The sequence below is a fragment of the Phyllostomus hastatus genome, unplaced genomic scaffold, assembly GCF_019186645.2.
Source record: "Phyllostomus hastatus isolate PE091 unplaced genomic scaffold, TTU_PhHast_1.1 phas_contig_98, whole genome shotgun sequence".
NCBI lineage: Eukaryota > Metazoa > Chordata > Mammalia > Chiroptera > Phyllostomidae > Phyllostomus > Phyllostomus hastatus.
The window spans coordinates 12,796,281-12,937,374 of NW_025333999.1; the positions used below are offsets into that span (position 1 = coordinate 12,796,281).

The 141,094-nt window shown below is 38.6% G+C and overlaps 2 protein-coding genes across 6 annotated transcripts in view; both read left to right on the forward strand.

Annotated features, from left to right (window-relative positions):
- The first annotated feature begins 29,990 nt into the window (after positions 1 to 29,990).
- Positions 29,991 to 119,095, forward strand: PPP2R2A (protein phosphatase 2 regulatory subunit Balpha). 3 transcript variants are annotated; one of them, XM_045853248.1, is made up of 10 exons: positions 29,991 to 30,312; positions 32,124 to 32,198; positions 84,847 to 84,941; positions 100,512 to 100,677; positions 106,374 to 106,486; positions 107,169 to 107,346; positions 110,019 to 110,183; positions 111,549 to 111,718; positions 114,878 to 114,969; positions 118,104 to 119,095. In XM_045853248.1, the coding sequence occupies exons 1-10, from the start codon at positions 30,306 to 30,308 to the stop codon at positions 118,381 to 118,383; spliced, it is 1,341 nt and encodes a 446-aa protein (XP_045709204.1). In that variant the 5' UTR covers positions 29,991 to 30,305; the 3' UTR covers positions 118,384 to 119,095. The 3 variants fall into 3 exon arrangements, with proteins under 3 accessions (XP_045709204.1, XP_045709203.1, XP_045709205.1); XM_045853247.1 differs by having other exon boundaries at positions 29,992 to 30,312; positions 84,844 to 84,941; XM_045853249.1 differs by lacking the exon at positions 29,991 to 30,312 and adding an exon at positions 67,060 to 67,198 and having other exon boundaries at positions 84,844 to 84,941.
- Positions 119,096 to 133,681: 14,586 nt separating this feature from the next.
- The window catches only part of LOC123828304 (BCL2/adenovirus E1B 19 kDa protein-interacting protein 3-like), a 22,891-nt gene continuing 15,478 nt past the window's right edge, over positions 133,682 to 141,094 (forward strand). The window contains exons 1-2 of one of the 3 annotated variants that reach the window (XM_045853145.1): positions 133,682 to 133,881; positions 140,681 to 140,864. In XM_045853145.1, coding sequence (XP_045709101.1) covers positions 133,782 to 133,881; positions 140,681 to 140,864 — 284 coding nt within the window. In that variant the 5' untranslated portion in view covers positions 133,682 to 133,781. Of the gene's footprint in view, positions 133,882 to 134,377; positions 134,491 to 134,653; positions 134,678 to 140,680; positions 140,865 to 141,094 lie in introns of those variants that run through there. The other 2 variants (XM_045853147.1, XM_045853146.1) reach the window with 2 other exon arrangements.

Below are 141,094 nucleotides of genomic sequence, written 5' to 3' on the forward strand. Positions count from 1 at the left end.
CCCTCTCTAAAAACAAATAAATAGAATATTAAAAACATAAAATAAATAAAATGATACCCTTGTTGAAAATATAATGGTCATTGAAACATCACTTCTTAATTTTTGGCCAGCTGGGGGTGGTGGATAATTATAAATTTTCAGTCCAAGGATTTTAGGAGCCAGTTTATTGCACGTTCTTCTAAAGGTATCCTCTCAGCCCTGGAAGGTTTCTATTTTCATACTTAACGGTATAAATTGAAAATGAAGAGACTAGATCCTGGAGGTTTTCAAAATTGAAAAGTGTTATTAAAATTCAGTTTATATTTGTCATAATCATTATTCTGTAGTCTGTATATAAACCTTACCTTCTTATTTTAAATACCACTATATCAAGGCATGTTAGGCACCAAGCCCACATGCAATAAATACATAAGAAGCTGAAGTAAATTGATGCACACTATTCCTAACAACCAAAACCACTATTGCTTTCCAGTCTTTGGTGACATAATTAGATAGTTTGTCATATTTAAGTTGATTACATCCTTAGAAGATAGAGTTGTATCTTTTGGAGTAGAAGACTGCATCACTTTCAGGCCCAGTTCCTGGAAACTTCTCCATAAGCAGTGTAGATAACAAAGGTCTTCTCTCTTCTCACCTCCACTATTGTTTATCCACGAAGAGGTAGGTTTTGTACACGAGTGGATTAAAAATAGCAGCATCAAACCTCTTCACAGTCAGGGAAGCCCAGCCAATGTGTGCTCTTGGGATAGCTTGGCTGTGGTTTTCAACCACTGACTAACCAGTACTTGTCATTTTTAAAAAGAAAAAATTGACTTCTGGCTCCAATGACATAAATGGCTTGACAAAAAGCTTCCACCAGAAGAACCCATCTTTAAAGAAAAAGATTTTCCCTACAATGCAGTGAGAGCATCAACACTCAAATCAGGGCCAGGGTGGCTGGTTCCACAGTGTGAGGATCTAACACAGGTTGGTGTTTTTGCGCTCTTCACAGAGAGACCGAATGTCACGGTTGTCACCAGTGGGGGAGGAAATCTGTTGGGGTCAACATAACTGCAGAGGGGGAACATAAGAGCCTTTGGGTTTTTGGAATGGCCAAGCTCGTGAACAGGAACAAAAAACAACTTTATGTGTTTGACGTGTTTAATCCAGATTCATCATCAAAATGCAAGTCTCCTCCAATGCCAGCTACAGTCCATAAGCATGAGCAATGGTATTACCTCTGCCAACAAAAGGATTAGAGCCTCGCCCCAACCGGTGTGGCTCAGTTGATTGGATATTGTCCTGCAAAGCGAGAAGTTGCTGGTTCTTCCCATTCAGGGCACATGGCCTGGGTTGTGGGTTTGGTTCCCTGTTGAGGTACATATGAGAGGCAACCAAATGATGTTTCTCTGCTTCTCTTTCTCCCTCTTTTCTTCTCTCTCTGATATAGATAAATAAACAAACAAACAAATGAATGAATTAAGAAAAAGCATCCGAGTCCCTGTGAGTAACTTGTGTAAAATAAATTGTCAGCCTCACCTGGGTTAACGTGTCTGAATCTGAGAGGATTGCATTACCCCACATACACCGTGTCTGGCATGTAATCTTGATTCTGTTGGCGGCGTGATGTCTCATCCAGTCTGGCTTCCTCATCATTGTGCTGAACAGGTGAACATCGGGCACTCCCTGTAAAGGAGAGAGGCATCCCTTGCCCAGTGACATTTCCTAGATTTTTCCTACCACAGAGTAGGTGATGATTCTCATTTTGAGCACTGGAGTTCTTTCCATCTGGAGGCCATAGTACATTTGTGCAAATACCGCATCAGTTGCTTCTGGACTTTCAGGCAGAGGGAGAGCTCCAGAAGCAGCGGCTCGAAGGATGGAAACTTAGAAAAGAAACTTCATTCTAAACTTCTCTTGAATCATGTAACCCAACTCACTTTGTACCTTTTCTATCTCCAGCTGGCTTTTATTCCTGCCCTATAGCTATGCAGGTATTTCCACCCCCAGCATTCCTGCGTGTCTCTGACACCAGCTCTCAGAGAGCACGCCCACGCCTAAATTTCTTATTGCCTGTACCTCCTATTTAATGATACCTTCTATCATTACTGAACTATTTATAGAAATAAACCGGCTTACCAACTGCATTGTGAGACCCTTGAGGGCACACAGGCCAACCTGAGTTTCCAGATTTATTACCATTATTGTTGTTTATTTGCTCTTTTTTCCCCCCTCATTTTCTAGGCTGACATCTCCCTTCTACCACCCACTCTCTCCTTTGATTCTGAATCTTCAAGCTTAGACCAAAAAAGTTTTCCTGGGTGCAGTCAGATGAAAATGAGATGAGAGCATAGAGCTACAGTTCAGCCAGAAGGAAGGAAAGTCTCAGCATCTAGGATCAATGTCCAGAAAAGATGGCATCTCAGATAAGTATCTCAGATCAAACCTGACTTCTAAAATCTGGACTCTGTATCTATAAATGCATATCTAGGGCTTTTAGGCTTTTCAGAGCTTTTTGTTTTTGTTGTTAAAGCAAACAAATGCTCCTGGAAGGGGTCTAGGCTGTATATAAAAGTTTCCTTCATAATGAGAAGACTTAATTTAAAGCATTTACTGGAGGTCATTCCACGCTCTTCTAGTACTGCAGCTGTTATTTGTCACACCCACTAAATGGGCAGCAACTGACATTATCTCACTCTGCCTTTATTCGTAGAGGACCATAGACATGTTTATAAAGATGTAATCACTTCCCCATTGCAAGTGGATGTAATCACTTCCCCATTACAAGTGGAAGTGATTAATACCACCTAGTGCAGGGGTGTCAAACTCATTTTCACTGGGGGTTGCTTTCAAAGGGCTAAATATAATTTTAGTACTGTATAAATGTAACTACTCTTTAACTAAGGTCAAGGAGCTTGGTGCTGCCGCCAGGTAGAAACAAGGTGCCAGGCTATCCGGATAAAACAAGATGGAAGCTGGATTCGGCCCGAGGGCCTTGGGTTTGCCACCTGTGACCTAATGCATATCCACTGGGCACAAAAGTCCCAGAGAGGGGCGACTCTTTTATCTTTTATATTTGTTTTGGGCATAGAACTGTGTTTAAAAGAGAGTTAGAAGTTAGTTAGCTCAAACTCCCTACAAATTCTGGGGTTCTCTTTTATATGTGGCCCCTGTGTGACCCCCCAGTGTCAGTTTAGCATTCCTGTAAGGCAGTACCATCCACTGCTGCACAGCTCTGGAACTTCCTGGGGGTGAGCTGGACCTGCTCAACATTTGGCTGAAACTCCCTCCCTGCTTCCCCCTGCTTCCTTCATTGAGTGCAATGTCTTTAACCACCAAGGTAGGTCCTACTCAACAGGGCACAAGACACACATGTGGGGTTATGCCACCAACTCTCAAAATGCAGTGTAAACCATGTTGGAATTTGCACTGTAGGATACCCTTCTGCTCCTTTCTTTCTTATGTTATTCCAGATAAGTTAATCTTAGAGAATTACATAATTGTTAAACTGGTAGGAGATGTCAATGTTGATCTAGATCATGAATTCTCAGCATAGGGAAAAAGAAGCTTACTTTTTTATGTAAAAAGCATAGATATACATATGGTATGTAAGCGGATAGATGATATATCTGGTGGTATTAAAATTTTATGAGAGAGCAATTAAGAAAAATATTATTTAAAATGGCCATTTAGGGGAGAAATAATTTTTAAAAAGTTGAGAAACATTGGTAAAACAGTGTCTTCAGACCAATTAAATCAGAATCTATGAGGAGTGGGATCCGAGGAACACTGGTTTTATTTATTTATTTATTTATTTATTTATTTATTTATTTTCAGGTTTTATTTATCTATTTTTAGAGAGAGGGGAAGTGAGGGACAAAGAGGTAGAGAAACACTGATGTGTGAGAGATACATCGACTGGTTTCCTCTTACATGCTCCCAAATGGAGACCTAGACCGCAACCTGGCATGTGTCCTGACCGGGAATCAAACCAGCAGCCTTTCAGTTCACACGCCGGAGCTCAAACCACTGAACCACACCAGCCAGAGGCAAGAAACACTGGTGTTAAAAACCACCTACCATACAGCCAGGATTGAGAACCATTGACCTACACCAACCCATCATACCATGAGGCAGCTGAGGACTGAAAAAGAGAAATAATCTGTCAAGATGACCAAACTAGACAGAAGTAGAGTCCTTCATGACCACTATTCCAACATTGCTTTTACTGTGCTGTGATGTCTTTTTCAACTTTTGTTCTATACAGTTTCGTTATGCTTTATTATGCAACTTAATACATGTTTTTAAACCAATCTTTATCCTGAAGGCTTGAATAATGACTTATACCTCTTTGTAAAAGTTGAAATTGTACTTTACACACATGGTTTTGCAAAATTCATAAATAAGAAGTATATTATGAAAACTAAGTTTCTATATCTTAACCATGACTTCAGCCTCTTTTCCCCATACGAAGGCTCTGTGCTAAGTGCCTTGACTATCCATCCACCAAAAGTCTATACCTCCTTCTATAGCTTTTAAATAATGAAGGTGTTTGACAATTAAGCAGAAAGAGATAGTGCTCAGATCAGGGCTCCTAATGTTACCAGGCAAAGTGGGATTTGGCCACCTGCTGCTGTACACAAGCATAACACAATAATTAGTGAGGAAGGAAAAAGTTTTTTATTAACAGCTTGCCCAGTTTGGGGGAGCTGGGGCCTTCCCTGCTCCAAGCCATTCTCTTCTGCAAAATCTAGAAATTCCCTTGTTCCCAAAACACTGAAAGCCAAATCCATGCCCAGAGACACCACCCCCCATTCTTATCTACCCTTTTGGAGTCCAAGGCTGCTTCACCTATGGGTTCCATCTCTCCAACTCCTGGGTCTTTCTCTCTGTGGGGCCAGCATCTCCATTGCCCCACCACAGCTTCCTCCCTGTCCCAGGGTTAGGGTGCACTGCCAGGTCACTGCAGCTGGTTGTGTGAGGGGGCCCTGTCTACAGCCCACACCCAAGACTGCTCACACCCACAGGCGTACAAACATTCCCGGCACATGGGAACTGTGCACTGCTCTCAGAGCAAGAGAATGTAAGTACTCCAGGACCCATGCACTGTGTTGTGTGGGGCTGCAGAGTCCCAAGGGCTGCCACCAGCAGGGTGCATCCCATGTGAGCCTGCTCCTGATCTTGCAAGCAGGGCAAAGCAAGGGCTGTAAACACCCATCTCCCCCCACCAGACAGGGTGAAGAGAATGCAAAAAAGGGACAAGATTCTGCACACCCTCCATTTTAAATCTTTTGCCCTAAAATCCCACATGCCGGGGGAGTGTCCACTTCTCAACCAGTTCAAGCTAAGGTCTGCCACATACGTCAGCCCACATGGTGTCTCTGCCCCTCCTCCAGCTGCTATGATCCAGAAGTGGGTAGGAGAGTTTTCTAGTCATGCAGGAACACAGCATCCCTACCCAGGGGTAAGGCTGTGTCTCCAATCCACTGCCTTGGGGTTTCCTGGGACTCTTCCCCTTTCTCTGGGGAAGGCAGACTCTCTTGCTGTCTCAGGGTTCCCTCGCCCATTTCGAGGAGCACAGTCCTTCATGCCAGACCAGGGTTCCCCTGCTCCCCAGTGATCTGGCCAGGCCCCTTGTTACACTAAATGTCTTTACTTCAGCTCTGTTATATCCACCTTAGGGTTTGGTAACAAGTACACACTCTTCTCCAGGAGTCAAAAGAACATCATTTGAACAACAATGCAATTATGTGTTCATTTTATACCCAACCTGCCTATATCGGAAATGCCCCAGCTATAAAGCAGGACCTGACAGGCTGTGTCATTGTTCTGTTGCAAGGCAGCAGCAGTGACAAGTTACCTAGCACTTCACAGAACAATCCACTCATCAGAGAAGGAAAACTTTGCCTTTTTAAATTTTTCCTTTAAAGTAAAATTTTTTTAAGGACAACTTTATCAAAATTCTGTATAACTGACATATTTCATAATCTATAAAAAGCATGGTGGTCTTTTAAAGGCACATATCAACCTTGTTAGATAATATGGATAATTTTATCATTGATTCTTCTCTTTTGTAATGAGATTTTTTTAATAGACCATCTTTCTGTCTTTCTTACCAAGATATTCCTGATGTCCCAAAGTGACCTGAGGCAGTGACAGGCAAGCATCTATAGACTCTTATTCTAGGCTGATGACTAATCTCCAAAATTCTGCTCCTTTTCTCTCCCCAACCCCCCACTCCAAAGTGTTGCCCTAAGGAAAAAAACAATTTTATTTCTTTGGGAAGATAAAGTTTTAAAATTGTTCTCTTGGTATTTATTCCTACCCAGAACATGCTGACATAGAAGTGATAACAGTTAAATTTAGAAAGTTCTTTCTCAAATCAAGGAATACTCTGGCTGAGAGGAAAAACAGAGCTGTAGCCAGTTACTCCATTTTACAGAGATGGGAATGGAGACTGGGGAGGTGAACTGGTTTGTCCAGGGTCACGTGGGACAGTGCACTCATTTTTCTTCATTAGTAGGTATTGGGTGTCTGCCCTGTGCCCAGCCTGTCCCAAGCACGAGGATATAGCCACGAGTGGGTTCTCATCAGGGACACGAGTGGCAGTGTCAGGGCTAGAACTCCAGGTCTGCCCTCTCCCACAGCCCTCTATCACAGTCCCCTTGGGGGTCTGCTGGCCTTGCCTCAGAGGATCAGCATTCAAGGAGATAAAAATAAGAAAATTTCCAGGAAGATGGAGTTTCTTTTTTTTCTCAGTTCCTTCTGGCAGCAAAGGACATTTGGGAGAAAGCCAAGGATGTGAATGTGTTCTTGTTCATAGCGATGATAGCCACTGTCCCAGAGCCCACTGGACACGGGTCTCACGTGATTTCATAGATAGCCCTCCTGCAGTCATGCACCCCCTTGTAATTGGAAGAAGGGTCCAGAAATGAACATGGGACACATGAGAAAGCTGACCCCCTCTGGACTGAAACCAAGAGTTCACGTTCCTAGAGCAGCATTGGAGCCAATTCAGTCATAAACAGCCCAGCAGTCTGACTTTCAAACGGCAACTCAGTTGCTTCTGAAATGTCTGTTTATTTTAGCTTCATGACTTAACAGGAATAGTGTGAGGTAAGATGACATGAATCACCTAAAGCCTTTCGGGTGGTGAAGCACTGGCCTTGACAAGAAACACAAAACAAACTGCACAGATAGGTAGGAGGCGTGAACACGCACACATACCTGTGCACAGAGACACAGGCACACTGAAGCTAAAACCTCTTCCAAAAATAAAATCCAACACGGGAAACCATGGAACACTGGTTCTGGAATATCTCTATGTATTTTGTTACAAAACTTCAAATAGATGGATGGATGTTGAAGACACACTCAGATGCTAAGAAACAAGCCAGACATGAGCAAATACTATAATGTTCCACCTACACAAGGGAGCCAGAACCATCAGATTTGTAGAGACAGAAAGTAAAGTGGTGATTGTCCAGGGCTGAAGGAGAAGAAAATGAATTTTTAAATGGGTGTAGAGTTTCAGTTTTGTGGTATGAAAGAGTTCTGGAGATTGGTCGTGCAACAATGTGAATATACTTAATAATGCTGAACTGTACTCTTAAAAATGGTTACAATGGTAAATTTTGTTATGTGTATTTTATCAAAATTTTTGAAAAAGAAAAGTAATACATGCTCTCCATCAAGAGTTTTCTATCATATACGAGGTATTACAAATTGGTGTCAGGGAAGAAAGATTCTTCTTATGTCAGTTCTTGGAGCCCTGTAAATGAAATTGACAAAAGCCAAATTAGCAAGAGTTTATTCACATACTAGAAAGATCACAAAGAAAGGAGCTCAGTTTAATAACTGAAATTAAGGGTTTATAAACCTAATTTAAAAGGGAAGAGAGAGGAAGTAGTAACTGCTTCCTATGGGAGGAACAAATGGGTTTCTTGATGAAAAACAAATGGGGGTTTCAGGAGCACAAAAGGGGAGATACGCTAGTTTGTGATAGTGTTTGGTTATGCCGGCGAGTGTCTTCTTCTTTCTGCATGAAACTCCCCTAAGAGGGGATTTATGGTAGTTTCATTCTAGGTCTTCTTCCTGGGAGTGAATCTGTCCTGAAGAGTGGGAATTCTGACAGCCTCACTCCCAGAAGTTTTCACTTTTCATTAGAGAAGAGGGGCGTGTGTTGGGGGGGCGGTTAGGCCGCTCAGACAAAGCCTCTTCCTGATCTGTTAACTCTCAAATGCTTTCAGCTCAAAATAATTGTATGTCACTATGGTATAACTTGGATTACTGAATAGGTGTTGTTTCAAGTATTAAAGGAGATGCTGTTTATGTTTCCCCAAACTGTAATTAGTAATGCCAAATGAATCTCTTCCCTCCCTGCAAGGGGCCCAAAATTTCATTCATATATGTATGTGCATGAAATTCATATATATAGTGGGAAAGTTACCTGTTAGTTCAACTTTAACCCACAAAAAACTGAGGCTAAAGCTCAAAAGATCTTTTGAGATCAATTGTCACTGAAGAACAGCAATGAAATGAAAAAACTGGGGCTGTATGTTGGCACGAAAGTATGATTTTATACCTGGGAGACACCAGCTGGGTGGCACTGAGGATTTTATTTTACCTTTAGGTTGTAGAACCCAGAAAAATGAAATTGATTCTTAGAACTCTTTACACTTGCACTGCCAGTATTTGGAATAGGCCAAAGGAATTTTCCAGGCAGAGTTAGAAATCCTTAAATGCTCAAAATGTGGTCCTGGACCAGAGCCTGTGGGAGCTGCTTAGAAATGCAGAATCTCAGGTCCCAACCCTGGATTTCAACAAGATCCCCAGGGAGTTCCTGAAAGGCTAGTTGGAATGTGGAATTCTTAATGGATCTTTTCTAAAGTCTGAGGCCCCTGGTCTAGAATTTCAAGTTACTTAAAAAACTTTGTATGAAATTATGAAGTTTCATCTCCATAGAATTCCTATGATAAGAGCAATTGCTTCTGAAGGAGAGTTCTGGGTGAGGGAAACTCTCATGTCATAACATTTGTATGGCTGGAATTTTTTCTTAGAATGGGCTCAGAGGACCTTTACCATGGTGATGCAATCATGAGCCTTTTCTAACTGCCACATATCAATAGAGCAAGATAATTGGCAAGTACTTTCATTGACATGGTTTCACAAACACCCTGACCATCGTTATCAAGAAGTGATACATTCAAGCCCTGGCTGGCGTAGCTCAGTGGACTGAGTGTGGGCTGTGAACCAAAGTGTCGCAGGTTCGATTCCCAGCCAGGGTACATGCCTGGGTTGCAGGCCATAACCCCCAGCAACCACACATTGATGTTTCTCTCTCTCTCTTTCTGTCTCCCTCCCTTCCCTCTCTAAAAATAAATAAATAAAATCTTAAAAAAAAAAGAAGTGGTACATTCAGATGGAAGAGGGTATGGGGGGATCGATGGTAATGGACAAAGACACAATTTTTAAAAAAGAAGTGGTACATATGCAGGAGGGTGCAGCCAGAGGGCCCCCAAAAGAAGGATTTGTAATGGGGTTCAGAACTCAAGGTGTCCAGGAAATATTAGAAAGATATATAGGATGTCCTCACCCTCCACCACCGGTATGAGTTGGGGGAAGGGACACATGGAGCAGGGCCATTGAGAGCTGTTTTGCATAGCAACTAACCTTTGCAGCTAACCTCTGGCATGGTCATTTAACACATCTATAACTTTTAACTGGTTGCATAGATATGTTAAATAGCTGTGGTCATGCTCTGAGCCAGGGGAATGGAAGGAACTTCCCCCCAAGATGTAACTGGGAGGCAACTCCCCCTAGTTACAGTGCCTGCATGAGAACTTGGAGGTGATTGGCTCCACGACATGGGGCCACCCCTGCGCAGACTCATGATGGAGCCCAGTAAAGCTGGAAGGATATTTAAACCCAGGCTTGGTGGCCATTGAGGAGAGAACCATGGGGTTTTGGCTGAATGGAGATTCCTGCAGCCATGTAAGGAGAGGGACCATGTGGCTGTGGCAGTGAGGAGAACCACGTGCTTTGGCCAGAGTGGGGGGACCCCCCACGAAGCCATGAGAAGAATCACCACGAAACTTTAGCAAAGAATCATCACACAGCTTCAGCAGAGAACCACCACGTGGCTTTAGCTGGAGATCCTGGCAACACAGCCGATGGTGCTGAGAACCGAGGAAGGTCTACCAGCCGAGCACGGATTACTGGGAAGAATGGGAAGAACCACGAGCTGCTTGAGCCTTGGACTTCTATCTCTTTCCCTGAGATATGGTACCCCAGACTGGGCAAGGGGGGGAAGGAAGGACTGTGTGTGTTTGTGGGTGTTTTAAGGGACTTTGGGATTTTGACGAAGACATTAAGTCATTACTTTTAGTCTGTATAACTTGAACAAATAACTCCTTTCTTGTTCACCAATCTCTAGCATGGAGAGCTATAATTCTCTGACTTAGAGAAAGGTGAACCTAGTACAGGGGGACCCCAGGAGAAACAGGGGTCAATTTGGCAGCACTGTGGGACCCCCTTCCCTGGTGGCCAATCGGGGAGGATCATGGGAGGCCACATGCACAGTAGCTTTAAAGTAATACAACTACTTGTACATACTCAGTAAAAGCCCACCAAAACTAGCCAGGAAGGATCCACCATATAAGAATAGAGTCCCTCCAGCCCATGAGGTCAATCTCTGCTTGGAATTGGCCTGCTCCCATGTTCTCTTCTATGAACTCTGGGTGTTCGGTTCAATTCTTTGTCCCGATCACTAAGAACCTGGTTACCTGTGCCCACCTGTGACTCATACAGATATCCTTGTATTACAGAAGATGTTGAAAAATAGAAATAAAGATTATAAACAACTAATGAAAATTAGAACAAAAAATAGGATCCAAGGGTTCAAAATATTTTTATTATAACAAATTTCAAATATTTACAAAGTAAACATAATATCATAATGGACTCTCATATACTCATCAGTCCCTACCCCCTACTCCACTATTTTATATGTGTGTGTGTGTGTATATATATTTTTTTTGTAAAATTTACATACAATGAAATGCACAAATCTTATCAGGATCCTTTTTTGCCCCTTAATTCCTATCTTGTTTGGCAAGAGCCTGGCTCTATTGACTCCCAAAGGTAAATGCTATTGACGGATTTCCTTTTGTTTCCTACACTGAGTTGAATCATCCTTCCCTCTATTTAGGCTTAGCTGAAAGAAGAAGAATGGTTTTGTTCTCAGTCAGAAAGCATCTGGGCCTTAGCCGGGTGGTTCAGTTGGTTGAAGCGTTGTCCGATGCACCAAAGCTTCAGGTCAATCTCCAGTCAGCGCACATACAAGAAGAAACCACTGAGTGTGTGAATAAATAGAACAACAAATCAATGTCTCTCCCTCTCTCTCTCCTTCCCCACTCCTTTCCTCTTATTTCTCTATCAGTAATTTTTTTTAATCTTAAAAAAAAAAGAAAGCATCTGGGATATCAAGTCTGGTTGCTGCATTGTGACCCACTCAAAAGTGAAATGCAAGTGTGTCCCCTTCAGACTGTCTTCCTGGCCAAGAGTCAGGAGTCTCCTTCCAAAATGAAACGCAGAGCCCCTGAGGCCGCTCCACGCCTTACACTTCATCTGAATGCTTACCACTCTGAGTCAGGTATTTGGGCCATCATAAATACAGTCAATGTTCATTGATTCAGTCCTACTGCGTGCTAGGCGGTGCCTGTTCTTGACTTCATCTCAAAGAGATCTGAGTTTGTAAGACTCCCATTTCCCTTTAAAAGCTGGAAAAGAAAATATAAATGTGTCTTCCATCTCGTTGCAGGAGATGAGTCAGCAGAGCAGGAAATTCTCCTTGCACAAGCCCTTCTGATCGCATGGGTTGGGTGTGTGTGGTATCGAGCAAGAGCTGGGAAGGGAACCGGCTCCTCTCCTGGAACCACTTTGAAAAGTGAACAATGCAAGTTGGCCAGTGAGCTTAGAAGTATTGACACACATCTTGCCAATTAGAATTGTCCTAACATGTTTTGGGGAAAGCTCAGCTCCTTCCAAATAAGGAACATGGCAAATAAGGAAACTTGTTGTTGCCAAAGTCTGGGTGGCCGCAGAATGCAAGAGGTTAAAGGAGTTACTGGCCTGTGAAACTCAAGATGCCCAGCTCTTAGGGCTGTTTGAGAAAAGAAGTGATTTAAGGAGGGTTCCAGGAAGGCCCCTCGATTTCACAGAAGCCCTGGTGGTACAGTGATGCACATGTGTGAATTACAGAACAAAGAACCTAAGCTTTGGACAGGACATGTCTGCGTGAGGAAGGTGCCTCTGGCCCAGTCTGACAACAGTGCAAAGTCCACTGAGGGGCCTCATGCTCCCATCTGGGTCCTAACCAGGTGGGAGACTTGTAATAAGTCTCTGTGAGTTGCAGCTTTCTCATCTGCAGAAAGTTAAACACAGAAGCTCTTCTATCTCCAAATATGGTAGCCCCATTACAAACTCAAATTGGTTTAATATGAACCCCATTTTTTCTTTGTTTTTCATTACATTTCCAATAAGACAATGCGGGCGGTATGGCTGAGTATGGCTGTTAAACCAGTACTCAAAAAAAGTAACTATTCTGTGGGAATCACGCACTGGGTGTGTTGTATGTATGTACACAGTTTTATCGGGTTGGGCTACGTAGAGGGAAAAGCACTCAGCCAGCTCTTAATGTTTCAGCTTTGCAGAAAAATGGATGCAGCAAAGGTTGAGGAGTGAAATTTTGCATATGAGAAGGAGATGGGGGAGGAGTAAATGTGCCGAGATTCTAGCACTGAATTAAAATAAGGATGAGGATGCAGTTAGAAGGATAGGCTGAGAATGAGCCAAGAAATAAAAATATGCTGGGCCTTTTAAATAGGGTGTAGCCAGAGCTGGTTAAATCCTACTCTTCCACTCTGACTGGCCTCTTCCCTCACCCCACCCGGACCCATTCTAAATTCTTTCAAGGCTTGGATCCCTTCCCTTCCTCCCACGCAGAGAAACGATATGGGAGCCGGGAGGAAGTGACACATTTTCCTGCCCGAATGGAATGGAGCAGGCCCCTGCAGCAGCCGCTCTGCACTGAGCATTTGTCAGCAGTCTTATCTCTCACTTGCCATCTCAGGGGCCTGGTTCCTCAAACAATGCTTTCCTCTGGCTGAACCCTGCCTGGGTCATGACTTGATTGCCTAGGAAAGCTCCACGCTCAGAGGTTCGGGGCACCCCTGCATTGTTTGATCTCCTCAGGAATGCAACTTCCAGTCAATAAAAAAAAAAACAATAAATTAAATGTAGAGGGCAGTGCTCAGAGCTTTGTTAGACCAGCAAAGTCCAGCCTCGGCTCCGGGGCCGGGTGACGTGCAGGACCCTGGGAGGTGGAGTGGGAGAAGCTGGAGGCTGGTGGTCCTGGAGCCCTGAGGTTGTATGCTAGTTCTCTCACTTGACTGGCTGGGCAATCTTTGTAAGTTACCCAGCCAGTCTGAACCACTGTATCTGCCTCTATAAAAAAGGGAGGATTGTTCATTTTAAAAATGACTTGAAGGTTCCAATGTGGATTTAATAAGGTAGCAGGTGTGAAGTGCCTGGAGCACTGTAGACAAGTAAGGAAGCCCCCCATCTTGGACCACCCCACCTCCCCAATCAGTCCATCCACACTATAGTTTGCCTGTCCCTTACCAGCACCTTTCATCACCTCACCAGGTTAGCACTGAATTTTATGCCGTTCTTTGTGGTTTAATCCTGTAGTCTTCATTCCCTCAGTGACACCAAAAATGTGAATCAGCATTCCAGCCTAACATCTCATTAGTAGCTCCCAAGTAACTAACTAAATGCTGTCCTAGCAGAATAATAAAACTGCCTAAAAATGGAAATTGAAGTTAAAAGCATTGTGGGTAAAAATGGCCTCTAATCCTTTCTGTTCTCACTACTGTTTTCATCTTGTCTTGCATATATTTCTTTTTTTCTTTTTTTTTTGTCTTGCATATATTTCTACTATACAGGAATTATCTTTTTAAAAAAAGATTTCATTTATTTACTTTTAGAAAAACTGGAAAGGAGGGAGAGGTACATAGAGAAACATTGATGTCAGAGAGAAACATAGATCGGTTGCCTCTCTCATGTGCCCCAATCAGGGACTGAAGACACAACCCAGGCGTGTGCCCTGACCAGGAATCAAACCCACAACCTTTCACTTTGCAGGTCTGCACCCAACCAGCTGAGCCTCATAGGTCAGGGCTAGGATTTATCTTACAGTCTTGTAATTATCTGTTCCCATACCTGTCTCTCTCCCTAGACTATAAGCTCCTCGGAAGGCAGGGACAATGCCTCTTTTATCTTTATATTTCTAGAACTTAGTTTAACAAAATACATTGTAAGTATATAATAATTGTGTAATGAATTGCTTTGAACAAGCCATCAAACTATTAGATTTTGGCCTATTCTGTTCACTGATGTAGCCTCTAAATATGGGATAATGCCTGGCACATGGCAGGCATTCAATAGACATGTGTCAAATGAAGGCCTTGGGACCTTCCTGGGCGGTACATTTCTCGTCTGTGTGAGATCGGGTCACCAGAGTCAGTGGACTCAGTCAGTGGCTCTCAAATGCTGGTTCTCCAATGGACCACAGCAGAACTATGCTGGGATTTTAAAAGGTACAAATTGCTGGACTCTATTCCTGGCTGACTCAGGAGGTCTGAGCCAGGACCTATACATTTGTACTTAAAAAAAGAGAAAAGCTTTCCAGACAATTCCAGGACAGGACACAATGTAGATGTTACTGTACCAGGTATTTCTAACATTTTCGAGAAGAGCGTGTTTTGATGTATCATTTGACTGTTTTCAAAAACAACAGGCCGTCAGAGTGTCTTACTAAGCTGATACAATGTGAATGTATAAAATTTGATTTAAATAAACAGTGCCTCCAGCAGACTAGTCATCATGCATCCTTTAAAAGTACATATTTTTTAAAATCATGTATTTAGAGGGTTTAGACAGGAACACGGTTTTTATTTTTTGCTTTTTAATTTGTATTTATTGATTTTTAGAGAGAGAGAAAGGAAGGGGAAGGGAGAGAGAATTGATTTGTTGTTCCACTTATTGATGCATTCATTGACTGATTCTTGTATGTACCCTGATCAGAGATCAAACCTGCAACCATGATGTGTCAGGACAATGCTCTAACCAACTGAGCTACCCAGCCAAGGTGAGAGAATAATTTAATTTTTAAAGAAATAAATACACATTGCATACCTGTTTACATTCAAATAAGAGATTTATGACAGATTTTGGATTTTTTCTGCATTTCTGAACCAGACAGCTTAAGGGGCACATAGCACAGTTTCAAATTTACATGAAAATAAATGATATCAGGTAAACAACATGATGCCATCCATTACTCCAAGGTTGGGACAGGACCTGAATAAAGCAGCCCCAGGACCTTACATGCATGTGCCACAAAAGGCTAAAGTTACCTAGGGCACAAACACCAGGAAAGGTTTTGTATTTCTTCAAAGGCACTCTCTTCTTCTGTGGTATCTAGACCAATTTTGTGTATTTCACCACTTAGGTCAGAAACCTGCCTTAGTGGCTGAGATCCTTCTACTTTACTCCACTGATGGTTGGACACAACACCTTTTAGGTTGATGTCCCAGGTAGCTAGTGGGCTAGCTGGCCCATTAGTTCTGTTTGCATTTGAGACATACCAATCAGATGACAAAAGATCACTTCCATGCCCCACAGATATTTTTTCTCTCTCTCCCAGATGATGCTGGTACAGGACAAAACATAAACCTCAGTAAGGTCAATGTTGTGGACTTTATCTGTTGTATATCTAGACAAGGAGGCTGGGGGTAGAAGAGGAGAGTGGTCCATTTTGAACTGGTTCAAATTCCCTCCCACTCAGTAATCAGGGCATCTGCTAAGAAGCCAAGTGACTAGGGTGAGAGTCCAAGGGAGACCAAGACATTCGGCATCTCCCAGGAGCGAGGCCAAGAGGGAGGGTTGGAACGTTTGCGTAAAGAAAGGCAAAGCCTGTGAGCAGGGATGTAAACAAACTCAGTGACAGTCCAGTGGGGGTGAGACAGTGAAGAGGCTGTGATCACCCGTGAATTACACCAGTGTGTTTGTAGTTATTCTTTGTTTCCCTTTTCTACTTTGATGAAAAATACTGCTGTTTCTACATCGTTACTGAAGAATAAGAAAACCCGCACCATGCATAACATCAAGGTCAGTCAGGTCAACTTTGGACAGCTCAGACACAGAAACATTCAACTCCTCCGGGATAAGGGGGTCACATGTCTGCCTTTACATACCCCCAGTCTCTGTTCATGTCACGATGTGACTTCTGGGGTCAACACAGGCAGACAAGGTCAGTGATACGATTGCATGGTACCCTGGCATGTCCTATTTTGTGACCGAGGAAAGCATATCTTTCAATGCTGTTGCCATAGGGGCTTTGGACAGAGGTCCCCTGGTGAGTCACTGGCCAAGCAGGTGCTTGCCATTGAGTTGTAGAAGAAAGTTCAGGGTTTCACGCTGCTATTCCAAACTGCAAAGCTTGGGCCGACCAAACGAAATGAAAGAGACATGCACTTTCCACCCATTTTTATGATGGAGGACATAGGTATTTTGGATTTGGCCATAGAGTCAATTTCTTGGGAAGGACCAGAAGCTCAGCATAAAGGACACCCAAGTTCTTCCTTCTCTGAGATCCAGACCTGCAGAGCCCATATCTCAGCATGCCCTGGGGGAGGTTGCTCCTACAGTAACCAATAGCACTTGTATGTAGCCTGGAATCAGTCATGGAGTGTCAGCTGATGGGGGTGGTATGAAATGGCACATATTTCATGACTGCACTTTTAGACTTTCTGCAGCAGGATTCAAACCAATGACAGAGAAGGCTGGGAATGACTCTTCCGTGTAAAGCCAAAGCAGCCTGTTTACCATCTTCAAAGTTTGGAGTAACCACTCTGTCTTTCTTCAAAAACTTGTCTTCCATGAGCACTTAGGAAAGGGGTCACATTCTCAGCAGCAACTTTGAAGTGAGTGGAAACTCTTGGTAACTAACTAGAAATAGAACCATTTCTTTGCATCATACTCCAGTTCTCACAACTATAATATTGTCACTGAATACATGCAAATCTATTATCATTACCTTAAATTTATAGCCTAGTAATACCAATGAGTTTGAAAAAGAACACTTACTTTGTAGCAGTGAAAGTTTTTCTAAGCATTTATGAGCAATTGTCCAGTCAGCCCTCTCATTTCTGTGACACTTAGTGAAGGCTGAATTCTGGGGTCAGACTTCCTGGTTGTGAACCTCAGTTCTGCCCCTTAGGAGCGGTGAGGCTTTGTCAAGGTACTTACATTCTGTGTGCTCCCACTTATCTTGCAGGGTGGTAGGAATAAAGCAGTTAATATATGTCAAGGGTGTAGATCAGTATCTGGAGCTGTTCATGAGTTCAAGGTAAAATATTTGCTGTGTTTCTTGCTATTGTCATTCCCTTCTGAAAGTGCCCAATTCGCTGAGTCCCAAGGGCAAAACCTGGCCATGCAGATGCTTCACAGGACACATCTGTTGGGCACTGTTGGGCATCTGTTAATCCCATTCCATTGGCGATAGGGTCTAATGAAAATACAATACTCCATTGTGAGTGATACTTTTTAACCAAGAGCACTGACTCCCAGGGACTGACCTTAAAGAGCCAGTACTCTACTAATATAAGAATATTTGCTATCCTAACTATTTCATCTCATATGATCTTTTCTTTATAAAAAAAAAAAAGATTTTAGCCCTGGCTGATGTGGTTCAGTGGATTGAATGCTGGCCTATAAACCAAAGGGTCTCCTGTTTGATTCCCAAGCAGGGCACATGCCTGGGTTGTGGGCCAAGTCCCCAGGAGGAGGGGAGCAAGAAGCAACCACACATTGATGTTTCCTCCCCTCTCTTTCTCCCTCACTAACCCTCTGTCTAAAATAAATAAATACAATTTAAAAATATATGTTTTATTTAGAGAATAGGGAAGGGAAGATGAAAAGGAGGGAGAGAAACATCAATGTGCAAGAGAAACATGGATCTGCTGCTTCTCACGTGCCCCCAACTGGAGACCTGGCCCACAACCCAGGCATGTGCCCTGACTGGGAATTGAAACAACAACCTTTCACTTTGTGGGATGATGCCCAACCCACTGAACCACACCAGCCAAGGCCATCTCATATAATCCTTTTCTCTCCAATAAGTCAGTAGTTCTTAATATTTTAGGTCATGGACTCCTTCAAAAATCTGATGAAACCTATGGACCTTCTGCTTGGAATAGCACACATTCACATACACATAGAATGGTTTGCATGCAATGTCATGGGGTTTATTGATCTCAAGTGAGGTCCCCCCGCTATGAACCTGGGAGAATTAGAAAAAGAAAATTGTGGAATGAATCTTCTTTCCAAAATTCTTTGAGTCTCATCTCCACGGTGACCACTTCAAATGCCAAATTCTAGGGTCACACCTTTGTAAGACAAACCTCAAACCCTGGGAATCTAATTATTTTTGCCATCATATTTTTAACTCCTCCTCTTGCAATAGTTCTCAGCCTTGGCCCTATGTTAGAATCATAGGTGGATATATAAAAAATTCCACTATGTGCCCAAGCCATACCCCAGATCAATTAAATTGGGATTTCTGGAGGGTGAGAGCAAGGCATCAGTAGTGTTTAAAGCTCCCAGATGACATGGATGGTTGACCAAGGTTGAGAAACACTTCTGCACTGGCTCTCCATTATTAAGAGAACAATTCAGATAATTTGGGCATCCCAGGCCCTCTGTTTTCCTTTCTGTGTCCTTTCTTTGTGGGGTATAACATTTTCCTCTTTAAGTTAATGATTGGCTTGCACCTCATATCATTTCATATGTCACTAAAAAATGTACTGTTCAACTACCACATAAGAAAGGCTTCATTTTAATCAGAGGTTACGGTGGGAAGAAAAAGAAGCAGAAATAAAAATACAAACCTCCTTGGCTTGTTAAACTCCATGCGCTCTCCTAAAAGAGCAGAAGACAAAAGAGCAGAAGACAAAAGGGAGGTGGTGGCCAAAATATTTTTCAAAGCTGATTTTAAAGAGGCCGATGATTCAGTTAAATCTGCATGCATGAAGAAGTCCAGAGATGAGGCAGAGACATCTAAGAGGGGATGTTCCTTTTATTATAGGAGATGAAGGTAAGATGAAGATGGCTGAGTAGGTGGGATTAAGTAGGCAGGGAAAAAAAGGTATTCTTTTCTTTAGAGTCATAAATTTAGAGCTAGAAGAGACCACTGAGATACTCAAGTGTCATTCTTTCATTTTACAGATGAGAAAGCAACCCAGGTTCATAATGTCCCAGCCTGAGGTCTCAGCTGGTAGTGGCAAGGTCAGACGTGGGCCTGGGGCGCCTGAGTTTAGAGTGTTCTCTCATCCTCTGTGATGCCAGGCTGAGGGGGGCTGCTGTCGCCAGGAGAGACCAGGTGAGCTGAGGAAGCTCACATAACTCATTAGTAAGGTGATCATATGCATTAGGATCTCAACTTAGACACTTCTGGGAGGGAAAGGGGGCAATAGGCAAATATGGACTTATTTCTTTTTAAAACCCATTTGCCATCTTTCTTGTGTCACCTTATTGATAATTCTACTGTCGCTAATACTTCTGTGTGGACAGTGGCTTTTATAAGCTTTTCAATGACCTTCAGCTCACCTGCCAGCCCTTCTAGTTGAGAATGCTAAGGTGTCAATCAAAAGAAAAGTTGCCTGTTTCTAACTCCTGTTAATTCTCTCCTTCCTGTCTGGCCTCTGCATGCTAGCATTCCTGTAAAGTAATGCAGGGACTCTTGAGAGAACAGTTGCACAAACACCCCTATGGTGGGAGTCTCAGATGTGCCTCCTGCACCTGACTGTCCACTTCCCTTCCTGCAGAGTGTCAGTGGGTTTGACCTGCATGGAAGAGAGCCTCTCTGAGTGAACTGTCTTTTCCAGACAGTCTTGCTTCCCAGGAGCACACTATTTCTCCTCCCTTCATTACGTTTCCTTTGTGAGAAGGCAGTGCTTTGATTTCTGTAACTTTATTGCTTATTTAAAGACAGATCTCCCCTTTTTCCAGTTTAGACCCTGTTTAGTTAACAAAGGTGGAGCTGTAGGTCAATTTTCTGCAGGTGATGCTCTTATATCTTCCTAAGTTAAACACTTTTCCTTTGGGACCCACCAGGAACAGAGTGCTGTTTCCTTGCCGGAGAGGAGTGCTGTCTTGGGGAGGGGGGCGGGGCTGCGTGGGGCTTAATCAGGTATCTCTCCTGCACCACCAGAATTTTTTTCCTAGAGATCCAAGGCAGTTTCCAGATTTGGAGATGCTTGGTAAGCCCCTTTATTATCTCTCTGTACTGATATGCAATGAATTCCTACTAGAAACTCTTGAGATTGACTTTTTGGACTCCTTTCTAATCAAGATTGGGATTAATCAGGGGCAGGACTCAATCAAGGGGAAACCATCCCTGTAAAATCTATAGATTCCAGTTATCAGTACTTCAACATTCACCCAGCTGTTGCTGCCTCATCCTCAGAGTTCCTAACACAGCAGCTGGTTAATTCAATTATCTTAATTTAGTAGCTTTCCAACTGTTGGTACTCTTTAGTTCATTTGTTGTTACTGTAGACTTCTGCTATATTTAAGAAACTTCACCCCATTTATTCCTAGATGTGTCAGGACTATAGCCATGGCACTGTGTCCCAACTTTGTTGGACCTTTTACTATCTTATCATGTTGTTGATTTTTATTAGCCTCCCTTTCCAGACACAAAGCAGTACTTTCTCCTGGATGAGTTATTTGGCGCCATGAAGCCCACGGTGATTAAAGAGGCCAAATTGTGCAGGTGGGTACCTGTGCTAGATGTAAATCTTTAGGTTGGAAAGGACTCTGATGGGGAAACTAAGTGGGACACCCAATAGCATTCTCATGTGACTTTCAAAAGAATCACATATTTCTCATTCTGCAACTTGGTAGGGATTGTGAACGTCACTAAGGTGGAGGAGGTTAGATTGTGGAGGTGGGTGCCTCAAATAGCATTTTCAGAGTGATGATGCCTCATCTAATTTCCCTTGCTGAAAGCAATTTTGAAGTTCAACTTTTGCTGTAGCGTTATTACCTTCCAAATTAAGAAGTTATTAAATTTAAATTTTTATTGCAAAGCTACCAACATACCATGTCAGAGAGGTTTTTGCAGATCTATTAAGTGTAAGCCAGATTTGATTCATTGAGCTTTCAATTTTCTCCAAGCCATCTTCAGGTATTTGTGGAAGCATTCATAACCTTATTTGGGGGGAGGTAGTCTTTCCTAAAGATGTGAGGTACAATCATAGTAGGCCATGTTTTGACACCTCATAGGAGAGTTTACATGTTTTATTTCCAAGGAAATTTTATTAATATTTAGCCAGTTATAGTTTGATTGTTTTTAAAACATATGTGTTGCCCTGGCTGCTGTAGCTCAGCTGGTACAGTGTTGTCCCACAAAGCAAAAGGTTGCCAGTTCGATTCCTGGTCAGGGCACATGCCTGGTTTGCAGGTTCAGTCCCCAGTCAGGGCTCCTATGAGAGGCAACCGATGGATGTTTCTTTCCTTCTCTTTCTTCCTCCCTTCTTCTCTTTCTCTCTCTCTAAAAAAAAAGTGTGTCTCGAAGGACCTATCTTCTATAAATGCACTGGATCAGAGTACAGTACCAAGATAAATGGTAGAGAAATAATCAGATTGGTTAGCTCATGAAAAGAGTGTTATCTAACTAGCTGGGTGACCACAGAAATCTGTCAGCATTTAATAACAACTTAGAAGCCCAGTGTTTTCATTTCTCTTACAAACATCTTTGAGATAATATATATACATGACAAACAAAGCTAGTATACTGCCCCAGTGCAAAATATTATTGTTGATTTTGTTGCTATGAATAATAATATTTTGCAAGGGGAGATTTGAAACCTGAACTATGGTAAAAACAGAAGTGGGCAGGGCTTTAAAATTTGGAAGGTAAGCACTAGATGACCTGCATTGGTGCCCCTCCCCGCAGTCACCTCATGGGCTCTCAGTGCTTAAGGCAGACTGAACATTGGACCAGGATTCAAATTTGAAAGTGCTATGATTGAGATGGGACACTGTGAATTGTGTGTCAATATCAAAGGCCATTTTCTGTATGGTTAAATGACAAACTGTTTGCTGCTCTGAAGGGCTTAGAAGCAACAGGGCTTAGATTCATTGGACTTGGATATAACAGAATAAGATTCAGTAATTAATATTAATGGACCCCTAGATTCTTTAAAGTACCAGATGTAATAGTTTATCCAAATAGTTAGCAGGAAGCTGATGAATAGAAGTACTGGTGGAGCACATCAAAGGATCTAGTATTTAGGGTCCAGGGTTCCATGGCTAAAAATTTGTGTAAGGAAGGAAATGTGTGTAAGGAGGGGCTCATAGAAGTACTGTTTCACCTGTATTGTCAATGAGTCCAGCAAAATAATCAGGGATAGTACAGAATGTCCAGCTGTGAGGCTTGAAAGAATCATTAGCACTGAAGAATTTCTCATGACTTGTGGCAGAATGCCCTGAGCTAGGTAGGAGTAGGGAGTGGATAATGGTGAGATACCACAAACCTAACATAATGGAGGTCCAAAACAAGGTTAAAGCACACAAACAAATGCTTAAGTAAGCCCTAAAATGCATTATCAAACTTTGGGGTAGAGATGTGGACTGGTTTCTGGTAGGGGAAGTATGGGAGCTATGCGACTGGCAGCATGGTGAGAAATGAGTAAGTAACAATTTCGAACATATCTTGTCAATCCTACTTGCAGCTCAAGACAACCTTTGTGAGCATAGGTTTCTTCTGATGTTGGTTGGTCAGTCTTCATTCATTCTAGCCTCACTATTTCACCATCTCCATGGAAAACAAAGGTTCACATCCAAAGTGTGGGCTTATTTTAGTAAACATCCTAAAACTGAAATTTTAAAATAAAAAGTTCAGACTCATCATGGAGATGAGGGTCATCATACCTGGCCGGTGTCAATGTGAGGAAATGGTTTAGTGTAAAAAGCTGATTAGAAGGAAAAGTAGCATCTAATCTTATGGCAGAGACTTACTTATGCTGAAGTGCATGAATTCATGGGCAGAGATCTGCTGGCAAAGGCTTAACAACCAACTTTCAGCATTTGCTGATTTCTGAGGTGTAAATATGCCCATCGTGACCAATTTCTACTTCACAGGTATGATGCACATGAAGAACCTCCAGAACATGGAACCATAAATGACTCCAAATAGCTGCTGCAATTTTGAGAAAGAAGAGTAAAGTAGGAGGGATCACAATACCTATAGTACACTAAACTATACTACAAGGCCACTGCAATCAAAACAGCCTGGTACTGGCATAAGAACAGGCGCATAGACCAATGGAACAGAACAGACAGCCCAGAAATTAACCCAAGTCTCTATGGTCCATTAATATTTGACAAAGGACGCAGCAACATAAAATGGAGTAAAAATAGCCTCTTCAACAAATGGTGTTGGGAGAACTGGACAGCTATTTGCAAAAAAATGAAACTCGAGCACCAACTTACACCTTATACAAAAATAAATTCAAGGTGGATAAAAGACTTAAATATAAACTGTGACACCATTAAAGTCCTAGAGGAGAATGTAGGTAGGAAAATCTCAGATATTTCACGCAGAAACTCTTTTACTGACATGTCCCCTAGAGCAAGGGACATAAAGGAAAGAATAAATAAATGAGACCTCATCAAAATAAAAAGCTTCTGCACAGCTAAAGAAAACAGTATCAAAATAAAAAGAGAACCAACTGTATGGAAAACATATTTGCCAATGATACCTCAGACAAGGGTTTAATCCCCAAAATATATAAAGAACTTACACGACTCCACTCTAAGAAAACAAGCAACCCAATTAAAAAATGGGCAAAGGACTTGAACAGACACTTCTCCAAGGAGGTCATACAGAGGATCCAACAACACATGAAACGATGTTCAATATCGCTAGTTATCAGAGAAATGCAAATTAAAACCACAATGAGATACCACTTCACACCAGTCAGAATGGCCATCAAAACAAAGCAACAAACAACAGTGTTGGAGAGGTTGTGGAGAAAGGGGGACCCTAGTGCACTGTTGGTGGGGCTGCAGACTGGTACAACCACTATGGAAAACAGTATGGAACTTTCTCAGAAAACTAAAAATGGATCTGCCTTTTGACCCAGCAATTCCACTGCTGGGACTGTATCCTAAGAACCATGAAACACCAATACAAAAGAACCTATGCACACCAATGTTCCTAGCAGCACGATTTACAATAGCTAAGTGCTGCAAGCAACCTAGGTGGTCATCAGTAAATGAATGGATCAAAAACCTATGGTACATTTACACAATGGAACTCTATGCAGCAGAAAGAAAGAAGGAGCTCCTACCCTTTGCAACAGCATGGATGGAGCTGGAAAGCATTATGCTAAGCAAAATAAGCCAGGCAGTGAAAGACAAATACCATATGATCTCACCTTTAACAGGAACCTAATCAACAAAACAAAGAAACAAACAAAATTTAACCAAAGACACTGAAATAGAGGACAGGCTGACAGTGACCAGAGGGGAGAGAAGAGGGAATTTCAGGGGAGAATGGGAAGGGTTTACAGGAACAAATTTAAAGGATACATGGACAAAAACTAGAGGGAGGGTGGTAATGGGAGGGAAGTGGGGAGGGATGGGTGGGTGGGCTGGAATGGGAGTAAAAGGGAGAAAACTGTACTTGAACAATGATTAAAATAAAAAAAAAAGAACCTCCAGAGCATTGAACATAGTAAAATGTAGTGGAAATAATTAGGAAGTGATGAGATTTGAGGATTTATGACCTTTGTTTATAATATAAACAATTTAATCATATGTTTTTAAAACTTAATTTTTAATAATGGTTGTTTTTTTAACAACCAGCTCACAAAATTCCTAGTCAATGAACAACCAGCTCTTGAGAGCCCTGTGAGCTGGCTGCAGCATGCCCATGAGTGAGAGCAGAGCATCGTTCTGGATGGGAAAAAGAGAAAGGAATAGCAGCGAAATAGGTTTTAAATTGTGAAGAGAATATGGCGAAATGTGGTGAAATATGGCGAAGTGTTAAATGAAGAACTTAAGTTAACACTTCACTATAGAATGGAAGTTTTTAAGTGGAGGCTATGTGAACGTGGAAGGCATGTTAAATATGCAATTTAAGTATCCATTGTGAGAATGGATAGGTAGTTAGTGCCTAAAGTTCCTTCCAACCTTGAGCCTATACGTTTCTGTTATTTAGGTATAAGACACATACCAGGGTCGAGCTAAACTCCAATGCCAGATAAAAAATCTGCAGCGAGGAAGTAGACTCATACATACTTCAATCAGATAGGTTATTTGGATAATAGTTTGCCTACATTACAGGTCATTTGAGATCACTTAATAAGAACAATGAAAATAGATTTCAGAGATAATGTTCAATTTCATCAAGTTTGCATTTTATACCAAAGAAATATAGATTATAAATTCAGGTTATAAATTTATGAACTTTACCTTCCATGAAGAAATAAAATAAGATTTTTGGTTGCAACTTACATATAGAAGATAATGGCATAAATTTACTAAACTTTTCTTCCTTGTTATATATGCATACTGTTGAAAAACCAAAACAGAGAGTGTTTCTCTGTTTTATGGTCAAACCAAAGATTAAATTACATCTGTATATACAGTTATAATGGACTACAACTTTAATGTGAAAAATCTATGCTACAGATTTTATCATCATGCTCTAATACCAACATTAAAATTGACTTTTAAAATTAAGTTTATTCTTTCCCTTAATATATGTTGATTATAGAATATTTGGAGAAACACTAATGTCAAAGAAAAATTACGCATTGTGTCACCACCCAGAGACATTTCTGGGAACACCTTGGTACATTTCCTTCCTGTCTTTTTTGGCTCCACATGCTTTGTTTGTTGTACATACTTGTGATCATATTGTTCTTTTAAAAAATATTGTATTTGCATTTTGTATCCTGTACCTAAAGCACAAACAATTTCCTCTTTTTTTAAACAAAAGTTTGATTACATAACAATCTACCTGGTGGATTCACTGTCATTTTTCTTAAACACCTGCTAGTGTAGGATTTTTGGTGATTTGATGGTGAGTTTTACACCTTGAACATTGTGATGTGAACTGTCATTATAGTCTGGGTTTTGTAGAGTTTTGGGAAACCAACTACCAGGCCAAATTTGTAGATATGAAGAAAATACATAAAAATATTCTTATAGTTTCCCTTATAAAGCCCTTGAACCTGCTCCATGTCAGAAAGCACAGCTGTGGTTTGCCAATATGTATCACTTTCTAAACAGGAACTTCTTTTACCTTTGACTTCATGGTCTTTCCTAGACACCCTCTTTTCCCACCAAGTTCTAAACAAGTTCTTCCTAGAGGAAAGGAGCATCCAAACAATGTCTCTTCTTATTCAGTGTAGAGGAAGGTTTGTGTGCATCTGGACTCCAAGAAAAAAGAACAACTTTCAAGTGATTCTTCTTTTGTCATGTAATATAAAGAGCTGTCTTGCAAAAACCCACAGGTGAGTCTTGGGAGCTCTATGGTGCTGGCAAGATTGTGGGTGTCCTGGGTGCTACTCAGCTCGAATTGGAAGTAGGACACCTCCAGGACTTACAGACTCTCTAGGACTTCACCAGGAAAACCCATAACGGGTTTCCTTCTTGTGAATCTATCTATACACAACGTACATATTTAACCAACTTTGGCCTAATAAGTGTAGATCAGAATGACCAAGATAATTTGTAAAATGCCTCTTTTTTTCCAGGGATAAGAAGGGTAAGTAAAAACATTTATGATACAGCAGGCTTTAACAAGCCAACATTCCACTGGTTTTCTTCCCAAGCCAGAGAGATTTATTCAGTCATCCATTAATTCAACAAACTCTATGGATGATGATATGCAGGTGAATAAGACATACTTCCTACCCTCAAAGCACCCAGTCTAACAACAGACATATACTTAGATAATTTAAACATAAGTCAGTAAGAGTGAAGATTTTATGAGAATACTTAGGAAGGGCAACCAGCTCAGTTTTAAGGCAGGTAGGAAATGGGAAAAAAATATCAGTGAAGACTTCCTAGAGGCAGTTATATCTAAATTGGTTTTGGAAGAACCATTTACCTGCTGAGGAAGGAAAGCAGGGTGGGTATGGGGGAATACTGGGGTGAGGGATGGTGCTGTTCTCGGCAGAGAGATAGTCTAAGCCATGGTGGAGGGGGCATGGAATCAAGACTTGTGTTCTGGTGGTGCTTCTTTGACGTGCTTATCATAAATTTGTAAAACTGTCAGGTAGGCAGGTAGGTGTTTGTGTCTGCAGTTCTGGGATGAGGACAGAGATGGAGATCTAAATTTGGCAGCCACTGGTAAATACATGATATTTACATCTGTTAATATCTGGAAACACTGTAGGAAGTTGTCTGGGAGAGTATGCAGTTGGAGAAGGGGGCCCAGGACAGTGGTCAGGGAGAAAGATCACCCTAATATTTAGAGGGTGGTCTGGAAGGAGGAGCCAGCTAAGGAAACTGAAATGGGTGACTAGAAGGGTTGGAAGGAAACCAATCATGTATCAAGGGAAAAAAGGATCTCAATGGGCATGGAGAGATCAGCCATTTCAAATGCCTTTGGGAAGCAGAGAAAGATAAAACTGAAGCAGTAACCATTGGCCCAGGCTGGTGTAGATTGAGTGCCGGCCTATGAACCTAAAGGTTGCCATTTGGATTCCCAGTCAGGGCACATGCCTGGGCTACACCAGGTCCCTGGTCAGGGGTGTGTGAGAGACAACCAACTGATGTTTTTCTCTCACGTGCATATTTCTCTCTCTCCCTTTCTTTCTCCTTCCCCTATCTCTGAAAATAAATAAATAAAATCTAAAAAAAAAAAAAAAGTAACCATTGGATTTGGTAAAATGAAGATTGTTAATGACCTTGACAGAAACTATAGGGACAGAAGTCTTAGTGCAGAGGATAGAAGATAGAATGTAAGCTATGGAAGGAAAGATAGACAAGAGCAACCATTGCCTCTGGGCTAGTGGGTATGCTGGCCTCTCTTCCTAAGAGCCATTCAGAAGAAAGGGAGGCAGTTTATGGTGGCCTGCAATGACTGCTCAGGGTCAAAAGTGCCAGGTCCACTTGTAGCTGGGTACCAAGATGCACAGGCTTTTGATTATTATATCCATCTTAGCTCATCTCATAAGCAGTTCATCTCAGGACTCTATACAACATTCTTAGAACAGTGCTCAGAACATTGTCCGTGCTATATGAACTTTTGTTATAGTCATCCTAGTTTTAGGCAAGCTTTATTGGCTTCTAAGAATAAATCATTTATGTAGATCAAATCGTTTTCCAGGATGTGTTAAGATTCAAATCTTACACATGGCACAAACTGAAGTATAAGAAAGAAAAATGATTTGTGTATCAGGGTGCCAGTCCCCAGTTTAATGGTCTGTTCCTTCTCTCTTCTGTCTCCTCAGAGTTCTGGTTAAGGTAGAGAGTCATCACTAGTGAAAAGAGAAAGAAGAAGTAAAGGCATAGGCAGAGAAGTACATTTATGAAATTAACCAAAATACAAGTACCCACAGCACACAATGCATTGAAGTTTTGTACCTGTTTGCACAGGTAGCTGGAAGATGACAGATACAGGGTGGATTTTTAGTTTTGGTTTACCCATTAGTAAAGAAAAAGAATTAATGTAGAAATGGAGGAATAGTAAGACAACAGTGCAGGTTCTCATTTGTGGAGAAATTCAGAAATTTTACAATGTAACTCTCTGGAGATCCAGAATAAGGTAGAAAATGGACATAATAAATAGGAGATGTAAATATTGTAAACTTCCCCTTGGTCTCCAAATGCCTTATCACTCATTTTGACCTTAAGGTCAAATTCTGGCTATTTTTATTTTTCATGTGGAAAATGTGGATGTCTCTCTTCTGGGAGTTATTGTGGGGATTCAGCAAGATGTACATTGGGACTGCATCATGAATGCATTTTTCAATGAAGTACACGTCCCGCCTTGGCTGATGACTGGTTTCCTGTGCATTTTTTTCCTTACACCTCTTAACTCTGTTGAAGATGCTTTCAATACAAATCTAATCATAACCTCAGTTAACATTTATCATGCACTTGAATTAAGTCATTTAGTCTTTGAAACAATCCTACAAGGTAGGACGGATTGTTACCATCACCTCCTGTGTGGAACCAGCATTTGGTAGCCTGCTTCAGAGCCCAGATCTTACCTACTGTTTCTACACTTTTAGCTGGACAAAGCTGGGCCACTTTTTCAGCCATGTTCTGCTATTAGCAAACGCATTTTTCTGTTTAGAAACATTCTTAACCGCCTTCAGTCCCCAAGGACTCTCGCCTCAGTTCCCGGGTCACCCAGATGGAACCAGCCCAGCTACGTCCTTCTTGGCTCCTCGAACTTTCACCTTGGCCAAGGAGTTTGCACCACAGTCCCTTTTTTTCACTGGCCTCAGGGCTAACGCACAGAGTCACTATCTGAAGGAGCAATACGGGTATGCGCTAAAAAGACACAGGCTCGAAAGACTCTCTGCGAGCAAGCACTATAGCTGGACAGCTGAACCCACCCCAGAGTACGGACACTGGAGCGAGGGCTTGGGACACCAATGTGCAGCAAGAACAGGAAAGCAGGCACCCCGGCACTGCGAGAGACCAGATCACTAGCGCGCTGGGTCAGGGTGCAACGAAGCCACTCCAACCAGGACACCGCAGCTTGGCCGGGGTTAGGGGGCTGGGGAGGGAGGGAGAGGCGGGGCCAAGAGCTCTCCCAGACGCTCCCCTGTCTCTCCTCCTCCTCTCCGCCCCAGCCCTCGCCCCGCCCCGCCCCTCCGGCCCAGCCCGGCGGCTCCGCCCCGGGTGACGTCACTGGCCAGGCCAGCCGGCGCCATTTTGAAAGTGGAGTCGCCTGCCCCTGCTGCTCCCGCTGCCGTCGCTGTTGTAGCTGCCACCGCCGCTGCTGGAAAAAAAGCAAGAGCGGGGAAGCCCCAGAGTGAAATCCACCATCCTGCTGGCTCGTCTGACCGCCCCTCCTTCCTTCTCCCCGGACCCCCACCCCTAACCCCCACAGGTGCCATCCGCCGCCATCCGCCCTCTCTACCCCCCCATCCCCAGGTGAGGGGGGTGAGTTCAGGAAGCAGAGACCCCGAGGAACCCAGCAGGGTCACCATTTGCAGCGCAACATGGCAGGTAAAGGAGAAATCACCCTCGGCCACTGACAAGGCACCGCTTCCTTCCTCCTCCCTCCATCACCCCCTAGCGACCGTCAGTGCCTGTCGTGGAGCCACGGGGCGCCCCTTGGATTTCGGGGAATTGATTAAGTGGGGTGGGGTGGAAGTGGGGAGGGTTCTGGTGCGGCGAGCGGTCGCTGTGATATCGAAATGGCTTTTAAAATGAGGGCTGGAACCTTGGCACGGGTGGGGGTGGGGTGTGTGCCAGCGAGCTGTGGGGTAAGGCGTGGGTGGGGCGGGGTGGGGGCGAGTGCAGATTTGTCCTTACTGCTTTGGAGTCTGGTGTAATCTCCAGCCGCCCCCCACCCTCCGGCTCTTTGGCAGATCTTTCTTCATTTAATTACTGTTTTTCCCTGCTGCAAGCCTTCTTGGGTGTTTATACAAATATATTTTGCACTGAGAAGGAAGAGTGCGTTACAAGTTAAAATATAATGCTCCCCCCCCCCCCCCACTGTGTGCACGTATATTTTTGAGACTGTAAACCTGAGGGGTTTTTTTTTTGTCTCGAACCATCTCTTTTTCGTTTGATACCCTTTATGTCCAAAGAGTGCAAGGCCTTTGATACAGCAAGTTGCATGAAAAATGTGATTTCAACTTTCCGTTTTGCATGTTAGCCTTGTGCAGATGTCGTTTTCCCGAAAGGGTTTCAATTGAGTTAGTTAAAATAGTTGTGGAGTTAAGTGATATAAATAGCCAAGAAGAGAAAGATGTAGGTAAAAGCTTGCGGGGGGGGGGGGGATGCATAGAGAAAAACAGGTTAGAATATTAAGCAAGGAATGTTAAGTGAAGGAAGAGAAAGGTAATTTCTTTGAGGATTAGTTTTGTACATTTTGGTGTGGCTAAATAGCTGGTTGAATCAGTGCTACAACTAGGTTCAGTTTCTCCATAGATCCAGGATATTTCCTCCTCAGTACTTAGAAGTGAAATAGAAACATTCAGGGACCAAAACAATTTTGGCTTTTTCAATATTTGGATGGATAAAGCCTTTGACAAAGTTAACAAGTTGGATTGACTTACAGTTTGCTATACACAAGTTGCTCTTTGGTCTTGTTGAATAGTTAAGTAAACTTAAAATTGTTTTGCACTAGATGATGACAAATAAGCAAAATTAGTTCTCTGCAAGGTCCTTTGAAATCTGAGGGATAAGGTGAAGGGAGGCAAAACAAGCTTCCCCTGACGATCTCTTCACCAGCCTTCATTGTGGCTTTTCCTCTGTGGAGTCACTGATTTGCTGGGAACGAAATACAAGAGATGGGTGTTGCATTTTGTATTTGCTGTCTGTGTGCTTTGGTGACAGGCTGCCTAGGAATCATTACATTCCTTACCCAGGCAATAATGTTCCTGAAGCTTTCTCCTCCTTCCACGTTTCAGTGGTACTTCAGTCTTACTGAATCTTCTGCAGGCTCTTTGTACACTTAAAAACAAATACCAAAAGTCAGAGTTTTCCTTTTTCTGGTAGGTTTTGCTTATAGGTAAGGCTTTTACTGTATCTGAGGGGAAGGGGAAATGCAAGGGAAGTTTTGAATACATGTACAATGTTGCTTACAGTACATGGCCTTTTAATATTTCATTCCTGTAATCTCTTTTTCCCCCTGAAACAGTACCAACTATTGGGTTGTCGAGTTTTTGTTCAAGTTAGTGTGCTGGGGTACTGGTTGTATATGTGGGCAGTACTAGGCTGTTAGTATGCCAACCATGGATACCATCTCAGTGTTTACGAGAGTAAACATGAACAGAACGCAGTTTTAATTGGTATGTGTTCTTTTCCAGGAGCTGGAGGAGGGAATGATATTCAGTGGTGTTTTTCTCAGGTGAAAGGAGCAGTAGACGATGATGTAGCAGAAGGTAAGAGAACATTTACTAATGCAAATTTTGAATATAGAATCTTCAAAAGCTTGAATACTGAAGCACCTCTTTGCAGATGAGTCTTGTTATAATTTAAGAACATTTTGTATCGTCTAAGCAATAGAAGAACAGTTTTAAAAGTCATCTATCTGGAAAATAGTCTTAAATCTCATATTCTTGATGTCTCATTCTTAATTTTCTCTGAATTAAGTGAAAGGAGCAGTAGATGATATGTATATAAAACCATCAAAAGAATCCAAGGTTCATATAAAGCTTTCCTTGATGTGTAAATTCCATGCACAAGTAAATAGTGATGCACTTTCATGTTTGTACATCATTTTTAGACAATTAAGTTGAAATGGGTGCCGTTGACATTTAGTTCGGAAGCATGTTGACAGCATCTTTTATTTTTGAGGGAAGCCTTTTAGTGTTTGTTTTTTTTTTTTAACTTGCTATCTTTCAGAGTGTGGTGTTGATTGGCATATTTTTTGAAGAAATTCTGGCTCGGTGATGCATTTATTTCTTGTAAGGATTAATTTAGGTGGGTAAGAAAATAACAGGGCTGTGGATATGTCACATGCCTTCTGGGAAGCTTATTGTGAAGGTGGAAGCTGGATTTGGTCAGTCGAAGTAGTTAAGTGTTAATTTTTCCTCCAAATTTGTTTATTAGTATATTTCAAAAGTTTAAAGTTTTGAAACATTAGGATTTTGCACTCATTTGAGATGGTCTTAGGTGGAGGAGGCATTATTTCATCATTCAGCAATATTATTTAAAGTTTGAATTTTAATCATATTCTGTGTCTTAAATTACAGTAGGAATTTTCCAGCAAAACTCAGGTGAATTAAAATGTACTTCTAATATTTAAAAATTGTCTAGAGAAAGTTTATAAATAATTTTTATCAAGATTATATTGTCCACATATTAACACCCTATTTCTGATTCAGAGTACTGTTGTTTTGAGGATCTTTCCACGTGATAAGATGATGCTTTGTGTTGAGCCACTAGAATGGTTGGATATGCATAGTGTCACTTCTAATGATGTGTTGGATCTGAGTCTGGTGAGCCCTGTGGCAGGCCAGCAGGCCTACATCATGGTGCTTGTGATACCGCACAGGGCACTGTCACGTCTTCTCATATGAATCGTCCTCGTCTGTTTTTCAGATGAGAAACAACCTTGAGGAAGTTAAGAGACTCACTGATGGTCACACAAATAGGGCAAATCAAGGTTTTCTGGTGAAACCTTTGGTGTTGGACTTGTTTGGAGAAATGAATTCTGAATTCAAGGGAGGAGTCTTGTGTTACTCGTTTTGTAACTCCAGTACCTGTTGAATGGTAGGCACTCCAATGTTGGATCATTAGCTCTGTGCTGTTATGTAATACCAAGTTTTGAAAGTGTGTATACTTGAAAAACATTCCTTGGTTGATTTTCATTTATTCCTTTTATCAGTGATCCTTTGGGGGCTGCCTGAAACCTGAGTGAGCACTGGAGCTATGAGGTGTCTTAGAACATAAATCCTGCCCTGAAGGAGTTCCTAGTTTTCTTGTTAAATGGTAGGCAGAATGACTACATGGATGGATGTTTTTTAAAGTCTGTTCATTTGTCTTTTAAAATAGGAGAAAATGTCCAAAATTTATAGCAGAAGTACATAAGGAGGTGTCATAAGAAAATGAGATCAAAACGCATTGGGCAATTGAGGTTTATGTGCCATTCTGGACAAAGGAAAATGGTGGTCAGGGGTCTGGGATTTCAAAGGGAAAACAGAAAACAGGCAGTTTACATACAGGCTGATGAGAGAGTGGACATGGAAATAGATTCTTGCTGGGCCACTCACAAGCCATGGTACCCAGAGGGAAGTTCCGCTGACAGGCTTTGCTAGATTTGTCTGTCTGCCACAGTTGGTCTCTGTGGTAATGCTAGGGTGCTGCTCCCTTCCTTTAAGCCCAGTTTTCTATCTGAATTCCTCTAGGCAGGTAAAGGAAGGGTCAAAGGTTCTTTCTGAATCTTTTATTCCCTAACTACCAGCTCAAAGTCAATATCCCAAAAGGAATATTTTGGGGTGGCAAAACTTTGGTCCTCTTCAGCCCTGCCTTTGAAACTATGAATGAAAAGCTTTACATTCCAGAAGCTATGTTGGTAAGTTGCTCATTTTTTCATTGAACCAACCATTCATTCCTGACAATGTCAGTTCAGTTAAACCCTTGTGGCTCATTTTAGAAGGCAGTGGTGCAGATGGGTTCTCAAATTAGACACATGGGTTTTATTTAATCAGAAGAAATTGATTATTACAGACTTACCTTACTGGACCAAATGATTGAGGTACGTATAATGGATCAGTTGTTCTCTTCTACAACTTAGCTTCATTTTGCTACTGATTCATTAACTGATTTTCTTCTGTGGTTGTTAAATATTACTTCAACATACAGTGCATTTCTAGCATCTTAACATGCTGAGTCTTGGTATGTATATTTTAATAAAAATATGACCTGTTCTAGTACCTGAATTTATACAAATGTACTAAGTATAAAAAGCATCCAATTTTTAAATTACACTGATTGAATTTGAGTATTTTTGCATGCTGTACTTTACATATAGTCTATTCTGTTTATTTTACTGAGGGAAGATTTGCTTTTCTGAAATAAGATTAGTACATTGTCCTGTGTCCTCCCACCACCCCAACCCTTGGTTTATTATACCAGTCTCTAACTGGGTTGCATCTAGCTCAGCCTTTGGTTTAGTTTGCCTATTTTCTGTTAATGATATATCCCAAGTTCTCTTCCCATCAAAGCTCCAAATTCTTTCCCTTCCTGCTTGCAGTTGCTGTCATGGCATACCATTTTTACTTCTGTAATATTTTAATCTTTCCATATACCTACTTTCACCCTAATTCAAGTTCTCAATATGTCTCTACAGGATTGCACCAACTTCCAAATGATTACCTGCTTTTTGTGCTATGTTTTCTTTTAAGTTAACCTTAAGTGCAGTTTCCTTAGAAATCTTAAGTTGTCACTGCATCTACAGGATTATGAATTACTTTCAGATATTTCAGATCCTTAACCACTGGGGCCTCTACTTTTTTTTTAACTTTATTTATTTATTTTTAGAGAGAGGGGAAGAGAGGGAGAGAAACATTGATTGATTGGTTGCTTCTTGTATGAGCCCCATCTGGGTACCTAACCCGCAACCCATGTGCCCTGACCGGGAACTGAACCAGCAGCCTTTCTCTTTGCTGGATGTTGCCTAACCCACTGAGTCACACCAGTCAGCGTGGCCTCTGCATCTCTTAAGTTTATTTGGTAGTATGGTTTACAGTCCAGCAAAGTGGATATTGTTCAAACAAGTCTTGTACACTTACTTTTGGGCCTTTGTGTATTTTGCTGTCCCCTCCTTGGAATGCCAGACACTCTTCCCACAGGTTTTCTCTTCTCTTAACCCTATCTGTCCTTCAAGTCACACCTAGGATCCCTTGTATCCCTTTTTTTGGAAATACTTTAAAAATCTTCTGTCATAACATTTTGTACCTATATTTAGTACCTCAAACTTCTACTGTGATACTGTAAGCTTAGTCAGGACTAATGTATCTTTTTGTGCTATATTGGACATCCTATATAAAAACTGCTGTGCTTAGAACAATGCCTGACACATAGTAGGTGCCCAGTATTTGTTGAATAAAAGAATATAAAAGTTACTATTATTATGAGGTCATGAAAGAACAGGAGAAAGGTAAGCTGATGTGATCCTTCTGGCCACCATCCGTATATTTACTTGGTAGGCTTTATAATTGGATTGATGAGATACAGCTGAGTAATAAAAGGAAGTCAAGAGTTAGGTTTTTATCCTAGTAAAAGACTAGTATATATCACTTTAAATAAGCACTCCTCTGGGTTCCAACATGTTTAACCTTAAGATGACAAGACTGGAATAGGTAATTTCTATTATTCCTTCTACTCTAATCTTGTTAATTCTCAAAGATGTTTTAGAAAGAAACAGCCTAACATTACTATTGGTAAGTTAAATTGTTTGAGATGTTGGACTCTCTGGGAGCCTTAATTAAAAAATAGGTCTTTACTGGACTAAGATACTCAAGGCTTAGAATTCTCATTAATTTAATATTAACATTATTAAGTATTAAGTAATTTTTATTTTAATGTAAATATATTTTTTCTCATTTTCATATTTGATGGTCATAAATTTTCATAGGAAATTATTTTAGAATATGATTTTATTATATCAAGCCTGTTTTTGTGAACCTTGGATCCAGATACATTGCATCTTTTCAACAGTTTCCTGTTTATTTTTGGTAGGATTTAGACATTTATGGATGGTTTTCAGAAAAAAAAAATTCAGTGCTAGAGTGGACATATTCCCCAAATAAGGACATAAATAAAATTTTGTGAAACAAATAGTCTTAGGGGTTTCACATAATATTTAATGGTTTTAAATTCATTCTGTATGTAATGCTACATGTTTCTTAGAGTAGTATGCATGTTAGATTTAGGCACTAGGGTCAGTTAGCAGAAAAAATGGTGGACTCCTATTTGTAGATTTCAAATATTGGCACATTAGCTATATTCCAAAACCTAATGACCCAAAGCAATGGTCTTATTTAACATTTTTACTTTGTGTCCCATGTGTTATTCCTTTCTTTTAACACTAGCATTACTACTGACAGAAGTCTAATACTTTATGCAGTACAATTACTTACGATAGTGTAAGTTTGCCCATAAAATAACATTGATGACAATATTTATCTAGTATTAGGCACTATCTTTATTCTTTTTTTAAGATAATTAAATTTTATTTCTTTATTGATAAAAATGATGAGGTAATGGCTTAGAAAGAGTATTAGCTGACATTTTGTCTCAGATTATTAAAATAAACAAAAAACGGAAATTAAACTTAGTTATTTCTTTATACTCTCTTCTGGTGAACTAAGTTTTAAAATTCTTAAAAATTGTGAAATAAGCAGAACGATGAAAGGTTTGAAGCAAATAATGTATTTTATTGGTAAAAAGATTCCCATATATTATGTATTTGTTTACATACATTGCCTAGTTTAGTTGAGTTGTGGAAAGAAAGGTAAGCCATATTTTCAGTTTCTTATGCTATTAAATAGGAAAAGTGAAGGGTTAGAGGTAGATATTTCAGCTGACATCCTCATCAGCAATCTCTTCTCTTTCTCTTAGGTGGTAATGGAAATTATAATTAAGTAATCAAGGGTCTGCAAGCTGCTTTTTTAGTAGAAGGAAAGAAAAATAAATGCCGGGTAATATATAAATTACATTGTTTGTAGGTAATTGAATTTAATTTTTACCACTATAGGAGTCTGTATCTGGAGGAGATGGCATGGCCATCCCAAGTCATTACAGCAGCCAGCATTTATTGAGTGCTTAACAATGTGCCAGGTATTGTTTTAGGAGTCTTACGTGTATGTGTGTATATATATCTATATTTTTTAAATTTTATTTATTTATTTTTAGAACAGATGGGAAGGGAGGGAGAAAGGGAGAGAAACATCACTGGTTGACTCGTGCATACCGCATACCCCACACTGGGGAACTTGGCCCACAAACCAGGCATGTGCCTCAACCCACTGAGCTACATCAGCCAGGGCAGGAGTCTTACATATATCTTTTTAATCTTCACAAACACTCCATGAAATAAGTAGACACTGTTGATTTTTCATATTACAGATGAGAAAGTAGGCTGTTACTAACTGTATCCTTGAGCAGGTGGTGGAGTTGGGGTTCTTACTCAAACCTTTTACTTCCTCATATAATTTTATTTATTTCAGAACTTGAGCTATTTCTTTTAGTTCACATGAAGGTGTTTGAAGTTGTTTGAATTTGACTTGGTTATAACAATTTATAGTGCCTAGTAGATTATTGTTGTGTTGAAGTAATTGAATCCAATTTGGAGACCTCCTGAATTTTCTACTAGTGGAATTCTGAAGCTAGAACATGCTATAGATGGGCTTTGTGAACCTTCTGAAGTTGTATGTAAAATTGTATTGTGCGTTTGTACTTACGTGCATTTTTCTGGTCAGAGAGGATCCATAACCATGGACAAAATAGCTATCATTAACTGCATTTCAAAGTGTGGTCTGAGTGACCCTTCAGTTCTTCTAAAACGTTTATGGAGCTGAAACTAATTTCATAATAACACAAAGATGAATTTGCACCAGTGGTACAAAAGCAACCTCGGTGAATCTGTTGGTATCTTAATATGAATCAAAGCCTTGGCACCAAATAATACCAGCAACTAGTCATGGTCATCTTTCATCACTATGTACTAGCAGTTAAAAATGCTAATTTTATTTAAGAATGCCCTTAGTGAAACAGAAAAACTGTTAGTTTCATTAAACCTTGACTGGAGTGCATGTGTCTGTTTCTGTGTGACAAAATGGGAAGTACACCTAAAACACTTCTGCTACAGACCAGAAACACAGTGGCTGTCTGGAGGACAAGCATTAGCATAAATCATTGTTTGAGTTTCAGATTGAAGTAACTGCTCTTTTCATTGAACATGATTTTTACTAGTAGGAATTACTGTCAAACTGTGGTAATTCAGATTTGGATGTTTGGCAGATGTTTTTTCAAATGAACAGTGAATATGTTGCTTCAATGGACAGTATTTATTGCCCTTGATACATTTGAGCTTTCCAATGAGAAATTAGAATTTTAGAAATTGGTTTCTGCCATCCTGAGCCTGATACTTTCCCAGTACCTAAAGATTTTTCAGATGACATCAGTAGTAATATTAATGGCTATAATTTTTGATAATGACAGCATTTCAAAGATCTGTATAACCGAATCAGTATTTTACAAATGACCAATGCCTGTGATGTTAAAAATCATGCATAAGTAGAAGTGCAAGATAGAACATTGGATTTTAATGTAACAGACAACTAATGGGTTTTTAGGTTCCAAAACCTTTAAGAAACTACTTCCTGTGTAGTTTTGGTGTAGTATCAAAGAGATATCCATAACTACCTGCAAGGCCTGTTAAAGTACTCCTCCCTTTCCAACTATATACCTGAATGGGGTTAGATTTTCTTCATACATTTAACTGGCACAACAAGGGTAGTATGTTGAATGCAGAAGCAATTAAGAGAAGCAAGGCATCTTCTGTGAAATCAGACATGGGAGAGACTTGTAGCAATATAAAACAGTGTCATTCTTTTCATAGTTATTTTTATAACTTTGTTAATGTGTAAGGCTGATTATTACTATTTTAAATGAATATGTATTTTTAAATGTAAGGTTTTTGGGGATCTTCCGATTTCAATAAATGTAATGGAAATCCTGCTATGCAGAAATACCTGACAACTGTTGGTTTAGTCTGTTAATAGATTTCATTGTACAAATGCATGGAAAGACGCGTGAAACACAAGACAGGTGATCAGAATAGAATAGTGTGCTGCTTTTGTGCGTGAATGTCTTAAAGCTTTCCTATGACTTGAGACTGATTCAGCCTACTCCCTTTCTGTTCATTAGATACCAAATTAGATCTACCTTAAACTCTTTCATCTGGTGATCCAAAGGATACCTTTAGGACTAAAATGTGTCTTTTTAAATTTAACCGTCCCTTAGATTAAATACCAGTATATATTTTGCCAAAATACTTGAGCTCTAAAAGGTTTTTGGGGCATTTTCCATTCTCTGCTTATGTACAATTGTCATTAATAGTTAATGTAAGATTACTGCACTCCTCAGAGTCTAGTCTAGTGCCATTTCTGGGTTGGCTGCTTTGTCATTAAAAAAGAGTTGATGCCCTTGACATTGTGTTTTGAGCCCAGCAGGTTGCAGTTTGATGTTATTGTTGTTTTCCCTGAAAGAAAGGAATAAAATTGGCATGGTAATTTTCTATTTCCCAACTCTTTTAACTACTAAAGGGAGGGGAAGGAGAAGGAATAGTATTTTTCTTTAAATTCTACTTTAAAGTACAATATAATTCTATTTTAAAATCACTGAATTTCCCATTCTAAGAATGCAGCATCAATTATTTATTGCTTAGTATTTTCAGTAATTTTGTGGATATTTTCTGTCCTTAAAAAAATTTTGTCAAAGTATGTAGGACTTTTAAAACTTGCTGTACCAATTTTTTTCCATATTCAAACATTGGGTTTATTTAAAAAGAAAGCTATTTTTATTCATATGAATTATTTTTAGTTAATATTAGCAGTGGTTGATTAAAATGCCATTTAGATCTTTGCCCATGGTGTATGTGGAGTCCTTGGCAAATCATTATTGAATGCTTCCACATGTCACTATACCAAGGGTTATATTCTCTTGTAATTGTGCATTCTATTGGTTGACTTCCTTGAATGTTCAGGTGTCAACTGGGATTTTTCTCTTCTGGAGTCTATGAATGATCTCCTTTATCCAGTTCATGGGTGGACTAACCAGTGTACCCTGCTTAAGAACCTCTGCTTTAATCCAAAGTTTTTCCTGTGGTTATACACCTACTGAAATTTGGAGGAGTTGAGGGTATTTTTTACATGTTAATGATAATTTTTAGCCCACTAAAAGGTATTGTTTCTTAGGACTTCTCTTAATACTTCTTTTTCCTGATGTAACATTAAAGAGATGAATCTTCTCTAAGGTATTGGACTTGACAGCTTTAATGTATCCCCTTCATAGTTTTTTAAAATGAAAAACTATTGTCACTTCAACCATAGGTAAAAACACTAGAGGAATATATTGGATATTTAACCAGTTGCTTGTGTTCTGTTTCATTTAGAAGGAATCTAAATTGAGAGAAACCAAAGTAGGTAACAGGGATTGGTGGGAAATTTTTAAAAATTTTCGAAAGATCTGGAACTTGCCATTTTAGAGTTTCAGGTCTGCTCTGTGTAAAAGTAGAACTTTTTTAAGAAATTGATTTTAGAGAGAAGGGGGAAGGGGTGAAGAGACAGAGAGAGAGTGAACCATTGATTTGTTGTTCCTCTTAATTTATGCATTCATTGGTTCATTCTTGTTGTGTGCCCTGACCAGGGATGGAATCTGTAACGTTGATGTATCCGAATAATGCTCTAACAAATTGAGCTTTCCAGCCAGGGCAGGAATAGAACCTTTTAGTGTTATCCTGTGTCTCTATTTTTTGTCCGTTTCTCATAGGTAACAGTTTTATGGGCCTGGAATGGATATGTTTCTAAGATAGCACAAGACAAATTTTAAATATTTTCTTGTGGCTAATAGAAGAGATTGGGAGAGCTCTATTTCAAGACACACAGGCTGTTGTAGGCAATGAATAGTCCTTATTTAGAGATGCAACATGCAAAAACGGTTATTACAGAAATTGGTAGTAGAGATAGATAGGATTGTGCCTAGGTTTTTTTCCCTTCACATAAAGAGAGAATTGTTTATATTTTTCTAGCAGCAGAACTAATTCCTCAGGTCAAATATTTTTTAACTCCCTAATATTTTAATGCATTTTTATCATAAAAAATACTTGACATAAAGTTTACTATCTTAACTATTTTAAGTTATAGTTCAGTGGCGTTAACTATATTCACACTGTTGTAAAACATCTTTAGAACACTCTCATCTTGTAAAACTGAAACTGGACCCATTAAACGCCTCTCCATTCTGCCCTCCCCAAGCCCTTGATATCCAGCATTCTGCTTTCTGTTTCTGTGAATTTGACTAATTTAGATACTTCATGCAAGTGGAATCTTAGAGCATTTGTCTTTTTGTGATTGGATTTTTTGTCCTCAAGGATCATCCATGTTGTAGCATGTGACAAGACTTACTTTAGAAGATTGTATGTGTATACCATATTTTGTTCATCTGTTGATGGACATTTAATTTAGGTTGCTTCCACCTCTTAGCTATTGTGTACTCCTTGTATTTTTATGTATAGCCAGGGTTCTGTGAGAAGGAGCAGCTCAAGCATTGTACTTCCTGTAATTGATTAGAGATGGGCAGGAAGAGCCCTAGGCAGAACATGAAAGTAACATGTCAGAGGATATTAAAGAACATAGACTGGTACTGATGTAAGACAAATAAATGTATTATCCTAGATTAACAGTTTGACAATTAGAACTGGATTACTTTATTTGACAGGCTCTTTTAGGATAAAATAGGCAAAATCCCAAATTTTGACAAAAGTTTCACTTTACTTGTACTGTTTCTGGTTTAAAAAATAGAAAATCCCATAGGTTTTATAAATCACTTTTCCTTACTGTATATCTCTTTATATTAACAAAGACAGCCAGTATGTTCATGTGTGTTTTAATTAAGTAAAGTCTTCAGCATTATAGGAAAATTGATAACTGCCTTGCATTTCTTTGTAATGAAATTGTCACGATAAGGAATGATCAGGGTTGCATTTCTTAACAGTAGCCTTTGAGGTAGACATTATTGTCATTTTGTAACTGAGCACACTGAAGCTCAAAGAAGTGGAGTGAAGTTGACCTATGGTTATAAGTTAGTAAAACTATGTATGTTCCTGTGTTGCTTCTGTATGGTTCAATTTTTGAAAATACTATTTCTAAATCTCTGGTTTTTATAGGGAGGGGGTCGATTAAGGCTAGCCCGTAGTTATTCATCCACAAGTCAACACATGTGTGTTGGATGCCCAGCACTGTGGAGAGTGTAAAGGAAATAGAAGATACGTTTCCTTCACTTTAGGTATATTAAGAAGGTCAGTTTTATTAAAATAAACATTTTCCTTAGTACTTTGTGGCTTTTGATATATTCTGTTCATTTCACTAGGAGATCCTTGACTAATCTGCAGAAATTTCACAGGTAATGCCAGAATGTGAGTAGTAAATTATTTTCTTTTTTCCAAGTTGATGTTGAAGATGTAGGGGGTTAAATGAAAGAATCCCATATACCTCAGGTCTTTCTGAATAAAGCGTAATTACGATATATGTCGAGCCTTTGGTTCACAGGCCTGCATTCAGTCCACTGAGCTACACCAGCTGGGCTGTTTGCAAAACTTTAGTGTATAGCAACAGTATTGTAATAGCCAAAAAGTTGAAACAAACCAAATGTTCGTCAATTGATGATGTATTAAAAAGAGAGAGTATATCCATATACTGGAATATTATGCAGTCATAGAAATGTATGAAGTGCTGATAAATGCTACAACATAAACTTTGAATACACTGCAAAATGAACAAGCCAGTTACAAAAGACCACATACATAGTTTCGATTCCATGTATATGAAATGTCCAGAATAGGCAAAATATTGAGATAAAAAGTAGTCCTGGATGGTGTGGCTCAGTGGATTGAGCAATGGCCTGCAAAACGAAAGGTCCCTAGTTCGATTTTCTGTCAGGGTACATACCTGGGTTGTGGGCCAGGTTCCCAGTTGGAAGTGAACAAAAGAACCAATCAGTGTTTCTCTCACACATCAATGTTTCTGTCCCTTTCTTCTCCTCTCTCTGAAGATAAATAAAATCTTGGAAAAAAGGAAGTAGATTTGCTAGGGCTGGTACGAGGCCAGGAATAAGGGGAGTAACTGTCAGCGGGTAGCATTTCTTTAGGGAGTGGTAAAAATGGTCTAGAATTAGGTTGTGATGATGGTTCTGTTCAGTGCTGTGAAATAGTAACTGAATTTGAAAAAAAAATACTAGTAAACTAAAAAATAAACAGGCAAGCCCTGGCTGGTGTGGCTTAGCTGGTTGGAGCTTTGTCCTGTGGACTGAAAGGTCACAGGTTGAATTCCTAGTCAGGGCACGTAACCCAGGCACATACACCCAGGTTGCAGGTTCCATCCATGGTCAGGGTGCGTAAGAGAAGGCAGCCAGTCAGTGTCTCTCTCTTCCCACACTTCCTGTCTCTCTGAAAGCAATAAAAAAAAAAATGTCCTCGGGTGAGATTTAAAAAAAAACAACAACAAAAAACCAGGAGAGACAAGGTAGGGTTCCCTTTCTTAGAGCTTCTAGCGCCAATAAAAACCTTGGCATTTACCAAAAAAAAAAAAAGCTTTTATTTTTCAGTACTTCCATCTCATACATAGACCACATCTCTGACTTTCTCCACTGGATTAACCAAATTTAGTTTGTATATGCTTATTACAAACCAAATATAAAGCAGTTATTTATATACTTTACTACCAGGATTAAACACACACACACACACACACACACACATACACACACACACGTAAATTGAAATTGAAACAGCACAAGAGGGATGCAGTGAAAGTATGTTACCCTCTAACCCATTCTCCCAGGTTTGTATTCCCAGAGGTACTGTCACAAACTTCTTATTCCAGAAGTATTTCATACTTGCATGTTTTCACTTAACCAGAGCATTTTCATCATTTCATATTTGAAAGATGGAAAATATATTCCAGAAATCATTTGTAAGCTCTGCCATAGAGAGAGTCTGAGGAATTGACTTAAGTGGCTATCATTGTCTTTTAACTGGCCTGTGGTTTTCTGACTTCAATCTGAATAATTGCTGAGGAGGTAGTACATGTTTGGGGTGTGTATCTATGTATGCAATTAGTGGATTCTAAATAAAAGCTAAGTAAAATTGTAATAACTAATATCTGAGATATACATAGTTGTCTTTAAAAATAACAATTTGGTTCATTAATGCCTGGACTTTGTGTCTTATCCCTTATTAAATTAGACCTTGAACTTTCTCCAGTTGAATCATAGTGTTCCTGATGGTGTCTGAAATGACCAGGTCTTTTTGGTCATTATTTAATTAGGGCTATCCTAGACATTATAGAGTAGGCTAGATACTGAAGACCTAACATATCTTTTTTCCCCTAATGTATATTTTTGACTGCTCATTAAACATATGTAGGTCCTTTTCTTCACACATCCACATTATCTAACTCTCAACCAAATTTCTTGGGCATTTTGTTAACATTGTTTCAAGTGCCCAAATGTCATGATATGTATACTCAGATTGATGAAACTGCAGCTTCATTAAATTCTTGCCATGCAGGCATTTATTAATATGAAGAATTTTAATTCTTTAAGGAAAATAACATAAAGAAGTATGATATACTTTAAAAATAAGTGCTCAAGAAAGTGCTTTACTTGCATTATCTCACTGAATCTTCTCAACCAGCTTCTGAGGATAGGTATTGTTGCTATATTCATTTTATAGACAAGGAAATCAAGCATTAAAGTAACTTGACCAAGGTCATACAGTAAGTGGAAGAACCAGGGGTTGAACCTTGGTTCTTCTGACTTAAAAACCACTGTAAGTAAATGGAAAAAATAAATCACATATAATCTTACCATTTTCAGGTGACATCTGTTAAAATTTTGGCATAGATCTTTACAGTTTATAGTCCTTTTTCTTGGGTGAATATATATTTTCACAACTGGCAGTACATATAATGTTTTGTATTATGCTTTTATCCCCAGTAACATCTAAGATAATGGTTGTATGATATTTAATTGGATATCTAGTGAGTTTAATTTGGACATTTAGGTTCGAGTTTTGCTATTATAAATCTGATGAACATCCTTGTGAGACTTATTACTTCAGGCTATATTTCTAGAAGTGGGATTGCTGGTCAAAAAGTGTGATTTTTTTTTAATGGCTTATTGTATGTATTAACAAATTGCCTTAAAGTTGGTGTTGGTTTTCACTTCCCCCAGCAGTGAGTGGGAACACCCATTTCCTGACCTGTTGACATACTGGGCACAGCGTTACCATTCAGAAAAATCTTTCCCACCTCTTTATTTGAGTGTCTTTGCTGGTGAAGATTCTGTGCATATCCTTCATTGTTCTTGGGGGATGCTTGTCTGTTTCAGTCATTTGTAGTGCTAGAGCCCTCCTCCCCCTCCCCCACCCCATTTATAGCAGGGGAAAGTTATACGAATGCTCAAAGAAGAAATAATTTGGAGGCTAAAGTAGAGGGCAAAAGTTTTCTAGATAGAGTGATTTTTTTTGTTTGTTTTTGTTCTTGACAGGCTAAGGAAGGCAGAGGGTAAGAAAACGGAGAACTACTGTGTGCTTTCTTATATGTAAATGGGGATAACTAATAGTCTTGTCTTATTATTTAGAGGATTAAATGTAGATGACACTTAGTTTAAGCACATACTAATCACTCAGAAAATTTTGTCGATGCAGTTATTTAGTTATTTAATTTATGATTAACAGAAATAACAGATTAACAATTAACAGAAGACTAAATAAAAGCCCTTTGCAGTCCACAAATCAAGATCAACTATTTGTTGAGATTTGGAGAAGGTTATAGGCACTTACAATAAGTATATGTTGCATTAGTGAAAACAGCTTAGCTTGGTTGGGTTAGGAGTTTGGAAAACCCAAGGAGAGAAGTAGGAAGATTAGTTTCATCAGATTGGGTGCCCTGGGGTCTCACATTTTGACCACCAAATTGGACTAATTTAAAATTAATGTGTGGCAACAAAAGTTTCAGCTTGTTCCTTTTTGCTTTTTTTTCCCCATTTTTCTTGGGTTCCTCCAGTGTTTTGTTCTTATCTGTGATTTTATACTCTACATCTGCTCTCAAGAATAATATAAATGGGGACCGAGGGGGGACTTTAAACATGCAGTGGTGCTCAAAGCATCCTTTGCTGTTAGTTTTCATTTTCCCTTAGAAGGTAGGAGTTTGGGAGCATCTGAAGGTGTGATCTCAAGAAAATCCCAGTAGAAGTACTGACCCGGAACTTCTGAGGTTTTCAAAAGCCCTGCACCGCCTTTTGTTGCCTAAGACAACATTGTAAGTGCAATACTATTTCACATTATAAATACTTTATTACTCTTACCTCCACCACTCACCTGTTTCTGTGATTATCTGAATTCTTTACCAGACTTTGAGTATGCTAAGGAATATATTGTAGAGCCCGTAAAAAATTCTACAGAAAGTCCTGGCTGGTGTGGCTCAGTGGATTGAATGCTGGTCTGTGAACTAAAAGAGTTGCCAATTCGATTCCCAGTCAGGGCACATATCCGTTGGGGGCACTCGAGAGGCAACCACATGTTGATATTTCTTTCCATCTCTTTCTCCCTCCCATCCCCTCTCTAAAAATAAATACCGTCTTTTTAAAAATTCAACAGGAGTCCTTTAAGAGAAAGCAAATTTTACTCTACTAATGTGGACCCTTTTTCATCCCTTTCATTCTTTAGTCAGAAGTGTAGTGTTTCATTTTGTCAAGGAAGGTGTATTAGCTCAAAACCAATACTTCTTGAGCTTATGAACTTTCTGGGAATCTTGTTTAGATTGCAGATGATGATTCTGCATGCAGGTCTCTGGTGGTGCTTGTGATTCTGCATTTCTAACCACCTCCAGTGAGGTCTTTGTTGCTGCTGCTGCTCTGATGGTCTTTGGTCTGCACTTGGAGCAGCAGGGCAGCTCATGGGTTTTTTTTAGGAGAGGTAGGAACAGGCAGGTTAGTGTCTTAATTCTTTTACTCAGCATTTCTGGCAGACTGGATAGATCCATTGTGCTCTTCTCACATCAGTTAACATTTGTTCAATACAGGAATAAACACCTCCTGGGGAGTGTTGTACTAGCTAAAAGAATAACTTGCATCATAGTACTACTTGTTAGCCATTCCTAATTGTTAGGTTAAGTCTGTGTTTGCATTTCAAGTTTAGTTCAGGTCCTACTGTAATGTTTTCTTTTGCTAGGAATTTGCTTTTTTAAATAGATTGTCCCCCAGGGCTGTAAAAAGGATGGATTTAGGAAATCCTGAATTGGTTGTTTCATAACCTCAAAGACAGGTTTTAAATTAGTATAAATGAGTAACCTTTTAATTTTTATGTTTGTGATTTTGTTTGCTTCATTAGTCTTGAAAAGTACCTGTTCAGTCTCCAATCAGGATTTCTCTCCCTCCCCAACTACTAATCTTAGTTTTGTTTTAGGTTGATTTTGATTTTATCTGTATAGCTCATGCATGTAGTTTAACTAGTCAGTAGTTTTAAAATGCTTATGAGGAAAATTATGTTTTCTTATCCCTCTTACCTACTGTGAACTTGAGTCCCCTTCCCTGAACTCTTTATAGCTCCTCCTTGTATTTATTTTCCTAGTTCCAAACATGCTCTGACAGCTTTTTTTAAAATCAGTTTACATCCTCAGATGTAATAGTAACAAAATTCAGCTCTATTCTGCCCCCTGTACTGCTCCTCCTGTTTTCTCAGTCTTTTTATACCATTAATATTATTTAAACCAATGTTCAGAGTTGTTAGCAGGCTGAATAATGCCCTCCTCCCTGAAAAGATAATCACATCCAATCCTGAGAACTAGTGAGTATTACCTAGTATGGCCAAGGGACTTGATGTGTGGTAAAATTAAGGATTTTTAATTGGGGTTTTTTGGGGGGATTATCCTGTTAGGTTCTAAATGTAATCACAAGGATCCTTGTAAAGGAAAAGAGGGAGAGATAAGAAGATCTAAGTGGGAAGCTGTAGATGTGATACCCGAGGCAAGAGGTTGGAATGGTGCCAGGAAAGGGTCACATAAGCCAAGGAGTGCCTCGTGGCCTCCAGGAGCTGAAAAAGGCAAGGAAACAGTTTCTCCCCTAGAGCTTCTAGAAAGAGATAGTTTAGTTGACACCTTTAATCTAGTAACACTGACTTTGGACTTCTGGTTTCCAGAACTGTAAGAGAATAAACTTGTGTTAAACCACCTAATTTGTGGTAAATTCTTGCAATAGCCATAGTAAACTAATACAAGAATAGCTACTATTATGTCTGTATAAATTCTGTTCACTGTTACAATATAGTTTTCTCTAGAGTAATAATTACCTTGTTTTTCTATTTTTTGGTTTGTTTGCTCTACCATTGCTGTTTTCTTTCTGTATGTTTCAATGTAGTTATCTCTGTGATAAAAGAATCAGATGATCCATCAGTTTATCAACCCCCTCTACCCCCACCCAAGTTCTCCATCCTGTTGTTTCAGTCTGGAGTGACTTCCTTCATTTTCTGTGACTCTGTCACTAAATCACCCTCACATCTCCTGTCAGTATCTTAAAGCACTGCAGATATTCTGTCAGTCTTATTTTTGCCCTGAGCTCTGTGCCTTCCATACTCCTTCAGTCTGGCCTGTAGGTTTGCTACTTTTATTGCATAGCTGTTATCCTTGGATTTTTTTTTTCTTAGCATTTTTACATCACCGTTATGGGAATCCTTTTGCCTCTGTGTTGGATCTCCTTGTTCTGGGAACCCATGTCTGTCTTTGTTGGTTTACTCCCTCATTTATTGGTGCCCAACATCCAGTTTTTCGTGAAGAGTGCGTGGTGGTACAGTTTTTGAGACCTTGCCTGTCTGGAAAAGATGACTCTATTCTATTGTCACACTTCCAGGTTTGCATAATTTTTCTCAGAATTTAGAAGGCATTTCTTTTTGTCTGCTGGTGTCCTCTGTTGGATATGAGAAGCCTGATGCCATCTATTCACTCTTCTTTTTTTTCCTCTCTGAATGCTGTGCCTTGGTGTGGGTCGTTTTCATTCATTGGACTAGTAGTACTCATTGGGATCTCTTTCAATAGTGAGTTTATTTCCTTCAATTTTTTTCTTTTCTTCCTTATTTGTCCTTCCTGGAACTCCAGGAAGATCGTTATTATATAATAATAACGATCTTGGACTTTCTGCACTCATCCTTAGGGCAGCAGTCGTTTTTGGCACCAGGGACTGGTTTTGTGGGAGACAGTTTTTCCAGGGATGGGGTGGGGGATGGTTTCAGGATGATTCAAGCGCTTTACATTTAAGGACATCTACTGTGCATCTCTGTTCCTAAGAGGCCCAGACCAATGCTGTCCATTGCCCAGGGGTTGGGGACCTTGCTCTAGTGTTTTTGTTTCTTCTGTTTTCCATCATCTTCACATTTTGTCCTTTCTGGTGGAGTTTCTCTTGTGTTTCTAGCTCAGTCACTGACTGTTACTTACAGTTACATTTAAAAGCCTCCCCCCTGCTACCCACTAACCCCCAATATTGCCTTTTTGGGAACCTCTGTTTTGTAAATGGTATATCTTTGAGAAGCTTAATTTTATTTTAAATTTTTAAATTGTGGCAGTCCATTTCCTTTGAATTATTATTTTTAAAATATATTTTATTGATTATGCTATTACAGTTGTCCCATTTCTCCCCTTCTCTCCCCTCCACCCCCTCTCCCACCCACATTTCCCCCCTTTAGTTCATGTCCATGTGTCATACTTATGAGTTCTTTAGCTTCTACGTTTCCCGTACTATTCTTGCCCTCCCCCTATCTATTTTCAACCTACATTCTATGCTACTTATTCTCTATACCTTTTCCCCCCCCCCTCTCCTCCTCCCACCCCCCCCCCTGCTGCTAACCCTCCATGTGCCCTCCATTTCTGTGGTTCTGTTCCTGTTCTAGTTGTTTACTTAGTTTCTTTTGGTTTTGCTTTAGGTGTGGTTGTTAATAATTGTGAGTTTGCTGTCCTTTTACTATACATGTCTTTTCTTTATCTTCTTTTCTTAGATAAGTCCCTTTAGCATTTCATAAAATAAGGGCTTGGTGATGATGACCTCCTTTCACTTGACCTTTTCTGAAAAGCACTTTATCTTCCCTTCCATTCTAAATGAGAGCTTTGCTGGATAGAGCAACCTGGGATGTAGGTCCTTGTCTTTCATGACTTGGAATATTTCTTTCCAGCCCCTTCTTGCCTGTAAGGTCTCTTTGGAGAAAGAGCTGACAGTCTGATGGGAACTCCTTTGTAGGTTACTGCCCCCTTATCTCTTGCTGCTTCTAGAATTCTCTCCTTCGTTTTTACCTTGGCTAATGTAATTATGATGTGCCTTGGTGTGTTTCTTCTTGGGTCCAACTTCTTTGGGGCTCTCTGAGCTTCTTGGATTTCTTGGAAGACTGTTCCCTTTGCCAGATTGGGGAAGTTCTCCTTTATTATTTGTTCAAATAAGTGCTCAATTTGTAGCTTTTCCCCTTCCCATTCTGGTACCCCTATAATTCGGATGTTGGAACATTTAAAGGTGTCCTGGATGCTCTTAAGCTTTTCCTCAATTTTTTTGAATTCTTATTTCATCATGCTTTCCTGCTTGGTTGATTCTATCTTCCTTCTGGTCCACTGTATTGTTTTGAGACTCAGATTCCTTCCTTTCACTATTGGCTCTCCTCCACGTATCTTCCTGCATCTCTTTTATGGTAACCTGCTTCCTTTCATCTAAATTGCACCCAAAATCAACCAATTCCGTGAGCTTTCTGATCACCAGTGTTTTGAACTGTGCATCTGATAGATTGGCTATTTCTTGGTCGCTCAAAAGGATGAGTCCTGGGGGACTGATCTGCTCTGATGGATACATGTCTTTCCCTGTCTCTCCTTTTTTTTTCCGGTCTGGTCGCTCTTGTTACGGTGGGGGGCGGAGCCTTAGGTGTTCACTGGGGCTGGGCACCCCAGTCACTAGATTGTGACATTATATGTGGGGGCGGGGGCGGGAGCAGGGACGGGAGGGAACAATGGCAGTAGTTCCGTTCTCCTGGGCTCAGACCCTTCTCTGGGATCCTGGGCTGCGAGCTCTGCCCTGGTCCACAATCGCCACCTCACTGGGTCCACCAGCCTCAGCTTGCGTACTCAGGGATCACTGCTGCGTTCTTGCGCTCTGGATGGCTGTCCTGCCGATTTTGCGCCAAATTTTCCCCAACCTCTGTGCGCCGCCGACCTGCGCCAGCTCTGCGCCCGCACGGTTGTCTTCTCCTACCGTCTGGATGTACGGGTCTACTTCAACTTCTTGGCTGTCCGACTTCATTCAGATAAATCCTCCGTCGGTTCTGGGTGTTATTCTGTCTGTAAATTATTGTTGTTCTAATCTTGGTTGTGCGAGGAGGTACGGTGCGTCCACCTATTCCTCCATCTTGCCGGAAGTCACTAAAGCCTGAATTATTTTTTTCTTGTGTTGGTAGACTGCGATGTTTGGTGATCCCTGGTTGTCTATTTGCATTTCAGAATGAGGTGCTAAAAGGTAGATTGGAAATGTTGTGTTCACTGGAAAAGCTAATTGCATGGTGGACTTCGATGTAGGGTTGTGAGTCGTGGACTCTCATTGTCTCAGTGTGAGAAGGAACTTGCTGTGTCCTGTTTTAGAAGGAAGTGTGTGTGGGAGATGTCCTACTCATGCCTGCATGATGACATTCTGGGAGCCCGGGAGATAGCTGAACAACTCACTGTTCAGCATGAATCTTTTCTCTTAATACTGCTTTCAGTTTGCTATTTCACTGACATCTACTGTGGTTCAGTTTCTTCAGAAAATAAAATAGTTCTCTTCCTCAGAGTGAGGCTTCTTTGCATCATATAGATGTTTCAACAGTACCCCTGTTTGGAGCCCCCTGCCTCATGGTGGGCCTTTCCCTGACCCTTTGTGGAGTCTGCAGAGTGAATCTGCTTGCCTCTCCCTGGCAGCTTCTTCCACATGCTTTTTAGGTTAAAATTTCCTTTACCCTGCTAAGTTATTTGCTTTCCATTTCCCAGCACATTTGCCCTCAGGTTCCTTCTGCTGTCCTGCATGTTACCTTTGTTCTTAGTGTTTTAAACTGTTTTTTATTCAGTTATTGTCCTTCTAGTGGGGTCTTGCAGGGAGAGATAAATGGAAGTGTTTTAAATCTCCATGTTTAACAAGTGTATTCTCAATAAAATGATTGTAATGAGTTCCGTTTCCATTATGTGTCAGCACAATTGGTAATCAGTTTCTCTACCATAGAAAGGGAGAATTCACAGAAAATATACTCATAATTTTTATGTGAAAGTAGATTTACTGTATTTTGCTGTGTGTAATGTGCACCTTTTTGCCCAAATTTTTGAGGGAAAAATAAGGGTGTGCATTAAACATGAGTAGTACTACTTCTGTATCTATATAAATGTTTGTAATTCTTTTATTTATGCTTATGCCTTAAGATTGTAACTCTAGAGAGCAATAGTGATATCTGTGTGCAATATAATACCTTGGAATATGATCATTGATTTTGTTTCAGATATAAACAAATAATTGAATGTAAAAATTAAAACAAATGATTTTTTTTTTTTTGCTCTGAAAGTTTGGACCAAAAACATGGGTGTGCATTATGCATGGAAACACATTATATGTGGCAAAATATGGTAATTGTTTTTTAGATCTAAATTATGTGTGCTATTGTTTCTAATACACTAAACCTTGTTAAACTGTTGGATTCTTTCCACAATTACAGCAAAAAAAATGAGAAAAATTAAAATAAAGGCAGTAACTTGTATTTTTAAACCTAAATTTTAGGTATTAAGGAGTCAGTCAAAAGCATTGAGGTTTTTAAAACTGTATTATTACCACTCTTGCACTTTGAAATTTATTCTGATTTATTAAAGTCTGAGAGAACTGGGTCTTGATTCCCTTCTCCATTGTTACCACCTGCGGTAGTGTCTGATATATATAGGTACTTACGAAGTGCTTGTTGGCTAAAATCATATATGAAATTTGTTCACATTTAAAATGTCAGAGAAAGCTTTAACTTTATTAAAAATGAATGACTCTTTGTTAAATCAATTAATTAAAATGCTTGTTCCAGAGTAAAGACGTTTTTAAATAAAATGTAAGATTATAGTCATTTATTGATTGCAGGGCATCTGAAATCATAATTTTCTACTAGGAATATCATTTGTTTCTGAAACCAAGATACAGAATTAAAGGAGTAATAGTTTTTCTCTGTTTTTCATCAGGAGCACTCATCCCCTGACGTTAAGTTAATAACATAGCATTTGTATGTTTAACACCAGGCTGCCTCTTCTCCCTCCCAAATCATTACATTCCTTCTCTCCCTTGCTCACTAATAACCTAAGCCACAGGGGCTTTCTTGGTGGTCTAGGAACATACACTGTCTTGTTCTTGCTGAAGGCTTTGAACTTTCCCTTCTGAACCTGGAATATACTTTACCCAGGGTTTTACATCATCTTCACCACCCTGTGTAAATTAACTGATTCCCCTTCCAAACCCTAGGTATACTCTATCTGCTTTTCTTTTCCCCTTTTCAGTACCCTTATTATTACCTGAAATCTTGCTTATTGCTTGCTTGTTTCTTTTAGGCTCCCTCTCAAATTTTAAGTTTCATGCATGAGGGAACAGACTATTTCTTCTACCATTTGTTCTTAGTGTCTTTAATAGTTTTAGGCACATAATAGTATTTGGCTCTTATTTGGCTTTTTGTAATTATTTGTTGAATCGATAAATTGCACAAGGTGCTTCCACATGTCATCCCATTTTAAAATATTTGAAACTTAATTTTTTTACTTTACTAAGTATAATACTTTAAAAAAAGGAAATACAGTAAGCTAAAGAAGTTTAATAAGACTCATCAACCTTTCCAGTTTTGTGAATCAATAAAATGAGGCCCAGAAAAGTACCCAGAGTCACACAAGCTATTAATACAGGCCAAGCTGCTGTAAAAGACCCTAATGTACAGTGGTTCCCAAAATTAAAAGTTTATTTCTCTTTCATGTAGCCTGCCAGTAGTAGAGAGTCTGAAGTGGATCAACTGCTTCTGGAGAAGATTGTCCAGCATCCCAGATTTCTTCTGTCTTGCTGTTCTCCTTTCTGTAGTGTGTTGCTGTTGTCTGCATGGTCAGATCTCGCTCGTACCTGTGTTCAGCCTGTTGGGGGGGGAGACAAAAAAGGAGGGCAACTCGCTTCTTTTTAAGAATGTGACATGGAAATTTTACACTCAGATCGCCCTGTTCAGAACTTAGGTCACATGGCCTTGGGGGAGCCCAAGAAATGTAGCCTCTTATTTCCTATTAAAGCTCTATGAGATGTTTTGCTGGGGGAAAGTCGGTACCAAGGGGTTCTTAATAGTAAAAAGAAAAAGGGAGAAATGGCCACTTTGCAGGGACAATTAGTCCCTGCTATAGCTAGCCATTTTTAGAACTTTTACTCAGGATTGTTGACTTCCTTCTTACCTCATCTACACCTAGCACTAGGAATTTCCTTCAAGATATAAAAAAATAAAATGTCATTGTAACTTTCATTGTCAGATAAAATGTTGATTGATACAGAATGGGATAGGCTCTAGAACAGTAACAATGGTAAAAATTAAAAATCTTCAACTTTGGTTTGATTATGTCTTATTTGATGAGGACTGGAAAAGACCTATATTTACCTGTTAAGATGCATGAGCACTCCCTCCTGTATTTTGAATGCTCCTTGTAGCCTGGTTATAATGGGGGAGGGGGGATTAATTAGCCTGAGTAATAGTTTGGAGAAAAGCATGCCATCTTAGATTTTGGTTTTCATATTGGCTAGGTGAGAGAAGGCCTGTCTAGTTTTCCTTTATTTTTTTTAAAGAAATGTTGATTTGTTGTTCTACTTATTTATGCATTTATTGGTTGCATCTTATATGTGTCTTGACTGGAGATTGAATCCTCGATCTTCCTATTTCGGGACAATACTCTAACCAATTTAGCACCTGGCCAGGGCCCAGTTTGGCATTTTTTTTTTAATTGTAGGTGTGTGCATGGTTTTAGGACTAAGCTAAATATGAAAGGAAGACAGGTAATATTAGACCTATACAATGAAATTTGAAGAGCTGTGTCTGCTGGGGGCAGAAGCCAGGGGAATGGGTAGTTCTGTGAAAGGTGTTACAGCCCTTCAAAAAGAAACACAAGGAAGAGAGTCTCTTTTTTTTTGCTACAGTGTATGAGAATATAACTGGAGCTGCTATATTCTTTCCCTTTATTATTCCCTTTTCTAACTAACTTTGAAAAATTTTAAGCCCATAAAGAAGTTGAAAAGTAAATATGGCTAGTTATTCTTTATATTCACCAATTGTAAACATTTTGCCCACATTGCTTTATGTCTGTACACATACTGGCACTTGTGGACCCAGATCTTTTGAAAGTAAGTTGGAAACAGCGTGTGGTTTTTATCCATAAATAACTCAGCCTTTATCTCTTTAATAACAAGAATATTCTCTTACCACAACCACGATACTATTATAATACCCAAGAGACTTAGCATTAATTCAGAAATATTTTCTGTTGCACAGTCCATATGTAAACTTCAGCTGGCTCAAAAACTGTCCTTAAAATGTTTTTTCAAACCAGGATCCAGGCAGAGCATTTGGTTGATTTTAAAGAAGTCGAGACTTGTTATCTTATATATAAAATAACACTTTTTGGATTTCACCAACTGTTTTAAATCCAGGTTAAGGAATTAAATCCAATTTAAATATATTTCACAAGACATTATATAAGTGTACATAATGTGTACGTCCGGGTGCATGAAACCATGTAAATTTGTCTTATTGATGATTCTTAGTTTGATCACTTGGTCATGTAGTGTTTGCCAGATATCTCAAAAAAGTACCCCTTTTTTCTCCTTTGTAAGTATTAAACATTCATTGGTGATTTTTGCCTAAGGCATTCTGCTCTGGTGGACACAGAACGGTGATTTTCTTTTTTATTGAATTTATTGAGATGACACTGATTAACAATACTACAGCTTTCAGGTGTACAGTTCTATAATACATCATCTGTAGAGTGGTGATTTTCTAATTTCCTAGTCTTTCCTCTCCTTTTTAACATCACTGTGGACTGATAGGTTCTTTCTTTTTTGTAAATTCTGTGTATTAATAGTCTATTGATGCCACTGTTCCTTTGATGTTCAAATTGTCCTGAATTTGGCCAAATGATAGACTTCATCATATCCCCTTGTTTACATGTCTCAGTCAGTCCTTGATCACTTCCTGTTTTTCTGACACAAGATGATTCCAATTGTACTTTTAATGTCCAGACTTGGATTTAATTTTTTCTTTAAGTATCCATGGGTTCTGTTAGTAGGGAATGGTATTTAGAAACCATTTTATGTGCTGTGTTATTTACTACTGGAATATAATTATTTCTAGGCCCTGCCATTGCTTTCTAGGCAGAGCTAGTAAATTAAAAGGATTTGGCGGTTTTGTTTTTAAATTATGAGTTCATATAGGATGAACTACATACAGTACCTGGTTTCTTCAAAAGACAAGTTGCAAAGAAAAAATAGAGGAGGAATATATAGGTTTAAAAAGATTTAAAAGATACATCAATCAATAGTAGTTTGAAAACCTTACTGGATTGTTACTCAATTAAAAAATATTTTTGGACATAAGACATTTGGAAATTGAAATATACTGTATATTTAATATTAAGAAAGTACTATTGATTTATGATAATATTTAATTTTATTAAAAATTGTGTTTTAGAGAAAGCATCTGAAATATTTATGGGTGGAAATAATTTGGTATCTGGGATGTGCATAAAATAATATGGGGTGACTTTATAGATGAAACAACATTGGCCATGAGTTCGTACTTGCTGAAACCAGGTATTGGAAACATGGTAACTTTGCTCTTCTATGCATACTTATTTTTGTATATGATTGAAATCTCTGGTAAAATTTTTTAAATACCAGTTTATGCTGCTCTGCCAATATTGGGTTAAATACCAAAGCCTTCTTCCTTACCTCCCCTGTGTATTTTTTGTCCCACAGAGAACCCTGATTCCCAGCCCTGTAGCTGTCTTTTGTCAGATAAGGATGAGAAAACTTGGATCTTTGATGAAATAAACCAGTGAATTAACTAACCCTGGATTTAATTTCCCTACCTTGGGACTGTGGGAGTTAATGATTTTTTGTTATGGGAGATAACAGATAAATTTTTTATTACGATAAACTGTACATAGCATAAGACATTGTTTTAACTGTTTTCCAATGTGTAGGCCAATGGCATAAAGTACATACATACATCACCATCCATCTCCAGAACTTTTCTCATATTCCCAAATTGAAACTGCGTTACCATTCAATTAGTATCTCCCCGGTCTTTCACTTACCAGTCCCTGGCAATCCCCATTCTCCTTCCTTCCTTCTCTATGAATCTGACTCCTCCGGGTACCTTATAAAAGTGGAATTACAGTATTTCTCCTTTTGTGATGGGCTTATTTCATTGGGCATAATGTGCTTGTCACAGTCCACTTAGGCTTCCGTAACAAACTGCCATAGACTGGATGGCTTACACAGCAATATTCACAGTTCTAGAAAGCCCAAGATATCAGGCGTTGGTGGATTCTGTGTCTGATGAGGGCCAGCTTCTTGATTCTTACTGTGCTCTCAGATGGCAGAAGGGATGAGAGAACTCTTTCGGGTCTCTTTTGGGGTCTGTTTTGTAAGGGCACTAATCCCATTTCATGAAGGCTCCACCCTCATGATCTAATCAATTTCCAAAGGCCTCACCTCCCAATACCACGCTGGAGATTAGGATTGCAACATATGAATTGAAATACAAATGTTCAGTTCATAACAGTCCTCAGAGTTCATCCATGTTGTAGAACGTGTCAGAGTTTCTTTTTTAAAGCTGAATAATCCATGGTATGTATGTATGTTGTAGTGTTTTGTACATCCATTCATCTGTTGATGCATATTTGGATTGCTTCCACTTTGGGCTATTATGTGTAATGCTGTCAAGAACATTAGTGTTTGAATATCTGTTTGAGTCCTTGCTTTGATTTCATTTGGGTATATGAGTATACCAAGAGGTGCAGTTATGAGATCACAATGTAATTCCACGTTTAACTTCTTGAGGAACCGCCATATGGTTTTCCACAATGGCTGCACCCTTACCTTTCCCACCAGCAGTGCACTAGGGTTCCACTTTCTTCACACTCTCAACAACACAAGTGATGATTACTATTTTTTTTTCATACTAGCTATCCTAATAATGTGAAATGGTTTCTCATTGTGGTTTTGATTTACATTTCCCAGATGAGTAGTTATGTTGAGTATCGTTTCGTGTGTTTTGCCATCTGTATATCTTTAGAGAAATATCTGTTCATGTTCTTTGTCTATTTTTAAATTATTTAGTTGTAGGAATTCTTTATATATTCCAGATATTAATCTGGTATAAAATACATGATTTGCACTTATTTTCTCTCATTTTATGAGTTGCCTTTTCACTCTTAATTGTGCTCCTTGATACACAAAAGTTTTGATTTTTGTTGAATTAAAATGTATAGTTTTTCTTTTGTTGCTTGTGTTTTTTTTGGTATTATAGTCTAGAAGTCATTGCCAAATCCAGTGTCGGAAAGCTTTTTTCTTGTGTTTTCTTCTAAAAGTTTCACGGTTTTAGGTCTCATTTAGGTCTTTAATCCATTTAAAGTTAATTTTTATAAATGGTGTAAGGTAAGGATCCAACTTCATTCTTTAGCATGTGGGATATCTGGTTTTCTCAGCACCATGTGTTGAAAAGACTTTGTCAAAAAAAGGACCATATGTGGAGTAGAATAGAGCATGTATTTATGGACTGTTCTATTGGTCTGTATTTCTGTCTTTATTGCACTACCACACTATTTTGATTACTGTAGATTTGTAGTGAGTCTTGACATTAGGAAGCATGAGACCTTCAACTTTGTTCTTTTTCAAGATTGTTTTGGCTTTTCATGTCCCTTGAGATTCCATGTAAATTTTAGGATGAATTTTTAAATTTGTACTTTTAATTTCTTTTAGGAATGTTTTGTACTTTTCAGTGTATAAGTCTTTTATTTCGTTAATTTTATTCCTAAATATTTTATTCTTTTTGATGCTTTTGTAAAAGGAATTGCTTACTGATTTCCTTTTTGTATTGTTCATTGCTGATGTGTACAAATGCAACTCATTTTTGTGTGTTGATTTTTGTATCTCAAAATAATTTTATTCTTTAAGTAAAGTGCTAAAATGTTTGAAAATCCCTTTTCTTTGACGAAGAACTGTGATAAGATACGGGGTTGAATCCTGAGGCCCACTGTGTCTGTGCATGATGTGGCTGCTTGTGTAGGTTAGATTACCAGGTAGCAGTACCTGGTGGCTTTGTGTTCAGTCCCTTCTCATTTGTTTCCTTTGAGTTCATCAGCAGAGGACAAAAAGCCTGAATCCTGGTTATCTAGTGGACTAGATATCCTGTACTAGAGGAACAGATCAGAAGATTTGTTACCATTTGTGTTAGATTTTGTTGATTCTATTAGTGTTCTAAAGAAATAGGGTGAATAAATTTTCTTAGGGGAATGAGGTTGGGGTAGAGAGTACTAGAGTATAGGAATTTTTTTTCCATTAAATCAAAATTGTATACTTTGGTTTGTGAGTTGGAATACTGTTGGTATTCTGACTAAAGGTTTGTCTTTGAATAAATATGTCCATTCCGCAGTACTGGGGCCCACTTGTACAAATGTGTTTGATTCCTTTTAGGATTATAGGTGCATTGTTAAAGTTTCTGTGCTTATCAAGTTTTATAATTAGTCATATCTCAGAGTGAACTAAGTTTGGAGACATTGCTTTTCTTTTTTTTTTGAAGAGTGTATGCTGGGAATTGATAGTGTGGATTAAAACACCTTTGTTTTTTCTAACCATAAAATTGAATTATATGGCTAGGAATATCAACAAGCACTTCTTGTCATATTTATCAAAATACAGTCTTCTAAAGAAATGTATAAAGTGCTTTACTTAAAAAATAGCAATGTTGACTTCTGGTGAAAGGTGATAAAATCTAAGCCTGTGTGTTAAATCAGACAGACTCACACTGAAATGACCAGCAGCATAATGGGGACAGTTCAGTCTCCATGGGAACCCTGGAAGGGTGCCATAACTAAACTAAAAAGAATTTTGGCAGGAAAAGGTACAAATGAGAAATGTAGTGAGGTAAGTCCTTACCAGCTGGCTTGGTGTTCATTTATGTGATTGAAAAGCTCTTCTGGGGTATGAGTAAAGGGACCTATTTTGGGAGGTTTGAAATAGAATTGAGGATGGTCCATATTTTGTACTTTGAAGAAAGGATTAAAAATGGAATGACTCCAAATGGTTTTACCAAGGGGAATATGACCAGTGAAGAGAGGCTGACAACTAGTGGTTGCAGTGGGGAGACTAATGAAGCACAAAGTTGAAACTCCCTGCTCCCAAGCCCCCTTCTTTGGCCTGCAACCCTGCTGCCCCACTCCATATTGCTGGATCTGTAAGCTGACCCAGGAAGTGTGCAGGCAGCCCACGGAAGGTACTCAGATACTCTCTCCCTCCTCCTAGTCATGTTCTTGAATGTCATTCCCTCCCCTTGAGTGTCTAGCTGGAATTAGTGACTTACTTTTACAAGTAAGTGTGGTAAAAGTGATGGGATGCCACTTTCAAGGTTAGGTGACAAAAGGCTCTGGCCCTGTGTTGGGCCACTCTCTCTCATTTGCTCTTGGGGAAACCAGCTTCCATTTTGTGAGCTTCCCTTGGGAGCTCACATGGCAAGGAGCTAGTGGTTTTGGCTGGCAGCCAGCAAAGACCTGGTGCCTGCCAACAGTTGTGTGTGTGAGTGTGAATCACAAGGAGATTCTTTTCAAGTCTTGAGATGACAGAGGCCCTGGCTGATACATTGATGCAACCTTGTGAGAGACCCTGAGCTACATGTGCCCAGCTAAGCCACACTGAAATTCTGACCCGCAGAAACTAAGATAACACATTTGTTGTTTCAAGCTATTAAATGTGGGGTTATTTTGTAGACAGCAGTTGAGAACAATAATAACAGGAAGTTATAGTGTGATCATCTCCTGTCCCAAAAAAAGATTTGAACTTCATTCTCATTTTTTTTCTGATTGAACCCAGTACAGTTCCCAATATTTCATAATCATAGACCTCTTTAAAGTTGAATACAATACACAAAAAGGCAGACACATACAGACTCAGTAGTCTGAAAGAAGGTGATCAGTGTGAGCAGGTGATTTCCTGTGCAGCAGACTTACTGTACAAACAAGAGAAAATTGAAATTTAAAGAACAACTAATTAGTATTCCCAAGGGGACTCATGAGTATTTGAAGAAAAAGTCAGAGGGCAGGAAGGTTCTTAAGTGAGAGTTGTAATTCTGAACCACTGACTTTTTAGAGACTTTAGAAATATTCCCACAATTCAGAGATTTCATAAGATGAAAATTAAAGACAAAAATATAAGAAACACAAAGAATAGATCCAGTTTGTAATACAAGTTTAGAATGAGAGGTCAGAGGAAACAGATAGAAGATAAAGTCAAACAGTTAAAAATTTTCCAGAGCCAGAGAGAATAGGATCTAAATGGCTCATGGAATATAGCTGAGTTATTGAACATTTATTAATGTGCCAAGTATTTGGCAAGTTAGAGCTCATTTAAAAATCTCTACAACTCCTGTGTGGTAGGGCCTGTTAATATTATTCTCTTATAGGTAACTAAAGTGCATACCAAACAAAAATGAGATTCATGCCTAGTGGGATTTTAAGTTTTAGGATATAGAAATAAATAATATAAATATCCAGACAAGAAATCAGTTACTTGCATAGGAAGGTATATCAGGTAAGACTTTGTCTTCTGTATGCCAGAACTGTACTGTCCAGCTAGTGAGTGGTCATTTCTTCAGTTTCCCTGCTCACAGTTTAAGTAGTTGAATAAGTAGCTACATATGGCTAGTGGTTGCCATGTTTGGACAGTGCAGAATAGAACATTTCTGTTATCACATAATATTTTGTTGGACAGTACTGTAATAAAAAATAAATGGAACAGCACCTAGAAAACTGAGGAAAAAGCTATTACAACCTAAGAATCCTAAACTGATGAAACTTTCTTTCACATAAGGCAAGAAAATGGCATTTTCAGGCTTGCAGTGACTCAAAAGTATATCACTCAGTTACTTTCTTAAAAAAAAATACTACTCTCATTACATCCAGCCAACTGAGAAGTCAGCAGCTAAGAAGCATGATGAGTCAGCTTCACAGTTGTTTTATTCAACCCTGTTTCCGGAATAGCCAAAGGCACAAATAAAGGAAAATTTTCATGAATGGCAGATATTAGAGGATACCCTTTAAAAGCCCAACTTTGGACCATCAGAACAGTGATTGCAACCTAGACAGCTCAACTCCAGAGCTGCTGCTGCTCACAACTATAAAATGAAGCCACAGACAACAGGTTTTATTTTAAGGATACTTGTCCACTGAAACCACTTTTGTTGAAATGCCCCCAAAAATCTTTATGTCACCAAATCCAAGTTTAACTCTGACCTCGCTTTATTTGATCTCTGTGCATTTTTTGACACAGTTCATCATTGCCTGCTTTTAGAAATACTTGTCTTTGCCTGGTTTCCTGAAGTGTTCTTCCTGCCTCTCCAGTAGTTCCCCCATGATCTCCTTTTTTAACTGGTTCCTCCTCTTAGTGCTTAAATGTGGGAGAGCCTCAAGGCTCAGTCTTTAGACCAGACCTCCTCCTCTTTTTTTTTTTTTTTAATTGTCACCCAAAGATTTTTTTTTTCCTTCATTGTTTTTAGAAAGAGGAAGGGAGGGAAAGGGAAACATTAATGTGAGAGAGAAACATTCATTGTTGCCTTCCTATGCACCCTGATGGGAATTGAATCTGTAGCATTTTGGTGTATGGGATGGCGCTTCAGTCATCTGAGTCACACCAGCCAGAGCCTTTTTTTCTTTTCTGGCTTTACCTATTTTTTTTTTTTTTTTTTTAAATCTGCGTCCTGGCTGGTATAGCTCAGTGGATTGAGTGCGAACCTATGAACCAAAGGGTTGCTGGTTCGATTCCCAGTCAAGGCACATGCCTGGATTGTAGGCCAGGTCCCCAGTTGGGGGTCCATGAGGAGCAACCACACATTGATGTTTCTCTCCCTCTCTTTCTTCTTCCCCTCCCCTTTCTCTAACAAATAAATAAATAAAATCTAAAAATAAACCACACACAAAAAAAAACAAATTCTTTTTAAAAAATCTGCAATCACTCACTAGGAAATTAGTCTTTAAATGCCTTCTGTTAGCTGATAATACTCTAATTATATCTCTTCTTCCTTCCCTAAACTGCTATGAAATCTGTCTTGCTGCCTCTATGATCTTTCTCCTTGCATGTCTGCTTGAAATCAACGCAAAAGATGGGGAAATGGAACTTTTGGCTCCTTTCTTACCCCTCTTTTCGGGTGTCTCTCTCCCCAGTAAATGGCACTGCCTTTCCTCCATAGGGCTTGATTCCAAAACCGTGGACCATCCTCTGTGCATCAGCAAGTTCTAGTGCTGTCTTCAGAACATACTCTGTATTCATCCATTTCTCTGGCTGCAGCCTGAATTCAGACCATCATCATCTTTTGCTTAGGCCACTGCAATAACTTATGAACAGTTCTTCCATGTTTGCACTGTAGTCAAACAACAGATAATCACTTTAAAACATAAATTAGAAACTCTCCAGTGGCTTCTTACCACTCATATAACAAATCCACAGTCGTTCTACCATGGCTTACAGTGTTCTGGCCTCTGCTGAAATGTTCCATCTCCTCTACCACCTTATTCTGCCTTAGTCTTTTCCGAGTTTAGCAAACCCATTTCTGCTTAGGTCCTCCGCTTGAATACTTTCCTTTACAAATTTGGATGACTAATTCCCTGTTCCTTTTGGTTTTTGCCTAAGGACCTGAAATCCACCCTTCCCCATTACTTTCTGTTCTCTATTGGTCTTTTACATTTTTGTAGTTCTTAGCACTACCTCATACATTTACTATTTCTTACTCATTGTTGCAATATGCCCCCATCACTAGAATATGAGATCCATGAGGGCAGGGACTTCATTGTCTCTTATGTAGTTTTGCATCCCTAGCACCTAGAAATACTAGCATGAGCTAGAGTGTCTAGCATATGGTATATATTCAGTAAAATATTTGTTGAAGGAATGACTCTCTTAAGAGTGAACAAAACAAATATATATAGCAACATTTATAAAACATAAGGCCAGTTTCTTAGAATTAGAGAAATAAACTTTTAGTTCAAGCAAGTGAAGAAAACAAAACCTTAAATGTTTAATTTTCTTTTTCAGTGAGATTCATGAAATAAATTGCATCTTTGGAAATAGAATCATGTGAAAATAACTTTAAATCACTTGAAAAAATGATTATAATTTTTTAAATGGAAACATGAATTGTAGTGTGAATACAATTGAAAACAAGATCAGGAAATTACCACCTTGAACAAACTAGCCTACCAGAACCAAGAGGAAAATGATGATAAAAAAGGAAATATGAACAGAAAGAATTTTCTTTAAGTTTCTTTTTTTGTAATAGTATATATGTATTTCTTTGGTTAAGAGTTTTGGTGAAGTCACTCATGATATACGAGGTCTGTCCAGAAGGTGTCCAGCCATGTAACATGAGAAATAGAGACATCTATTGAAGAAGATACAGGAAACATTGTACATAGGGCAATGATGCTGCAGTGCCCATCAAAGTAGGCACCTTGGGAACCTTATACACTTCTTCCAATCTCCATCAGCTGCCCCGTTGTATTTTTTCTGAATCTCATCTACGGTCTGAAGTCTCTTCACTTTCAAAGGTGATTTTAGTTTGGGGAAATGCCAGAAGTCACAGGGCACCAAGTCTGGGCTTAGGGGGGCTGAGTCACCTGGGTAATTTGATGTTTCACCAAAAGAACTACACAAGACATGATGCATGAAAAGGTGTTTAGTGGTGATGAAGTTGCTGGTCACCAGTTGCCCATAGCTGCGGCCTTCTGAATCATCTGAATAGTTTGTGTCGAGCACTGTGCAAACTTCATGCTCAAGCTTCATGCAAAATTTGATGCAGATTCGTTGCTCTGCTTGCTCAGTCATTTTTAATGTGGCAGCCACACAGTACACATGCCCACTCAGTGATGTCTACCACCCCCCACTGACTAGTATAGTGAAGTCATTGTTCAAATATGCACATTCCAGTCCTCTCTCTTTGGCTGCCAGGTTATATCCATGTCACACAAAGTGTTCTTGTTATATTAATAATGGCTGGGCTTTTTTTTGGACAGATCTCATACAATCTTTTGTATTACTGAGCCAATGGATATTAACTTCTTTTTTAACCAGAAGTTGTACTTGTCATTTAGATGCTGTTAAATAAGTTTAATATAAGGTAAATATTTATTAATTGTATCAAGTACATTCAGGTAGCATGAGGACCTGGATATTATTGCTTTCATCTTTAGCACTTCATCCCTTAATCAATTACCAAGCCTTGCCTTGTATGCCTTATAAATGTATATTCAAATCTGTACACTTCTGTCCCCTTTTTTTGTCTTTATGCTTTAGTTCTGTTAAATGGATATGTTAATACAACCAACTTCGTAGGTTTCTTGTGATGATTACACACCTAACACACTATAAAGTGCATTTTAAATGTTGGCTACTTATGATAATATTGTTGCTGTATGATACTGGATCATATCGCTGTCATTGTGTACTAGGATTTCCAGAGTAACCCCAGGTTGGTTCCCAGACTTATCCTTACCCATCTTCTAGTTCCTGCTCCCTTTCATTTCAGAGGGGAGTAATTTTAGAGCGCATCTAGTTGGATTACTCATGCTTAAAACTCCCTAATGGGCTCCATTTTGCCATTGGGATAAAGTTGATGAGACTTTTCTGTAACATACCTTAGAGACCCCTGCCTCTTTCTCTGAATAGTTCTGCCATTTTTTACCCAGTTTGTAAGTGAGCTAGAGGAATCCTGTCAGAAAACAAACTTGAGCGTGACCTCTACCACGACAAATAGACAATGAAGTGCTTTCTCATTCTGATAGTGTGGACCAAACAAACTTAGTTTATAGAGATTTTAGGCAGATATTACTAACCAGATACCCATTCTGGCTATAAAAATGCCTTAAGGCTTGTAGAGATGTATAGGAACTTGTGCAGTACTGCTTCTTTGTCTAATCTCAGGGAGATACTGCATTATATTTGATAAGGAAACTTAATGAGGTGATTTGCTTTGTGGAAGTAATTATGAGCCAATTAAAAATTGGCGAACATGTAACAAAGATGGTAACTTTAGTTTGACAATGACTCATTTACAGCTCATCTTTTTAACATTATATGTAACATTAATACACCAAGGCTTGTTTGTTAAGTTCACACCTTTAGACCAAATGTATTAGCAACTATTTATCTTTCTGTTCTTTGTTGCAGGAGGGTATGGTTCCATTCCATTTTATCCAAACATGATATCAGATTATCCAGGAACAAGTTAAAAAGAAGGGAGACTGGTTCCAGATCACATCTCTGGACATTACCCTATGGACCCTGATTCTCATGGCAACATTAAAATGTAGGTTCTGTATGGGCATCTATAGCCAGTGAGTGGTCTTTGTTGAGCTTATCACATACCTTGTTTCAGTTCAGGGTCAGAGGTTTAGAAAAGGTTATAAAGGGCATTAGCACTTACTTCATTGTGGAAATCTTGTCACTACTTGTTTGGGCTTTAGCCTCAGGCTCTTGTGAGCTAAGCTGGACCATTTAGAGACCTTGTTTCCTAGGCTAGATTGATTTGAATAGCCTAGAAACAAGTGAGGTTAAACACTTGTTTCTACTTTGTAACAAAGCCCAAACCCCAGCTAGTATGTTATGCTTATTAATGTGCCTACCGTGTGCCTCATACAAGGTTCATTTCTTTGTATTTATTGTGTATTTGGCCCTCAAAGCAACTTCATGAGGTAGATATTTAAAGAAGAAGAAACTGAGTCTTTAGGAAACTTAGTTCCTCGGAGTCATATAGACAGGTGGAGAAGGGATTTGGCAGTCTGACTTCTTGTCATTTCCTGCACAACTTCCCTACAGATGTGGCCCAAGAATGTGTTACAGGGGTATTAACTGCCCTTGGTAGAGGAGGGGGTGGTTCCTGAGTGGGGGTTTGGCCCAGTAGTGTCCCCGAGCAGATATGAGCAGCTTCACCTCCACTTTGTACTAGGGTATCGTAGAAATACTAGATTGTGTATGTGTCTGACATGAGGAAAGTAGACTTGCGTTGGCCTGCTACACAGAAAGTACCAAGGGTCAACAAGAAGGAGCATTTGCCTCCAGTGACTACACCTGTCCTCCCTTTAGCCTCTCAAGCTGCAGTAAGGAGTATACTTATTCAATGCAGAGTGGGGAAGAGAGGTTAGAAGAGTTTTGGGAGTGAGAGATCTGGCTGGGGCCTGCCCTGCCCCAGAGCTGGTGAGCAGGTTAAGCCTTATTGACTTATGAGGAGCAATACATTCCTAAAATGATGGCACACATTTAACTTGCTCTTCAGTACCATAATGATATGTTACTAAATTTTGAATATGCCGCATTTGTGGGAGGGAGTGTCCTGCCTGATATTTGGGAAAAAGTAACAAGAACTTTGAGCTCCCTCTAGAGGTCAACAGTAATAAAAGAGCATCATGGTGATTCATAGGGAAATTATACCTGAAGTTAGCCTGCCCCTTTAACAAATTAACATTGTATAGATGCATGGTCCTGTAAAGTGTTTTCTTATATTGGGTAGTAATTAGTTACCTTGGAGAAGAAATTTGAATTAACCATATTCTAATAAGCTATGTTGGGCCAGTCCTGAAGTTTGTCACATAGGGCATATACTAAACTAATAACATAGAAAAGGTCATGAAAATGGATCATGTCCAAACAAAATATCATGCTTCTTAATGGGAGCCCTAAATCTGAAACACACTAGATTCAAATGAGAATTACTTTTTGAGCTGTGATGGGCCAGCATGCTTTGACAGCAGGCCCTTGCCTTTGACAGAGATAAAACGATCAGTGTACCCAGAGTGTTCTCAGTCTCCCTTCCCACCATTGGGAGAATAGTGCAGTGAGTACCCAAAGGTTGATGTTATGAAATCCAGTGTGCCAGCATATGTCAGAACTTCTAAGAGGGTTAACACATACAGTTTCTTAACTTTTAGTACTTCATTTGGCCAAATGAGGAAATTTTCCAAGACAGAAATTTAAGTCACAGTCAGGTACTCCTTTTCACAACTCACTGAGAGAGTTCAATTCTTAAAACTTAGTATAAACTATAGAATGAAAGAAACCTTGCCCTGGATGGTGTAGCTCAGTGGATTGAACTACGGCCTATGAACCAAAGGGTTGCCAGTTTGATTTCCAGTTAGGGCACATGCCTGGGTTGCAGGCCGGGTCCCTAGTTGGGGGGTGGGGTGTGAGAGGCAACTGATAGAATGTATCTTTCACACATCAATGTTCCTCTCCCTCTCTTTGTCCTTCCTTTCCCCTCTCTTTAAAAATAAAATATTTTAAAAATAATTTGCGGTAATATTAAGAATATATGAAAGTGACACATCTTTTTAAAGCTCTGGAAATCTCAAGAAGCAGAAGGATGGGGGCATGGCAAAGGGACCTAGGAACCAACCTGAGAGAGCTTTCAATGGCCAAATCCAGAACAGTTAGAGCGACACATTAAATTACATAATGTGCAAAATAAATATGAGTTCATACTGATAAGTGATTGAATAAATTACGGGGGGGGTATAATTTCCCATACAGAAAAACGCCAGATTATTTATATAGGTACTCAGGGTGGAGTTTAACACCCCCATCCCCTGAATGTGGGCTGTACTTAGTGACTTCCAGAGTACCTTACATGGGCTGGTGCGAGGTGGGGACGTCACTGGGAGAGTGGGGGCAGGTAATGTTTATAGCTGGGAGAGTGGGAGCAAGTAATATTAAGTGGAGAAACCTGGCATACTGTACCCAGGCCAGATAATCTAGGCTCTTATTAATAAGTCATATTGATAGGATATGCCCTTGATATGATGTGGTAAGAATGACGTTTCACCTTGACCTTCTTGCCAATAACCCATAGTTGTAGTGTGGCCATGAGAAAACACCTGACAATTCCAATTTGAGGGACATACGGCAAAGTGCCTGACCAGTACTCTTCAAAACTGCCACGCTCATCATAAGCAAACTCTCACTGACTAGAGGAAGCTAAAGAGACATGATGACTAAATGTAGTGTGGGATCCTGAAACTGAAAAGGGACACCAGGGGGAAACTAGTGAAATACGAATAAAGTATGGAGTTTATAGCTAGTAATAATATTTCATTTTTGGTTCCTTTGTTGTGCTAAATGTACCGTAGTACTGTAAGATGTAAACAATAGGAGAAACTAGGTAAGGGGTAGACTGGAATGCTCTGCGATATCTTTGCAACTCTTCTGTATGTCTAAAACTATGCTAAAATAAATTTACAGAAAACACAAAAGATTCAGATAGAAATTTTGCTCAGTGATGTTTGAGAAATGGGGACCTTTTCTGTTAAGTTTATATGCATTCTGTATAAAAGCTGGGAAGATCCCATCTCTTAAACGTGTTTTGAGGAGACTGCAGTACCTGGGTTTGCTGCTGCAGCTGTCGTGCACATTTAGCTGAACAGAAAGGATCACGCTTCATTGTCTTGGTTCTATTCTGATTTCTCAGTTGATTGGCTTGTAACTTACTAAAAGTACTTTGCATTAAATCATTATTGCTGATGAATTCCAGGTTTAAAAGAAGCAAATCTGGGACCCATTTTTGTCAGGGTGAGATCGCTAGCAGATCAATGGTCATGGGTGGAGTTACACAGTATTTGCAATATATTATAGTTTCGGGTCTTCAGTTTTCCATATTTGAAGTTTTCTTATAAAGGCATGTTGTTTTTCTCCAGTTGTTGTTGTTTTCTTCCTCCCCTAGAAATGTGGAGTTTGTTTAGGTGCTTGGACATATGCTCTGTGAAAGAAATTCTCTGAAGACAGAGATCATTTGTGTTTCTTTGCAAATGAGAAATCGAAGTTCATAAACATTAACTGGCTTACTCCTGGTCAAATTATTCTTTAAATAGGTCTGAGACTACATCCCCAGGTATCTTGCACTTTCCTGATGGTTAATAAAAGGCCAAGGCTTGTAGAAAAGGGAGTGAAAAGGTAGGAAGATTTCAGGAAAAATTAGAACAAAATGCGAAAGGATATTGGTAGGATAAAAACATTTGATTTTTCTCTTACATTTCTAGATAATTTAAGGACATTAGTGGGCATCTTTATACGTTAAAAAATTTTTATTTCAGGGCACTTCGGGCCAAGATGGAGGCGTAGATAGACACACTGTGTCTCCTTGCACAACCAAAATAAAGTCAGCAACAATTTAGAAACAAGATAACAACCAGATCTGACAGAAAATTGAACTGTATGGAAGTTGGACAACCAAGGAGTTAAAATAGACACATTCATCCAGACTGGTAGGAGGGGCAGAGTCCGGCAGCTGGGCAGAGAGGGGTCAAGGCACAAAAAGCAGTGGCACCAGGCACGCAAGGCAGCAGCTGATGGACACCGGACGCTCGCATAAGGCATCCCGGGCATGTAAGGCATCCCGAGCGCAAGAGCACAGGCGGCTGGCAGACCCAGCAAGGCAGCAACTGTGAAGCAGGGCACTGTGTGCAAGGCGGCTGGCTGTCCGGGCGATCCCACATTTGTGCACAGATAAACCAGGCAAAATTGGGCAGTGAGACAAACTGTGCAACCCAGAGGTCCCAGTGCCGAGAAATAGAACCTCGTGACACTGATTGAAAACGCTTGTGGGGGGTTGAGGTGCAGGGAGAGACTCCCAGCCTCACAAGAGAGTGTGTTGGAGAGACCCATGGGGTCCTAGAATGTGCACAAGCCCACCCACATGGGAATTAGCACCAGAAAGTCCTAGTTAGCTTGGGGGAAGTGGCGGGAGGGACTGAAATCCGACCGAGAGATTAGCAAGCACCGTTGTTTCCTCTTGGACCCCGCCGCACATAACACATCACAACCCAGGGAATGGGGTTGCCCCACCCTAGAGAACACCTAAGGCTCCGCCCCTCACTATATAACAGGTGCAGCAAGATAAAAAAAAAAAAAAGGCTCAAACGACAGTACAAATCAAAGCCCCAGAGCCAATAATGTTAAGCAACCAAGAGATAACCAACCTATCAGATGCACAGTTCAAAGCACTGGTGATCAGAATGCTCACAGAATTGGTTGAATTTGGTCACAAATTAGATGAAAAAAATGAAGGCTATGCTAAGTGAAATGAAGGAAAATGCACAGGGAACCAATAGTGATGGAAAGGAAACTGGGACTCAAATCAATGGAGTAGACCAGAAGGAAGAAAGAAACAATCAAACAGAAAAGAATGAAGAAATAAGAATTCAAAAAAATGAGGAGAGGCTTAGGAACCTCCAGGACATCTTTAACGTTCCAACATCCAAATTATAGGGGTACCAGAAGGGGAAGAGCAACAAGTGGAAAAGTTAGTTGAACAAATAATAAAGGAGAACTTCCTCAAGCTGGCAAAGGAAATAGACTTCCAGGAAGTCCAGGAAGCTCAGAGAGTCCCAAAGAAGTTGGACCCAAGGAGGAACAAACCAAGGCACATCATAATTACATTACCCAAGATTAAAATGAAGGAGAGAATTCTAGAAGCAGCAAGAGATAAGGGGACAGTTACCTACAAAGGAGTTCCCATCAGATTGTCAGCTGATTTCTCAAAAGAGACCTTGCAGGCAAGAAGGGGCTGGGAAGAAGTATTCCAAGTCATGAAAGGCAAGGACCTACATCCAAGAGTGCTTTATCCAGCAAAGCTTTCATTTAGAATGGAAAGGCAGATAAAATGCTTCTCAGATAAGGTCAAGTGAAAGGAGGTCATCATCACCAAGCCCTTATTTTATGAAATGTTAAAAGAACTTATCTAAGAAAAAGAAGATAAAAAACATGTATAGTAAAATGACAACAAACTCACAATTAACAACCACACCTAAAACAAAAACAAAGCAAGCAAACAACCAGAAGAGGAACAGAACCACAGAAATGGAGATCACATGGAGGGTTAACAACAGGGGAGTGGGAGGAGGAGAGAGGGAGAAAAGGTGCATAGATGGTAGGGAGAAAATAGACAGGGGAAGGGCAAGAATAGTATAGGAAATGTAGAAGCCAAAGAACTTACGACATGTGGACATGAACTAAAGTGTGGGAATGTGGGTGGGAGAGGGTATGCAGGGTGGAGGGGAGTGAAGGGGGGAAATGGGACAACTGTAACAGCATAATCAATAAAATATATTTTAAAAATATATTAAACCAAAAAAAATTTTTATTTCAGTAGGATGACTTCTGGAACTGACAAAAGTTCCAACAGAGCGAATACTTTGTGGCTTTTGATACAAATTATGAAATAAGTTCCCAAGGTAATATGCATTGTCTGCAATGTAGGTAACATCAGTCTTTTGAACAATTTGTATTTTTCCTGTAGCTTAAGTTATAGTAGTGTCCTATTAAATTTTTTTAAAATTTTATTTGACTGCGTATTTCCTTACATTCTGCTAGTATTTTTCTGTGAATTGTCTTCCTATGTTATATGAACTGATTTTAGAAATAGTCATTTTTCCTGGTCCACTTGTCTTTTATTTAGTTATTGTGTAAAAATCACATTTTTTTTGTTATGAGATCTATAGACATTATCCTTCTGGTGTGTTACTACTGCTCCAGAGATATATGAATTTTATTCCCTTCCCCCCACCCCCCAAAGAGCAACATAAAGAAGAGCTGAAGGAATGGGAAGAGGTGGAAAGGAGAGGAGATATTTTGGGCAAGGTAGATAATATACCTGAGCTAATAGTCATATGTGGGAGATATAAAATATTTACCCTTAATAGAGAATTTGGTGAAAGCTGTGGTACTAGAAAGTAAGATGGTATACTTCAATGTTCATATTATGGAGGAGATGGAATGCCAAGATTACCCAAAATCTTATGGTACTCCTTAGAGGACTTTTGAAAGTTTTAGAGCAGGAAGCATTGTGTAACTAGTAAATAAAACACCCAGTTAGGATTTTGAAATGTCTGAGATGAGATTCCAGTGTCTGGATTCTGGTGTTTTGTTTGTTTGTTAGTTATTTTTTTCTTCAAGATTTTATTTATTTTTAGAGAGGGAAGGGGGGGGAGAGAGAGAGAGAGAGAGAGAGAGAGAGAGAGAGAGAGAGAGAGAGAGAGAGAGAAGCATCAATGTGTGGTTGCTGGGGGTTATGTCCTACAACCCAGGCATGTACCCTGGCTGGGAATTGAACCTGCGACACTTTGGTTCTCAGCCCGTGCTCAATTCGTTGAGCTACGCCAGCCAGGTGGATTCTGTTTTCTTACTATATAATTTACAGACAGTGAAATTCATCCTTTTTAGCATAGTTCTTCAAGCTTTGGTAAAAAGCATGCTACGTACCAGTCAAGAGAAAAGGCAGTTCCATCACTCCAAAAAAGTTCCAGGTCCCATTGTAGTCAACCTCAAGCCCCTGGCAACCCCTGACCTGTTTTCTGTCTCTAGTTACAGCTTTTCCAGGATGTCAGATGGAATCACATAGTATGTAGCCTTTAGAGTGTGGTCTTTGCTTAGCATAATGCACTTTGAATGTTATCCATGTTATTGCTTGTATCAGTAGTTCCTTTTATCGCTGAATGGCATTTCATTGTATGGATATACTACATTTTGTTTATTCATTCCTCAGTTGAGGATCACTTGGGTTGTGTGTGGTTTTTGGCAATGAAGCTGCTATGAACGTTTGCATCCAGATTTTCCTGCGCACATAAGTTTTTGTTTGACTTGGGTAAATATCTCGTAATAACTTTGTTTTGTCACATGGTATTTGTTTTAACTTTATAAGAAACTGCCACACTTTTTCCTCCAAATTGGGTTGCCTCATTAACAGCCCTATCAGCTCTCTGAGAGTTTCAGTTATTCAGTGTCAGTACTAGAGATTGTTCTTATTTAAAAAATTTTAGTCATTTGAATGGTGTGTGGTGGTATCTTGTTCCTTTCTTTACTGTGTAGAAGTTCATTTGTGAGTTTTCATGTTACTATTATGCTAATAGATATCGAGCATGGAGGCTAGTAACATGGAACTCTCTAATTCCATGGTACTTTGATGGTTTTGTTAACATATAAATCGAATCAAATGTACTTTCTAACTGTTGTTTAAACTCACTGATAAAAGGTAGACAACATTCCTTTTCAATACAAATCTGTTATTTTTGTACTGAGCATGTAAAGTACACATGTAAAAACTTTGGAAGGATATATACTAAAATAACCATAGTGGTTTTTTTTATCAGAAGTGGGTCTCACTTTAAAGAGTGATGATTATCTATTTTGTTTACAGAGTACTTTGTGTAATTTTTTTAAAAAGTAAAACTAATTTTCATTAATCCTTTAATCTGGAATTAAATGATTTTATAGAAACCATGTATGTAAATACATCTGATATATATTTTGCAATTTACATGAGTTTGTTAAAAGACTTCATTTATCATCTATGGTTTTTTATCTCGGTGCTATTTCAATATTTTTATTCTTTCAGTTGAAGTTGGTTAGTTTATAGTGATCATTGTATCTTTTTTTTTTTTACAAAACAATGCTATTTTAAATATTTATGTACTTAGATTCCTGTAAATCTTTTAAAAGTATTTTTATTGCAGTACTGATTTTTTTCTTTGCCCTTGGTGTCTTACAATTATTACCAAGTGGTTTAGGAGAACCAGTGGTTATTATTCTTTAGCTAATTTTATTGTGGATAGAAACTATGGTCCTTAAATTTATAATTAGACAATTAGAAATCTTTAAGAGACTCTCCCTGGCCTGTTTGTCTCAGTTGGTTGAGCATCATCCTGCAAACTGAAAGGTCACAGGTTTGATTATTGGTCTGAGCATATGCCTAGGTTGCAGATTGGTCCTAGTTTGGGTGTGTTCAAGAGGCAACCAATTGATGATTCTCTTACATCAGTACTTCTGCACCCCCTACCTCGCCCTCTCCCCCTTCATCTCCTTCTTTCCCTTCCCTTCTCTCTAAAATCAATGAGTATGTCCTCAGGTGAGGATTAAAAAAACTTAAAGGTACTCTGGCTCAGTGTATGAGTTTTTAAAAAATTACATAGCTCTTTGGAGACAGTGTATGATTCTGTTCAACTCTTCTATTTCTAAGAAGCCTGAAATATATAAAGTAAAAATCTGGTTGAGCATATTTATGAGTTCTATGCCTGTACCTTTTTATTTATTATTTTATATAGGTATACTCATATGTAAAATAAACTCTTGTCCTATTAAACCCTTTCTATGTAATTTTGCTAGTGATTTGCCATTTACTAGTCATGGACCAAGTGTGCTAGCTATTTGACAGTTTGTAGGACAATCATGAACAAGAGAAAATTGTCCTCTCGTCTTCATGACTCAGAATCTTCTGCCAAATGTTCATGGTGCTAGAAAACTTCTGTTATTTTCTAAGCCTAAAACTCAACTCAGTTTTGTTTTATTAAGTATTTTTTGCATGGGTTTAATGTATATGCTTAAGTTTACTGTGTAAATCAAGGGAAGATTATGCTGTGAAATACTGGAATTTTACAAAGAAGTTTTCATTATTTTGAAAAGTCACATCACTAGTACAAGGCTGTTGATGGTTTCTGAGTTGCCCCTACTATATACTTGGTTTGACTGTTCTTACAGTGCCAGGGTGCTTGAGCACATATATACTGGACATTTTTTCAAATACATTCCACTTTTTTCTTGACACTCCATGAAAAAATATTACAACACTTGGTATTATCCTGCAAGTCAGGTTTTTTGTTCTTTTTCCCCCCTTTGCTTCATTTTTTTCTTTTATTCCATTGCTAGGCCTTCAAGTTCTTGATCTTTTCTACTGCAGTGCCTGATCTATTAATCCCATCCAGTGTATCTTTCATTATTTGAAAAATCATATTTATATTTCATTAAAGTTGACATACATCATTATTTTAGTTTCAAGTGTATACCCCAGTGATTAGATATAACTTAAGTGATCATCTCAATAAATCTGGCACCCATCTAACAATCTAACAACATACATAGTTATTAGACTATTACTGACTGTATTCTCTATGTTGTACTTTACATCCCTGTGACTATTCCATAACTACCAATTCGTACTTCTTAATCCCTTCACTGGTTCCGTCCAAACCCGCTCCCATCCTGCAACTGTTAAAATGTTCTCTGTATCTATAGGTCTCTTTTTGCTTGTTTGTTTGTTTAGGTTTTTTTTTTTTTAGATTCTGTTGTTGATATGTATCTATTGCCATTTTATTGTTCATATTATCTTTTTTCCCACTTCTTAAAGAATATCCTTTAACGTTTTATATAATACTGGTTCAGTAATGAACTCCTTTAGCTTTTTCTTGTCTGGGAAGCTCTTTATGTGTTCATCAATTCTCAGTGACAGGTTTGCTGGGTAGAGTCATGTTTGTTGTAGGGTAGGTCCTTGCCTTTCATCACTTTGAATAGTTCATGCCAAATCCCTTCTGGCCTGCAAAGCTTCTGTTGAAAATCAACTGAAAGCCTTATGGGAGCTTCTTGTTAGGTGACTGCTTTTCTCTTGCTGCTTTTAAAATTCTCTCTTTGTCTTTAACCTTTGCCACTTTAATTATGATGTGTCTTGGCAAGGGTCTTGTATGGTTTATTTTGTTTAGGACCCTCTGTGCTTCCCTGGACTTGCATGTGTATTTCCTTCATCAGGTTAGGGGAGTTTTCTGCCATAATCTCTTCACATAGGTTTTTAGTCTCTTGCTGTCTTTTCTCCTTCTGGACCTCATGATATGGTTTGTATGCTTGAAGTTGTCCCAGAGGCTTCTTACACTACCCTTATTTATTATTTTTTTTTCTTTTAGCTGTTCTGGTTGGGTGTTTTTGGCTTCATTATATTCCAAATTACCAGTTTGATTCTCGGCTTCATTCTACTGCTGATTCTCTTTAAATTATTTTTCATTTCAGTTAGTGTATCCTCCATTTCTTATGGTCCTATTTATGCTATTGAGTTCTCCACTAAGTTCACTGAGCATCCTTAATAAGCAGTATTTTGAACTCGGCATCTAGTAGATTGCTTGTCTCCATTTTATTTAGTTCTTTTTCTGGAATTTTGATCTGTTCTTTCACTTGTGCCATGTTTCTTTGTCTCCTCATTTTGGCAGCTTCCTTGTGTTTGTTTCTTTGTATTAGGTACAGCTGCTGTGTCTCCCAGGCTTGGTAGAGTGTCCTGATGTAGTAGGTGTCCTGGAGGGTCCAGTGGCACAGCCTCCCCTATCACCCAAGATGGACACTCATTGGGCACCCCTTGTGTAGGCTTTGTACACCTTCCTCTTGTAGTTGAGCCTTGATTGATATTGATATGTCAGTGGGAAGGATTTATCCCCAGGCTAATCAGCTGCAAGGACTGGCTGACCACTGTGGAGGATCAGCTGTGCAGGGGCCCACCCCACAGAACAGGACTTACTAAGTGGGGCTCTGGTGCCTGCTGAACTTGTCCCATGAGTATGTTACTTGTGGTGGTGGTTGGGTGGTGATGCTTCGATGTGGTCTGAAACTGTCCACGGGGTATGTTGGCTCTGGGACCTCCTAAGAGGTGCAGGCCAAGGTGAACCACTGCCTGTGTTTTGCCCAAGGCCACCTGGCAAGAGCTACAAAGCAATCTGCAGGTGATTGCTACCTGTGCTGGTCTTGGAGGTGCCCAGGAGAGACTGAGGTGTGAACCAAGGCAGGCAGTGTATTTTTTATTTTAGGTGATACATTTTTCACTTGTAGATGTTCTTTATCTTTCGTTTCTCATCATGTTCATGATTAATTCTAAATTCTTGAGCATATGGAACACATTTACAAAGGCTATTTCTCAGAGCTTAATTCTGTCATTTTTGTTATTTCTGGTTGCATTTCAACTGGTTTGATGTTATTCTGGTTATGGGTCATATTTTTCTGCTTCTTTTTTTTTTAATTTTTTTAAATTTTTAAGATTTTATTTATTTATTTTTAGAGAGAAGGGAGGGAGATAGAGATAGAGAGAGAAATATCAGTGTGTGGTTGCTGGGGGTCATGGCCTGCAACCCAGGCATGTACCCTGGCTGGGAATCGAACCTGGGACACTTTGGTTCCCAGCCCGTGCTCAATCCACTGAGCTACGCCAGCCAGGGTTTCTGCTTCTTTACATTCCTGATGACTTTAGATTGGATTCATTTGGATTTATATTGTTGAGTGTTGGATTTTGTTTTAGCACATAGTTAAGTTACTTGAGATTAGTTTGATCCTTTTAGAGTTTGCTTTTAAGTTTTGTTAGGACAAATTCAGTCTTCAGTGCCGATTAGTCCAACTACTAAGGTGATGCTCTTTGGAGGACTCTACCTGATGCCTCATTAAATAAGATTTCTTGATTCCCATGGGTAGGAGCCCCAACTACAAGGGGGACCCCAAAAATAGAATTTATGAAAAATTGTATGTTCTTACATGTTTAAACTTCAACCATCTTAAAAGTACTCTCTATGTGATGCAGTACACTTATTGAAGCATTTTTTTCCTCTGCTCAAAAAACAGTTTTTGAACTCATTGATGCCTTTTAGTACTTCTGCTGTTTCTTGTTTTACCTCTTCCACATTCTCTCTGAGGGCTTTTTTTTTATCTGGGGAGACAAAAAGTTGCTTGGGGTGAGAATGGATGAATAGGGAGGGTGGAGCACAGGGGTCATGCTGGTTTCGGTCAAAAGCTGCTGAATGCTCAGTGCAATGTGGTCAGGTGTGCTTGTAAATCACCCATCTTTAAAATGGGCAGACAGGTTCAAAGAGCCTTTAAAAAAATTACTGAAGCAGAACTCAGCTTCTCACACCACCACCAGCTGTTACACTGATACAGATGGGTTCCTACAACACTCACCTAGTGGGCGGGGAGGGAGCCTGTTTTACAATGAGCCTGCCCTCCAGAAGATATTTCCATTTTGCAGGGAGGCCCCTATTGTATTGTGTTGTGTTGTGTTGTGTTGTGTTGTGTTGTATTTATTGTATTGCCCCCTTGTATTCTAAGCCCTCATAAGCTTTCTGGTGATTTTTCCTATGGCTGGTGGGTTATCAACCACATATTCTCAGATCCTTCAACCAAAAATTCTAAGTGATCCCTTGAGCTTTCTCTCTCTACTCCCCACCCACGTATTCTGGCTGCTTCAGTTTTCCCTTACCCCCAGTGTCTTTATCCACAAATCACTCGTCTGGGTTTGAGCTCTTCTGACTCACCACCTGTCCAGTCAGTAAGCTGGGGCAAATACAGGGCTCACTTCCTTCTCCTCCAAGGGTTGCCAGTCTTGCACTCCATGTTGTCCTTTGTCTGAAAAAAGTTCTTTCCTGTATTTTGTTTGTTTTCTAGTCATTCCTAGTAAGAGGATAAATCCAGATTGTCTTATTCCCTATTGGCCAGCACAGAAGGCCAACTCCAGGGTTTTAATTTTTACTTGGTGCTTTTTTGTTTGTTTGTTTTGTTTGTTTTTCCCAGTTCAGCCTTTTAGAAAGGAAGTGCCAGGTTACTGCACATTTCTCTTGGTTACTTTTTTGCATACCTTTGTTTATGCAGTCAGTTTTAGTGTTCTTTGTTAATCTTTGTTTTTACTGAAATAGAACAAACAGGAGAGGAGACTGATTACTTGGTAGTGTTTTGTGGGAAATCAAATGTTATCTGTAAAAGATAAGAGTCAGTATGGCTAACTTGCTAAATAAGTTCATTTACTTCCAGAAATGAGAGTTGCAGGTGTTTCTAGAATACCACATTAGTGGCAACTGCAATTGTAGCAAGTTTCTACGGACCCTCACTCTGTTCACCAGAGCGGTCCCTTCTGAGATAACATCCAGAATGCAGAATTTTAAGTGAGAATGGTTATTCATAGAATTTTTGTGAACCTCTTCATTATTTTAATGTTTATGCTGTCTTGGGTTGCATAAGGCAGATATGTCTGAATTTCTAGAGTTTATTTGCTGCAGTAATACTTACAAAATACTTAACAGAATTTTATGAGTTCCAACCATTTAAATTTTTTTCTATATTATTTAGCTTTAAAGCCTAATCATATTCTGAAAAATAAAAGAGTCAGGTCTTGAATGTAGCAGGTGCTGAAAAAAGAGACAGGCAATAGTTGTAATGTGGTCATTAGAAAATGTGTAAAGTCAATGTAGTTTGATGCTTTTCTTGAACACAGGCTTTTTTTTTTTTTTTCCCAATGAAAAAGAGGCAGTAAACTGAGCATTGCACATTATTACTCTATTCATTTTTCATGTGCCCTGTGTGCTTCAGTTACAAGACAATGCTGCAACCACCTGAACCACACTGGCCAGCCTCTCTTCATTTTTCAGTGATGTAGACAATTCTGTGCTGCTGCCCGCCCTATGTGATTGCTCACACCTGCTAAATTTGAATCCTGGCTCTGACTTTTGATAGAGGTGTAATAGGCAAGTTACTTAATCTCTCAGGACTTCACTATATTCCTGTATAAATTTAAAATTATATCTACATGATAGTGTTATTGTAAGGACTAGATGATAAAATATGTAAACACTCATTTAGTACAATGCTTGGCACATTCTAGGTGTACATATCTGAGTATACAGTGTGTGCTTTGTATCCACATAAACCATTTTGTTATTTTAATGTTAATACACAATTAATACATAAGAGCAGTGGTTAACCAGCATTTTCTGTAAAGGGCCAGATAGTAAATATTCTCATTCTGTCCCAGCTATCAACCCCGCAGCCAAAGACAGTACATAAACAAATAGGCATGGCTAGGTTCTGCACCTCCTACACCAGTAAACATGGTGTAGGAGGTGTAGAACCCAGGGACATGGAATGGTTTATAAAAACCAGTGGTGGGCCACAGTTTTTCAGTCTGTCTACTAGAGGTTACTTTTATACTTCCTAATTATTGAATGTTTCAAGTACGTTCAGCTTTTTTAATTCAAAATTTTTTTTAAAGATTTTATTTATTTATTTTTAGAGAGGGAAGGGAGGGAGATAGAGACAGAGAGAGAAACATCATTGTGTGGTTGCTGGGATTATGGCCTGCAACCCAGGCATGTACCCTGGCTGGGAATCGAACCTGCGACACTTTGGTTTGCAGCCCGTGCTCAATCCACTTAGCTACGCCAGCCAGGGCCATATCGTGTTCTTTATTATAGAAAGTCATATCGTTAAATTCTTTTTTAAAGTATATGTTATTGATTATGCTATTAGAGTTGTCCTGTTTTATTTCTCCCCTTTATTCTCCTCTGCCCTGCACCACCCCTCCCACCAGTATTCTCCCCCTTAGTTCATGTCCATGGGTAGTATATATAAAAGTTCTTTGGTTTCTCCATTTCCTGTACTATATTCTTAACCTCCCCTTGTCAATAGTTCCTACCAATTATGTTTATTTCCTGTACCTTTGCCCCCATTCTACCCCATTCCTCTCCCTGCTGAAAACCCTCCATGTGATGTCCATTTCTCTGATTCTGTTTCTGTTCTAGTTGTTTGCTTAGTTTTTGTTTTCATTGTTTTTCTTCTTTTTAGGTTCATTTGTTGATAGTTGTGAGTTTGTTGTCATTTTACTGTTCATGGTTTTGATCTTCTTTTTCTTAGATAAGTCCCTTTAACATTTCATATAATAAGGGCTTGGTAATGATGAACTCCTTTACCTTTTCCTTATCTGGGAAGCACTTTTATCTGCCCTTCCATTCTAAATAAAAGCTTTGCTGGATAGAGTCATCTTCGATGTAGGTCCTTGCCTTTCATGACTTTGAATACTACTTTCCAGCCCCTTCTTGCCTGTAAGGTCTCTTTTGAGAAATCAGTTGATAGTCTTATGGGCACTCCTTTGTAGGTAACTGTCTCCTTTCCTCCTCCTGCTTTTAAGATTCTCTCTATCTTTAGTTTTGGGTAATGTAATTATGATGTGCCTTGGTGTGTACTTCCTTGGATGCAGCTTCTTTGGGACTCTAAGCTTCCTGGGCTTTCTGGAAGTCTATTTCCTTTGCCAGATTGGGGAAGTTCTTCATTATTTGTTCAAATAAGTTTTCTGTATCTTGCTCTTCCTTTTCTCCTTTTGGCACCCCTATGATTCAGATTTTGGAATATTTAAAGTTGTCCTGGAGGTTCCAGAGCCTCTCCTCATTTTCTTTGAATCTTGTTTCTTCATTGTGTTCTGGTTGAATATTTATTTATTTCTTCTCCAAATTTTTAATTTGAATCCCAGTTTCCGTCCCTTCTCTGTTGGTTCCTGGTGTGTTTTTATTTTATTTTTATTTTCATATATTATGTTTTATATTATTATTCATGTACAGTTGTCTCTATTTTCCCTCCACCACTCCCCCCCTTACCCCATATATTTTCCTTTATTTCCCTTTGCATAGCCTTCACTTTTTTCTCTATTTTGTGACCATACTCAGCCATTTCTGTGAGCATCCTGATATACCAGTGTTTTGAACTCTGCAACTGATAGGTTGGCTATCTGTTCATTCCTTAGTTCTTTTTCTGGAGTTTTGACCTGTTCTTTCATTTGGGCCATATTTCTTTGTCTGGGTGTACCTGTTACATTGTAAGAGGTGGAGCCTTTGATACTTGCCAGGGCTGGGTAACCCATGTTGGTGCAATGTGATGCTGTATGTGGGGAATGGGTCCAAGAGGGAATTAGTGTGCCACTTGCTCAGTTCTTGGCTGGCTTTCAGTCACTTCCGCCACTACCCACAAGCAAATTGGCCCCTTTTGGTGCTAATTCCCAGCTGTGTGGGTTTGTATATGTTCTAGGACTCTTGTGGATCTCTCCAGTGGACTCTCCTGTGAGGCTGGGAGTTTCTCCTGCCTCCACAACCCCCACAGGTATTTTCAGTAAGAGGTTTTGAGGCTTTAGTTCTCTGCACTGGAAGCCTGGGTTTCACGGTCTGTCTCGCTCCCCAGTTGTTCGTCCCAGTTTATCCACACACAAGTGTGCTGTCACCCATTCCTCCAGTTGCTGCCTTGCTGTGAGTCCTCTCCACCCCGGCTACCTGTCTTAGCCCCTCCTACCAGTCTGGATGAATGTTTCCTCTTGAACTCCTTGGTTATCAGCCTTCCATACAGTTCGATTTTCTGGCAGTTCTGGTTGTTTTTTGTTATAAATTTGTTGTTGTCCTTCTTTTGGTTGTGCAAGGCGGCAAAATGTATCTATCTACGCCTCCATCTTGGCCAGAAGTCCCCACGTTGTTAAATTCTTAGAGTGAGCTAATGTAAACCAGAAAATAACCCTTCAATGGTAGAAAAAGTTGGCTTATTTATTTAAAATGCGTATGGTGGAGTCTTTCCTAATTTGGCATAATGTTTTATAGTGGCAAACTTGTTAATAACAATGATGAATTGTGCAGTGGATTGCTTTATCTTAATGCCAAATTCTGCAACTTAGTTTTTTTCCTTAGGAAAATGGCTCTGGTGTCATGAAGCAAGGGGAAAACCTCAAAATCATATTTGAACTTGAGTTGAACTTGACCATGAAGTTAGCACCAACTTTGGGTGCATTATTCCTGAGTTTGTGCCTCTCTAGTGTTTGAGAGGCACAGGAAGAGCTGTGCACACTGAAGGCACATGGCACACAGCATTTCTGGTGTAAATGTGCTCTATTTGCACATTTTTGTTTGAGAGGCCATAATTTGAATTTATTACTTTCTGACTTAAAATTCTGCCTGAAATTATTTTTACACTTAACTGTTTTAGAGTCCATCTTTGGGTTTGTATAAAGAGCTTATTAAAAGTATATACAATAAAATTAGCAAGATAATTATTAATGTTTAGTGATGATGTTTCATAGAATGTATCACAAGTTGATTTCTCTACATTGATGAATTTAGTGACATTAATAAACCGCTAGTATTTATTTTTTGTGTTTCTGTTTGTTAAAATAGTGTCACATTGGTTTATTCTGGAGAGTAATTTTTTGATGAGCCAAAATATTTATGAAAAAAAAACCTTAGATTTACGTTATTTCTGATGACAGGTTGATATGTAGAGTTGGAATATGTTAGGAAAAACATGTTCAGTTCTAAAACTTTTCTGAATTGGGAAAGAAAATCTAATGTCTTTTTTTGTTTCTTTGTTTCAATTATACAGCAGATATAATTTCTACAGTAGAATTTAATCATTCTGGAGAATTACTAGCAACAGGAGATAAAGGTGGTCGAGTTGTCATCTTTCAACAGGAGCAGGAGGTAAGTGTTTCAAGTTTTAATGTAACTTTCAGTTTGCTCTTGGGATTGGAGCTTCTGTTGCACTGGAGGAGCTCATCAGAGGTCATTGGCCGTTTTTAAAAGAAATGTCTTTATCCAGCAGAATATCCAGTGTATAGATAGCCATGTTTCTCTTAGCTTTTGTGTGTGTGTATGTGTGTTGCTTTGATTTAATACACAATGCTTCTAATTGTAAAAAGATTTGTTGGGAGAAAGGGGTGGAGAGTGGTGGACTAATCCAAGATATTAACTGGTTTTGAAGCCTTGGCCTTCTTGTTTTCTCTAAAAACTCCATAAAGCAAAATTGCTTTGACCTCTTCTCGCTGCTTAGTTCGCTCTTTTGTGATTAGGAGTGGGAAGCCAGCTTAAAGAAAAAGTCGCTCAGTTATTTTGTGTCAGTCCATACTGATACTGTCACTCTGATTTAAATATAAAGGTTTTCAATGACAGTTGCATGCATATTTATGTAATTTATAAGATCAGTGCCCTTTTTAAAGTGGAACTGATTTGCAAATTGTTTTCTCTTTAAAGGAAGGAATATGTGATTGAAGCAGGTTTTGTTTTGTGTGGGGTATAAAACGCTTAGGCACATTTCCAAATCTGATTGACAAGATTTCTCACTAAAATTTTATCTAAACAAAATTTGTCACACTAGATTTCCCATACTCTTTCCCTCCATTTGTAGATCAAAGTTAAACTTTTAAAATTATTTTTGATGTATCCTGCCCCTCTCTATATTTAAAAAGAGTTAAGAGTAATATGGATAAATTACAAGGTTTTACAAATAGATGTCTAAATCATAACACAGAGTTAGGTTTTAAAGGATTGTGAAATTCCTTCAATAAGCAAAGAATCTAGTAATAATACTACTACTTTGCACTTCTATAGCGCCTTTGACCTGAGGATCTCAAAGTGCTTTACAAACACTAATGAATTAATCCTCACAGCACCCCAGTGAGGTAGGTAATTTAATTTTAAAAGAAATGATTCATAGTGTCTGATTAGAAGATGCACATACACTAAATGTATCTCCTTTTATTTATTATTATTTTTGGTTGGAAGAAATATGAAAATAAGGTTAAAGCTTTTCTGACAAAAAAATATTCTGTGGGAGTAAGTGTGCAAAGTCAGTTTTCTGTTCCTATTTTCAAACAGCTAAAAGTTTGACCATAAGAATCTTGAAATACTTAGAGTTGAAATGCAGCCTTACAGATCATTATAATTTCCCTATATTTACAAATGAGAAGGTCAAGGTATTAAGAGATCCCTTGATTACTTAGTGACAGCTCTAATAACTGGATAGAACCCAGAATTTCTGGTGCGTCCTTTTCCCAATGTGCTTTGATAACCAAAATGTGAATGTTAATTTGCTATTCATATTTTAGAACTGCCTTTCCCATAGGCAATTTCCTGCCCTTGAGTTTCTTTGTTTATAACAACTGAAAGTCAGTGGATTTCTACACTTCACTTTTGTTTTTAAAAAAGGTGTTTGGAGAAAAACATTTAAAATTAATTTTGTTTTTTAAGCAATTCATCTTGAAAGATATTACATGGGCTTACATTGGGGGTTTCTGAGAGTCTACATTTTTAATGAGGGTTTTATGTTGTTTTAAAATCTACGATGTTAATTAAAAACGAATTTAGAAATATTTTGCTTAAGAATGAGGTCATTTTCACCTTCTGTAGAAGATGGTTTGTTATTAAAGTCAAATGTGAAAAAATGACTCATTTAATGGAGGAGGTCTACTTTAATAGGGGCTCGATAAATATAGTCAAAGCAATTAAGCAATTAGCTTACTATTTTCCTGAAGGTCTGTCACTAATATTATGAATTGGAATTAAAGGTCTAACATAGAGTTACTGAAACTGTTACGCATTTTACTTGTATTGGGAAAAGGCCAACAATTTTAAAGAATAATCATGTCCTGTGATTCTTTTCTGACATTTCACCGAAGATTTTAAAGAACTAGTATTTAAAATATATACTCCAAGAAGGAATGAGCAAAGTGACTGACATTTTGAAAAGGGCCATTAGTAGGGAAAAAGGAGTTCCTTTTTCATGTAGCATTCTTAACTGCATTTAAGAATTCAAGACAAGATTCATTATCTAGAATTAGTGTATGTGCGTGTGTGTGTGTTTTATTTTATTTTAATCATTGTTCAAGTACATTTTTCTGTCCTTGACTCCCATTCTAGTCCACCCATCCATCTCTCCCCACCTCCCTCCCATTTCTACCCACCCAGTTTTTGTCCATGTGTGCTTTATATTTGTTCCTGTAAACCCTTCCCATTCTGCCCTGAAGTTCCCTCCCCTCTCCCCTCTGGTCACTGTCAGCCTGTCCTCTGTTTCAGTGTCTTTGACTATATTTCGCTTGTTTCTTTGTTTTGTTGTTTAGGTTCCTGTTAAAGGTGAGATCATATGGTATTTGTCTTTCACTGCCTGGCTTATTTTGCTTAGCATAATGCTTTCCAGCTCCATCCATGCTGTTGCAAAGAGTAGGAGCTCCTTCTTTCTTTCTGCTGCATAGAATTCCATTCTGTAAATGTACCATAGTTTTTCGATCCATTCATTTACTGATGGGTACCTAGGTTGCTTGCAGCACTTAGCTATTGTAAATCATACTGCTAGGAACATTGGGGTGCATAGGTTCTTTTGTAGTGGTGTTTCATGGTTCTTAGAATATAGTCCCAGCAGTGGAATTGCTGGGTCAAAAGGCAGATCCATTTTTAGTTTTCTGAGGAAGTTCATACTGTTTTCCATAGAGGTTGTACCAGTCTGTAGTGTGTGTTTTGAGAATTAGAGTAAATATCATTGTATTTTAAGTGATAGATTAAATAACAATCATGGTAACAGTTGAATCCCCCCTCCCCAACCTCGAAACTTGATTTTATTAATAGTAATTTGGTGCGTTTTAGCTAATTTATTTTCTACATTTTTAAGCCCTCTCTTATGCTGGAGCTTCTAATATCTGTTGTCTTCAGCACAGTCAGTGTCTATGTCACTGATTATAAATGTATACACCTCACACCTCATCTGGTGCCTTTGTTTCAGTGCCTAACGTAGATTAGATTTTATGAATTTGTATACAGGGTCCAGCACAAATAATGCCCCCTTTTTTTACTATAAAGTCTTTTATTATACAATCATAAGCATGTAACTCTGTAACAGAACAGTATCACACTCAAGCATACTATATGATATTTTTAGGTGAAATGTTCAAATTAAAATTTATAAATTATTATACCCATAGTATTACCCTATTAACCACACTAAAGCAGGCATTACTTCTGCTGGGTGCTATATAGACATCAGTAAAACAGTGTTGCATTTTGGAAAGAAGAGAATTTAGAGATGGTCTGTTCTAATTTTTAGATCAATCCCAGGAAAAGCTTATAACACCAGGTTAATATTTCTTAGCTTAATAGCAGAGCTTTGGAATTAGAACTTGGTTCTCTAAATTTCAATCCAGCTTCTTCTAACCACCAACAGCTATTCTAGCACATTCCAAGGCACATTGCTCCCTGTCCAGTGAGTATTTCTTCATCTCTGATAATGGCACTAGAGCTATTTGCAAAACACAGTGACATTTGCACTATTGAGACTTGATCCTCTTACCTCCTACTTCAAGGTTGGCAGAGTTTCTTTCGAAACTTCGCTTGACTGGAAACCATTTCTTGCTTGCTCATTTTGTCCAACATTAATTAAGAAGAACAGGTCATACGGTAGTGAACATGGCACATCACACTTTTACATCTTTAATCTACCTTCTGTCTCACTACTTTTACCCTTCAGACATGGCAGGCCCGCTTCCTATCATCCCAATGGGGATCTCTTGTTGCCTGTCCATCTGTCCCCCAATCAGAGAATCCCAGTCGTCATTTAGAGGGTCTTCATTCAGTTCAAATATATTTCAACTGGTGATCCTGTGTCATTTAATAGCATTTTTATAAATAATACATTTGAGTAGTTTTTGTTGGACAGATTCTCTACAATAGAAGCAGGGCAGAAGGGTAAAATAATTACCACAACGCATCATGCCCACCACGTGGTCAGTAAGTGTCCAAGTTTTAAGAATTAATTTATTTTCCATTTACAGTTCACATGCAATATTCTGTTAGGTCCAGGTGTACAACATAGTGATAAGACATTTATATACTTTACAAAGTGATCACCCCAATAAGGGGTCCAAATCTTTGATACCAATCTGTGTCCAAAGTAGGTGACCCATCTTTATTTCCTTGTTTTCATAGTTTATATAAAATAGCTCTTGAGAACAAGGTAGGTATGTGGTGGGGTGTGTGTGTGTGTGTGTGTGTGTGTGTGTGTGTTTTGTTTTGTTTTCTTTTGATTTTTGTGTGTGTGTGTGTGTTTTTTTTTTAATTTAAAGGAATGATTAAGGAGAAAGGTGGGAAGAAATTTTCATTTCTTCCTGGATTCTTTATACAGCCTTTGTTTTCTGTTTTCTAGGACTGCTGGTAACTTTCTAGGACTCCTTTCTCATATTTTTGTTCTTAATGTGATATTCCTAAAACTCCTTAACAGGATATAGAAGAAACCTTAGCATGCTTGTCACAAAAAAAGTGATAGTATTGTTAATATGATTGTATTTTCTCTTTCTTTGTGAAGACTTAGAATGGGGCTCAAAATCAACAAGATGCAGTTTAACAGAATTCAATATCATACAGAGAGGTTGATTTAGTTTGATGCAGATTTAAGTGAAAGAATGGACCTGTTTTAGGGTGATGTGGCAGCATTCACCTAACCTGGTACTTACTGTGTGGCAGTCAGAGTAACAAATTTAGATATGTCATTGGGGAGTGGTTGAAGGGATAGAGATTGTATGGCCAAAAAAGACTATGAAGAGTCTTGATATTTAGGGATTTGTGTGTAAAGAAATTGGTTTATTTTGTATACAGAAATAAATACACAAGAATTGGATGCCTCTCTGCCAGGAAGAAGGAATATGCAAGAAGTTCCAGAAAATAACACTGTGATTTCTTCCAAATCAAAATATCTGTAAAATAAGGTTCCTTTTCTAAGTCTTATCTGTTCATTTTTCATTCACTTTTTGATGTGCTTTTCAGAGTATAAAATGTTAGAATCACTTGGGGCATGTATTTAAAATGCATATTCCTAGACTGTACCTTAAACCACTAAATCAGAATTTGGGGAGGCCCAAGGTGCCAACATTTTCACTTTTGTTAAAAGTCTCTTGGAGACTTCACCTGATAGAAAATGTGAAGTTAAAATTGTCTGTATTCCAATACCAGGATAATGATAAAAGCTCCAAAATACAGTTTCAAATTTATATTATTTAAAAATACTATTAGCCCTGGCTGGTGTGGCTCAGTGGATGACTGAGTACTGTCCTATGAACCAAAGGGTCGCTGGTTTGATTCACAGTTAGGGCCTGGTCCCCAGTTAGGGGCATGTGAGAGGTAACCACATGTTGATGTTTTTCTCCCTCTCCAGCTCCCTCCCTTCCCCTCTCTCTAAAAATAAGTAAATAAAATTGTTTAAAAAATAAAACTACTATTAAATATTTTTCCCAAGATAGATCATGCATATAGATAAACATACAGAATCATAAGTGAACAGGTCTATGAATTTTCACAAAACACACACAGTTGTGTAACTATCCCTGGTCAAGGAATGGGCTATTACTGGCATTCCAGAAGTCTTCACTGCCCTCTCTGCCACTCCATGGTATATTCATAGAAATTAAGAGGTAAAATTTATAGGATTGGGTAAGGATTCCTAACTTTTCTTGTGCCATTGATTCCCTTCAGTAGACAGATAAACTGTGGACTTCTCAGAATGTTTTAATTACATGAAATGCATAGGATTTTGAAGGAAATAATAGTGAAATATGTTCTTCAAGGTATTTGAATAATGTGTTTTTGTGCTGGAATGTGATTTTTAAAACATGTCATTTCTATAGTGACAAAGTTACTGGTGTTGCTAATACTGTGGTTTGTTGCCTACATCCATAATCAGAAGTGCTGAATTTCAGCTAGAGGTTAGTGAAAATAAATGTTAGTTTTCACTGTATCCATGTTCACAAAATCTCAGGGTGGAGATCACATAACCTATGGGCCCCAAATTTACAACACCTGCTAATGCAATCTCCTTTTACCTATTAAGAAACTGGGGGACCCAGACAACAGGTTAACTCATCCAAAGTCCTTACAGTTAACAAAGAGGTGAACCCTTACTCTAGAGCCCACATGTTCTGATTCCTTGCCCATTCTTACCTGGGTATAGCAACAATAGTTTATCTGCCACAGCTTCTAAATGTGACTTAATCTTCACACAAAAATAATGACTTACTATCTAATTCTTCACTTACTATCTATGTCTCGATTTGTTACAAACTTATAAATGAATTGAGACTTAAAGAAGATAACTTTTCTAAGATTACACACCTAGTCAAGTGGGTAAAAATTAATGCTGTGCCCTGGCTGGGTATCTCAGTTGGTTAGAGTGTTGTCCTTATACACCAAGTTTGCGGGTTCAATCCCTGGTCAGGATACATACAAGAATCAAGCAATGAATGCATAAACAAGTAGAACAACAAATCTGTGTTTTTCCATCTCTCCCTTCCTTTCTTTCTAAAGGTTAATTTTAAAAAGTAAATACGGTGTAAATTGTAATGAATATCCACAATGCTGGATATTGTTTAACAAATGAAAAAAATCTGTAAGTAATAAGCCTGAGATGATATAGATCACACACAAAAATCAGGGTTTTTTTAATTGTACTTTATAGTGATGAGGAAAGAACTTGATCCTTAGACTTCTTAAAATTGCCATTAAAAAATACCTTAACTATAGTAGGTTGAGAGAAGGAAAAGTTGGGAAAGACCTGAGTTCTAGTCCTCACTTGTATTTGTTCATGAATTCATCCAGCCACCTCTCTTGGTCAGCCATCTGTTGTCTGGATTTGTACCCAACTAGCTATCACATATTTATCAGTTACCTATAAGTTTTTGAGGCTCCAGCTCATTAGAGTATTATATTTTCCAGAAATGGAATATAAAGTACCTTTGCTGATTGCTAAGCTTGTCAGTATGAGTGCTGATTGTACTTACAAGTTTTTTTTCAAACTTGAACATTGCATAGAAAACCCCCTGTTGTACTTTATTTTGCTGCTTTTATTTGTAAACATTCAAGTATTCCTTCTGGAATTTACTGTTGTGTAAGAAATGAAATTCCAGTTCTCTTTCCAAGTGGTTGGTTAGTTCTGTCACCTTTGGTTTTACTGCTTTATTTTTTGTTTTGGTTTGTTTGAACCTCAGGGGCATACTGAGTTCATGACATACTATCATTATAGGTCATGGTGAGGCCCTCTCTTTATGCAAACAAACATGCGCATGCAGGTGTGTGGGCATACATACATTACCTTTTATTCACTTGACCTGCTCCCATGTGCCTTTCCCTACTTAGATAACCACTGGAATGTGTTCTTTCAATAGTATTTTTTATGTGCTGTATTATTATTTAACACATTTGTATTGTGGCAAAATAGCACATTCAACCTCCCACCAGTTTCTAAGTGTACTGAACAGTATTGCCAACCACATACATTGTTATGCAACAGATCTCCAGCACCTCCCACTATTGCATGGCAAACTCTGTACCCACTGAACTTCCTACCTTCTTCCCCACATAGTCCCCAGCAGCCACCTTCCTGCTTTTTGTTTCTGAGATTGACTACCTTAGATACCTCATATCAGTTCAATCATGCAGTGTTTTTTTCTTGTGACTGACTTATTTTACTTAGCATAATGTTTTCAAGGTTCATCCATGTTATGTAGCATATATTGGGAGCTCTTTTTAAAGGCTGAATCATACTCTATTTTGTATGCCAATCACTGCATTTTCTTTCTTTATCCATCAGTGAATATTTAGGTTGCTTCTACCTCTTAGCTGTTGTGAATAATCTCTTTGAGATCCTGTTTTCAGTTCTTTTGGGTGTATACCTAAAAGTGGGGTTGATGGTTCTTATACATTTATTTTTAGCTTTTTGAGGGGGAACCCCCTGCAATACTGTTTTCAGAGCAGCTGCATCGTATGTGTTTCACTTTTTGCTTTTTTTCTTTTGAATGTACACAGAAAAATATACAAAACATTAGTGGATTATCACAGAGCAGACATCTACATCAAGAAATAGAACTCATCCTTCCATAAACCCTTCTCATTCCTTTTCCCAGTCTATAATTTTTCCTTCCTCACCTTAAGCTTATCTTCTAACACTTAATGTGGCTTAAAGTTTTGGAACTTTTTTTAAAAGGTTTTATTTATTTTTAGACAGAGGGGGAGGGAGGGAGAATGAGAGGGAACATTAGTATATGGTTGTCTCTCATGCGCTCCCTACTGGGGACCTGGCCTGCAACCTAGGCATGTGCCCTGACTAGGAATTGAACCAGCAACCCTTTGGTTCTCAGGGCAGCGCTCAATCCACTGAGCCACACCAGCTAGGGCTAAAATTTTAGAGCTTTTTATAAATGGAGTCATAACAGTATTTTGTATCTGGTCCCTTTGGTCAGTATTATGTTTGTATAGATATAAATTGATCACTTTCATTGCAATAAAATGTTCTTTTTATTTCTGTACTGCAGTTTATCCATTGTGTTATAAATTTTGGTTGTTTCGGTTTATTTATTCAGTTTCTTGCTATTAAGAATAATGCTGCTATGAACATTCTTGATTTTTTTCTTTTTTGTTTTTTGGTGTACATAGATATGCATGGACTTGATGGGTCACTGTGTAGGCATTCAGTTATAGGAGACAGCACAGTAAAAGGGGTTTTGCCCATTTTATTCTCATGGACAATATCTGAAAATTCTGGCTGTTTCTCATCTTTGCCAATGTACTGTATTGTCACTTATTTTAAAACTTTAAACATTGTAGAGGTTATGAGTACATCTTAGTGTGTTTTTAATTTGTACCTTTTTAAAAAGATTTCATTTATTTTTATAGAGAAGGGAAGGGAGGAAGAAAGAGAGGGAGAGAAACATCGGTGTGTGGTTGCCTCTCACATGTCCCAACTGGGGATTGGGCCCACAACCCAGGCATGTGCCCTGACTGGGAATCAAACCAACAACCCTTTGGTTCACAGGCTAACACTTAGTCCACTGAGCTACACCAGCCAGGGCTAATTTGTACTTTGTTAACTCGGAGATTGAGTTTCGTGTTTATTGGACATTTGGAGATCTTTTGTAAAGTATCTACTAAAATTTCTTGCATATATTTTCTACTGAATTGGCTATTCTTTTTCTTACTGATTTGTGGGGGGGGGGGTTGTTTTGTTTTGTTTTTTACTTTTTGAGTATGTACCCTTTGTCAGTTATATTTATTTGAAATATCTTCCATTTTATGAGTTGCCTTTTCATTTTTCTGAATGGTATATAATTTGACAAATTGAGGTGGTTAATATTAATACAATACAATAAATACATCAATGCTTTTCTTAGGTTTCCTGCTTTTTCTGTCCTATATAAGAAATGTTCTCTACCCTGTGATCCAGAAGGATTTATATTTCCTATATCTTTTAGATCTGTGCTTTCTAATACTGTAGTCACTAGCTCTGTGTGGCTATTTACATTTTTTAAAAGGTTTTATTTATTTTTAGAGAGGGAAGGGGGGGAGAGAGAGAGAGAGAGAGAGAGAGAGAGAGAGAGAGAGAGAGAGAGAGAGAGAGAGAGAGAGAAAGAAAGAAACATCAGTGTGCGGTTGCTGGGGGCCGTGGCCTGCAACCCAGGCATGTGCCCTGACTGGGAATCGAACCTGCGACACATTGGTTCATAGCCCGCACCCAGTCCACTGAGCTACACCAGCCAGGGCTGGCTATTTAAATTTTAATTAATGAAAATTAAATAAAATTTAAAGGTTTTTACTCATAGTAGCCACATTTCAGTTGCTTAAGTAGCCACTTGATCAGGGGCTGCCATTTTGGACAGTACAGATACAGGCTGTTGACGCAGAAAGCTGCTTTTTGGACAGTGTTGTCCTAGAACCTAATTATTGAATGTTTCATATTTACATGGAACTTGCCTGCAGTCAGTTTACTGGGGTGGTTTGTGGTAATGCGGGTCAAGATCCATTTTGCCACACATGAAAATCATCCAGAGATAAGACCCCCAGCTCCATCAACAGTGCCCCCTTCATCATAATTCAGGCCTGTTTCTGGGCTCTGCTACATTGGGATACTTGTCAGTCTGTGTATGAGTACCAGCCTATCTGCATTACTCTGCTTTAAAGTGATATAATATCCTTCATATGTTCATGGGGTCTTTTTGCATCTCTGTGGCAATGTGTAATTTTGTTTTTGTGTACTGTATTTTCAGTGTATGTGAAGAAGCCCATGTCTCATCTCATTGCGTTGTAGTTTTGTCAGTAAGAGCTGTGTTTTCAAGACCCTTCTGTCTTGCTGTATGTGTATCTCACTTGTTCCTTCTAATTTCTGCATCTTACTCCATTAACCAGGTTAATTCCAACCAACCTCTTCTTACCATACCAGCACCATTGGTTTGTTCATTCTTTTTGCTGAAATTTTTGTGCATTTAGAAAACCTTTTTTGGATGCCTGTTACATGCCAGACACTACTGCACGAGGAGTTGGGGATAAAAGCACTTCTACATTTATTATAGAAAATTTCACATAAATAGATGTGTGGTTAAGAAAGTAGGCTCTCTCTTAGTGACTATAATGCCTAACTAAGAAAAAAGGAGAAATGCAAAGAACTGAGCAAGAAAATCTAAATATGAGGTATTTTATAATACCTCCATGTGTCACAATTCTCTGGTTGTGAGAGAATTTTTGTTTACCTTTTTAATCCTCACCTAAGGACATGTTTATTGATTTTAGAGAAAGAGAGAGAGAAACATCAGTCACCCCAACTAGGGATCAAACCACAGCCTTTTGCTATTTGAGAGGATGCTCTAGCCAACTGAGTCACTAGGCCAGGGCTGTAGAAGAGTTTTTAGAATAAAAACAAAAAAAAGCTTTTTTTGATAGATGCATTCTTGTTTTAGTGGCACAGTGTTGTGAACATAGAATTATGTTTCCCTTTCTTAATATTTGCTCACTGTACTTACTAGTTCATTCTGAGAACAAGACTTTATGATCATTATAATGTAAACACCCCTCCCCAAAGCCTACTGCTGGCTGTGGTTCAGCTCTCTGCAGTCCCTTGAGTCACTTACCATTCACATCTGTTTTATGGCCTCTTCCATTTGTGACTGCTGCTGTCATCTCTGCTGTCAGTCTTTGTTCTTGTCATTTTGTCTTTTGAGGTCCTTCACTGATGTGGATCCTGGCCGGCAGGGTCCGTGTGTTGTGGTGGCTGTGAACAAATTCACACGGACTACAGAAGTCCTGTGGAGAAAAGGGACAGCATGGCCACTCTCTAAGTGAAAGGGAGGGCCCTGGCCCTTGCATGGACAGGTTGTTATTGTTTTTCTGGGTACATTACATTGAGGATGGTCCTTATTAACTACCTACAGGTGCACATTAGGTGATTACCTTTTACAGATAACAAAGGAGAAGATGTTGCTAATTACATCAAAAAAGAAGGATATTTGCAAATGTAAAGGGAAAAGTGGTTGGACTGGTTACACTCCATACTTGGGAGGTTTAGCTCAGGTTTTAGGAAGTTGCAGTAAACACTTGCTACCTCAATTCAGGGTGAGGGAGTTTTAGCAAAAGCAAGCTTCATAGCGGCCTACGTACAAAGCAGGCCTGATTCCCCACGGGAAAACTTATCCATTGTGTGTGGCTCCTGTGTGCTGAGTTGCACCCCACTGGCCGTTCCAAGTGGGGGCTGAACTACATTCCCACGCCACGAGAAACGGCTCCCTATACTTCACTGAATTTTAGTGGAGTCTCAGGAGAGAGTAGATGTTAATATATGAGCCCAGCCTGGCATTTTGTAACCTTTAGATGGAACTTCTTGTGTGATAGGTTTTTTTTCCTGTTGCAAAGAAACTGCTTCTTGCACTCTATTGAAACTGCCAAACACCTCCATGATTTATTTTGGATCATGTTTATATAGACGTGTGTGGTTACTCTTTATTCTTTAGGATTATGTTCTTTTTCTCTTTTAGGAAATATTTTCATATATTTGTGCTTTTCTTTAGTTATCATCATATAAAACACGACCTGTGTGGACCAAGATTTTTAATATAGAATGATGTGTGCATGCCCTTGGCTCTTTGTATTGCTTATCTGAATCATATGGACCTTTATGTCTGTTTTTGACTAAAGTTTCGCATACATGTTACTTTGAGGTAGAGATTCTGTGTCATTAAATCTGTAGCTCTAGGTAGGACCTAATGTACATAGTGCTATATAGTCTCTTGATAAGTTTAAAACATAGCATGTTAAAATTTCAGTTGCTGTTTATAGTAGTTTTCTTGGAGAGTAACATGACAAACCTTTTGAGATTGAGTGAGTTATTTTAGGTGGAAGATTTTTGGAATTTCTCCTAAAGTGGTATTAGTGTGTGTGTATATATATATATATATTTAATGAATTGGGTTGTCTAATTTGGTAGAAGAGTATGGTAATGAGACAGAGGTTCTCTTTTGACTTTTTACCTCTGTTCTGTGGTATGCTCTGCATTTTTAACATTTGGCAACCCTATTCAATAACAATTGATACGACTATCAGAGGGTCCAAATATGATGGTAACCAGGAATGATCGATCCAGATAAGCTGCTGGAAAACACAACCAAAACACACTTTTAAGATGATGATTCAATAAAGTTTTCTTTTATATGGAGAATAATAATGAATATATGTTAAACATTTTATTTGATAATTCACTTCTGTTTAAAATAGTTGACAATAATATCTTGTGTTTCAAAGGTTCTTCTGTGAATTAGACTTTATTTTTGACGGAAAGATTTTTAATGATACAATGATAGGTTAAAAGATGAAATTCTGAACATGGTTAGAATTCTCACTTTTGGGGGACTTCCGACAAGATGGAGGAATAGGTGGACGCACCGTACCTCCTCGCACAACCAAGATTAGAACAACAATAATTTACAGTCATAATATCACTCAGAACTGGCAGAGGATTTATCTGAATGGAAGTCAGACAGCCAAGAAGTTAAAGTAGACCCGTACATCCAGACTGGTAGGGGACGACGAGCTGGGCTGGCGCAGGTCGGCGGCGCGCGGAGGTCGGGGAAAATTTGGCGCAAAATTGGCAGGACAGCCATCCAGAGCGCAAGAATGCAGCGGTGATCCCTGAGTACGCAAGCTGCGGCTGGCGGACCCAGTGAGGTGGCGATTGTGGACCAGGGTAGAGCTCACGGCCCAGGATACCGAAGGGGTGTCTGAGCCCAGGAGAACGGAACTACCGCCATTGTCCCCGCCCCCGCCCCCACATATAACATCGCAATCTAGCAACTGGGGTGCCCAGCCCCGGTGAACACCTAAGGCTCCGCCCCCCACCATAACAAGAGCGACCAGACCGGAAAAAAAAAGAAAAGGAGAGACAGGGAAAGACATGTATCCATCAGAGCAGATCAGTCCCCCAGGACTCATCCTTTTGAGCGACCAAGAAATAGCCAATCTATCAGATGCACAGTTCAAAACACTGGTGATCAGAAAGCTCACGGAATTGGTTGACTTTGGGCGCAATTTAGATGAAAGGAAGCAGGTTACCATAAAAGAGATGCAGGAAGATACGTGGAGGAGAGCCAATAGTGAAAGGAAGGAATCTGAGTCTCAAAACAATACAGTGAACCAGAAGGAAGATAGAACCAACCAAGCAGGAAAGCATGATGAAATAAGAATTCAAAAAATCGAGGAAAAGCTTAAGAACATCCAGGACACCTTTAAAGGTTCCAACATCCGAATTATAGGGGTACCAGAACAGGAAGGAGAAAAGCAACAGATGGAGCACTTATTTGAACAAATAATAAAGGAGAACTTCCCCAATCTGGCAAAGGGAACAGTCTTCCAAGAAATCCAAGAAGCTCAGAGAGCCCCAAAGAAGTTGGACCCAAGAAGAAACACACCAAGGCACATCATTATTACATTGGCCAAGGTAAAAACGAAGGAGAGAATCCTTGAAGCAGCAAGAGATAAGGGGACAGTAACCTACAAAGGAGTTCCCATCAGACTGTCAGCTGATTTCTCCAAAGAGACCTTACAGGCAAGAAGGGGCTGGAAAGAAATATTCCAAGTCATGAAAGACAAGGACCTACATCCCAGATTGCTCTATCCAGCAAAGCTCTCATTTAGAATGGAAGGGAAGATAAAGTGCTTTTCAGATAAGGTCAAGTTAAAGGAGTTCATCATCACCAAGCCCTTATTTTATGAAATGCTAAAGGGACTTATCTAAGAAAAGAAGATAAAGAAAAGACATGTATAGTAAAAGGACAGCAAACTCACAATTATTAACAACCACACCTAAAGCCAAAACCAAAAGAAACTAAGTAAACAACTAGAACAGGAACAGAACCACAGAAATGGAGGGCACATGGAAGGCTAGCAGCAGGGGGGGGTGGGAGGAGGAGAGGGGGGAAAAGGTATAGAGAATAAGTAGCATAGAATGTAGGTTGAAAATAGATAGGGGGAGGGCAAGAATAGTACGGGAAATGTAGAAGTTAAAGAACTCACAAGTATGACACATGGACATGAACTAAAGGGGGGGGGACGTGGGTGGGAGAGGGTACAGGGTGGAGGGGAGAGAAGGGGGGAAATGGGAAAACTGTAATAGCATAATCAATAAAATATATTTAAAAAAGAAAAAAAAAGAATTCTCACTTTTGCTAAGGTATCAGTGTTAACTCAAGTTCACAAGCAGTCTCTTTATCCAATCACTTAACCTATATTCATGCTCACTGATACAGTAAATGAAATACATCATCAGTGTGTGCCAGGCTCAGGAGAAGGCTGGTTGCAGGACATTGAGCAGGTGTTGACAGGGCTGTGGGGTGACGTTGGCCAGGTCATGCTGAATGTGGACTTCATGAGTAACAGAGCTCTGTAACTGTCGTCTTGGTCGGGGTGAGTCAGATGGGGCCATTACATATATGAGATTTTTACTCTTACAGAGTTTCTGAGCAGTGAAATTACCTCAAGGCAGGCAGCAGAAAGAGCACTAAGGAGGACAATATATCATTAAGTAACTGAGGACTTGAGCCTAAAGAGAAAGAAGGTGTGCCTTAGCCAGCTGTTTCTGACAAGTTCTTCTCATTTAATCTTTGCATTTTAGATGAGCCCTCTTGTTAGGATGCCCAGGTCTTTTTATCACTTTGAGCCTATATGCTGTTTGAAATATAATGGTACATTAGTAATTAAATTGATCCATATTTCAATGTCACTTTGCCTAATAAATTCAGCTTAATCATTAGACTTTATTTAGCTTTTCCTTTTTTTTTTCTTTGACTGTTTAAACAACCACAATATAATTGTATATGTAATACAGGTAATGAATTAATCAGAACCCGCAAGATCTGTTGGAACTGATTACATTTTACTATTTTGAAATATTTCTCAACAGCAATCCAAATATTTTTGTTTTCATTTTAGAACAAAATCCAGTCTCATAGCAGAGGAGAATATAATGTTTACAGCACCTTTCAGAGCCATGAACCAGAGTTTGACTACTTGAAAAGTTTAGAAATAGAAGAAAAGATCAACAAAATTAGGTGGTTACCCCAGAAAAATGCTGCTCAGTTTTTATTGTCTACCAATGGTAAGTGTAATTTTTTTTTTCCATGTACACACATCACCCTTTTCAAAGAGGAATAGTTGTTAAGAGATCTCTGAAAATAGTGATTTGGAAATATTTCTTTCCCACATGGAACATAAACTCTTCTTTTTTTGTCCTTTCTTCTTTATTCTCATTAGGTTTTTAAATTCTGTGAAAGAGATTTTTGAATGTTGGTTTTCGTTTAGCACACACACAATTGGTAATGAAAAGAACAGGCTGTTACCACTGCCTTTAGGTCTTGCTCTGTTCCTGCCACTTCTTGGCTTAGCCTCAAGCAGGTTACTAACACTGAGTCAGACTTCCCTCCTCTGCAGGGTGGAGATAGTAATGTAATAACTCCTAAAGTACATAATATATGCTCAGTAACTGTTAGTCTCCTTTCTTCTTCCTTTTTGAGTGTGCCAAAACTCTCCAAAGAATATTTCAAGCTATAAATTCAAAATACTCTGTCAAAATATGGCCTCTGTTCAAGGATACTCTCTAGAATAGCACTTTTCTTATTTGATCCTTGTCATCAGACTGGATTTGACGCACTGCCATCTTCCCAACAAGCCTCATGGCTGGAAAAAGTTTTTTTCTTACACTATTTTGTTTTCTCAGGAAAAGTTTTTAAGTGAGGGTTAGAATTGTGTGATGACTCTACCAGAATTTAAACGTCTTTATGACAAGTTAAGAATTTTTTCTTAAGCTTTTTTGTTTTTGTTGCTCTGATTCCCCACCCCCCACCATTTTGCTGTTGTTACTTGGTTTATCCTTAGGGGGCTGCGGGCTGAAGAGAGTCATTAGAGTAACTGAGAGATACCCCCAGGTTCTGGGGAGTCAAAGTCTGTAAAAATGCAGATAAACTTGTGTGAGGCTGGCATGAGAATTGGGAGAAACCTCATTTTCTCATGTCTTCACTATTCATAAAACCAGACTTCTAGCACTTGGACCTTACCATTCTTGACCATTCACAGACCGTGAACTCAGGTGACTTCTCGGTGACATGGTGGAAATACTGAGTTTCCCCTTGATCCAATTTAGGTGCCATCACCTTCTGTATCTAGTTCTTCAAAATGCACTTGACAAAACCATGCTGGTCTCTGACACCACGGAGGACATCGACTTCCTCCCGCCCCCTTTTTTTATCATCAAGGTGCTCCCTCACTAACCCATTGACACTTGTGTTCTCGACTCTCTCTTTTTGTATAAGCTCTGCATTCCTCTGTTTTGTTACAAGGAAGGAAGGAAGTAGGGAGGGAGGGAGACTTAAAGCTTATAGCTCTGACAGCATCATAAATAGAGCTGTTTACTTATGTTGCCTTCTAATATTGGTTCAGTTTTAGTTTATATGGTAAACGATTTCAAATAGCATTTCAGATAGTTTTTTTATTTGACATCAAATAATGCACAATTTTACTATTTATATCATTTCTACCTTTGGAATTAAATGTCCAGAGGAAGTGTGTTGCACAGTTTATGTATTGAAGTATTTGCTTTTAATAATTTGCTAGTTCACTTCTTAGTAGCTAAATTATCATGCTTTTTATAAAGAGGGATTTTTAACCTAGAGGCTGAAATAGAATAGTGTAATGAAGACCTACGTACCCATCACCCAGCTTCAATGATTCGTAGTTCATAGCCAGTTCTCTTTTCTCAGACCCTTCTCCTTCCCCTCCTTCTCAGTTGTATTTGAAAGCAAATTCCCTTTTAGTTTGTTTATGGATTAAATCTTAAATAGCGTTCAGTTCTCAGCTTATGTTCATCTGTCTTCCTTGCAGGCTTCGTTGTGCTTCTTTGTGGCTTGAAATAAGCAAGGCGCTGTATCACCAGATGAGCCTTTCTAGACTAAACTTTACAAAGGCTCAGTGTGGGGGCAGACCCTGGGAATCCCAGGGGTGGGAGTGGGATGTGCATCTGTGTAGTATAGCACTTTTTTGTAGACAGAATCAACACTGTGTCCTAAATAGGCTACTGTGTAAATTTTAAAAATCATTGATTAGTAATAAACATTATTTTAAAGAGCACTACACACTGCATTGTAGGTTTTTGTCTTTATTGTTGTTGTTAATGAATACTAAATACCACACAGGTGTTAGAGGGCCACGTTATTTTTGTGTGCTAATGTAGAGTACAATAATGTACAAGGATAGAATAGGAATGGGAGTTGTACAGACTACTGTGTCTGGGAATGGTGGTGTGAGAAAAGGGATGGCAGGAATAGCACTTGAGCTATATCTGAAAAGCATGACTCTTTAGAAAGAAAGAAAGCGATTATGGGAAAACCTGAATAATATCTTTATATTAGTGTGTATAGCTTTCTCTGTGAAGTATAGAGGAATAATACCTCTTCCTCCCAAATGTGTGATGAATGGGTCTTTATACTCACGGGGTTAGAAATTCCTGTGGAAGAATGGTAGAAAATGGGACCAAACATTTCAGTTTTGATTCACCAAAACTAATCTTACTTCATATTTGAGTTGGCTGTATATGATCATCATAAACTGTTTGATGTTTTCCTAGATCGTTTTTACTTAAATAACTTTATAATCATCTCTTATAACTTTAGTTCATTTAATGTATCTTCAAGTGATTTTATTTTCTTTATCTTCTTTTGCCTTTCTTTGAGTTTTCTTCAAGCCCACATCGCAAAAAAGTCTGCCTGTTGACCATGTATGGGTCTTGAATACATGAGTAATACAAAATTCACTCATAAATAGGTTGCTTTTTAACAGCTTGTTAATAAGAAGCTATTTGGAGCTTATATAAAACTGCATTCCCCCAGAGGAAACATGGTAGCATGGTTTTACCTGTCTCACCCCTCAGCCTGCAGCTAGAGGCACACGTGGACTTCTGGACTTCTTGAACACTTCTTTAGTTACTAGAGTTCACAGTTTAGAGAATCACAATGATGCAGAAGTTCTTAATTTTTTGGAAGTAACAGACATTCTTGCACATCTTACAGTTCCCTTCATAGAAAAGCTGTGTGTCAGCCACCTCACCTTAGCTGCCTGTTTATGGAGGTTGGTCATGTGTCACCACCACCTGTGGGCCAGAGACTCCAGATTTAAAGTTTACTTCCTTAGAGCATATGAATGAAAAAACTTTCTTTAAATTTTATGTCATATTTGTTAAAACATTTTATTTCCAGCCTGCCTTGTCCCCAAGCAAGCACTGCACTGAAATTATGTTGCACTTCTGTGCCCTGTGTTAATGCTGTTAAAAACATGTTTTTTTACCCCCTTAAATCACAAATGTTACTGCTTTCAAATTTGTTTCATAAAATAATTACCATTTTTTCATAATTTTAAAAGTATTTTCTGTTAACACTATTAAGAAACAAACTAATTTCATCTCATTTGAAAGTTTGATAAGTGTATTGTGATTTCTTTATCTGGATCTTTAATAAGGTTGATGAATTTGAACAGGCCGTAAGACAATTATGGGGATTGGGTGGTAGGCAGGGGAAGTTGACATTCTAATCTTCTTTAGGTGATAATTTCTCCTAAAATACAGAATTTAGGCTTGACTCATTTATATTACAGGTTTAGGGATAAAATATTCTAGAGTATATAATTATTTATCTAAATTATATAAATATATAAATTAAATAGCACACAGAAAACACATATCACTGAACTTTAAGATAACTAGAAACTTGATTCCATAGGGTTTAAATGAAACACTAGATGACAAATCAGTAGGGTCGACTGTTCCTTCTGTCTAGACTTCATCTTTGCAGAGGGTGTCCACAGGGGCAGCTGACAGAGAGACATGGCCAAGCCAGTATGTATCTTTATACACTACTTAAAATTATGCCCACTTGCTTATGAAAGACCATTAAGAATGTGATATTTTTATATGAGTGCAATTTTAGTATAACACAGAGCATTAAGTGAATATGCACAAGTCCACAGTGGTATAAATCATTGATTGAACAAATAAGTGGGGGAGAAGAGACTCTTCTTATAGGTAAATCACAAATAATATGTGAATGGATACTACTTCCTACACGGAAGGTAACTTAATCCTCCTTTTAAGGATGGACTGGACTTAGTGACACTTCCCAAAAACAGAGTGTGGTAAGGGGAGCATAGTGGCTGCAATGGAGAAACCTGGCATACGCTGCCTTAACCAAGTGATCAGAGCGAAGGAGTCCTGTCCATACCGTGCATCCCCTCACTTTACCTCTGGTGCTCTTTCTGAAAAACCCACAATTCCAGTCTGGTCATGAGAAAGCAGCAAACTTGAGGGACATCCTACAAATTACCTCACCTCTGTTCTCAGAACTTCAAGGAGATGAAAAATAAGGGAAGTCTGAGAAATTGTTCAGGTGAGAAAGACCGAGACTTGACAACTAAATAAAGTGTTGTTTGGATCCTGGATGGAATCCTGAAACAGAAAAGGAAAGTTAGAAAGTCTGGTGGAATCTGAGTGAAGTCTGGAGTTTAGCTAACAGTAATGTACAACATTAATTTCTTGGTTTTAACAAATGTATCAGGTTGCATAAGATGTTGACATCAGAAGAAACTGGGTGAAGGGTATATGGGAACACTGCTGTCTTTGTAACTTCTCTGTAACTCAACATAATTCCAAAATAAAGGTTTATTTTAAAAAATAGCATTTTATGTATTCTTGATATGTAAGAATTTTGTCTTGAAGGACTTGGGGACATATGCCTTTGTTTTTAAATCCTCACCTGAGGATATGGTTATTGACCTGAAAGAGAGAAGCATCAATGTGAAATGTATGTGCCCCGACCAGGGTAGAATCCGAACATAGGTGTGTTCCCTGACTGGTTGGTGATTAAACCCGCAATCTTCGGGTGTACAGGGTGACACCTCCAACCAACTGAGCCACCTGGCCAAGGCAGGGACATATATGCTCGTAATCTCTCAATATTTTTTCAGTTCTTGTTAGCTACTTACAAATCCCTAATACAATGGGGAAATAATACATTTAAACAGGAATCCAGACCTGTGAAGTAATCTGTGGACTCTGGTAGGATCTGCTAGAAAGTGTGGCACCAAGAAAGAGAGATTCCTTACCATTTTTACTCTAAATAGTAATTAGGCTGTATAAAACTATTTTGTTGTTTGTTCTCTCTTAAAAATTTAATATTAGCCCTGGCTAATGTGGCTCGGTGGATTGAATGCCGACCTGTGAACCAAAGGGTTGCTGGTTCGATTCCCAGTCAGGCATATGCCTAGGTTGTGAACCAGGTCCCCAGTAGGGGGTGTGTGAGAGGCAACCACACATTGATGTTTCTCTCCCTCTCTTTCTTCTTCCCTTCCCCTCTAAAAATAAGTAAAAATCTTTAAAAATTAAATGCTATGATTATATATGTATGTGTTTGTATGTATGTATAGACATGTGTGTTTACATACATATAAATTTTTCTCCTGGTTTAATTTAGTTTTAAAGGACAAGGACCTGGCTATGACTTGATTTAAATGTCAAATGGAACTTTATGAGTTCTATTAACATAAAGTATAATTTCTGTACTGTATTTCTGTTTGTGTTTTTTATTTACCTGGTAATGAGATTTTTTATTCTTATTTTTTTGAGTCATATAAGGGATTTTATTCTTGGAATCTTTTTAGGTGAACTATGAAATTTCATGTTTAAATATACCATAAAGTGTTTTTCTCCTACCCGTATTAGTCTTTTTTTCAGGACTTACTTTATTGTCTCCCCAGACAAAACAATAAAATTATGGAAAATCAGTGAAAGAGACAAAAGACCAGAAGGATATAACTTGAAAGAGGAAGATGGAAGGTATAGAGATCCTACTACAGTCACTACACTACGAGTAAGTATGAATGGTGTTCTGTGTTCATCTTAACATATTCTGTACCCTGAGCAGAACCTGAAGAGGAATCATTACAGACTGCCCCCAGCTCAACAGTTCTGTAGATAGAAGAGGAAAACCCCTATGTTAGACAGACCCTGGCCTACATAGCAGTCTCAGCTGTGGCCAGGAGCAGACTCAGGACTTGACACAAAACTGCTCTACACTGGGCCACATGTTCTCTTGCTCTCATGGTTTGACTATCAACTCTTACAAGCTTAAATTTCGAGATTAATTTTCTTTGGAAATTGAAAAAGTAGAAGTGGACCAAATTTTATTGCAGCTAAAAAAAAACACACCAAGAATTACACACTTTGGGCTAATTTCCTTTTTAGCCACTTTAATTTAAACTATAAACATTAATAGATTTGTAAGTCTTCCAAGCAAAAGATTGGAACTAGGAAGAATTGCAAATTCTAATAGTATTGCTATCTGTAAAAGAAGATAAATTATTCAAACTATTTTTGTTTTTAGTTGAATCTCAGAGGATCAACATAAGTTACTTTTTAAACCTAAATCTGTATAATATTATATTGTTTAATATTCCCTCAAAAATTGTACAAATGAAGTGTTTCAAACCTTCAGGGCTATTGTAAGCAAAGAACATTTCATAACGACTGTTTTTCATGTGTCTTCTTGACAGGTGCCAGTCTTTAGGCCCATGGATCTAATGGTTGAGGCCAGTCCGCGGAGAATATTTGCCAATGCTCATACATATCACATCAACTCGATTTCTATTAATAGTGATTATGAAACATATTTATCTGCAGATGACTTGCGGATTAATCTTTGGCATCTGGAAATTACCGACAGGAGTTTTAGTATCCATTTTTTTTTCTTTTTGGTGGTATAAAGTCAATAGAAATACTTATCCAAACCTCATTTTCATTGTTTATATTGTCCTGAAAATTTTCTGTGCATATACAAGTACATGGCATATAAACTTACGTACCTGGCACACACACACTATAGACAAATAGTGAAAAGCCCTATTTTGTTGTTTGGTTAGCATGCCTGTTAAATTGAATAAACATGAGCATTTTTTCCATATTTATGTTATTTTCTAATTCATTAGATTTGCATTTTAAAATGTATTTTATTTTATTTTTAAAATATAGTTTATTGATTATGCTATTACAGTTGTCCCATTTCTCCCCTTCATTCCCCTCCACCCTGCACACCCCTTCCCACCCACATTCACCCCCTTTATTAGTTCATGTCCATGTGTCATAAGTTCTTTAGCTTCTACATTTTCCATACTATTCTTGCTCTCCCTTGTCTATTTTCTACCTATCATCCATGCTACTTATTCTCTGTACCTTTCCCCCTCTCTCCTCCTCCCACTCCCCTGTTGATAACCCTCCAGGTGATCTCCATTTCTGTGGTTCTGTTCCTGTTCTAGTTGTTTGCTTGCTTTGTTTGTTTGTTTTTTAGGTGTGGTTGTTAATAATTGTGAGTTTGCTGTCATTTTACCATACGTGTTTTTTATCCTTATTTTCTTAGATAAGTCCCTTTAACATTTCATATAATAAGGGCCTGGTGATGATGAACTCCTTTAACTTGACCTTATCTGAGAAGCACTTTATTTGCCCTTCCATTCTAAATGAAAGCTTTGCTGGATAGAGCAATCTTGGATGGAGGTCCTTGCCTTTCATGACTTGGAATACTTCTTTCCAGCCCCTTCTTGCCTGTAAGGTCTCTTTGGAGAAATCAGCTGACAGTCTGATGGGAACTCCTTTGTAGGTTACTGTCCCCTTATCTCTTGCTGCTTCTAGAATTCTCTCCTTCATTTTAATCTTGGGTAATGTAATTATGATGTGCCTTGGTGTGTTCCTCCTTGGGTCCAGCTTCTTTGGGACTCTGAGCTTCCTGGACTTCCTGGAATTCTATTTCCTTTGCCAGATTAGGGAAGTTCTCCTTCATTATTTGTTCAACTAACTTTCCCATTTCTTGCTCTTCTTCCTCTCCTTCTGGTACCCCTATAATTTCGATGTTAGAACTTTTAAAGATGTCCTGGAGGTTTCTAAGCCTCTCCTCACTTTTGAATTCTTGTTTCTTTATTCTTTTCTGTTTGGATGTTTCTGGTCCACTCCATTGATTTGAGTCTCAGTTTCCTTCCCATCACTATTGGTTCCCTGTACGTTTTCCTTTATTTCAGTTAGCATAGCCTTCATTTTTTCACCTAATTTGCCACCAAATTCAACCAATTCTGTGAGCATCCTGATTACCAGTGTTTTGAACTGCGCATCTGATAGGTTGGCTATTTCTTCGTCATTTAGTTGCATTTTTTCTGAGCTTTGACCTGTTTTTTCATTTGGGCCGAGGGGTTTTTTTTTTGTTTGTTGGTTTTTTGTTTTTTGGGGTTTTTGTTGTTATTGTTGTGGTTTTGGGTCTTGACATGCATCTTATTTAGTGAGAGGCAGAGCCTTAGGTGTTCACCAGGGCAGGGCAACCCAGTCTTTGGGTTGTGAGGCTGTATGTGGGGGAGGTGTCCCAGAAGGAACAGTGGTGCTTACTCTGCTCTCTGTTGAATTTCAGTCACTTCCCCCACTTCCCACAAGCAAACTGGGCCCTTCTGGTGCTGATTCCCATGTGGGTAGATCTTGGGACTCTATAGATCTCTCCAATGAACTCTCTTACGAAGCTGGGAGTTTCTCCGGCACCTCAGCTCCCACAGGTGTTTTCAGTAGTTGTTTTGAGGCTTTATTTCCCTGCGCTGGGAGCCTGGGTTGCGAGGTCTTTCTCACTCCCCAGTTTTGCCTGGTTTATCTGCACACAAATGTGGGACCCCTGGGTGCGCCGTGCCCTGTTCTACAATCTGCTGCCTCTCTGGGTCCGCACATGCTGCCTATGTGCCTGGGGTCTGCCAGTCACCACTTTGCCAGGACTGCTCTCTGCCTCTCCTACTGGTCTGGATGAATGTGTCTACTTTTACTCCTTGGTTGTTGGAATTCCATACAGTTCAATTTTCTGTCAGTACTGGTTGGTTTTTGTTTCTAAATTGCTCTTGTCCTTGTTTTGATTGTGTGAAGAGGCACACTGTGTCTACCTATGCCTCCATCTTGGCTGGAGGTCCTTGCATATTTTTATTTTTTATGTTAAGTAAATTAGCTCCATTCTTTGTGGTACAAATAGTTTTCTCCTTTTTGCTCCCCGTAAAGATTTTGTTTTGCTGTGTTTGGAATGTATACTAGGTTTTCTTAATATTTAGGAAGATAAACTTATCAATCAGTTCTTTGTTGTTTTTAAGATTTTATTTTATTTATTTTTAGACAGAGAGGCAGAGAGGGAGGACAGAGAAAAACATCAATGTGTGGTTGCCTCTCATGTGCCCAAGCATTAAAGGTTTTGATCCCCCTGGCATTATATAAGGACTAGAATGCAATTCAGGATACTAGCACTTCAGCCTATGAATGAATTTCAGATGTGAGAAATGTACAATTTTATTTGCCCTTTTTTCTAAGTATAAATTCCTTAATGAAATGCTATCCAGATATTGTGGATATCAAGCCTGCCAACATGGAAGAGCTGACAGAGGTTATTACAGCAGCAGAGTTCCATCCAAACAGCTGTAACACGTTTGTATACAGCAGCAGTAAAGGAACGATCCGGTTATGTGACATGAGGGCATCTGCCCTCTGTGATAGACATTCTAAATGTAAGTTAACTGCATCTTTTTACAAATGATAACATTTTCCCTTGTCTGAAGTTCACCTCATATGTTTACAAGTCTTAATTAAACCTGTGTACCCAGGACCTCCTGTACCTTTGGTAAGCTGCTGACTCTCCATAAAGCATCGTGGGTTATTCTACTGGAAGAGCATAGAAGGCTTTCTAAGGGACATGTCTGCTGATGTCCCAGTGGGTGGATGGAGATAGATAGAGATACAGATACATATCTCTATACAGCTAGATAGATAAATAGATATTTTTATTTAAATTCTTACTCAAGGACTTGCTTACTGATTTTGTGGTGAAGGGGGAGAGATAGAGAGGAACATCAATTGGTTGCCTTCCTTATGTGCCCTGAGTAGGGATTGAACCCACAATTTTTTGGTGTATGGGATGACACTTCAACCAGTTGAGTCACTTGGCTAGGCCCAGTGGATGTATGTTTAATGGAATACTACTCTTTGTGAACTTGGGGTGAGGTTCCCCAATCCTGTATTCACAGAACAGAACAGTTTGTTTTTTCCTTCCCTTCCCCCTATTTTGAGCTTCCTAGGAATATTTCTTCTGAGAGGAGGTTTCCTTGGCTTTAAAAAAAACTTTGCAAAGCACTGGATTAAATTAAGGGGTTGCATTATTCTTCATGTTTTTGAGTATTTTTTAAATTTATGAAACTTGGTACATGCCTGTTACCAAAATAATTTTACCTGGCCATTAAATAAATAAAATGCTGGCGTGGATTTGAAGGGTGAGGATGGTGTTTCTCCTGTGGTGCTAGCACAGGCAGCGGCGGTGAGGTGTGCACGGAACCTGCACACCTGGTGCACCAAAGGCAGGGGTCTCTGGGTGAGGCTAATTCTGTTAAATTAGCCATGGGACACTGGAAGTATAAATACATTCTTGTCTTTCATTTGTACTCATAGTGTTCTCTTAAACTTTCAGTGAGTCCTGACTGGATGGCTCAGTTGATTGGAGTATTGTCCCATACACCAAAAGGTTGTGGGTTCGATCCCATCAGGGTGCATACAAGAGGCAATCGATCAACGTTTGTCTCTCACACTGATGTTTCTGTCTCTCTCTTTCTCTCTGGCCCGACCCTAAACATTTCTTTGGGTGAGGATTGTTTTTTGTTTTTTGTGTTTTTTTTTTAATTAGATTAAATTTTGAAAAAAGGAAAGAAACTTTCTTTCAGGGAGATATCTTAAAGCCAGAGAGACATTTTTCAGATTTTTACATGGTTGTCATTTTTAGCTACCTCCTAGGAAACTTGTGAACTGTTTCAGCAAATGCTTTGTGCAAGCCAAAAATATTATATAAATTGCCCTTTTTTATTTTTATTTTTGCTTGTTTTTAGTGTTTGAAGAACCTGAAGATCCCAGTAACAGATCTTTTTTTTCTGAAATCATCTCCTCTATTTCTGATGTAAAATTCAGCCATAGTGGTCGATATATGATGACTAGAGACTATTTATCAGTCAAAATTTGGGACTTAAATATGGAAAACAGGCCTGTGGAGACGTATCAGGTATTTGTACTTTCTTCTTTCAATAATCTTACACTCTATTTACTTTTAAATGTTTATAGAGAAGGATATTATATTATATGTTAATTGTAATACAGTGTTTGTTCACAATTAGGCTTTTTTTCTTCAGAGGTCCATGAGTATTTTGCTGTTCCTTATGTTAAATTTATATATATAGTTTTATAGGCTGTATTATGATTTTGCAGTTAAAGTGTAATTTTGCTACTGATTTTATTCAATATTGACTACTTGTTTTCCCCTGCTTCTCTCTGCATTTAAAGTGAGGACAGAAGAGTACTCTTTGATGGCCTGGTGGGTGGGTTGTGGGATGGGGAGAGTGACCAGTCCTAGGAGCAAGGTATCCTGGATGGAGTATGTGCAATAGTAGTCGAACTAGAGATTAACTTTGGCATACCAGGTTAAAAGGATTGGCGTCCTGCCTTTTGGCTAACAACTGTTCTTCTTTTTTAAATTATTTTATTGTTCAATTATAGTTTGCATTTACCCTCCACCACTCCCTCCACCCCCCTTTTTTTCCTTTTTAAATTAAATGTATTGGGGGATAACATTAGTTAAGAGAATCATACTGGTTTCAAGTGTACACTTATATTGTATGATACATGACCTGTGTATTGTGTTGGGTCTTAAGCTAAAGGAGAAGGGCTTGAAAGCCCAGTGGAGAGCTTAAGGAGTTGCCTGACTGTTGTAGGATGTCAGTTCTGGATTCGCTTGTCAGCAGCCACTACCACTGATCTGCCTTCTCTTCTAGAGAAGAGTGGAGACATGCATGGCCAGGCACAGGGTGGGGGCAGCCAGACCTTGTGTGAGGCCCTAGGTGGTTACAACATAGAAAACACTTAACACTGCTTTAGAAATAAAAATGAATGAATTTTACCTTCATGTTGTATATTCTCAGTAAAATTAGAATAGTATTTCTCAAACTTTTTAAGCCTCTTTGACAAACATAAATTTCCAGATACACATTAGGTTGAAGCAAAAGCAAAGGGATGCAGTTACTCTGTTTTTAAACTATTGGGTTGGACAAAAAGTCTGTTAACGTTTTTCTGTAAAAATAAATTTTTTTTTTTTTCATTTCCACTAATGACTTTATTGGTTTGGTTATTTTGAGTATGTCAGCTATCTCCCACTATTGGCTTCTAGTGGATAGAGGCCAGGGGTGCTGCTAAGCATCTTCCAATGCATAAGACAGCCTCACAGTGAAGAGTTAGTTGGCCACAATGTCATTAGTACCAAGAAACTTTGCAAACCGCCTTTGACATGTTCGATCAGTTATAGAACCTTCTCCATACACTGAACAAATCTTTTTTTGTGTTTCAGTTGTGTTTTTACTTTTTGTGAAATAACAAAGCATAATACACCAAAAATGCTGCATATTTTCTTCCATCTTCAATATTAAAATGGTTTCACAATAAGTTACCAATTTTGATGTCTTATTTTAAATGCACACTGAGCCCTGGCTGGTGTGGCTCAGTGGACTGAGTACTGACCTGTGGACCAAAGGGATGCTGATTGGATTCCCAGTGAGGGCACATGCCTAGGTTGTAGGCTGTGTCCTCAGTTGGGGACATGTGAGAAGCAACTGATTAATATATCCCTCACACATCAATGTTTCTGTCCCTCTCTTTCTCCCTCCCTTCCTCTCTCTCCAAAAATAAATAAATAAAAATATTTTTAAAAAATAAAAGAAATGCACACCAATGTGACAGTTGTCACAATGCAGTCTAACAAAGTTGTTTCAAATAAAGTTACAGACAACTAAGCACAACTAGAGCCATTGTATGGAAAAAACATAACAAACTCTTTGGCCGACACAATACACTTGTATTGTGTAACTGCCAGATTTCTGATTTGCCTCATAGCAATCCTTACCATCACTGCTCCATTCTCACTGAGAATAGTGGATTTGAATCTTAGCTTCATACTCATAAATTGTTGGGAAACCCTCTACATGCATTCCAAAACTTGGCTCAGTTGTTACACTTTACCTAATTTTACCTTACTGTCAGTTTTTCTGCCTATACTGAGTTAGGTTAGTGATTGAAAATCATGTCACATTGTACTCAGATACAGTGTATTCAGATTGAGCTTTTGATGGTGAATTTTTATAAGCATCTTGATGAGCTGTGTGTGATTGCAGGGTAATTGTGATTTTACTAGTTCCTCACCTTAACATGTTCACTTTTAATCCTGACCCTGTATGAATTGTAATTCCTCCATGTTAACAGATTTTTACTTGATGTCACATAGATGTGGCACAAATCATGCCACTATGCTTAAAGTTAAGGTGACTTTAGGTTGTTTCGTAAAGAACAGAGAATTCTAACATTTAGAAGGCACCTACTCTTGTCTCTCATCACTGCTTTTTAACGTCCTTTTTAAGTAAAAAAGGATAGTGAGGTAGAGACTCCTTTTTTTCTTTCAAATGGCAAAATATATTTTAAAACTGTCCTTTGTAATTTAACCATATTATGATACATTTCCTGAGAAATGATACATTTAATGAAATGTATCATTTCTCAAGATATGTTTAAGATACTAGATTTATATATTTAGAATTGTATTTCTAAAAGCAGGGTGTACATGTATTTGCATTAGCTTTGCTATTGTATAAGTAATATCAAGTGATACGAAAGTTTTTATTGATGAACACCTAGAGTAACCATGTGATTTATAACTAAACCAGGGCATGGTTGTGCTGTGTATAACACATGCGCCTGTTCCCAGAAAATGGGATTTTAAAAGGAAGTGTAAAGCACAGTATAGCGTGTTTTTTTATTAGCAACTTGTAGACTGAACACCAAGTGGTAGCATATCCAAATATTGCTGTAATCTTTAGTCTCTTATCTGAGCCATTTTCAAATGTTTTCTGGCCTACATGGTTTAGTCAAACTTATAAAGAGTGCCTATGCCGTGCCCAAAAGGGCACTTTCTCTGTTGTTCAAGAGTAAAATGTGTGTTCCTTGAAGGGGGCTTAATATGTTTGTAACAGAATAAATGCCTTTGTTGTTACTAAATATGCCTTTTTACAAAAATACAGACTTGTTAAATCAATATCCTTATTTTAATCAGTCAATCTTGGGGTGTCAATTAAGAATATATATATATATATATATGTGTGTGTATGTATTTGTGTTTCCCCAGGTGCATGAATACCTCAGAAGTAAGCTTTGTTCGCTGTATGAAAATGACTGCATATTTGACAAATTCGAATGTTGTTGGAATGGCTCTGATAGGTAATTGATTTTAATTTGAACTCATTCAAATTTCATTTTATTTGAGCAACGACTTTCAACCTTTTTTATCTCATGGCATACATAACTAATCATTCAAATTATACAGTACACCAAAAAGTATATTCTTTGCCAGTCTGACAAAAAAATAAGTATAATTTTGATTCATTCACACTGGACAGCTATTGTTGTCTTGGCTATTTTCATTTCTTATTTGACAGTCTAAGGGAAAAGTGGTCAGTGACCCTGGCTATAGTCAGGGATTGCATGTTTGTTTTAAAATTCTTGGGGCACACCAGTTGGAAATTGCTGTGTTACAGGAAAGAAATGAAATATTTCATCACTTTTCCTGAAATGGTTGCCATGTTTATTTAAAAATATGGCAAACTTTTTTTAGATTGACATAACTTAACCAATCGTAACTTCATTGCCCCCCTCTTCTCAGGTTTCCTTGAAATAAATTTAGTAATCTTATAGCAATATTGGCAGATTAAAAATTAAACATTGTATGTTACTAAGTAAATGTGAAAATATACAGAAATTCTAGATTATAAATTGTGATTTAACTATCTTTAAATTTTCCCCTTTTATGAACCAGATCAATCATAAGTTTAACATGCCAACAGTTAAAATGTCAAAATTTCACTTTGGTTGTTACTCTGCTATTAAACTCTAGAAATATTTGGACAGTAGATACTTCATTTGGAATGTTACACACCAATTTCTCCAGATAATACATTAATATCTCATAGAAGTGGTAATTTGCTGTCCAGAAAAAGTCCATGAAATAATGAAAAACAGAGAAGTTTATTGAAGAAGATACTAGAAACATTGTGCATAGAACAATGATATCTCAGTCCCCTTCAAAGTAGGCACCTTGGACCTCATACCGTTCTCCCAGTCGTCATCAGCTGCCCTGTCATATTTTCCTGAGTCTCATCCACGGTCTGAAATCTCTTCTCTTTCAAAGGCAATTTTAGTTTTGGGAAAAGCCAGATGTTTCAGGGTGCCAAACTTGAGCTATAAAGGGGTGCTAAGTCACCTGAGTAATTTGATATTTTGCTGAAAAAACTCTGCACGAGACATGATGCATGAGTGGGTGCGTGGTTGCAATACACCAGTTGTCTGTAGCTGCAGCCTTCTGACTCAAACAATTTCCACGGAGGAATGTTCAGGCTTAATGCAAAATTTGATGCAGATTCATTGCGTTACTTGCTCAATTTGAATGTGATGGCCACACAGTACACATGCTTACTCAGTAGCATCTACCACCCCCACTGACTAGTACAGTCAAGTCATCATTGTTATCCATGCACATTCCAGTCCACTCTCCTTGGCTGCCAGGGTACATCAGTTACATCAAACTGTTCTCATTGTATTAACAATGGTTGGAAAATGGAGAAGCCAAAGAACTTACATGCATGACCCATGGGCATGAACGAAGTAAGGTTGGGGGAATGATGGTGGAAAGTGGGTACAGGTTGAGGGGAATAAAAGGAAAAAGAAAACAATGGTTTGGCTTTTTCTGGACAGACCATACACACATATACACACAAGCACTTACACACAAACACACTTTTTATGTGAGCCAGTTGAGAGTAAATTCCAAACATATTGCCCCTGAATTCTTGAATGAGTATTTCCTAAGATTAGACCCTCACCTATACAATGATGGTGTCAGCCTTTAAAATGGAAAAATTCCCATTTGAGGCACTACTTCCATCTCATCCAAAGATGCCATTAAAATTTCACCAATTCTCAAATCATGTCCTCTCTCAGAAAAAAAAAATAAATGGGGTTCAGTATCTAATCCAAAAGCATATGTGACAGTTGTTCTATCTCGTTAGTAGGCTTTAATCTGAAATAATTCTTTATTCTTTCCTTGTCTTTTGTGACCTTGGCATTTTTAAAAAACACAGGCTAGTTATTTTACAGAAGGTTTTTAATTTGAGTGTTTTCTGTTTCCTCATGATTAAATTTAGCTTATACATTTTTGACAGGAATACCACAGAAATGCTGGCCTAATAACACCTTTTAAAATTTACAAATAGCTATAGATCATATATTCTAATTTAATAAAACTTCACAAATTCATATAACATGGGGATGCCAGTCTAAATTACATTAATCGTTTTAAAAGAAATACAGTTTTATTATCTACCTTCAGGTACATGCACCAATATGAGTTCAATTAAAATGTTGTCATTTGTTCTTTGGGGGACTTGATGTTGCTAAATGTGACCTGTATGGTGTGTAATGTTTGTAATAAGAGTTGCTTTCAAGCCTTACTTTACTTGAAACCATTTCTTGATATCTTGTAATCTTATTTACAATAATAATTTAAACCATATGGGAATGATGTAATGGGAGCATCACACCCTTTGCAAATAATTAACAGTTTCAAAGGCGTGAAGTTTTACTCACTGGGATACTTAGTAAGTGTTGAGCAGTGATGGATGGCAAGAAGAACAGACAGAACATGTCTTGGGCAGGGTAAGAATTTTGCACTCCTTAAACTGATATAAATATACTTGTCCAAAAAAATTGCTAAGAATATTTTTGGTGTTACAGGTAAAATGATTTTCTGTTAATAAAAATTGTATATACTATTTGATATTCTGAGGCATATCTCGTATGAGCATCGTAAGACGTGATTATCCAAACTAGGCAGTGACCTGTGAACAATTAAATAGCTTATATTTTAAATCATAAAGAAAGCATTGGTTTCTTGTGAACAGTTCTGTATCATGCATTCCTTTTTGGGAGGAGGAGTGGTTTTAGAGCCTGTGAGTCCCACTGTTGGTTGGTATTTCTAGAAGTTGGTTGGTCTGGTTGATTGCATAATCTATAGTTGTAAAGATACTCAACAAGAGTAACTCAGCACTGCTAAGAATCTTTACTTGAGGCTGCTTTCCACTTTAGTGATAGTTTGAGTAGTCATGAAAAGGAAGGATTTTTTAAAACCAAGCTAACTCGTACTGTATTTCTGGGCCGGTGTCACCAGCCTCACCCTGAAATCCAAATCTGCTTAAAATAGCTATTTCCAGTGGAGTACTAAGCCAGGTTCATCACAGAATCATTTTACTGAAAACAAACTCTCTCACTCGTTTGACTAAATGTTCTGTCTACTTTTACAGTGTTGTCATGACTGGATCTTACAATAATTTCTTCAGAATGTTTGACAGGAACACAAAGCGAGACATAACCCTAGAAGCATCACGGGAAAACAATAAACCCCGCACGGTTCTGAAGCCACGCAAAGTCTGTGCAAGTGGCAAGAGAAAGAAGGATGAAATAAGTGTTGACAGCCTAGACTTCAACAAGAAAATACTTCATACAGCCTGGCACCCCAAGGAGAACATCATTGCTGTAGCTACTACAAACAATCTGTATATATTTCAAGACAAAGTGAATTAGGTTGGCATTCCCAGCAGAAGAGCCCACTTCCTGCTTAGTTGAGATAGTTGAATCTAGCATATGTACCTAAAACAGAGAGAGGTCCCTTGTGGTGCCCCTTTCCAGTGTTTGACAATGTGCCATTCGACAACACGTGTATAGCTACATGGAGAAAGCTCTGTGGATTCCTCACTGTGGTGTTCTCCATGTCTGCTAGCCATTTAGGTAAGGTTAGGGCACTTTTAATTTAAATGACTTCTTGCACCATCTTGCCTAATGGACTAGATTGGACTGTATCAACATTGATTTACTCCACTTTCTATGCCTTGCATTGTGATGACGTCAAACACAGTGAAAGCTGTCAGTCATGCTTATGGGATTTAATTGTGTATCCTCATTACTGTATCATTTGTGGGGTACACCCCTCCCCCCTTTTTTAAATTAAATACAGCTCATTCTTACTGTGGCTTGTAGCATTCCTCCTCTCTGGCCTCCTGGACTCTTCCCTTCACGTCTCTCACCCTTGCCCCTCCACCCAGTCTTGGTGGTGGTATATTCAAGAAGGAACGAAAGCACACAAAAGGAGTCAGTTTGGGGTCAGTGGTAAAGGGGAGTATATGTTGCGAACAAATGTTTTAATAACAGTTGGCTGTAATCACTCCTTGCCATGTCTGGCACTGAAAATAAGGGAAAAAAAAACTACTACTGAATAAAAGTGACAAAGAATGGAGAATCTGGTTTTCTTTTTCTTTTAATCTACCTCTTTATGCCAATATTTTGTGTCATAACTTTGGGCAAAATGACATGAATTTCCATTGTCTTACTGGTGTTTTTGTTATTTTTAACAAGTGTTCTTTTACATGGAGAAGAAGAGGTTTTGGTTTTATATATTGGATTTCACAACCTATAAATGCTACTAGAGGCTTTTTTTTTTTAACTTGTAGTTACAAGGGTATTGGATACATTGTATCTACACTTAACCCATCTGTTAATGAAATTGTAAATGGGAACCAAATTTATGGAGCTTCATTTTAAAAGACTTTTTACAGTACTTAATTTCATTTTTGCATTACTAAATACTAAGTCAGACTTTTAAAACTTTTTTTAACAAGTTTAAACTCTTGTCAATCATAAAACATAACACGAAACTATCCTCAAGTGATATGCGTAGATAAAATTGACACTGCATTAAATATTTTTTTTGTATTTTATTGCTATCAAATTAAATGAAATGTACTTTGCCACAGATGTTTTTTCTCTATTTTTGGTTTTCCAAAGCTATTAATATTAAAGACAAACTTTAAAGATACAGTGTTTGAAAAGTGCTTAATGGACTCCAACAGCTGCCTCAAATAAAATTGAGTAATCTGTATAGGACTACATTTCCCTGCGTGGTGATACCTTATCCAAAGAAGAAGAGTACCCTTATTTTATATAGGTAGAATGTACCTTCGTCAGTCTTGCAGAAGCTTTAATGGAGAACAAATGGACTTTATTTTTAAAAGATAAATTGAGTAGGCATTTATATTATTAAAGAATGGTAGTATGCTTTGCTTGAGCAGTAATACAACAGCCTTGAATTTTAGAGGACTCTGAGTGCTTCTATATATGTCCATTACCTACTGTTTTATTCTCATCAATGAAAAATGATGAAGCAATTTGACCATAACTCCCTCTACACTTATACAAATATTATGTCTTGTAAGTTAACATTTTTAGCACACAGGAGAAATTTTATGTAATAAAATTACTGTATCTTTTGGACTTAACAAATTGGAATTTGTATTTGAACACATTGATTATATGTCTGATAATTCTTAAAATAATGGCACTTCTACTAATTTATTTGGGGATCTTGGGTGCATTCGTAATTTGTGTTGTTTATTCTTCACACTTGGAAGTGGGTTGTTCTCCTGCCACGAGCATCAAACACTGATACTCTGTCTCTGATCGGGCACTCTCTCTGATTTCTTTGGGAGATTGTTTCCCAGAAGTTGAGGTGTGAGTCTTGAGGCAACATCACCAAAACAGCTCCTGGAAATCCTTTTTTAATTGAGCAGTAGCTATAATGATTCTCATTCATGACACTAAAGTTTAGTTTTCTATATTTAAGAGAAACGTTGCTGAAATTAAAATGCCTCTATAAAGGAATGCTATTATAAATTGTAACTATTCTCAAGTATCAGTTTTTAATTTCTTTGGTGTAGCAAACTAAGCCCAGCCACTTATGGTCATGATTAATCTGTTTATTAATAAAATTACACTTAGAATAAAGTCTTGTCAAGTTGCTTGTATTCTCCTATTCTCTTGACACCTACAAACATGCATATTCTACCCCTTCTTTCTTAACCTTTTTTAAAAAATTACAATATGTGCCCTGGCTGGCATGGCTCAGTGGATTGAGCACCAGACTGCAAAGCAAAGGGTCCCCAGTTCAATCCCCAGCCCAGGGCACATGCCTAGGTTGCTGGCTAGGTCCCCAGTAGGGGATACATGAGAGGCAACCACACGTTGATGTTTCTCTCCCTGTCTTCCTTACCCAATCCCTTCCCTTCTCTAAAAATAAATGTTTTTTAAAAATTATGATACGAAAAAGTCATTCTGTTAATCTTCAATCTTTATTTAGTGGCTGGGCAATAGTTACAAGTCTCTGTGTATCAGTACATATTTATAGAACTAGTGGATATTTATTAAGCTCCTGTGAAGCTGTTAGTCTTATAATAAAAGATACACATTTTTTCCTTTCATATTAAGGATTTCTCCGGCTGCAGTTCTAAAGAAAACTAGAAAACAGGTTCTTTCAGTGTGTAACAGTATATATACGAGTAATGTGTTTATATTACTTGTAAAGTTATATGTGCAAGGTAAAACTACCGATAAAAGTATTTTTAGTGAAATATAACCCATTAACTGCTTAGGGTACACTGCTTCAGTGTGGTTTTTTCCTACCACATATAAATCCAAGTGGAGATAGTAATGTGGATTTCAGAAAGAACAAAACCAAGCTTCCCCTACCCCACCGCATAAAAGAAAAATGGGTGCTAGGTAATCCAGAATCAAGTCATTTTCCTTTAGTATTTAAGAGCATACTACTTCAGGTATATGTTCTGATCCTTGATTTAGTTGTGGTGTTTTACCATTGTTAAAATGGTATTTTATACACCCTCTCCCAACCCTAAAGCTTTGGGAACGGACCCTGCTTCATTCTGCAATTATGTTTATGTGACCAAACATTACAACTCAATTTAGTATTACTCAAATGCTTAGTGAATTTACAAAGTCTTGGAGTGTTCTCAAATGCTGAAGGTATTCGGTGGAATGATAAGTTGAGTTTTTTCTACTTGACATTTCATTGGGTATTACACTTTGTAACCTACAATTTATATAAAGAAACACTTTATAGGCTTGAATAATATAAAAAAGCTCCTCCTAACATAGTCCCTAGCAAACAGAAGGCACTGCCAAGATTAGTTTCTTCCAAAAGGCAGTTGGTGAACAAAACTTAACTGGCTTAACGGGAAAACCAGGTATGTGTCTTTAATATTCTAGCATGTTGGCTATGTGTCTTGTTTATTAGCATGTGAACAGCAACAAGTTATTTGAGGACTCTGTCACCAGGGGGAGGCAGTTGAGTCTTCAACAGCATTTACCAGGTATTCATTCTTTACTGGAGGAGCTTCATAATTAAAAACAAAATTAGGATCTAAATAAATGAAAAGCCAAAAACATTTTTGCCCAAATAAAACCACTATCACCATCATGAGCCTGGAGAGAGACCTCCAGGGCCGGCCCAGTAATGGAGAGAGAACCCAAATGCCAGCTATGACTGTTTAATAGAACAGAAGAGAGTTCTGAGCTGCCCTTTCAGCAAGGTTACTCAGTCTGCCTAACCCATTGCAAAATCACCCTCACATGCCACACTAGCTTGCTCCTTAGGAGGAGACCAAGAATTTCATGTTGCAGATTTATGCTAATTTAACTAATACCTAAATTCCTTTTAAAACTGGTCTGAATACATGTTCAAAAAAATGAAAAAATACCCCACCAGTAATCTCAGGAAAAAAAACCCATTCACATTTGTATGTATTTCTTATTATTCTCTTGTGGGTATGCTTTTTTTTTTTTTTTTGCAGAAAGTGGAACTGTATAATGTCATGTTTCTCTACAAGAGCAGTTTCCTATATCAAATTTTTTTGTTAAGCAAGGTTTTCATGTCTTGATAGCCTAACATTTATGGATGATCCAATATTTAATCAGTCCCTGTTGTTAAGAGTGATTTTTCTTTTTGTTTTTTTCAAGTAGATATATTGGAACAGTGAATATATGTTCCAGCCATGATATGTACAATTTTTAGAATACATTCCTAGAAATACATTTTTCAGATTCTCCTTCAAAAAATGGAAGTTCCATCACAAGTGCAGCAGGTTTTTGAATAATGTCATTTCATTATAAGGTTGATGAGATACCATAGGAACTTTGCTTTTGTTTTTATCAATTAGCCTCCAGTGAAACTGGCTTTGTTGCACATTATCTGTGGTTCCAAGAGCCTATCAATAACATAAGTGTGGTCTTAAGGTATGTGGTATTAACCGTATATTCATGCTCACTAATGAACAAAATTGCATGTTTTACCCTTGTCTATTTGAAAAAGTAAACAGTGGTAACCCAATTTTTTTTTCCATATTTCCAACCAGATCTTAATGTGTAGAATCTGGGTACAAAACCTTTACCAGACATGTGCTTTACAAATATTTTCTCCCGGTCTGAGGCTTATCTATTCTGTTAACAGAGCTTTTTAAGAGCAGAAGTTCTTAATTTTCACAAAGTCCACTTAACCAACTTTAATGTGTTAACACTTGGTGTCATATCTAAGAAATCCACCCAACTTAAAGTGACAATAGAAGTTTAATAGTTTTCAATCCCTACATTTAGGTCTGATCCACTTGGGTAAGATTTATATATGGTACATACAAAATTACATATGCATCATTGTCTTTGCACCTTTGTCAAAAAATCAGTTGACATTAACAGCGCTAGTCTCTCAACTCTTCCATTAGTTTATGTCTGCTTTCATCCATACTGCGTTGCCTTGATTGTGTAAGCAAGTAATCCAACTTTGTTGTTCTTTTCAAAACTGTCTTACTATTTCAGTTCCTTTGCCTTTCCATAGACATTTTAGAATCAGCCTGTTAACAGAACAAACACAGTTTGGATTTTGTGATTATTGCATTGAATCCATAAGCCAGTTCAGGGAGAGTGGACATCTTAATATACTTGTCCTGCAACCCAGGACTGCAGTGTATGGCTCCGCTGATAGAAGTCTCTAATTTCTTCCATCAGTGTTTTGTTAGTGTTCAGATCTTGCACATATATATTAGTACCTCAAAGTTTGTATGTGCTATTGTGTGTTACTTCAAGTTTTCAGTTTCCAGTTGTTCATTTATAGTAACTAGAAATACAGGTGATTTTTAAATATTGACCTTGTATCCTGACACCAAATTCACTTATGTAGGTTTTTAAATTTTTTTCTGCTTAGTCGTATTATTTACAGGTTACTGCTATAATAAATGTTTTATTTCTTTCCAGTCTTTCCAGTTTCCCTTTCCAGTGCCTTTTTTTTCTTTTTCTTGTCCTGCTCTTGTTGTTGGAGCTTCCAGTGGTGGGGAAAGGAATTGTGAGCTCAGATACATCCCTCCCTTGTCACCAAATATTAGGGAACAACATTCAGCATTTTACCATTAAGTGTGTTTGTTGCAGGATTTTTGTAGATGGCCTTTGTCAAGATGAGAAAATTCTTTTATCCCTAGTTTTCTGAGATATGTTAATGATGAATGGATGTTGGATTTTGTCAGATGTTTTTTTCTGCATCTGTTGAAATGATCATGTGGTTTTTCTTTATGATGATAACGGAGAATCATTGCATTCCTAGAATATTGCTGGGATTCTTTCGCTAGTATTTTGAGTATTTTGCATCAGTGTTCATGAGGGATACTGATCTGTAGTTTCTTTATCTTCTAATGTCATTGACCAGTATAATACCTCAAAATGAGCTTCTCTCCTGTATTATGAAAGAATGTGGGTAGAATTTATATAATTTCTTCCTTAGTAGATAGAATTCACCAGTTATGCCATTTGAGCCTCTAGTGGAAAATTTTTACCTGAATTCGATTTTTTCAATAGATAGAGGATAGTGTAGATTATCTGTTTCTTCCTGAATGAGATTTGACAGTCTTTCAAGTAAACTGTCCATTTCATCTAAGTTGTCAGATTTAGGAGCATTCTTTTGTTTATATATTTTAGAGAGAGGGAAGGAGAAAGAGTTCCACTTATTCATGCGTTCATTGGTTAATTCTTGTATGTGCCCTGACTGAAGATCAAACTTACAACGTTGGTGAATCAAGATGACATTGTAACCAACTGAGCTACTTGGCCAGGGCTAAGAGTATTGTTTTCTAAACATTTGTCTTAGTCTGGTCAGGCTCCAATAACAAAATACCATAGATGGTTTGGTGGTATTACCACCAAAGAATTCATTTCATTTATGGTTAGGAAGTCCTCCAACCTAAAATGTAAAAAGGTATTTTATACTTACTTTCTACATTTAATGTTTTTATTATGAATCATTTTATTTTTTCACTTCTTTTTTTTTAAAGATTATTTATTTTTAGAGAGGGAAAGGGAGGAAGAAAGAGAGAGAGAAATATCAATGTGTGGTTGCCTCTCACATGGTCCCCACTGGGGACCTGGCCTGCAACCCAAGCATGTGCCCTGGCTGGGAATCAAACCAGCCACCCTTTGGTTTGCAGTCCATGCTCAATCCACTGAGCTACACCAGCCATGTCATTTTCATTTCTATAAATGATTACATGCGAGCTGTTCATTTCATGATATTTTAAATTTAGCCATTAGAGCATTTAGTCATTCTAGTTAGTATGTCAGTTGATTCCTTGATGTTTTATATAGTTAGGTTGTGTCCAAAAAAATTTATTTTTCAATAATGTAACTCTTATTTCACTTTTATGTTTCAATTGCAAAATCTTCCAATATAATGATAAATATAGTCGTGTGCCATATAATGATACTTCAGTCCATGAAGGATTGTGCATATAACAGTGGTCCCATAAGATTGTAATGGAAAGTTGTAAGAAGTGGAAAGATGTGGTTCAGGAGGATTTTTTTTTCTTTGATGGAAGTAGTATCTGTGGGGCTTGGCAGTAGAGTCCTTATAGCACCTCAATTTTGAGTGCACAGACTACATGCCAGTCTGTCACCACTGACTTGGTTCAGCACAGGGGAGCCTGTCCCCTGTCCCTGCATCACAACACATCTACAGGGCACTACAGCCCTGCCTCCCACCCAAATCTAGCTTGATGGTCTTCAGAACACATGGTTGTAGATTCTTTCTTGACAACCTAAGATACTGTGCAAGGACACAGGTCCCCAGGATCTACCTAATAAGTATTAAGTGCCATTGCCACAAAGTAAAAGCTTTCTGTGGTCGTGTGGGGCCAGCCTGTCCCTGTGCTTTGTAAATATTTTCAGGTAATAATGATGTAAAGCATAGATAAGTTTTATTTTTGTCAATTCAATGTCAGAGAGAGCCCTTTGTGCCAGATAGTATCAATGGAACCAAAAACATTTCCAATGTCAAACTATTGAGGTCTGAGTTCTACACCCTGTACATGTCACATCCCTCTTCTTATGAATAACACAAAGTCCATTGGCCTTACCACAGCTCCAACATCCCATAGCCAAAACTACGTGGCCACAGCTATACCATGTTGTTACATCTCTCAACCTTGATTCCTTCTTCCCACTCATCCTCAGGCTGCCTTTTACTCCCTCCCAACCATCACTGTTAACTGATCTATGCCTGGCCCACCCAGTTTCTCTTCAGTATGTCTAATCAACCCACATCCCTGTTCATGGAGCAGCATCGACAGCTTTGATGGTCCATTTATGAGTCTGAAAGAAGCAGCGGAAGGGCTTGTGGACAGTGTTTATGAAGCCCAAGTCACATCCTGGGCCTTCACGAAATTCACTCACCACTCACTCAGACTCCCCAGAGCCACTCCCAGTCCTGCAAGCTCCATCCTGTGACAAGTGGCCTACACAGGTGCACTATTTTTTATCTTTTATACCGTAATTGTACTATACCCTTTCTTTGTTTAAATACACAAATACTTCTCACTGTGCTGCAGTTGCTTAGAGTGGCCACGACAGTAATATGCTGTACAGGTGTGTAGCCCAGGAGCAAGAGGCTAGACCACACAGGTTTGTGTGGGTGCACTCTGATCTTTGAGCATGCCAAATTTCTGGTGTTACAAGGTATCTCTTTAAAGTCTTAGTTCAAATGTCTGCATCTCAGAGAGCTTTCTCCAGACTGAAGCTAGTCCACTCCCTCTAAGTGAGTCCGGATCACCAATCCCCAAGCCTTATATTTTCTTCATGGCACTTGTTCCTGGCTGAAATTATGTCAATCATTCACTTCAAAATTATCTATATCACCAATGAGAGACCACACTACAAAAACAGAGGCCTTGTCTGACTTCTCAACTGCAGTGGTCTGGACCCAAAAATATGTCTGATACTTAATAAATGCTCAAAGAATATTTTACTGGATGACTGAATACATACATACATCCTAGCTCTTTTATCAGTCTTCTGTAACCTTGTCCAAGCTACTCAATGTATCTAAGCTTTAGATTCCTCGTTAGTAAATGACTCTAATAGTGGTATTTAACTTATAAGGTTGCAATGAGGCTCAAAGTGTGTAGCATAGTCTCTGGCACTAAACAGTACCTGTTATGATGTTGGTATTTTTAATGATGACATGATATTTTGTAATGTATTCTTTGAAGGAAATGTTCACTGGATATACAAATTCTAAGTTGACTTTTACACTTTCAGCACTTGGAAAGATACCAATATTTTCTGTCTTCCATAAACTGCAATAAGTTCGTCATATCTTTGTCTATATTGTCTTTTTTCATTGCTGCTTTAAAATTTTTCTCTTAATCATTGTTTTGTTTGTGTTTTGCCATTTGAGTACAATGTGCCTTAGTATGATTTTCTTCATGTTTTCCCTGCTTGGATTTTTTTTTAGTATTTTGTAAGCATGGGATCATATTTTCATCAATTTGAGAAATTTTTCTTCAAAGGAATTATTTCTTTAATGGTTTCCTCTGTCCTTCCCTCTCTGCTCTCTATCTAGGACTCCAATTATATGTATGTTTGACTTTTTGATAACATCCCCATAGATCACTGAGGGTCTGTTCATTTTTTCACCATTTTTCTCTTTATACCTCCTTTTAAATGTGTTCTATTGCTTTGTCTACAAGTTCACACATCTTTTCTTCTGCAATATACAAATGGCTGCTACACCCATCCAGTTCCTCAGCCACACTAGACACATATGAAGTACTCAACAGCTAGACATAGCTAATAGCAATTGTATTGGACATCACTAGTCTTACATATCTTTTACTATAGAGATCATTTAGATCTACTCTACAAAGTCATGACTTTTCTGGAGTCTCTCCTGGGGAATTCAGTGAGAATACTCCAATCTTAAAAAAACTCAAATATATCCCACTCCTAAGTGATTTCCATCCCTGGAAATTGTTCATCTTGCAGTTCCCCAAGTATTCTTTGCTTGTGGAGTTTCATTCTATGCTTGCATGGCTTAGTATTAAGCAGAGTATAAAAGGGATCAATATGCAGACTTCTTTTTCATGCATTGGTCCCTTCTTTCCAGAACTCTGTTTAACAAATTCCAGTCATCTTACTTCCCTAGACTCAGACCTCTGTCTCTTCATCTCACCAAGTCTGCCAAACTCTGCTTTTGATTCTCTTTTTAATTTTTACTTCCTTTACTAGTGACTTATCTAAAATACCATAGCTTTAATGAATTAATATTTCTACCATTATACATGATGATGAAATTATACTGTAATTTTTGCAACATAATACTTGTTTCCACATCAAGTTGTTTATAAAAATTTTGTAAGTATATTTTGATTATGCTATTACAGTTGTCCTATTTCCCCCCTTCACTCCCCCCCACCCTGAACACCCTCTCCCACCCACATTTCCCCCTTTTAGTTCACGTCCGTGGGTCATAGTTATAAGTTCTTCAGCTCCTGCATTTCCCATACTATTCTTACCTTCCACCTATTTTCTACCTACCATCTATGCTACTTATTCTCTGTACCTTTTCCCCGCCTCTCCCCCTCCCACTCCCCTGTTGCTAACCCTCCATGTGATCTCCATTTCTGTGGTTCTGTTCCTGTTCTAGTTGTTTGCTTAGTTTGTTTTTTTTAGGTGTGGTTGTTAATAACTGTGTTTGTTGTCATTTTACTGTACATGTTTTTTATCCTTTTTTTCTTAGATAAGTCCCTTTAACATTTCATATAATAAGGGCCTGGTGATGATGAACTCCTTTACGTTGACCTTATCTGAGAAGTACTTTATCTGCCCTTCCATTCCAAATGTGTTTATAAATTTTTTATACACCTTTTCAATCAGTGCTGCGTTCTTGATTCTCCCATATTTACACAATTTTTACTGTATCTTTCTTTTATAGTTAGACACCTAATATTAAAAAAATCAAAACTTCCCAAACAAGCGAATCACTACATATTTTAGTGAAAATTCTGGACAATGACAATAAAATGTGTAATATGTTAACAACGGAATGGAAAGGAAGAGATACATAGAGGCATTAGTTCAAAAGTTGCACTCATTTGTTTTTAATCAATGTATCACTTTGATCTGTTAATTTAAAATAAATTATATTAAAGCATGATATATAATAAATTCATCTTCTATTGCTTCTGAGCAAATCATCACAAACATAGAGGGTTAAAACAGAAACTTGTTAGGTCACAGTTCTGTAGGTCAGAAGTCCAGGTGGTCTTGGCTGGTTTCTCTGCTCCAGATCACACAATGATGAAATAAAAATCATTGATCATCTGGGAGAAAAAGGAGGGTATGAGCAGTAGAGACAGATTAAAAAGGAAACTGGGGAAATGCTGGGGATGATGGTTATGTCCACCATCATAATTGCAGTAGTTTCACAGTGCACACACAGTGTCCAATGTTGTCAAATCACATAGTTATAAATATATGCTTTGTTGTATGTCAATTATTGTGCAAAAAAAGGTGTTTCAGGGTAAGAAATCCAATCATGCATTATGTTATGAATGATATTCTCAGGTAGAAAAGTTCAGCTAGCCAGAGATAATTGCATAAATTGTGGCAGCAGAACCCATAATGAGCAGTGAATCTATGATTATAGAACTGAGACTTAAAACAAATATGGGGATTATGCTAACATATTGTTGTTGATCATACTATTATTCCCAGTTCTTCACACTCCCAGAATCTATTCCTTCTGCAATGTGACTTTGCAGTTGGCTATTTGACTTGCTTTGGCCAATGGAATGAGTGTGGAAAGGACAGTTCAGAGCTACATCTACTTATTCTTTTTGAGTTTCTTTCATCAGTGTGAGAGGAATATCCCTGACCAACCCATGGTTCAAAGAGGATGACTGACAGGAGCAGAGTTGGACCACCTTTCACCTCGAAACCAAATCCATCTGAGCTAAGTCTATATTAACTATCCTTCAGATGCAAGAGAGAGAATTAATGCTTTTTATTTAAACGAATGAGTTGGGGTGGTTTACTATATGGCATGATTGTGGCAATAGCTGTAGGATATATAAAGTATATAAATTCTAATAATATTGAAATGAATAATTAACAAAAGTTGTTTGTGGTGAGGAAAAGTAAGAGATAGGGCCAAGTATGCTACCTTATTTCTACTCATCAAATATATCATATTAAGTGGATGCATCAAATGACAGATATACAATTCTACCTAAAACTACAAAAGTAAATATTCAGAGAGAGTACGATCAACTAACAAATGGGTAGTGGAAGGAAAGGTGGAAGAAAAAGAATTATACTAATTTCATTATTTCTTTCTGGGCATTAAAAGAAATTGTCTGAGCGCGGGCTGCGAACCAAAGTGTCACAGGTTCAATTCCCAGTCAGGGTACATGCATGGGTTGCAGGCCACAGCCCCCAGCAACCGCACATTAATGTTTCTTTCTCTCTCTCTCTTTCTCCCTCCCTTCCCTCTCTAAAAATAAATAAATAAAATCTAAAAAAAAATTGTCTAAAGAAATGGAGATTAAAGGAATTATATGAACATACAGTTACAAAGGGAAGTCACAATACCAAAATAAAAAAATTTTTTTTATTAAGAAACATTAATTTGTGGTTGCGTCTCATGCACCCCCCACTGGGGACCTGGCCCACAATCCAGGCATGTGTCCTGACTGGGAATTGAACCTGTGACCCCTTGGTTTGCAGTCCTGTGCTCAATCCACTGAGCCACACCAGCCAGGGCCCAAAATAAAAATTTTTAAGTTTGAAGATGAAATATGTTATAAAACAAATAGGCCCATAGTGAAAGATATTTTAAGATATTAAATGGACTGAATTATAGAAACAAATGTGTTAAACTACTCTATTAAAAGAAAAAAAATTTCTGGTGTAGCTCAGTGGATTGAGCGTGGGCTGTGAACCAGAGGGTCGCCAGTGCAATTCCCCATCAGGGCACATGCCTGCATTGCGGGCCAGGTCCCCAGTGGGGGCCACATGAGAGGCAACCACACACTGACGTTTCTCTCTTTCTCCCTCCCTTCCCCTCTCTCTAAAAATAAATAAATAAAATCGTTTTTAAAAAATTTTTAAAAAAGAAAAAAATTCTGATTACATCCTAAAGCAAAGACTTACTTTTTGCAGTTATCAAGTGACACATGTAGTAGAAAGTGATTCAGAAAGGCAAAAAATTAAAAGGGTGGGTAAAAGCACATCAGAATGTTGCCACTAAACAAAAACCAATAATAACAATAACAAAACCAACATCATGATTTTAATATCAGACAAGGTTCAGTAAAGGGCAAAATTATGATGACTTAACAGCAACGGACAGTTATATCTGTGCATCAAATAATGAAGCACCAATTATGAAAGAAGATAGAAGAAATAGAAACATATTAGAAGATATTAATTTACCCCTTAGAATCCATCACACATAAAGAGGGGGAAATATAAAAGATATTAATATTATGATAGTTTCAATAGACACATCAAGCTTAATATACCTGGAACATAAAAGCTATATACCTTCTTTTCAAATACTCTTAGACCATTCCCCAAAAGGACCCATATATTAGGCCTCAGAGAAAACCTAAAAAGAATCTGCAAACTAGAAATAGTACAAAAATATCCTCTAACCAGGGAAAAATTCTTAAATATCCAAATAATTAAAGAATGAAATAAGCATCAAATGTAATAAGTTAGGGAAAGATAAGGAGTGATGGCTAATGAATACAGGGTTTCTTTTTTTGGTGGCAAACTGTTCTAAAATTAAATTGTGGTGATGGTTGTATGAGTCTAAATATAATAACAACACCAACTGTGAACTTTAAATGGTTTAATTTTGTAGTATGTGTATTATATCTGAAGTAAGCTGTTGAAAAGAGTTAAGAATAATACCATTAGGAAGAAGCAATTAGGTTTAAGAGTCAATAAAATAGATAAACCATGGGGTATCATAATCAACCAAAAATAGAGGACAAGTAACACAAAATAAGAAATAAAGGTAACATCCTATAGAAACAAGAGTTAACCTTCGTAAAAACACTAGGTCTGTGTGTTTCCTTAGAGGAACAGTTTCTTTAGGGGAACCAAACCCTTAAAAAAAAGTAATTTCAACTTCATTATTTAACACCATAGAAAAGGTAACTTTCTAATAACTTTTAATAAAATGAGTGTAAGATTATACAAAACTGAAAAAAACATTGAGAAACGTTTAGAAGCAACTTTTTGAAGAAGCAACTCTTTAGAGAAAAATAGTATAAGGAGGGATATCATAGTCTGAATGGGAAAACAACTTTGTAAATATATCCTTTAACCACCTCCCCAATTAACCTATTAATTGAATACACTTCTGACAAAAATCTTAAAAGAATTTGCCATGGGATTTGACAAATCAATCCTCAAAAAAAACTTTTTAGTATGAAATTTTTCAAATATATTTAAAAACTGGAAGAAAAGTTTAATGTATTCATCACCTAGCTTTAGTAATTAGCAACACATGGCCAATCTTGGACAAGTAAATTTTTAAGTTCATCTGAAGAGTAATTAAATAGTCATGAAAATGTTCAAAAAGACAAATGAGCAGTCACTTTCTCTAGTAGTTACCTAACACAGCTGTTGTAGAGTCCTGGAATAGACTCACCTTTTTGTTGGAATTTGGAAGGCAATAAAGGTCCCATTTCATCAGTTTGGAAAGGGTGACTTAAAAATTAATAAATACTTTGGGTCAACTGACTAAAGGCTGAAATTAAAAATAAATTTCACATGGCTTAAGGGTCTAAATACAAAAATTAACCTATAAGAAAATTAGAAAAATTTATAAGGAATAGATTCATAATCTCCGTGTGAGGCTATTCTCAAGTCATATAAAAATAATAGTGCTGATTTGATTACGTGAAAGTCTTAAACGTCTACAGAGTAAAACAAAGACAAGAGACAGACTGAGAGAAATAAATCCCACACAAAAATCAGACCAAGAAACTACACAAAGACACAGAAGGCAAGTAGGTGGCTGTTGGGAATGTGCATCCTCTGGGGTCACCCGCATACCGGAACCGGCTGCCCGAGCCGTGCTCCAGAGGTACATTAGGTGATGGAATCTGGGTGATTATTTTCTTCTCTACGTTTTCCTGAAATTTTCCAAAAAAAAATTTTTTACAACGATCGTTTGTAACTAAAACTTTTGAAATTGTCTAACAACTGAAAAGTCTGGCCTGCCTTACTGTCCATATTTTACCAGCTTTATTTGAGGACTATGACAGAGAGGCACTGGAGTCGTTGCTTCCTTTGTCTCACTACCATACCTATTGCAGAAGTGAGTCCTTAGCAATACTAAAAAGGAAATGCTCACTGACGGATACAACAATGTCGTAGGTGTGGGAGACCTGGGTGCCAACACCTGAGAATCCTAGACTTCCTCATTACACGCTTCTCCCAGTCCTCCTTCCAGTATCCGACGCATACCGCCATCCACCCCACCAGGACCAACTATACGCAAGACTTCATTCCTAGCGCGCGCCTCAGCAAGACTCCCGCGTCTCCACGTCAGTAGTCAGCCCGGGAACGCCCCGGACCCGCCCCGTCTCCGGTAGTGTTGTTGTCACGTGGCTGGGGCGGGCCCTGACGTCAGGGGCAGGGGAGGGACTGCGCAGGAGCAGAAAAGGGGGCGGGGGACTCGGCTTGTTGTGTTGCTGTCCCAGAACCTGAGCCAGTCTAGCTGCGGACAGAGCTTCTCCAGCCGCCCGACAATGTCGTCTCATTTACTGGAGCAGCCGCCGCCCCTGCACAACAACAACAACAACTGTGAAGAAGGAGAGCAGCCTTTGCCCCCGCCAGCCGGCCTCAACAGTGAGTGCTGGGCGGGCGGACTGGGTGAAGGAGATGGGGGAGGAGGAGCTGCCCCTGCTGCCGCGGCCAGTTCCCCCCCGGCGGGGGGGGGGTGCCGGGAGGAGAAGGTAGCCCATTGGTCTAGGCTGAGGATGTGCGGGTGACTGACAGTTTCCGTCACCTGTCAGGATGAGGTGCTTGTGTCTTCCTCCGGTCCGGTCTTCCCTCCTTCTTGGGGTCTTGGGGCGGGGGCTGCTTCTCTTCCCGGTTTCGGAGGGCTGGTGGGAGGGAAGAGGAGGGGGACGAGCCCTATTCCACCTGTGGTGGGCCCCTGAGCGGAGCCTGTCGAGGCGTGAAGGGGCGGGCTGAGGAGCCCTGGGAGGGTGGGCGGAGCGGACGCTGAAGGGGACGTGGGCAGGGATGAACGTGCGGCAGGGAAGCTGGGGGATGGACGCGGGCCGCCGGCCGAGGGGAGGGGGCGGTGGGGAGACGGGTGCGCGGTCAGCTGTGCGGCGGCGCGGAGCTTGGCGCTGCTGACCCCACCTCGCGTCACCAGGTCGGCCCGGCGCGGAGTGGGAGACGTCTGGTTGCGTTCCTTTGTTACCACAGGCTGGTTAGGGAAATCATTTGGTAATTTAGTGGTTACTTGTTTAACGTCTGGGCGGGGGAAGCTCTGCCACTTTTTTTTAGATGTTTCAGAGTTGCTCAAGTGATTTTTTTTTTTCTTTTTGACGATGGGGTTGTGTGTCCTGTAAACCTGTTTATGAACAAACACCCTCTTGAACCATACAAGATTGCACAAATCACGGAATCTGGGGTAATGAATTTTCAGAAATGGGTTTAAAAACACATTCATATACAAGGGCGGATGAAAGTTAATGACAGTATTGAATTAAGACCAAGTACAGTTGCTTTTCATAACATTCTGGTGCTCAGACATCTTGTCCTGAGGTTAGTCTCAGATGGCTTTAATGCTCAGAATCTTGGAAAGGTTTCTGCTTCATCTTCCTATAATTCCTCCCATGAAAGAGGTGGTTGGGACAGTTCACAAACGACCAGATGAAACTGTTAAAAAGTCGTTTGGATGCTTACATGACATTTGAAGGCATTGCAGTGTCTTCCATGAAAGGAAGGTGTTGCAATATGGCTTCAAAATTATCTAAGGGAAAAGAGTTCCTGTCCTCACAAGATGGGGATAGAATTCGATTATTTTAAGATGTTTTCATTGCTTATTGCTGCTGCTCCATCTTTTCGTGGATAAATTCTTCAAATGTTGACTTTTTAAAACTTTTTAAAAAGTGTCTTATGTTCTAGAATGTAAAAAATTGTTTTCCACACTAAACTAGGATTAATTTGTGCCTGTGTTATTTGCTGTGCATATTAATCTGCATTTTAAAATCATTTACCCGTGTTTAACATACTCTTAGAACTGTGGGATTTTAAAATGGCATAAGATTTCTTTATTATTATTTAAATTTTATTTTTCAATTACAGTTTACATTGAATATTATTTTATATTAGTTTCAGATTAGTTTCAGATGTTCAGCACAGTGTTTAGACAGTTTTCTACTTTACAAAATGTTGGGAAGAGACTTGAGAGATTTCTGTCACCTGTTATTTACCAGGAAAGAAACAGGTCTAGAGTCAAATGTGCTGTTGACACCTGGCAAGGACCTGGAGCGGAGGTTTTCACGTTCATCCCATCTAGTGCTCCTTTCAGGACGCTTCTTTTCAGTGGCCCAGAATTGTGTGTTTCTAATTCTCTGGGTGTGTTATTCCACCTAATGTAATATACAGAGGTGGCCTGTCCTTCTGTCTTTTTCTAGTACATGTTTTTTAATTGTACTCAGTGTTTGTCTATGATACCTTTAAGTTAGCTATTTGGTTAGTATGTGTACATGATTTCACAGAAAGCAGAGGAATTGTAATTTTCCTTTGACCATTTAACAACAACAAAAATGGTGTTGATCTATGTGTGATTGTTTTTATTTCTGTGTCTGACAGACCTATTAGGTATTTGATGATGTTAGCCAAGCAGTTGCTGCTATGTTTATGTTAGCTCTTAAAAAGTGGAAGAACACTGAGCCTGTGTGTGATAATCAAAATGTTACTTTGGGAAGTCTGTTACATAGGAAATATTCTGGGGGTAGGGTGAGCTTTCAAGTTACTGAAAAGCTTTTGGATAGTGCCACATTTATTTATTCCCCTCTTGCCTTTTACAGTTTGTTTTTTAGCTCATTATACAACACTGAACTGAGCAAAACAAGCCTTATTGATTCCTTCAAGTGATTTTTAGGCACTGGGCAAAACAACTTATTCAGGCATCTAATACGTACTATCCAAATTGCTGATTAAGTTGAAGTTCTTTGTTGGGTAGAGTTGCACAACTACGAAAAACAGGAGGTGAACTCATGGTACAAATTATCTCTGGCTTGGGATTTTATCTTTAGGTCAGGGATCAAAGCAGAGTTTTAATAGCAAGTTATTGAAATATTTGGAAGAATGAAACCTGATTTTTTTTAACTTACTGTTTTAGGGGAACTGTTCCCTTTCATTACAAATTAGTGAACAAATATCTGAACTGCTTTCAAAGTTTAAAAGGATATTTTCCAATTTCTAATGTTAGTTTTATTCTTAAGAAAATGATTAAATTACTGAAGAATATTTGTATAGGGCATTTATGTCATAAAAATCAGCAGGTGTAATATAAGGCAAATCAAGATACCAGTATAATTCTTGTTTAATGTAGGAAGTACAGCATTTTTTTTCCTTTTTTAACATCTTCAGCCATGATGTTCTTGCTTCCCCAATATTGCAAGATGACTTTTAAGACTATGATACATGAAATGTCACTGTCTTATAATACTTTTTAGAATACATAATTAATTAGTGTGTGAGTACTTACTTGTGCAAAAAGACCAACTTTTTAAAAAATAAGAATGTCCGTGACTGTTCGTAGTCTCAATTCTAGCATCAAGTACTTGAAATAAAATAAAGGCTTTAAGGAAAGAGGATAAGACATAATAAAATGTGTCACTCCTGGTTAGGGTCAGATTGACACATGGAGCCTTGGAAAATGAGAAATAGTACTGTTCTTTCTTCCGCACCCCCTAGCTCTGCCACTCCTCTTTTTGCAGGAGGGTTGACCTGGTGATTGTAAAACTAGAGAGTATATGCAGCAAACAGTCATGAATGTAAACGATAATTGGGCCAGCTTTGACGATGTACTATATTAGAGAATGTAGAAACATGCTTCTCCGAATCTTGTAGCAGTTCTCAAGAACTTAAACTAGAAAATGTCTATTGTATTGTGTATATGTACAATCAGTCATAAGAGAACAGTTTTCAATTTGTAAGTAAGCTTTTAATATAATAGGGCCTGCAGTTCTTAATTTTAAAGCTCGGTTTTTAGGAAGAGGATTCACTCTGAGATTTTTTTCTAGTTTGTATTGCTTGGACAGCACAGTCCTCTTATCTTGTTTTGTTTCCTTTCCAAATAAAAAGGGACTAGTGAGGATCAGTAGAGTTAGAACATCAAAAAATTCAGAGCTGTAAATCAGAAATGAATGAAGAGAGGTGAAAAAGGCATGTGGAGTTCATCTATGGAGAAGGAAAAGTTTGCTTTTTTCACAACCATTTTTCTGAAAAGATAAGAGTGATATGTAGCCTTTTAATGAATATGTGTGCATAACTTTCTCTGCAGTACTGTTTTTTACCATAGATGATATTTCTGGGAAGAGAATTATTGATTAAAGGAAATCTAACTTTTTAAGGCTCTTCATACTGCCAAACTATCCTCCATTGAAGCCTTGATTTCAATAACAATATTAGAAACAATAATTTGGATAGCAGTTAACCATTGCCATTTGTATAGTGGTTTAAGTATGATATATCATGATGGGATGCAAAGCAGTTATTTTTTTAAATTTTTATTTATTTTTAGAGGGGAAGGGAAGCAGAAAGAGAGGGAGAGAAACATCAATGTGTGGTTGCCTCTTGCACGGCCCCTACTGGGGACTTAGCCCACTACCCAGGCATGTGCCCTGAGTGGGAATCTAACCAGTGACCCTTTGGTTTGCAGGCTGGCACTCAGTCCACTGAGCCACATCAGCCAGGGCAGTGATTCCATATTTCTTTGAAAACTCTGGAAGTTTACATAGGAAAGTTTTAATTAAAAGTGGTTTCCTTTGGGATAGGGATGTGAGATTGGGAGGAGAGGTATTACTTTTTATTTTATGTACTGATGTTGCATTTTCAAGAAACATTATTTTGTATTAAATGTTTTTAAAAGATAGATTATAATTATAATATTAGCTAACACATTATACTGGTAACCTTTCCTATTTTTTAATATGGTTTATTCATGTCATCCTCCTGACAATACAGTGAGGTAGATACATTTACTATCCCTATTTTACAGATGAGGAAACTGACAGGTCTGGGGTGCAACAGCTGTTATTAGTGGGAGTTCGAGTTCTTAACCCCTCTCCTAATACGTGTCAAGTAAACATCTGCTTTAAGTAGAAATGCCTTCAGTTATACTGAGTGTTAAGGCAATTACAGAGACTGCTTTTACTAAACTTTTCTAGGTATGCCTCCCCAAGTTCCTAGATTATGATTGCTACATATTTTTAATGCAGGAAGTAGAATTTAGATATTGGTATGGAAATCCTTCAGAAAAGTAAGGTCCAGAACACCTGATATTGTTACATACTTTTTTCTCTTTTTTGATCATCTACTTTAAGTGAACATTTACTGTATTTTGAGGAACACTGGCTTCCACAGAGACCCGTCTGGAACTCCTGCTTGCTTAGTTCTGTCTCCATCAGAGCAGGTCTGGCCTGTTTTTTGTTTTTTGTTTACTTGTACACAGTGGGCTTCTGTACAAGAACTGGTCCCGTTGGTTTAAATAAGTTTGAAAATCCCAGAAACAGTGCTAGCAGGGAGAAAAAAACAGTTTATAATATACCTTGCTTTTTCTCTGCCTCTCTTTTCGGTTAAAATATTTTGCAGCTCTCTAAACTTAGGGATGCTTTTAGCATATTTCTTATACACTACAGAGGCACTCTAAATATTTAGTTAAATTACCTTTAGTGTTAGATCTGCCCTAGCTTTGCTGGTTGAGTTTGTTAAGTCATATCAAGTTCCGAGTTCCGTGTTGTCTTCGTCTGTCTTTGTGTGTATACAGCCTGAGGCTGCAGGGATGTCATCTAACTGGTGTTTGGAAGTACAATGCCAAAGATGTGGTGGGGATTAGGGGACTGTGACAACCCAGGAGTGCCTCAGAGGGAAAGGATGGAAAGAGTAACTTCATTTTTATTAAGCAAACACTGTTCTAAGTACTTTACAAATATAAATTCTTTCACCCAGTTTGTAACTGAGCACTTACCTTTTGTCTATGTTCCTATATTTAATCCTCACAGCAGCCCTTGGAGGTAGGCACTGTGCTCTCATCTTTGTTTTACAAATGAGGAAACTCAAGGTCAGAAAGTCAGATAGATAGTAAGGGGTGGAGTCAGATTTCCAACCAGGTTTGCCTTTGAGTTTTTCCTTCACTCGAGGATGGTGTTCAGGTCTGGAATAGCCATCACCTCATTTAGAGTGCCTTTAGGATTTGAACCTGTTTGGGTCGTTATCCTGTTTTGCTGATGTAGTAGTGTTTGGCCACAGAACTCTCCCTAATGCTTTTGCTGAGAGATCAGAGGAATGGTCCCAGCAACCCGTGTGGTGACAGTTTCTAAAACAAAATTTATTGTATTGAATGGAAACTACGAAAAAATTACTATCTCTTTTTGTTGTGAAATTGGCTTATCAGCTACTATTGCCAATTCTTGTTAAAATTAAAGCTCCTTAATGTGTTCAGCAAACTCATCAAGCCAATAAATATTTTTAAGACCAATCCACATTACCAGAGCCCTAGCCCCTTTCCTGTGGCTCCACACTCTGCCACTGTTCCCATGAGAAAACTTCAGTGTCACCTGTGGCAAATGCGCAGTTGTTACTCCCCCCCAAACCAAAGAGGCTTACTGAAAACCCTAGAAAGTAGCAACTCCTGGGTGAGAACAGAGAAAAGACAAGTTCACAAGGTATGTTTAGTGGATGGAGAAAGGAGAAAGGCTGGAAATAGTGAGGCATAAAGGAAAGGAAGAAACTATTTTGCGGGTTAGAGGTACAGCTTTTTTTCAGGTTTTCTTAGCACTAGCACCTGACTTAATTGTGAGCCAGTTGCATTAACTTTGTGCTCAAATTTGTACACAAAATGAAATTTTTATGATTGCATCCAAGTCCCTCCTCTAGGAGCTTCGCAGTTGTTTGTGCAATTAGGACATAATTGTTAACTTATTTAGATGACCTTTATGAAGTTAGGTCATATGTTTATTTCATTTGTGGAGAGAATACAACTAAATAACTGTGGTGGACTATGGAAAATATATTAAAGGTAAAATATTAAAGGATAATTGTCTAGATATAAAGTATTTTTTGGAAAGCAACCTAAAAGCTTTCAGTTCAGTGAAGTGTTTTGTTGTATGTAAACTAAGCTTTAAACAGAGAGAAAATTGGCTTAAAGACATTTTCTGTGATACTAGTTTTAGAGTTCCAGCTTTTTCTAAGTTGGTTCATTGCATGACCTACTTCAGGAACAGAACTATATAGATTTGTAGAGTATTATTGCTCCTTGTTTGTCGGCTTCAGAATACTTTTGCATTTTGTTTGAGGCGAGTAAGACTTCTTATCTGAACCCACCATGTTCACATCAGTGTGCACACGACAGATTTCAGTTCTGCTGCAGTTAACGTAAGTTATCTGACTTGCCCAACAGGTTCCTGGGTGGAGCTCCCCATGAACAGCAGCAATGACAATGATAATGGCAATGGGAAAAATGGGGGGCTGGAACACGTCCCTTCCTCATCCTCTATCCACAATGGAGACATGGAGAAGATTCTTTTGGATGCACAACATGAATCAGGACAGAGCAGTTCAAGAGGCAGTTCTCACTGTGACAGGTAAGTGAGGTTTTGGTGGAATTCAGGAAACAGATGGGTACAAAGTTAACTCTCATTAGGAAAAATAAATGGCTTACATCTTTATTTCACAAAATATGACACGAGATTTATTATAGTATGTGTATTTATTTTTTTAAAGATTTTATTTATTTATTTTTAGAGAGAGGGGAAAGGAGGGAGAAAGGAGGAGAGAGACACATCGGTGTGTGAGAGAGACATCGATTAGTAGC

Coding starts and splice junctions, on each gene's coding strand:
- PPP2R2A (XM_045853247.1), top strand. Junction 32,199..84,843: donor AGACGATGATGTAGCAGAAG/GTAAGAGAACAT, acceptor TCAATTATACAG/CAGATATAATTTCTACAGTA. Junction 106,487..107,168: donor CTACAGTCACTACACTACGA/GTAAGTATGAAT, acceptor TCTTCTTGACAG/GTGCCAGTCTTTAGGCCCAT.